We start from the raw sequence: 144,179 nt of genomic DNA, 5'->3' as shown, positions 1-144,179 counted from the left end.
TCTAGGTCTCAGCTGTCCTTTGCACTCCTACACGTCTGCACCTATGTACAGTTCTCTTCTCTACACTGCACTACAATGCTCAAGTGTGTGCGGTGTTGATGAGCCAGCGCTCAGGGGTGGCAAGTTGGTCCCACTCCTGGTGCTGGTGTGGTGCTCCGTGCTACCCCAACATCTGCCCCCCTGTGTTTCTGCTGCTCACCCCAGCCTGCCGCACTGGGCCCCCATCCAACTAATGGAGCTCATAGCTTACCTCACTTCTTATCACAGACAAGTAAAGAAAAGATGGCAACAAATGAGTGGGATTCTTTCTATTTAAAGAGGATGTCCAGGATTAGAAAAACATGACTGTTTTCTTCCAAAAGCAGTGTCACATATATTCTAGAGGAGTAAACCGCTGCTAGACTTTCTCTGGTTGTGGCCTGCCTCTCAGAGATCGAAAGGATTGAGAAGGTAAAATCCAACATGCCTTATGTCTTTTCCCCTAAAATAATCTGTATGCATAGAATTAAAAAGACCTCATTGTCAGTGGTCTTTAAAGCGACTTTGTACCCACAATCTGACCCCTCCAAACCGCTTGTACCTTCGGAGAGCTGCTTTTAATCCAAGATCTGTCCTGGGGTCAGTTCGGCAGGTGATGCAGTTATTGTCCTAAAAAACAACTTTTAAACTTGCAGCCCTGCAAAGTAGGGAAACAACCAAATTATTTCCTCTTCAAACTATTGAAATGATCCTCCCCCCTTTTAAAGTTTGAGACTCGTAAATATCTACTTAAAAAGGCAATTACAACACCAAATTTAAAAGAAGAGCCCATGGAGCCTCATCAAAGAGTCTCGAAACACAGGACTAGCCAGATATCCCTACAAGACGGACCCAGCCAAGGGGTGGCTCCTGTAAGGAAACCACCAAAACCACCATATTAAGTGGCCCTATAAGTCAATGTAATGACAAGAGAGAAACCAAGGCCAGGTAACCATCCACATACAGCTGTTTCGGGGCATTGCCCCTCATCAGTGTGGAGCAGGATTCTGGCTAGGTGGGAGCAATGCCTAGTAGATCCATAAGGGAAACAGATTACAGGGGGCGCAATTTCAAAAGAAAAAAAAATTTACTACAGGCTCCTGTACTCCTGGTGGCCTCGGAGGGCTGCCCCTCCCCGCTCACATACCACCAGCACCCTCATGTCCTCCCACTCTCTCCCCCTCCCTGCTCACATACCACCAGCACCCTCATGTCCTCCCACTCTCTCCCCCTCTCTGCTCACATACCACCAGCACCCTCATGTCCTCCCACTCTCTCCCCCTCCCTGCTTACATACCACCAGCACCCACATGTCCTCCTACTCTCTCCCCCTCCCTGCTCACATACCACCAGCACCCACATGTCCTCCTACTCTCTCCCCCTCTCTGCTCACATACCACCAGCACCCTCATGTCCTCCCACTCTCACCCCCTCCCTGCTCACATAGCACCAGCACCCTCATGTCCTCCCACTCTCTCCCCCTCCCTGCTCACATACCACCAGCACCCTCATGTCCTCCCACTCTCTCCCCCTCCCTGCTCACATACCACCAGCACCCTCATGTCCTCCCACTCTCTCCCCCTCCCTGCTCACTTACCACCAGCACCCTCATGTCCTCCCACTCTCTCCCCCTCCCTGCTCACATACCACCAGCACCCTCATGTCCTCCCACTCTCTCCCCCTCCCTGCTTACATACCACCAGCACCCTCATGTCCTCCCACTTCCTCCCCCTCCCTGCTCACATACCCCCAGCACCCTCATGTCCTCCCACTCTCTCCCCCTCCCTGCTCACATACCACCAGCACCCTCATGTCCTCCCACTCTCTCTCCCTCCCTGCTCACTTACCACCAGCACCCTCATGTCCTCCCACTCTCTCCCCCTCCCTGCTCACATACCACCAGCACCCTCATGTCCTCCCACTCTCTCCCCCTCCCTGCTTACATACCACCAGCACCCTCATGTCCTCCCACTTCCTCCCCCTCCCTGCTCACATACCCCCAGCACCCTCATGTCCTCCCACTCTCTCCCCCTCTCTGCTCACATACCACCAGCACCCTCATGTCCTCCCACTCTCTCCCCCTCCCTGCTCACATACCACCAGCACCCTCATGTCCTCCCACTTCCTCCCCCTCCCTGCTCACATACCCCCAGCACCCTCATGTCCTCCCACTCTCTCCCCCTCTCTGCTCACATACCACCAGCACCCTCATGTCCTCCCACTCTCTCCCCCTCCCTGCTCACATACCACCAGCACCCTCATGTCCTCCCATTCTCTCCCCCTCCCGGGCAGACAGTGTAGAAATCCCTTCACCCACAGCAGGATCATGGTAGAAACTAGAATGGAGTGTCCGGAGGGAGGTGTAAAGGACCTTTGATGATGTCATGGCCATGTGACCAGTGTGGGAGGAGCTATCTTCCTCTGCTAGGCTTTCTATGAGGCAGCTAGTTTCTTGGGTTCAGCAGGAGGTAAGCCACACTGAGGGTTCTGGTCTGGAGGTCAGGGGTGTGTGGGTGTGATGTTTTGCAGTTCAGGGATGTGTAGGTGTGATGTTCTGCAGGTCAGGAATGTGTGGGTGTGATGTTCTGCAGGTCAGGGGTGTGTGGGTGTGATGTTCTGCAGGTCAGGGGTGTGTGGGTGTAATGTTCTGCAGGTCAGGGGGTGTGGGTGCGATGTTCTGCAGGTCAGGGGTGTGTGGGTGCGATGTTCTGCAGGTCAGGGGTGTGTGGGTGTGATGTTCTGTAGGTCAGGGGTGTGTGGGGGTGATGTTCTGTAAGTCAGGGGTGTGTGGGGGCACTGTTATGAGATGTTCTGCAGGGTCAGGGGTGTGTGGGGGCACTGTTATGCGATGTTCTGCAGGTCAGGGGTGTGTAGGTCAGGGTGTGATGTTCTGCAGGTCAGGGGTGTGTGGGTGCGATGTTCTGCAGGGTCAGGGGTGTGTGAGTGCACTGTTAGGCGATGTTCTGCAGGGTCACTGGTGTGTGAGTGCACTGTTATGCTATGTTCTGCAGGGTCAGGGGTGTGTGCATGCACTGTTCTAAGATGTTCTGCAGGGTCAGGGGTGTGTGGGGGCACTGTTTTGTTCAGAGCAGTATTCATGTAATATGTAATCACTGTATGGTGGTAGGAGGGTTATAAGAGAACAACTGTATACAGAGTAGTATTCATGTAATATGTAATCACTGTATGGTGGTAGGAGGGTTATAAGAGAACTACTGTATATATTGGGGATCTTAATACAGTGTGGGGGCACATTCAGTACATTATACTGTGTGAGGAGCTCCAATTCTGATGGGGGGGGGGGGGGGGGCGCCATTTGCCTTCTCTGCCTAGGGCACCAAAACTCCTTGTCCCGGCCCTGCTGTGCAGCAGTACTGACATGAGCAGAGAAGATAAGAACTGTACATTAACCCCTTTTTTTTTCAATTTGGTATCTGTCTATTCTAAAAATAATTCATTTTAAACTCTTTATGATATAGATTGATTTTACAGCTACGGCCAGGGCAAGTTTCACATTAGAGCTCTTAGACTGTCATCTTCAGGCCAGCACAGGTACATAAGACTAAAGGGCCCCCACAGGCACATAATACTACAGGGGCCACACAGATACATAACTTTACAGGGGCCACACAGATACATAACTCTACAGGGGCCGCACAGATAGATTAGTTTGCAGGGGCCGCACAGGTACATAAGACTACAGGGGCCACACAGATACATAACTCTACAGGGGCCACACAGATAGATTAGTCTGCAGGGGCCGCACAGGTACATAACTCTACAGGGGCCACACAGATAGATTAGTCTGCAGGGGCCGCACAGGTACATAGGTCTGCAGGGGCCGCACAGGTACATAGGGCTGCAGGGGCCGCACAGGTACATAGATCTGCACAGGGCCGCACAGGTAAATAGATCTGCAGGGGCCGCACAGGTACATAGATCTGCAGGGGCCGCACAGGTACATTGGTCTGCAGGGGCCGCACAGGTACATAGATCTGCAGGAGCCGCACAGGTACATAAGAATACAGGGGCCGCACAGGTACATAGATCTGCAGGAGCCGCACAGGTACATAAGAATACAGGGGCCGCACAGGTACATAGATCTGCAGGGGCCGCACAGGTACATAGGTCTGCAGGGGCCGCACAGGTACATAGGTCTGCAGGGGCCGCACAGGTACATAAGTCTGCAGGGGCCGCACAGGTACATAGATCTGCAGGGGCCGCACAGGTACATTGGTCTGCAGGGGCCGCACAGGTACATAGATCTGCAGGAGCCGCACAGGTACATAAGACTACAGGGGCCGCACAGGTACATAGGTCTGCAGGGGCCGCACAGGTACATAGGTCTGCAGAGGCCGCACAGGTACATAGGTCTGCAGGGGCCGCACAGGTACATAAGTCTGCAGGGGCTGCACAGGTACATAGGTCTGCAGGGGCCGCACAGGTACATAAGTCTGCAGGGGCCGCACAGGTACATAGATCTGCAGGAGCCGCACAGGTACATAAGAATACAGGGGCCGCACAGGTACATAGGTCTGCAGGGGCCGCACAGGTACATAGGTCTGCAGGGGCCGCACAGGTACATAGGTCTGCAGGGGCCGCACAGGTACATAAGTCTGCAGGGGCCGCACAGGTACATAGGTCTGCAGGGGCCGCACAGGTACATAGGGCTGCAGGGGCTGCACAGGTACATAGGTCTGCAGAGGCCGCACAGGTACATAGGTCTGCAGGGGCCGCACAGGTACATAAGTCTGCAGGGGCCGCACAGGTACATAAGTCTGCAGGGGCCGCACAGGTACATAGGTCTGCAGGGGCCGCACAGGTACATAGGGCTGCAGGGGCTGCACAGGTGCATAGGTCTGCAGGGGCCGCACAGGTACATAGGTCTGCAGGGGCCGCACAGGTACATAGGTCTGCAGGGGCCGCACAGGTACATAAGTCTGCAGGGGCCGCACAGGTACATAGGTCTGCAGGGGCCGCACAGGTACATAGGTCTGCAGGGGCCGCACAGGTACATAGGGCTGCAGGGGCCGCACAGGTACATAGATCTGCAGGGGCCGCACAGGTACATAGGTCTGCAGGGGCCGCACAGGTACATAGATCTGCAGGGGCCGCACAGGTACATAGATCTGCAGGGGCCGCACAGGTACATAGGGCTGCAGGAGCCGCACAGGTACATAAGAATACAGGGGCCGCACAGGTACATAGGTCTGCAGGGGCCGCACAGGTACATAGGTCTGCAGGGGCCGCACAGGTACATAGGTCTGCAGGGGCCGCACAGGTACATAAGTCTGCAGGGGCCGCACAGGTACATAGGTCTGCAGGGGCCGCACAGGTACATAGGGCTGCAGGGGCTGCACAGGTGCATAGGTCTGCAGGGGCCGCACAGGTACATAGGTCTGCAGGGGCCGCACAGGTACATAGGTCTGCAGGGGCCGCACAGGTACATAAGTCTGCAGGGGCCGCACAGGTACATAAGTCTGCAGGGGCCGCACAGGTACATAGGTCTGCAGGGGCCGCACAGGTACATAGGGCTGCAGGGGCCGCACAGGTACATAGATCTGCAGGGGCCGCACAGGTACATAGGTCTGCAGGGGCCGCACAGGTACATAGATCTGCAGGGGCCGCACAGGTACATAGATCTGCAGGGGCCGCACAGGTACATAGGGCTGCAGGGGCCGCACAGGTACATAGATCTGCAGGGGCCGCACAGGTACATAGGTCTGCAGGGGCCGCACAGGTACATAGATCTGCAGGGGCTGCACAGGTACATAGATCTGCAGGGGCTGCACAGGTACATAGATCTGCAGGGGCTGCACAGGTACATAGGTCTGCAGGGGCCGCACAGGTACATAAGAATACAGGGGCCGCACAGGTACATAGGTCTGCAGGGGCCGCACAGGTACATAGATCTGCAGGGGCCGCACAGGTACATAAGTCTGCAGGGGCCGCACAGGTACATAGATCTGCAGGGGCCGCACAGGTACATAGGTCTGCAGGGGCCGCACAGGTACATAGGTCTGCAGGGGCCGCACAGGTACATAGATCTGCAGGGGCCGCACAGGTACATAGGGCTGTGTATCATAAGCCCCTATTATTAAATGATTACGTACTAGTCAAATTTTAGGAGTTTAGGTAATGGCCAATTGTCCTACACAGCCCGTCGCCTAACAACAGCAATGTAGATGATCTTGAACAAGCTTCCCCTTTTGGTAACCTCACCTATTAGTATGCTCTTTGCAATGTCTGCCATTAAGCATTAAGGATAGAGTGACTGATACTGCCGTTTATAAAGAATTGCATAATACTTCCATACAGAACACAATGCACCGGGGCTGAATGTAGGAGAACATGCCTGGTGTTCTATAATTCAGACTGTTGTGTAATTGCCAGACACTAACTTCAGAGACAATGGATGGAGGGGTGGATAGTGGCTCCCCAATTCTGTTTTCATAAAAATAACCTAAACTGCATTGGCTGCTGTATGGCTCAAGGCTTGTTGGATCAAAGTTATTATCACAGACTCTAAAAATCCTTGATTCTTGTTCTTTCTCCATCTCTTATATACACAAAAGAATTAATCACCGATTACTTATCTGGATTCTCATTCCTCAAGCTACAGTTCCTGTTCACCATCAGTCCTATACCCTGTCTATCTTTTACTAAAGCATTGTTTGTCTAGGTATTTATACGCTATATCTAAGCCCCTTACACTCCATTTATCTGGACAACACTCTGCATTATTTATGTGGATGAAGTTTATGTTGGGCAATGTTTTCACTATATAGCTGGGTGCTGTATTACACAATCTAACATGGCATTGGTTCTATTATATATCTGGGGGCTGTGTTACATAGTGATGAGCGAGCATGCTCGTCCGAGCTTAGTACTCAATCGAGTATTAGGGTACTCGATCGTACTTATTACTCGGACGAGCATCTTGCGATACTCGAGAAAATCTCGTCATCCGTTTCCTGTAAGTTTGGGCGCATATTCTAGAGGCCTGTATACTAGAAACACCCATAATTCACCCCATTTTGAACTCTTCACCCTTTGAAGTATTCAAATTGACATTTAAAACAGTTTTTAACCCTTTAGGCATTTCAAAGGAATAACTGCAAAGTAAGTGTGAAAAGTAAAAATTTCCATTTTCTTTGCAGACATTCCAATTCAATCCTATTTTTTTCATACCGCACAGCTATTAAAAGTAAAATGCAATAAAACATTTATTCCTCTGAATCTGCAGTTTTTACAAATACCCCATTTGTGGACGTAAAGTGTTGTGTGGGCGCACAACATGGTTTAGAAGAGAAGGAGCACCCTTTAAATTTTGGAGTGTGGATTTGGCTGGAATGAATGTTGGAGACCATGTTACAGTTACAAAGCCCCTCTAGTGTCGAGACAGTGGAAACCCCCCACAAGTGACCCCATTTTGAAAACTACACCCCTTAAGGAATGTAAGAAGGGGTACAGTGGGCATTTGGACCCTACAGGTTTTTCATAGTTTTTTGCCAAAGTGGGCTGTGAAAATGAAAAACCACATTTTTTACACTTATACATTGATGAAACCCCAAATTTTTCAAATTTCAAAAAGCTTAGAGGAGAAAAAGCCCCCAAATATTTGTAAAGCAATTTCTCCTGAGCACAGAAATATCCCATTTGTGAACGTAAAGTATTGTATGGGCGTACAACAGGGCTCAGAAGAGAAGGAGCAACTCTGTCTGTATGTGCACAGAAGTTTACTGACACTAACAGACACTGACTGGAGCTTACTCACACTTTCTAATAAACGCTGACTGACGCTTACTTACAGATGCTGACTGACACTGACGCTTATTAACGGATGCTGACTGACTCTTACTAATGGACGTTGACTAACACTGAAACTTACTAATGGACGCTGACAGACACCGACGCTTACTAACGGACGCTGACTGACGGACGCTGACTGACTCTTACTAATGGACGCTGACTGACACTGACGCTTAATAACGGACGCTGACTGACTCTTACTAATGGACGTTGACTAACACTGACACTTACTAATGGACGCTGACTGACCCCGACGCTTACTAACAGACGCTGACTGACGGACGCTGACTGACTCTTACTAACGGACGCTGACTGACACTGACGCTTAATAACGGACGTTGACAGACTCTTACTAATGGACGTTGACTGACACTGTCACGTACTAATGGATGCTGACTGACACTGACGCTTACTAACGGACGCTGACACTGGTGCTTACTAACAGATGCTGACACTGACGGTTACTAACGGCCGCTGACACATGCTTACTAACGGACGCTGACACTGATGCTTACTAACGGACGCTGACTGACGCTTACTAAGGGATGCTGACTGATGCTTACTAACAGACGCTGACTGATGCTTACTAACAGACGCTGACTGACGCTTGCTAAGGGACGCTGACTGACGCTTGCTAAGGGACGCTGACTGATAGACGCAGACTGACATTTACTGACAGACTCTTACTGACACTTGCTAAGGGATGCTGACTGACTGACAGATGCTGACTAACCGACGCTGATGGACGCTGACCAAAACTATGGGAAACTGACTAAGATAGGCGAGGGGGCATTTATTATTATGTGTGAGTGTAACTGTAACTGTCAGATACTGTGATTGGCAGCTCTGATCACAGAATATAAAAGCATGGACCAGCGTTATAGACAGACGCTGGTCACATACAGGAGAGGCCACCCCAGGATAACGGAACTCAGACTGAGTGCTGGGACCGGGAAAGATGCTGGGGGATGGCGCTGCCAGGAAGAAGGGAAGAGAGAGCTTGGCCCTTTTACCCGGCTGCAGTGAAAACGGCGGCACGGAGGAGTGGGTAAGCCGAAGGTGGGGGCATTGAGTCCGGGGACACGTGCGGCGGCAGCAGCGCCGCGCGCGGGGGGGGGGGGGGGCTTTGTGTTTGGATTAGGATGTAAGATGCTGGGTGGGCGGGCGCCAGTGTATTTGAGATGGGGGTCAGGTTCTGCCGGGACGGGGACGGGCGGATCGCTGGGGCTGGTGATCGGGCGGGGGCAGACATGGGGGTTAGGGAGGAGGGAGCCCTGCCACAGCTTCCCCCGGATCCCGGGACCTGGGGTTTAACTGCTCTTATCACCGGCATCAGTAGGTTGTTACCGATCCACTGATGCCGGTGATCGCTGGTGCTGGACCCGTACTGGGGGTCCAGGAACAGCACCACTAAACTGTCAGCTATCAGCTGACAGTTTAGCTGCGGCTCCCGGTCACTGTTTGTGTAAACAGTGAGCACAGGGAGCCGGTCAGTTATAGTACGTCCTGGTGCGGAAAGTAACCTCCTGCCAGGACGTACTATAACTGCCTGGTGCGGCTAGGGGTTAAGCAAGTAGGGTTAGGGTCAGCACTTGGACCCTAACAAGTTTGGTGACATGTCAGAAATTTGGAAATGATGGTTACCCTTCAGTTTAATTTGTTGGGATATATACATATTGTAAGTTTGCACACTATGAGAGAGAAATCTATCCAGCTGTGCTCATGCTTGTTTGTTAGCACTTAAACCAGTTAGCACTTAGAATTGTCACATTAGTCAACTAGGGAATGGGATGTCACTATTGTTGGGTGACTGTTTTCAGTTCATAGTTCACATTGTAAAAGTTTAAAGTTCTGCACTTATCTCTCTTTTCATTGGTTGTATAGATATAGTGGTATAGATATATTGTACTTTTTTCTTAATTTAATATTTTCTTATTTTTTCTTAAAGGGGAACTCCGGGTCGAGGCAAGACAAAAAATGAAACTTCTGCAGAAGCATATAGCATTATTTATTACCTATCTATCCCAGTTTTGAAACTACCAAAAATCCATTTGTTTTGTGGTTTTTTTGTTCTGTTTTGTGTTTCTGTATTTCCTGGTTGAGCAGATGTACTCAGTACTACAGGTTCCAGAATGCATTGCTGTCCCTCTGTTTTAACCAGGCTGTTGCACAGAATTAGGCATAATGGTGCCATTAGGCAGCCTCAGAGACATGCACACATGCATCAATTTCTGAGGTTGACAGGTTTTCACACGACCTTCCCTCTACCGAACCTGAGTCTCCTGCAAAAATACTCAAGTCTCCCATTGACTTCAATGGGGTTCGTTACTCGAAACGAGCACTCGGGAAATACTCGTCTCGAGTAACGAGCCCCCGAGCATTTTAGTACTCGCTCATCACTAGTATTACACTATCTCGACAATGTTTTTATTATATATCTGGGTGCTGTTTTACACTATTTATCTTGGTATTGTTTCCACTATATATCTGGGTGCTGTATGACACTATTTATCTAGGCATTATTTCTAATATATATATATATGGAAGCTATATGAAACAATTTATCTTGGTATTGTTTCAAGTATATAAGTGGGTGACAGATGACACTATTTGCCTTGGCATTGTTTCCACTATAAATATATCTTTTTGGCATTATTCCCATTATATATCTGGGTGCTGTATGACACTATTTATCTTGCCATGCTTTCCATTATATATCTGGGTGCTATATTACACCATTTATTTTGGCATTGCTTACAGTATACTGTATATCTGGGTGCTATATTACATCTAAAACTCATAAAAATGTGCCCCAAGTTATTGAAATGTTTTGGGCAATGTGCACCAGAGTTCTAGAGCATTGTAACAGTCTAACTGGGCAAATGTTTCCAGTATTTATTTGGGTGCTGAATACAATATTTATCTCTAATGGTTTTCTTATGGGTACTGCATGGCACTGGTGTATTTACTGTTACAGGGGTTGTCCAGCAAAAATCTTTTTTCTTTCAAATCAACTGGTGTAAGAAAGTTATATAGATTTGTAATTTACTTCTATTAAAAAACTCAAGTCATCCCATACTTATTAGCTGCTGTATATCCTGCTGGAAGTGTTGTTTTATTTTCATTCTGACACAGTGCTCTCTGCTGACACCTCTGGCCGAGACAGGAACTGTCCAGAGCAGGAGAGGTTTTCTATGGGGATTCATAGAAAACCGAGACAGAATTCCTGTCTCGGCCAGAGGTGTCAGCTTGCCACCTGTTTTTGAGCATCCCGAGAAGCTGCGGCCGCGCAGCTTCTCGGGATGCACTGATCGCTTTAATGTTCCGCCCGCACAGTGAGCGGGCGGAACATTAAAGCGATCAGAATACAGGAGAAGGACCTGTCAGCGTCCTCCTCCTGTATTCTCTCCCATAGGCTGCCGGCACTTCATGCCAGCAGCCTATGGGAGGCCGGGACGGGACCTCTCCGGCAGGCGTGATGATGTGACGTCATCACGTCTGCCGGAAGTCCCGTCCCTGCGGCTCGCAAGATGGAGCCCGAAGAGGAGGAGGAAGAGCCGCTGCCTGCACAGCGCGGATTAGGTGAGTAGGATGTTTGTTTTTTAGGGGCACCTCTGGGGGCGTTATTAGTGTATGGGGGCACCTCTGGGGGCATTATTAGTGTATGGGGGCACCTCTGGGGGAATTATTAGTATATAGGGGCACCTCTGGGGGCATTATTAGCTCATGGGGGCACATCTGGGGGCATTATTAGTGTATGGGGGCACCTCTGGGGGCATTATTAGTTCATGGGCATTATTAGTATATGGGGGCACCTCTGGGGGCATTATTAGTATATGGGGGCACCTCTGGGGGCATTATTAGCTCATGGGGGGCACCTCTGGGGGCATTATTAGTTCATGGGGGCACCTCTGGGGGCATTATTAGTTCATGGGGGCACCTCCGGGGGCATTATTAGTATATGGGGGCACCTCTGGGGGCATTATTAGTTCATGGGGGCACCTCTGGGGGCATTATTAGTTTATGGGGGCACCTCTGGGGGCATTATTAGTGTATGGGGGCACCTCTGGGGGCATTATTAGTGTATGGGGGCACCTCTGGGGGCATTATTAGTATATAGGGGCACCTCTGGGGGCATTATTAGCTCATGGGGGCACATCTGGGGGCATTATTAGTGTATGGAGGCACCTCTGGGGGCATTATTAGTTCATGGGCATTATTAGTATATGGGGGCACCTCTGGGGGCATTATTAGTATATGGGGGCACCTCTGGGGGCATTATTAGCTCATGGGGGGCACCTCTGGGGGCATTATTAGTATATGGGGGGCACCTCTGGGGGCATTATTAGTTCATGGGGGCACCTCTGGGGGCATTATTAGTTCATGGGGGAACCTCCGGGGGCATTATTAGTATATGGGGGCACCTCTGGGGGCATTATTAGTTCATGGGGGCACCTCTGGGGGCATTATTAGTTTATGGGGGCAACTCTGGGGGCATTATTAGTGTATGGGGGCACCTCTGGGGGCATTATTAGTATATGGGGGCACCTCTGGGGGTATTATTAGTATATGGGGGCACCTCTGGGGGCATTATTAGTATATGGGGGCACCTCTGGGGGCATTATTAGCTCATGGGGCCACCTTTTGGGGCATTATTAGTATATGGGGGCACCTCTGGGGGCATTATTAGTATATGGGGGCACCTCTGGGGGCATTATTAGTTCATGGGGGCACCTCTGGGGGCATTATTAGCTCATGGGGGGCACCTCTGGGGGCATTATTAGTATATGGGGGGCACCTCTGGGGGCATTATTAGTTCATGGGGGCACCTCTGGGGGGCATTATTAGTTCATGGGGGCACCTCGGGGGGCATTATTAGTATATGGGGGCACCTCTGGGGGCATTATTAGTTCATGGGGGCACCTCTGGGGGCATTATTAGTTTATGGGGGCAACTCTGGGGGCATTATTAGTGTATGGGGGCACCTCTGGGGGCATTATTAGTATATGGGGGCACCTCTGGGGGCATTATTAGTATATGGGGGCACCTCTGGGGGCATTATTAGTATATGGGGGCACCTCTGGGGGCATTATTAGCTCATGGGGGCACCTCTGGGGGCATTATTAGTATATGGGGGCACCTCTGGGGGCATTATTAGTTCATGGGGGCACCTCTGGGGGCATTATTAGTTCATGGGGGCACCTCTGGGGGCATTATTAGTTCATGGGGGCACCTCTGGGGGCATTATTAACTCATGAGGGCATCTCTGGGGGCATTATTAGTGCATGGGGGTACCTCTGGGGGCATTATTAGTTCATGGGGGCCACCTCTAGGGGCATTATTAGCTCATGGGGGCACAGCTGGGAATCCTACATACAGGGGGCACATCAGGGGATCCTACATACAGGGGGCATCCCACACAGCGCAGTTACTATGGGAGCCTACAGGGGGGAGAAAGGAAAGGAAGTTGCTAGAAATGTGCGGAGCCTAAATTGTTTGTCTCGCAGGTTCTAAGGGGATGAAACGTATCTGGAAGAAATCATCATGGAGGACTGGGCCGGATGGAGAGGAAAAGGAAAAGTGATGCCTCAGATCAAAGAAGACGTCACATGTGAGTCACTGTATGACACTTTTCTTATTTTGTAGAACATCATTTAGTAGGGGCGCCCCGAGGTGACAGCCACTACATTATCTGTACTCAGAGATATCACTGTGTTATCTGTGGTGTTACATAGGACTGCAGGTGACTACTACATTATCTGTACTCAGAGATATCGCTGTGTTATCTGTGGTGTTACATAGGGCTGCAGGTGACAGCTACTACATTATCTGTACTCAGAGATATCACTGTGTTATCTGTGGTGTTACATAGGACTGCAGGTGACATCTACATTATCTGTACTCAGAGGGATATCACTGTGTTATCTGTGCTGTTACATAGGACTGCAGGTGAAATCTACTACATTATCTGTACTCAGAGATACCACTGTTTTATGTGGTGTTACATAGGACTGCAGGTGATATCAGGTGATTTCTCCAGGTTGCAGAAGTTCAAACTTCATCGTGCCCTGGTGTGCTGGTGTCTGTATGTCTGTATACATGTGTGCTGGTGTCTGTATAGATGTGTGCTGGTGTCTGTATACATGTGTGCTGGTGTCTGTATACATGTGTGCTGGTGTCTGTATACATGTGTGCTGGTGTCTGTATGTGTGTATACATGTGTGCTGGTGTCTGTATACATGTGTGCTGGTGTCTGTATACATGTGTGCTGGTGTCTGTGTGTGAGATCAATTCTAGAGAACTGGCTCATATACCCCATTTTCCCCAGTGGCTTAAAATGTAACCTCTGTTATACAGTTATAAAATTATAGAACCTAAAGGTGAACAAGGTGCAATTCAAATAGACACTTACTTGTATAGCTGTCTCTTGTGCTCTGTATGCAGTGCGTTATATTCACCCTTGCAACGTACAATTTATAGCGTGTCTACAAGCCCAGCGGGGCTCATTATGATGGAGACTAAAACTTATACAAGAGTGGGGTAGGGGTTCCCCTGTATTCAGAATGCTGTTGAGTGCTAGGCAATGCCCTGTCTGGGATTATTGAATTTCGAGGGTCTATGCAGAGCAGGATAAAGACACCTCTGCTGCACAAACAGGATATCCTAGAAAGCATTCTCACTGCCATGTATTCGCTATCACTGGCTTGGGTGAGCTAAACTAGTCTGCCTGGGGGGGGGTGATTTGTATATGCTCACTAACATGGAACAGCCTCATTATATTAGCCTTATCAACATATTCTATGTTAGTGAGCATACCGGGGGGGGGGGGGGGGGGGGATATTGGTGAACATATACAAATCAAACAGCCCCCCAGACCCTCGAAATTCAATAACCCCAAACGGGGCATTGCCTAGTACTCAACAGCATTCTGAATACAGGGGAACCCCTACCCCACTCTTGTATAAGTTTTAGTCTCCATCATAATGAGCCCCGCTGGGCTTGTAGACACGCTATAAATTGTACGTTGCAAGGGTGAATATAACGCACTGCATACAGAGCACAAGAGGCAGCTATACAAGTAAGTGTCTATTTGAATTGCACCTTGTTCACATTTAGGGCCACATGTATCATCCGGCGAACGGATGATTTTCTGCGGAAAGTGCCGATTTGCGTATTTTTTTATTCGCAAATGGCCGATTTGCGAATAAAATATTCCCAAATCGGCACTTTCCGCCGAGTACGCCAGGGGGGCGGAAAGGGGGCATGTAGTGGGCGAAACGGAGGGTGCGGACTCAGAGTTCCGTTCCGCCCAAATGTACGCCGAAAACCTACTCCAGTCCTCAGCTGGCGTAGGTCTTCGGCGGTGCGCACCGGCGCGCACGGGATTTATGTAGAGGCAGTCCGCCTCTACATAAATCTCCGCAGCGCCGGAGCTGCGGGGGCATTTATAAGTCCGGCGTAAAAAAACGCCGGACTTAATAAATGCCACCCTTAGTTTCTACAGTTTTATAACTGTATAACAGAGGTTACATTTTAAGCCACTAGGGAAAATGGGACATATGAGCCAGTTCTCTAGAATTGATCTGAACCAAATTATACCTCCCAGCAAGGCGTGGGTCGAACACACAATTTTTTTTTTTTTTTTTATTAATGTGGGGGGCCCAGACACTTTGGTTGTATGGGGCCCCGAAATTCCTGATGGCGGCCCTGGGTGTCAGCAGAGAGCACTGTGTCAGACTTAAAATAAAACACTTCCTGCAGGACATATAGTAGCTTATAAGTACTGGAAGACTTGTGATTTTTTAAAAGAAGTAAATTGCAAATCTATATAACTTTTTGACACCAGTTGATTTCAAAGAAAAAGATTTTCGCTTGATAACCCCTTTAAGACCCTTTTACACAGGTCGATTATCAGCCAGGTGTGTTGCTAGATAAACTCCTTCGGCCAATAATTAGACTGTGTAAAAGTGTCAACTATCAGCCAAGAAGCGGCAAAACGCATGTTCCTCGGCTGATTGGATCTTTTAAAATGAATGTTTACTGGCTGCACATCTTCCTGTATAAAAATAAGATGTGCACACAATAACATGTAGTTAAAGGAGACTTCCTGACTGTGTCCTGGGGGGGATGAAAGAAGTAACATGCTCTCACCTCCCCGGCTCAAGTACTTGTGGCGGTATCCCGCAGCTACAGTGCCCCAGTCCCAGAGGCTCCTGGGTCTGAGAGGGGACCTGGGAGAAGACATGTTAGGCCTGCTCAGCAAGTCAGTAGCAAAGGCGAGACCCCCTTACAACTGCTTACTGGCTGTGCAGGCCTGGCATGTGAAGTCCCAGATCCCCACTCAGACCCAGTAGCGGCCTGGACTGGAGCTGCTGGATGCCGGCACCAGCGCTGGAGCGAGGGAAGTGAGAGCATGTTACTCCTTTAACCCTCCCCCTCCCCAGCACTCTGCCAAAAATCTCCCCAGCCCAAGGTTCTCCTTTAAATGGCTACATGAACATAGGGATAATTTGTACGACCTGGCCACTCAATTAGTTTTGCCATCTAATGGAACTGCAAATGGGTGCTGATCTCACTTATCGGCACTTGTTTGACGGAAGAAGATTGTTAGGTCTAAAAGGACCCTGGTTCCATGTCCAAGATCTATCGACCAAAGCTTCCCTATGTACAACAGGATGAACAGAGCCACACTGCTCCTATTATCTTAACATTCTTGCACTTTACAGAAAATGGTTCTCTTATATTTTCACTCTACCAAAGAGAACGCTCATGTTCTAACACCTTCTAAGAAATGAGAATCAATAATAATACAACCTTTGTACCATTCATTTTCACCTTCCCGATAGGAACAGCTCTTGCCAGTAACAAGCTCATAGTTTTCATTTTTCCCCTTAAATGAAGTCTTTTATGTGTGCACTTGATGGAGGTCAGAGATGGTAACCAGCCTGTACCACCTGGAGAGCACCGCTTTAATGCTGACATCAATAAACCAGTTTAGAAAAGAGAAGAAATGAGGACACCTGATGACAAGTTTTAAAGGGGCTATCCAGTATAAGAAAATTGTATCTAAATTAAAATTATCACCCCAAGACATTCTAATATAGTGTTATCACTAATAGTTCTGGCCTCAGTGGGGTTTTGCGTGATTCACCCCTGACATGAAATAGAAAATAGTACTACATAATGTGTATTGTCTCCCCGACTCCTCCCTCCTATCTGTAGACAATGCATCATCCTCTGATGTTACAGGAAGCTTAGCTGGATCTTGTGTCTGAGCTTTAGTCCCACCCCTCTGAGTGATGTCACCATCCCTGACCAGCCCCTCCTGCCTACATCACAATCTCCAGGTCATATATACATATATATTTTTAGGACATCTTTGGGACATTTAGAGAGCGTGAGGTGTCTTTACAGCATGCTGCTTTGTGATAAATAATACAGTGGTTGCTGCTGCAGTGACCCAGAGCGGGGTCCACTGTCTTTTTCTAGCAGCAGGTATAGGTCAGTACTGTGTGTAATGCTGCTCCCACCACTGGATGTCACTGTTTATTACTGTCTTATTTGTACAGCTGAAGGTACACTACACTACACATTTCCTCTATTAAATGTATGAGTCATGGCACTGTACACTTGCACCACACTTTGTCCAATCCCAGAGAAGCTACTGCCCAATAACAGAGGGTTATTCTGCTTTTTACCCAATCAGATCCCCCTTAAGGCCAAGGTTATATACAGTGGGGTTGGGACTGAGTTAGTTAGTTCTAGTTCTGGTTGTTAGTCAGTGTGTATATGAAGCAACATTAGAGAGAGCCTGCTGAGAGACTTTCCTGGGACTGGCCAGGTGGCCAGGGCCCATATGCAGGAATATTCTCTATTTCTTTATAACTTCTGAGACCCTAGCCATGTCCGGCTATAGAACTGCGAGCAAGTGGCTATGGAACATCAGGACTAAATCCTTTCCATGCTGCAAAAGGACGCTGGTTGACCTCAGGGAGATCAACTGAAAACACCACAGAGACACCATCACGGGTCTCGATGTTAGTGTATTCTAGGACATTGCCCCCTGGGAAATCAAATATGCAAAAGAACACTCCAAAGACACCATCAGAGTCTCAATGAAGTGAGATAACCAGACCTTCCTCTGGGAAAGAACAACCAAGCCAAGGAATGTCTCCAATCAAGGAAACCTCCCAACCAAGGTATCCATCCACAGACAGCTGTTTCGGGGTGTTTGCCCCTCATCACATATACCTATGCCCCTCATCACTTAAACCTATGTGTTATATTGTATATGCTATGAAGATATGCAATATTTTAATTTACCTACAGGAAGCATTTTTAAAAGTAATCTCTAGAGCCTGCCACCTTCCTATATTTCTACATTTTACAGAGAACAGTAGTGCAAGACACAGAAGTAAAAGAGTACAGTAGTGCACTCGATACCTCTAATAAAATACCACCAATAAGCTTGGTTAAGAACCCACTAATTACATTTCAATACTGATTTGTAAATGTAATATCTGCCTGCAGGATGCATTCTCAAATTCAGGTTTTTGGTGCATTTTTCAAAGCCAAAAAAGCAATGTAGTCAGTAGCTGACCACATTCATTTCATTAAATTCAACGTGACCCATGCAGACTATGGTGATGTATTCGTAAATGTGATGGTAATCCGTCCTTGGTTGTATTGGGCAATTTTTTTAGGGGGTTGGATCTTCTTTTTACAAATAGCTGAACATTCATAAAAATTAATAGCTGTATCTCCTGGCCTGACCATGGGTCTGAGGACCCAAACTAGGAGCTATCAATTTATGGTCATCAGGGCTAATTTGCAATGTGGACTAAGTAATTGTTTCACAGTCCTAACTTTGTAGAAGTAAGATCTGAAAAAATGTTTTTTCCATTTTCACTGTATAGTACAGGGACAACCATTCAGATCTGCCTCCATACTGCCCTATGATGAACCCCGTCAATGATTGGTTCCTATATACGATCAATAGGTATAATCAGTAATTACATCTAAATGAACCCCACTTCTGCACTCTTATCTCCCCCAGTTCAGCTCCTGTAGGGCCTTTTTGATTTCTTATCGTAAGCTTCATGAATCTATAACATGATAAAGAAAATGGAAACTATTGATCGTGTTGTCAAAAAAAATGGATTTTACAGCTTGATGTTAAAGGTCATGTATAAAGTGCAACCTCGAGGAGTTTGTTTTATCTACTGATTTATATTCAGTCTTCTAAGATACCTTATTTATCCCCAACCAGGAGATTGTGTCTGACATGGTGGCCGTTAGGTGTAACTGATACAGTAGAAAATGTATTTCCTATGGAAGAGGTTACCATATTAAAGCTGGATGTAAATGTGCTATTGGATGGTTAGCTTATCTGGGCAGGTACCATATCGCAATAACAGTGATATGGTATCTTCCTCCTATTGTCCCAGAAGGTATACCTTTAAGACAAGCACAGGGCAGGAGTGGAGTGCAAGGCAGCAGTTATACTGTTCCCTGGACAACCCCCTTAAGGCCTAGAAGAAAAAAAACATATATTCTTTCTGTTATTGAGAGATAAGAGTCAAGATGACTCCTCTATACTACAGAATAACTAAAAGGGTTCACAGTGGGTAGAGGTGCATATGACAAGTTTTATATCCCCGACTGAAGCTTTGGTAAAAATATTTTTCCACCCCATACATAATGAAAAAGTAAGCTGGTGTCATCCACCTTGCTCAGCTCCAGCACCACATCCCAGAATACAGTCCTGGCTCCGGCCTATGGCTTTGCGTACAGTTGCTAAGCAACCGGCTACGTCTTTTCCTGTGGCAAACCTGGCTTGTTGGCTTATATAAAGAGGAATATTATTTGCCTGTTTTTTTAGGGTAGCTTCACACACACCATATCACAGAGGATTTTCTGCTGCGGATCCATGGCGGATCCGCAGCAGATTTGATCTAAATGACTGAACACAGCATCAAATTTGCACCATCAAATCTGTTGCAGATCTGCTGCGGATCCTGTATGTGTGAATGCACCCTTAAGGTACATTTCTTTCCTCTGATCTAACTACTGTGTTTGATTGTGATCTTGACCTCAGTCTTGGTCCTAACTTCACTCATGTTTTTCATTGCCTGGTACCTGTGGTTCTATTCCTGTTTTATCCTTTGGCACGTCCTATGTCTTAGTGAGGAGCTTTGGCTAATTTACTGACTACACCACTTGATGCTTCCAATGTCTACACTTTCTTGTGGGGGTAAGGGTAGACTTCACACTCCAGCCTAGCCAATCTACCTACTTTACCTACACCCTCATCCTGACCCTTCCTGATAGGATCTAGAAAAGGGTGGTAAGCTAGATCCCCTGGGTTAAGCTGGCCAAACACAAAAAAAAGTGGTCGAACCCACTGATTTCTTCAGGATTTGCCTCCCATTTCATGCATATGATGGTCTCCCAACTCTCCTCCAATGGCAGATGTTGGGGAAAAGAATGGTTGTCTGTTATTTCTTTCAGAATGACAAACAAACGGGATTGATGGCAGGGAGAGGCGGTAAGGTCCTGGTTCTTCTTCTCAAGTCTTCGAGGCATCATTTGCATTTGCTGATAAAATATTTTGTTCCAGGAATCCTGTCTTATTTCAGATTTAGCTCTTTGTGGGTCTAAATAAAGTAACAACCTTCATAGAGCCTTTATAAAGTCAAGTCTTCAGAGACCGTCAGACGTCGTAGACGAGAGATGTTCAATTTTATCTGAACACAACACCATCTGTTCCTGCACGGTCTCTCCCAGAGTCCTCTCTATTGGCATGAACTGTCTTTCACACATTGACGTAATTACTCAGCCTCAGATACACAAACAAATGGCTTATTAGGAGGTTGGCGGCAGACTGACGCAAGGAGTGATTCATACAACAAACACAAGCCCAAACTTATGGATACTAATACTGTGTAAGGCAAAGTTGCTGCTATAAAGCAGGCATCACCAACCCGTTGCAAAACTATGACTCCCAGCATGCCCAGATCGCCTGCAGTTGTTAGGACCTTTTGGAAAATTTTCAACAGCTGGACATCCACAGGCTAGGGACTAATGCTTTAGCAACTGCAGTGACTTTAGCTGCACCTAGGTTCCCAATACTAGAGGTCTACAATCGAGGTCTAGCTAGTCCATCATAGTACCAGTGGATCCTCTGGTAAGGGTATATTCACACTTGAGTAAAATCAGCGGAATCCTATCTGCCTTGGTGTCCCACAGTAGGAGTACTCACACGCCTCCGCTCCTGCTGCTCCCTGTGCAAAGAATTGACATTCAATTCCACCGATTTTACTTAGTGTGAACATACTCTAACCCAAGGCCCTGACGTAATAAAGAGGCCAAAAAGTCTAGTAGAAAGCACCCAATCAGAAGGTACAAGATACTTGGCTACTATGAGGCTCATGGTCCACTTTGTAACACTGATAAATTTGTACGGCTGTATTAGTACATTAACACAATCATTTACACTGTTTGGAAGCCCCCAGCATCTTAATGATACATGATGCTGGGAGGTCTGTGTTTCCAGTCCATAGCACATCTTCCATATAGACTGTATTCACGGAACGTGTAAATACTCCCAATTACCAGTGATTAGTTGTAATCAGTAGGAGAATCCAGCAGCAAGTGTTCACCCTTCCCATAGCCCCACCTCAGGGGACATAAAGAATTACACAGTGCCATTCTTACCAATGAGCTGTGTCATCTACATGGATGCGTTGAGCACTCCATAAGGAGAGCTGTTCTTTGTATATGGCTAATATACAGTATAAGGGTCCTGAATTTAGCAAACTTTGAGCAAACAGCCTCAGATGTTTTCCAGTACTGCCTAGGGCTGCATCCAACTCCAGCAGCCACTGCTAATCAAATGCTGCACAATCGAGTTCAGATGAACCCGGGCGAGTTCGAAGTTTGCTCAACTCTAGTCCTGATATATCTATCAGCTATATTATTAATGTTTAACTCAGCTTGAAGCATAATATCTTAATAAGTCTACAGACATCTTTAAGCGGTAGGTTTTAGTGGAAATGTATTACGTCTGCAGCTTTGTATATGCAGTGGGCATTTATTTCACTTACAATATTCCTTATCAGAATTCAGTTCCATGCTCGGAATAAATACAGCAAACAAAATGATATAGTTTACTCAGAATTGCTTCGATTTCATGCTCGGTGAAGGAAATTAACCAAAGTCTCTGAGTAGTCCAACTCCTTCTTTAGCAATTTAGAAATAGGTAATGGGATGATATTTTAGCGTGTTACATGGGAACAGAGTGTGGGATGTGGACTGGTGTGGTGTCCCACCAACGGTGTTGCTATTGGTTACACCCTTCGTAAAAGCCTGTACATTAAAGAGTAAGGGGTAATGCATTAGTACCAGAGTTTTGCCACAAGATGTCGCAGTTATAACTATGTGTATCTAGATATTGCACAGCTGTAGTACTCAAAGGGTTATTGTTTATTTGTATGTCACATGCGCTGTAGAAGGGAAGTCACATGGGTTAAGGAAGTGTAGGGTCTTTTGTCTTTGGACTCTGTAGAGGAAGGACACAAGTCAGAACACTCTCTACAGTGGTCCAGTTGGGCCCTGGCTCCAGCCAGGTCTCCAGTCTAAGTTGTGGTCTAGACAGACAGCACATGCAGCTAGACACAGTCTTCTCTCAAGTAACGGTATTCCACACTATGCAGTGTTAAGTCTTCACTAGAGAGGACAAGTCAGGGATCATCCTAACTCACGCCGTGGACCAGAGGAACACAGTGCAGGACAGTATGCATAGAAAAGTAAAAGAACTGATCCGGATAGAGCAAAGTTGCTAGAAGCCTATGAACTCTATCTTGCAGCGCCAGTGTAAGCAGGGAACCGTCAGCATTCCACTCATCCCAGGTAACAAGGTCTGGGTCTTGTGTCACCCTCTAAAACGGGTCACTCGACACTGGTGGGCAGTAGGTGGTGCAAAGACCAAAGAGTCAAAACACAGGCACAAGTATTCTCTCTACTCTCAAGTATTCTTCTATTTCTGCCTCTAAAGTTCAGGCAAAGCATGGTACTACTTGGGTTTGGACTCTCGACATCCTCCTCTCTACTCTTCTAAACCTCTCATCATGCAACTCAGTCAGCACGACTGTATCACTCCTTCAACTCTCAGTACAGATCTGGATCCCAAAGTATTAAGTAACTTATCAAGTGTGAATTATTGTAACAAGGCAAAGTTGTATTATCTGCTGCCTACCTCAAGTATCTTCAGAGTAAACAACATTATATTTATGCTAAAGAGAATCTGTGATTCCTCGCCAAGCACCAACAGAGCACACACACACACACACTCCTTGGGTCATCTCCCCTTTCTTTGTGTGACAGTGCCAATAGTCTGGGTGGGTCACTACTTCACTCCGGACCACCATGATAAGCACCCAAGGGACCCCGCAACAACCCGGCAGGTCACTGTCCACAGGGGAACAAGCCGGCCCATTAAACTAAAAGCAGGTGTGCCATCATACCTGTGTGCCCAACCGTAACTGGCGTCACGACAAATCACTATCACTGGGCAAGGCTATATCTTGGCCAACCACCACAGGACTGGCGTCACACTTTACCATCTGGCAAGTGACCAGCCATACCTCGAAACCGGGGGTAATATACACTAATAAACACTGGATGTAACTAGAGTGTAACACTGAGTGTAACTAGAGGACAGCATAGTCAGAGTTGTAGTTTTCAAAAAGATTGTCATGTTCTTTGTAGTGAGATGCTCCATGCCACCACTATCCAACGTGTAGAGATGAGGCTTTAAATGCTATACTGTACATTGTGTGCATAGGGGTGTCACGGCCGTGTAGAACAGCTGATCAGTGGAAATGTCCTTTGGATTGGCCATAAATCAATTTTCACTGGAATCTCCTGAAATCTTTTGTACACTGCCTCTTTTTAGGTTCAGTCTGTAAATTGTAACAGGGACACCACAGAACACATGAAGTTGGAATAGGACTACTGCTATGTGCGAGAAAGAGAGAGAGAGAATAATAAATGTGGTTTTTTTGTGTTTTTAATACTTATGTCTTCATATCCTCATATCTTGTGCTGTGATCTGTAGTTTTTTTGGTACCATTTTTGCGACTTATCAATCAATTTGTATGATATTTTTATGGGATATGACCAAAGAAGATACATTTTTGAAATTTTTTTTGCATTTTTACACCATTTACCGATGAGATCGTGAATATGATAATGTAATAATTAGAGGGGTACTCTGGCGGGGGGGGGGCACTTTTTTGAAAAGACGTCCACTCACCTCCCCGATTCCAGCGGCGGGATCTGAGCGGACTTGACACGGATCCCGCCTCCTTCACTGAGTGGCTGAGCGGGCCTGAGACGTAGCGTCTTGGGCGGCGTCAGACACCAGGAAGCGGCCGGGGACCGGAGAACCGTGTTGCAGGACCCGCCGCTGGAACCGGGGAGGTGAGTGGACCTCTTTTCCCTCAGCCACTTCCTCCCCGGTCCCATCAAAAAAGTGCCCCCCCCCCTGCCGGAGTACCCCTTTAAAAAAATTACACTTTTTTTTTGTAGTCCCCTAAACTTGATTGATCATAGATTTCAATGCTCAACCTATGTATGGTACTGGAGGCAGGCTGAATCAATTGCTGAGTCAGGCAGCCTCAGGTGGCCTGGCAGAGGTCTCAGGCTGTACTGACAATGGATCAACTCCTGTGATCTCGTCGCTGGAAGCAAGTACAGACCACTGCACCACCAATCAACTGCGGCCTATCGATTTATATGTTGCCGTCAGTTCTGACAGTGATATCTAAATGGTTAAATGGGTAGTGTGGCGCTAATCATTTATTCACAAAATAACACACATTACAAAGTTATACAAATTTGTAATGTGTGTTATGTATATGAATGGCCCCCTTCCCCGTGTTCACCCCACCCACGCTAGACCTGGAAGTGTTGGTACATTATACTTACCGCATTCGTGTCGACCCCCTGTCCACCATCTTGGGACAATGACGTTGTCTTCGGGAGACCAGCCGAACCGCTCCATCCGTTCCCCATGCCGCCCCCCCCCCCCCTATGCCGCGTCATCAGCTGCTCAGCCGCGATTGGCTGAGCATAACTTTGTTTTATTGAAGTGAATGGAGACGTCTTGACCCTACATCCGGCTTGTACCGGGGTTTAAAAGACCTGCCCAGTACATTTTATGTCTCATCAACAGGGGCGTGTCTCTCTCTGTATATGGAACTAAATGATCCTATACAGGGCTTCTCAGAAGCTAGAGGATCCCATCTGAGGCTGCTTATTAAAGGATGATGATAATAGGCTCACCATACTGTACGTACCTGCTGTTATCTAATGCCGCCCCTGTATGTACACCTCCCCAAGTTTTCTCTTTAGCCTCAGAGAAGCCCTGTATAGAATCATTTAGTTTCATATACAGGGCTCTCTTTGGCGTACATGCCCTGTACACAGAAAACCAGTGGTGTGTGGTTTCTTGTACAGGCTGGGACTTTTAAACTTCTTTACAAGCCAGTGTGTCACATGGCCGACCCACGGCACTCAAAAACCTGAACTGTTGATATAATCCAACTAGAGATAATAAGTGCTAGGCAGAGCAAATTAATTTCATAAATGTAAAAAGTCAGAAAACCCCTTTAATGTAAGCCTTTTTTGCAATATTGCTGCTGTTTCTTTCCTTTCTGCTTACACAGCATATTTTGTCGCCTTCCCCCCTCCCATGCCATCGGCAGTAGTGTGCTATAAATCATCTCCCTGCACAGTACTGTCCTTTTTTAGTCCAGTGCATCTCATGGCATAGGAGAGAAGAGTGAATGCTATGCTGTGATTGGACAGAGAGGTAAGGGAGGAAGTCCCTATGTGTGTACTACTGGCAAACAGCTCGTCTCTGTTCCCTCTCTCCTGAAATGTGGAGAATGAAAACTAGCTGTGCTAGTGGTATTGGTCCATTTTTGGTCCATTTTTAACCTGTTTAGCGCCTCAAAAATATCTTATAAATGATGTAAGAACGAGGTTTCGGGCTTTATCAGTTCATCAGTCTGAAGAGAAACCTGTGAATTCCAAAAGAAGAGATCATATGAGAGTAAAGCCTAATGGAGTGTGTAATGTGTGATGGGGATACTATCATTGCACAACAGCTGGAATCCGCCGCTCCTAGAGCAATTCAAGACAGAGATAAACCTCCATCTGTTCCTTCACTCTGGTAAAAGACTAAATAACAGTCCTGGCTGTCTTATCAGTCAGCTATGGATGGGCAAAGTCAAGTGTATTTGCTTGGGTCGAGGCTTAGTAGCTTATGGTGCCTGTGGGTTAAGACTGGGAGCTGTAGGCTGAATATAGGATGGGGACTAATACCATAGTGGCTGCTGCATTAAGCATTATATAGCCTAATGCCTAAATAATACCTTCCATAATACTGCTGTACAGCTTGCATAATATCAACATATAGTGCCCACATGAATAACCTAAATAATACTGTCATATAGATGTCAAATAACATGTAGTTTTCAAATAATACTCCCTTTAAGTGGCCATATAATACTGCCATATAGTGCCTAAAATCTAAGGAGCTTAAAATACTGCCATATACTGTTCAAATAACAAGCAGCTGTCTAATGATACTCCCTTATATACTGACCTATAGTGCTAAAAAATGTAAAAAAAATACTCCCTTTAAGTGACCACATAATACTGCCATATAGAGCCCAAATAACATGCTGTATGTAAGGAACTTAAAGGGAATCCGTCAGCTCCTGGGCACTATCTAAGGTGCTGACAGTGTGCTGTAGCTGTCAGACCCCAGTAAGCATGGTGCCTTTTTGGTAATATTCCGTGCAGCGGATTATGTACAATCTTATGTCTCCTACTGTCACAGAGCTGTTGTTCGTGCCACACTTGTCATGCATCCTCCTCCCTCTTCATGAATAATCAATGCTGCCCGGTCTCCTGCTTACTCAGCTGTCAGATTGCAGATCAGTCCTCTGTAGGCAGTTTATTTCTGAAAGAATCTCTCCTCCCTAATGTGTTGGAGCTGTGGTCTAGGGGTAACTCACCTGTCTAGAGACCGGCCAGCAGTTCATTCTCTGGTTCGAATCCCCTGATGGAAATTAAATACATGTCTTTTTTTTCCTCATTATTGTATCATTTTTAAGGCTATGTTCACACACAGTATTTTGGTCAGTATTTTGCAACCAAAACCAGAAGTGGATTGAAAACACAGAAAGGCTAGGGTTCACACACTGTTGAAATTGAGTGGATGGCTGTCATTTAATGGCAAATAATTACTGTTTTTTTAAAAACAACGTCCGATATTAGCCATTAAATGACGGCCATCTGCTCAATTTCAACAGTGTGAGAACATAGCCTTTCTGTGTTCTCAATCCACTCCTGGTTTTGGTTTCAAAATACTGACCAAAATACTGAGCAAAAATACTGTGTGTGTGAACATAGCTTTGAAAATGATACAATAATGAGAAAAAAAAAGACATCTATTTAACTTCCATCAGGGGATTCAAACCAGAGAATGAACTGCTGGCAGGTCTCTAGACAGGTGACTTACCCCTAGACCACAGCTCCAACACATTAGGGAGGAGAGATTATTTCAGAGATAAATTGCCTACAGAGGACTGATCTGTAATCTGACAGCTGAGTGAGCAGGAGGCCGGGCAGCATTGATTATTCATGAAGAGGAAGGAGGATGCATGACAAGTGTGGCACGAACATCTGCTCTGTGTACAATAAGATTGTACATAATCCGCTGCACGGAAAATTACCAAAAAGGCACCATGCTCAGTGGGGGCTGCCAGCTACAGCACACTGTCAGCACCTCAGGTAGTGCCCGGGAGCTGACGGATTCCCTTTAAAAATACTGCCATATACTGTTGAAATAACGAGCTGTTGTCAAATGATACTCCCTTATAGGGCCCACATACTACTGCCATATAATAGTCAAATATTGTTCAGTTTCAACCTTAAAGAGCCCACAAATACTGTCATATAGTGCCTAAATAATATGCAATATCTAAAGACTGTAAATACTACTGCCCTATAGCGCTAAAATAACATGTAATTGTCAAATAATAGACTGTCATATAGGGCTCAAATAGTATGCAGTGTCCAAAGAACTTTACAATATTGCCATATGGTATTTAAATAACATGCAATTTAAGGAAGGTACACTGCAATACAAAACAATATTATTGCAATATACAGTACAAGTGATTAACTGCTTGTAGAGGTTCTCTTGAGCTATTAGAAATGGAAAAACTTAAAAAAAAATTAATAAATTATCCCTCCTTTTCCAATTTTTATATAACAAAAACTACAAAAATAAATAAACAAACATAAATAGTTACATATCTAACAAGGTATACTACATACTGGAGGTCTGAACTAATAAAAAATAACATTACCTATCTTGCATGGTGATTACCATTAAAAAAAATCCCATTGATGAAATTGCATTGTATTTCTTCACCTCAAATTACACAAAACATGGAATAAAAAGTCTCATCTACTGCAAAACCTCACCAATAAAAAGTACAGCTCTTTCCGCAAAAAACGAGCCCTCATCTGTAGATAAAAAGCTATAGAGTCAGACTATGCAGGGCAATTTTTAAGAAAGGTTTTTTTTAATCTAAATTTGGTATTGATGTGATGGTATTTAGAGATGAGCGAGTAGTGAAATATTCGACTTTCGAGAATTCGAATCGAATAGGCACTGATATTCGACTATTCGAATGAGTATTTGATCCCATTATAGTCTATGGGGAACAAAATTTTGCGGCACTTGGAAATCAAAATTCGACACCAAGTCCCCCATGAAACCTCCCTAAACGATGCAAACACCTCCGGAATGACACTGGGACATTAGGGGGAGCATGCCTGGGTGCACCCAACACCCAAAAATCGCAGTATAATGCCACTCTCTGCAGTTGCGAAGGAAAAATATTTGTAAATGCTTTACGAACATTTATGGCAATGTTCACACATTTCGTTCGCATTTCTTGCGCAGTGTTACCTACATAATTCCAATGTGCGTCGCATGCGTAATCATGCGTAATGCTGTACGAATGTTACTGGAACAGTATGTATGACGTGCCTTTTTCTGGGCTACTGGAACAATATGTATAACGTGCCCTTAGTGGTGTTAAACAGGGACACTATCAGTCACTTGTACACACAGGGTACTGGAATGAATACACCTGCTGCTGTTATATCATCTATTTCTTAGCACAGAGAAGGGTTTTTGATCCAGAGATGACTTTTTTTGGTTCTGTAGTAATCCTGCCTAACCAAACGCTACTAAAACCTATCTCTCCCTGCTGCAAGATCTTTCCCTGGATAGGTTGAAAGCTCATCTGCGGTCGAGAGGCGGGAGCCAAGTATTTAAGATTCGAGGTCATGTGGTTTAGCCATCCAATGAGGGTAGACTCTGTTTTTGCGCTGCGTGCATACTCCCAGGGTCCCTCACGGCCTCCCTGCATGGTCATTGGATTTAAAAAAGCGCCAACTGGGATGGGAGGGATTTTGAATGTTTCCCGCGTATTCGCCTCACTACTTGATTGTATTCAAATCTTTTGAATACCACAATATTCGATCGAATACCTACCCGATCAAATCGTATTTGCTCATCTCTAATGGTATTGCCTGTAGAATAAAGATAACGTGTCAGTTTTACCTTGGAAGGAAACGCCCAACAAAATTGCACAAGTTTCCAGTTAGCAGCTGCACGCACTATATGCATACTGTATGCTGCCATTTGTATATGTTTTGCACATTGTCCAGTCTGGTGTTGTCTGTCGGCTTGCGTTCCTCTGAAATAAAATGAGGAATTAACTAAAAACAGAACTAAGGAGAAATAGATGTTACACAAGCCATGGTAAAGCCACAATAGATGGGAAAGGCATCAGCCAGAGAGGGTGGAAACATTATAACATTATGTCAAAGCCACGTAAATTGAAAGTATAATAGAATATCAATGCATCATGCAGAAGTCCAGATGCTAGGACCACTCAATACAACTGATGGAGACGAGAGAGAAGATGGGCCGAGCTAATGGGATTACACTATGGAAGCAAGATAGACTTGAAGCAATTGTATGTGGATTCAGATGATGCAACAGGGGTCAATGTCAATAACACAATAGAAATGAATGAGTGCAGTGGAGTCTGCCAAACAATTCATCATGTGCAATGTAAACAGTGGGAGACATGATCTCCATGTGTCAGTGGCATACAGGTTGACCGTATTCTACTATTAAAAGATGTGGCACAGTGGTTACAACCAAAACTAATGCTCCACTGGCAGAAACCATGCCCTCTGTATAGTCCCTCAAGAGCAGTGCCCAAAGTGGTGACCACAGGGCTCCCAGACCATCATAAGTGTCCACAATGTCAGCCACAAGGCATCGGTATTAGAAACTTTGCCAAAAAGAAGCCTCCTGGTAATAGTCACACAGATCTTCCAGTGGTTAAAACAGTGCCTCCCAGTGGCAGTGAAAAAAATAAGTGGTCTATTCACCCATTTAGAATTAGGGGGACATTTATCAACCAAAAAAGTTGTATTTTTTGGCGTAAAATGACCAGATGCAAATAAATTTATTACTCCAAAATTTGCAAAAATGTAAGCAACTTGCCTGAAGGTCACAGATAGAGATGAGCGAACTTGCCGGATTTCTGGTTTGTATGAACCAGAAATCTCGGCAACTGATTCCCGCTGTCTGGCCGCTCCATGCAGCGGGTGGATACAGCGTAAGGAAGGCCTAAAAAACTGGGATACAGCCAATGCCAATGGTTGTATCCCAGTTTTCCAGGCGTTCCTTACGATGTATCCACCCGCTGCACGGAGCCGGCAGACAGCGGGAGTCAGACGTTTAGATTTCTGGTACATACGAACCAGAAATCCGTCAAGTTCTCTCATCTCTAGTCACAGAGGGTCTCGAATACAAGGTATAAAGGTAGGATGGCTAACAACGCCAATCACCTAAGGGATCTATTACACAGAGCGAATCTGCAGAATCAGGCAATTTAGGCAGGTATCCCTCTGTGTAATGAGGACAATGATCAGCCAAAGAGCAGATTAGCAAATGATCGTTCCCTTTTAGCAAATTTAAAAATCATTGGCAGCCGGCTGTGCAACGCCATGTGTATGTAATACACGACCGATGGTTGGTGACAGTGTAAAGTTAAATAATGAACATTATACTTACCTGGCCAGGCTCCCTGGTGTCTTCCTGCCCATTCCACCTCCTTGTAGCCACCTCTGAAGCTTCTGAAGCCATCTCTGAAGTGACAGGGCACTCAGCCAATCACTGTATGGGGCATTTTCCAGTTTCGGACAGTGATTGGCTGAGCTGCCTTTTACTGTACATTGCTTAAATGGCAGCTACAGTGAGCGGTAAACAGGCAGGGGGACACCGAGGGAGCCTGGACAGGTAAGTTAAATAATTTCTTTATTCATTTCTTTATTTAAGCAAAGGCTCCACTGACGTTGGTAACTGGGAAAAAGGATCTCCTGTTTTCCATAAAGAGTGCCACCCCTGTCTATGGGCTGTGTGTGGTATTAAAGCTCGTCTCTTTAAAGGGGTACTCCGGAGCAACTTTTTTTTTTATTTAAATCAACTGGTGTCAGAAAGTTATATGATTTGCTAATTACTTTTATTTAAAACCTAAAGGCTTTAGTACTAATCAGCTGCTGTATGTCCTGCAGTCTAAAACAGTGCTCTATGCTGCCACCTCTGTCTGTGACAGTGACAGACAGAGGTGGCAGCAGAAAGCACTGTGTCAGATTGGGGGTCAGGACATACTGCAAGACATAGATCAGCTGATAAGTACTGGAAAACTTAAGATTAATAATTTACAATTCTGTACAACTTTTGGATGCCAATTGATACTTACATGCTTTAATAAAATTCTACACTGATTCCGGCATAAAAGTACATTTCATATATTACAAGGTCAATCATTCTGTTATTCTGAATGCAATAATGGTCTGACAGTTTTAGCTGTGAGACGGTGACCTGACAGTATCTTCAGCTTTGCTCTAATATGATATATCTGTAATGACACTGGGGGTCTGATCATAACAAGAAGCCATTGCTCTATGTGAATTTATATGACAGAGTTTAAAGGCGCTATTACACCATAGGATTATTGGCCATACTTGGTGGATTACCGGCGCATCCGGACAATAACCGTTTGGTGTAATATTGCATGTTAAAAGGCCAGAATTAGTCGACATGCACAATGTTCATGTTGAAATTACCTGATCATGACAGTGACTGTCTGCTCTGTGTGACCACTGCTGACTTCAATAGGCAGCCCAATCGATCTAAGGATTGTCCAGGCAGCCCCTCCTCCCACAGCTCCCTGCTCCTTCCCTCTCACCGTCTGTGTAATAGCAGAGGCAGAGAGAGAGGAACGAGGGGGAAGCGAGCGCTGACCTGACAGGTCGACGCTTGCTTCCCCCCGCAAATCATGCTACAGCTACCCTGTGACTCCACCCGAGCCTTGAATGGACTCAATTGTGCTGGTCAGTAGGATGTGCCACAGGAGGATGTAGTGTGGTCAGTACCAGGAGGGTAGTCAGCACAATCATTAGGGAGAGAGTAAACAAGTAAATTGTACAATAGTCAAGCCAGGAATCAGCAGACTGAAAAGGGTTATGGGTACACAGGGCAGGGAGTTCAGAAGCCAGAAGATGTCACATCCCAGAGCTGCAGCACAGCTCACAGGTGGTGGAGCCTGGGTGGGCAATACTGCTATGCTTTCTCATAGCAGTACAGCAGTAAGGTATAAAACACTGCCACTGTGCACACAACATGTTGCAGTACTATGGTGTTTCTGAAATCCCTTCCTAATATAAAAGTGCACCAAACGTCATGTCAGAAGAGTTAAAAGGCTTGTCCAGGATTAGCGGTATTGCAGCTCTGAAGTGAATGGAGCAGAGTTGTAAGACCACACACAACCTGACAGATGTGGAGATGTTTTTGATAGAAAGCAGCTATTTTTTCGAAACCCGAAAAACCTCTTTAAAGAGTCACTGTCGTTAATTATTATTTTTTTTTGCAGAAATCAATAGTCCAGGTGATTTTAAGAAACTTTGTCATTGGGTTTATTAGGCAAATATGCCATATCTTCATTTAAAAAGCCTTTTCCCAGGTCCCCCTCTCCTCTCCTTTCTGTCATCCACTGCTCAGAATCAGGAAATCTCGACTATTTTTTCATCAGTCGGATCCTGTCTGAGCTATGGAGATGGGAGGAGGGAGGGGGGAGGAGCGAGATTAGTCGGCAGCAGAGAGCAGAGAACACAGGTTTACTCAGCGGGAAACTATTCAGAGTACTATTCAGAGGTCAGAGAGGTCAGTGATGTATGTCAGAGGAGAGAGCCTGTGACGTTGCTGTAAATTAACTCTTTGTTGTCCTGTTTTGGTGCCTCATTTCTGCAAAAAAAAATTTGTAACGACAGTGACACTTTAAGTATAGTCCCTAAAGGCCCTTGCACACTAAGGAAATCATGCAGATAACTTTCTAAGGATTCCATGCATGCTCCTACTTGACTGTCCGCCTGTCCCACAGACTCCATTCTATGCTCGTGCGAAGTCAGCCATCCTCCCAATGAATTGACATGTCACTTCTTTGGGCAGACAACGGAATCCGCCTGACCATAGAATGGAGCCTTTAGAACCGGCTGAACTTCAATTGGGAACACAGGGGGGCAAGCGATGGAATCGGCGGCAAGTTATCCACCTGATTTCCTTACTGTGCAAAGTCCCTTTTTGTGGAAGAGAACAGCTGAAGGGGACAATAATGGGGACAAACAACGCCCAAGGCTACTTTCTTTAGGTGATATCTCTTCTGGGGTTAAGGGGCATGGACATATGTGTATCTCCAGATTCTAAATGAGCACTTGGAAAACTTAAGCTCTTCCTCTGGTAACATAAGAACTAGCCCAAGATCTCTCCATTAGTCCTTAGGTGATCTACTATTTTACTGACCATAAATATCTGTGAGACATTAGCCCCTTTATAGCATCTCTCCTGTACCACAATATAAAATGCACATATTACATTTATGCTTCATTGAGCTTCCTAGTAGGGAGCTACACAAGCCCCATCTGCTGCTATACTGGCTCTATTGAGTGACGTATGTGTGTAAATTATGGTGTGAGTAAATCTGAACTATAATAAAACACCATGCCCGAGCCCTTATACTGGAAATTGTCCCTGTTATACAACCGCATGTTACTGACCATATTGTGCCATTTCTCTTAATGTCTCTGATTGTCAACACTCTCCTATTTATCGCTTTCATTAAAAGCTTTTCGATGTGCCAGACTGCAGCCCCCCGGCAGCGTTAACATGGGAAGCCCATTGTCTCTGTGCACTTAACAGGAATTATTTAAATCTCTTCATAAAACATTTGTGTCCGTCTTGTGTACAAACAGCTGAGTGGATATGCTACCATGTAACTATGACAATGTAAGTCACTCACATCACCTAATGACTATGACACGACATCTATTGTGCTCTCTATACAAAATTGGTTGTGCCCACATTGTATGTCTTCAGATGACGCAATTGATTCAAAAATAAAATAAAATATGTACTCGACAATAAAATAGGAACTTAAGCTTGACTTAACATTACACAGTTGAGTACATTTGCAAGTTTGAATGTGTTAAAAAATTATTGTTATAACAAATTGAACAAATTGTTTGTGATTGGTGAACACAATTAGCGTCATGTTCATACAAACATTTACGAACATGTTTGCTCATCACTAGTGCCAAGTTAACAGTACATTTGTGTTTTTCAAACTGTAGGTGGGGGAGGGGGGGTAAGGGGGTTGGAGAAGGTAGAGGGGAAAAGAGGAGAAAGAGACCCCAGAACTGCTGAATTGTTGTCACAAGTGGAGAATCGGTAACATTTCTCTTTCCTGTGCTCCTAGAATGTGTCCTTTTTCTTTCCTATGTAAGAGTGGGTTCACACTACGGAATTCTCGCGGATAAACTCAGCGGAATTCCATCGGCTGTCCGCGCGCATGGCCATGTGCCTTGCCGCTGGCCCCATAGACCGTATTCGGCTATCCACCGAAAGAAGTGACATGTCAGTTCTCATGTTGTTCTCATGTAATGTCCCAGAACCCATGTGTCACTGCTAAGGGTATATATACATGTGTATGTAAGTCAACATTGATATTTTAAATATATATATTTATATATATAAATTACAGGGTAAAGTGGGGATGTTTATGTCTTGCTGCAATTTGGTCACTAGATGTCGCTATCTACTGTTCTATTAATGTAAGTACGTGCTGAATAAGTATGTGATTAGAGATCAGCGAACAGGGTTCGGGTTCGAGTCCATCCGAACCCGAACGTTCGCCATTTGATTACCGGGGGCTGCTGAACTTGGATAAAGCTCTAAGGTTGTCTGGAAAACATGGATACAGCCAATGACTATATCCATGTTTTCCACATAGCCTTAGGGCTTTATCCAACTTCAGCAGCCACCGCTAGTCAAATGCTGAAAGTTCGGGTTCGGATGGACTCGAGCATGCTCGAGGTTCGCTCATCTCTATATGTGATGTAATGGTGTATTTGACTAACTACATGTATACTGTCTGCCACCAGCTAAGAGTTGGCTTGGCGACAAATCCCTGCAAGGGTCACCTCACAGAACAATACTATTCTGTCTCCCCAGGTTTTTCTCCACCAATAGCAAGTTGCCCAGAAGCTCATAAGTAGAGGTGGAGTAGACCATGTCCTCAGTTCAATTATAGGTTGGATTAACTAGTGTGTGGAGGGTTTAGTGTAACCTGATCCTGATGGTTTTCCAGGGTTCCTGTACATTAGCCATGTTGGGCTAGTACACTACCTGTGCGTCTACCGCCAATAAGGGATCTAAAACCTATCCATGCTGAGGGGCTATTTGTTCTCTCCAGGCCCTACATTCACCTGGAGCTTCAGTCTACAGCCAGCGGAATGGAGAAGAGCATCTACGCCTACGTACCCCACTGCAACTTGCCAGAACCTAAGGGTAATCCCAATGGCTTAAACTCCCTTAACTGGGGCCTGTACTACTGAACGTGTCACTCAGTGCCCTCACCCAGCAATAGATGGTTCCATAGCCATGAGTACAGGTTGTATCTTCAAGTATATCACCAAGTACATAGACCCCAAGTGGTTAGAGCCCCTACAGCAGAGTACTTTACTAGTTGGATAGGTCCCCTTAAGGTAGTCTTTCTGTTCTCACAAGTCACTAAGTCTCCTAAATTCACCTTCAGTAACTGAACTGTCTAAAGTGCCTGAAGTCTAGTCCAGTGTTTCTGTAGTCACAGTTTACCTGCTAACAGCAGTGATTCCAAGTATTATAACAGAAACCCCTGACAAGCCAACTTCTCAAGCAGATAAACTGCACTTTGCGTAAAAGGATTTTGTATTGCCTGTAATACATCTATAAAAAACTTTAGATATTTTATCATATTTAAGTATCCTGGACTCTGTGCCTTACTGCCCTGCACCACTAGACTACAGGGAAGACCAGGGACAACGTTTTATTAGTTGTGTGTTGAGACCTAGGGAGGGCTACTACTCTACCACCCTGTGACAAGTGCCGTAGCAGTACCTTACCATCATCCCTTGCAAATACCAACTAGCACCCCTGGGTTACCACACTCATACCACTGGTCTTTAGCCCTTACCTCTACCAGGTTGCACATTTGCTCCTGGTTTCCAGTCCACGTGTCAACATGTGCTCCTCTTTGTTCCAGGTCTCAAGTTCCTGAAATTGGGAAAGGGAAACTGAAAACTGGATATGGGTAGTCATGGGCCACCAATGTTCCTCTCTTAGTCCAGTCAGTCCTGAACATATTTTTGTATGGAAATCCTGTAGTGGGTTTTCAGAATGGTCTTACTACTTTTTGGCCACAAAAAGCAGCCGCTGAGTATTGCCTTATTATTTTCAGCACATTTAAAGTCAATAGGTTTTAATTCATTGTGTATGTTATGTGATGTTTTGCATGTGCTAAATTATGACTACCCAACAATTCCCACTTACCAGCCTATTGCAGGCGCCTCACCTCTCCTAGTTCTGGTTGGTCATATTAAACTCCCTGTTACTTCCTCGCAGTTAAGTACACTAGTGGATTAGTATTGGTGAAGTCTATCATGTTTTGTTTGTTCCTGTGTAAAGAGCTGTTACAGCACTATGGCCTTCTAAAAGCCTAAGAGGGGCTACTACCGTTAAGGGTTTCACAACCTGTTTACATCTGGGGTGACCATGTTCTCCAAAGTATTCTCAGGAAGTCTTTCAGCTTTCCAGAACTATCCCCAGTGGTTGGCAAAAGAAAAAATAAAGCCAAAGTACCCCCCCGAACTTCATTAAATTCCCTTGGAAAACCTTGAGGGATTAGCTACACCTGAATGCCCAAGCCCAGGACCTGTGTTCCTGGATCTGGGACTCTGTGATCTCTTCCAGCAAGAGTAGGTATTCACTAAACTGTGAGCACTGGCTTCTATCAAGATTTAAGTCTTAAGGTGATCCTGACAGAGTTCTGTACTACCTAGGCAGGTCACACTGGCAGCCCCTTAAGCTACTGTAAAAGCTTCCTAAGAGACTTTGCAACTCAAGTATCTCGTATTCAAAATTATCTTTAAAGTGTCACTGTCCTTACAAAAAACTGTTGACGTGTCATAAAGACACGTCTTAAGTTTTGATTGGTACCAATCGGGAGAACAAGGCGTTGCAGTGTTCCACTCTCCGCTCTGAATTAGAAAAATGAGTCGGACTTATAATAGTTATAATAGCAGCAGCAGCACCAGCAGTGTTTTGATAATCACGAGCTGTGTGCACTGCAGCCAGTAACAACCTCCTTCCTCTGTGCAGACTACGTGGTGCGGTCATGTTACCGCTCCTCTTAAAGCAATACCGACTTCACACAGGGGGTGGGCTAGTGCAAGATCCCTGCTGATTGGATGTGTTCCGGGCATCATGGGAAAGCTCTTTTCCCGCCCGGAACACTTCCTGCTTTCTAGAATGGCGGCTGCCATTTTAGAAAGCAAGAAAAAAAAAAATCGGAGCGGATTTCCAAAAATCCAAATCCGATCGGACTCGGATCTTTGGAAAAATCCGAACCGGATCCCATACCAGCCGAACCGGTTTGCTCATCTCTAACCTTCACCACTGCTGTTTGATTTGTCCTGTTGGCAAAAAAACTATCCTGGGCTGAGAGTATGGAGGTGGATCTATAACACTGTCTTTTTCTGCCCTGCTTTCTGGCCACTGCTGTATCTTCAGGCCGCTGACAGAGAGTGAGGTGGTGCTGTTGGTGTGCTGTTGGTGTGACTTGGTGTGACTTGTGGCTTGCCCAAGTACTTATTTTTTGTTTCTGAATAGGGATGTACTGTAGCTATGAGGGATGCAGAGGTATTATGTCCATCCAGACCCTGGCCCAAATGCAACTTTCACAGAAGATGGGGGTTGGAAGTTACAGATTTTGGGTTGGGGCATCTCTTTTACCGACTTTGCTTACTCTCATGGGATATAACTATTAACGCATCTTAAAGAAGCAATCTAATTTAGTTTTCATTCGCTGCCCAAAAGTAAGGTGGCACACTTACACAGCCGTGCTGATCGCTACCTCCTGGTTCTGTGCTATTACCCAGTTCAAAGGTGTAAAGATCTCAGGATTATTTAAAAATAAAGTAAAATGGAAAACTTTTAAAACCATTGCTAAAGTTGGTAAAATATGTTTAACATGAAAACTTGATTTGAAATTTCTGATGACACATTCCTTAGGTATAAGGCAACTAAGCAACTTGGGATGCCTTGGGGTATTCCCAAGACTATCTTAGTAGTTTTCCACTCTATCTCTGAATCTGGTCATCTACTTTAGAATTATGTAGAAGACGGCACTTCCGTGGCGGTGGTGCTCGAGGTGAGAAAAATGTTCAGATATTAGGAAGAGCCCGGCACTCACCAAGTAAATTATGCTTCTTTATTGTAAAGTAGCAAACATATGGTACAAGGACGCGTTTCAGCCGAAACGCGTCCTTGTACCATATGTTTGCTACACTACAATAAAGAAGCATAATTTACTTGGTGAGTGCCGGGCTCTTCCTAATATCTACTTTAGAATGGCTCACAACAAACTTGATGATTAATATGGTACATAGTAGAAAAGCAGAGTCTACAGACGGTGGCTTATTTTTCTGAGGTCAAAAAGATCGACTGGTTGAAATCCATTAAGCTGGACCCGTTTCTCTCCCGACATCTGCTTTTTGGGGTAAAAGTTGTCAAGGTTTGGCCTGCTAGAATACTCATACTATCCAGAGATAGTATCCAGAGACTCTCTTAGTATCTCTATCTAGAAATGCTTAAGACTAAGAAGGCAGAAACCCCAACTTAGAAATGCTTAGGACTAAGAAGGTGTTAAACCCCCATGAAGCCATGAAAGCCATGAAATACTGTTACATATCAAGACTCAGTACATATAATGATAATCTTCACCTTCATCTGACTAAAGACTGAATGGCATTTTCTGGTGATGTTCTGTTTTGTTGTCATTGAGGATGACTCCGATCAGAATGATTTTTATCATCTGAATGCCATGACAACCTTTCCTCTGACATATGCATATAACTTGCTTTAATTCATAGATGATCTCTCTCTCAAGAGGGTTGTTGACTCAGGTAATGGGTTGTAAGATATCTGGGCCTTTGATGTCTGCCGCTGCTCCTCTAGTAATTAATATCCTCCTCTCTAAATGCAGCATTATGAGAGCTGGCCTATTGCTTGTAGTGCACCTCATCTGTACTGTAATTAGTATGGCATGTACAATTACCAAGAGGCATAAATGGGATCCCCTTCCCCCAGAAGTACAAATATAAAGCAGCAAAAAGCATTGCATATTTTAATTCCTCTTTTTTAATATTCTGTTTAACTTTTTCTTGTTGAAATATCATGTCTCCACTACTAGATAAGGTGGGTCAAAGTTTAAAAAAGTCTAGCCTCATTTTTATAGACAGGAGGACCGCCCCCCGCAGAGCCTGAAAGTATAACCGGTCCACATATTCAGTCCAAGGCTACATTCACACATCTGTAGTGCAGCACTTGACCACAGACCCCGGCCCGCACTACAATTGCGCATCAGTAATGTTCCCTACATTGGAACTTAATTAACATAGCTAATCCATGCCGCAAATGCTGGGCCGCGTTTCAACATGTACTTTCTTTTTGCGGCACGGATTGCGGCCCTGCACACACATATGGACGTGTGAATGGAGCCATTGAATAACATTAGTCCTGCAGACAGAAATGCGGATGTGTGAATAAGGCCTAAAAGATATTCTTATTCCCAATGGGACACTGTCTGCAGGAAGGACCATTTTCTGCTGCATGGGCATCCCTGCAGGTAGTTATTACTGATTTTTTAAACTCCATGTCTAAGCAGTTTTTCTTTTTAGGTTTGTCTTAGAAGATTTGATTAGGATTAATACAGGTGCAAATGCTTCTGTTAGAGGAATTATTGTATGCATATGCCCAAATGGGCGTGGATCATCTGTGTTAGGCTGCGTTTACACACACAGATAATTGACCAATTTATCTGACAGATTTTTGTAGCCAAAACCAGGAACAGACTATAAACAGAGAACAGGACATAAACGAAAGACTGAGATTTCTCCTCTTTTCAAATCCATCCCAGGGTTTGGCTTAAAAAATCTGTCAGATAAATTTGTCAATTATCTGTGTGTGTAAACGCAGCCTTATTTATTTTTAAATATGCAAAAAAGGGGTCAGTGAAGCCTCAGTTGTGAGTCTCAAAACACTCGGTTGTGAGTATTGGAACATAAATGAGAAATACCAGGCTGGCCCCTTTTGCATCAAAGTCTAACTCAGTTGCAAGTATTGTGACATGACAAGTGTTTACCAAAGCCAGGCATCCATGCAGAGACAGCTGTTTCAGGGTATTGTCCCCCAGAAAAAAAAGGAATCATAGATATGCTGCCAATTTTTCCTTTTTTTCTGTTGAATGTGGGGTGTGGCTACCTCCTGTTGGCTTGCACTCCACCCATGTCCCAAGGGTGCTATAAAAAGAGATCATTTGGCTCAGTTTGGCCCAGTTTGTAGGCTTATTCAGCCCAGGAGAGGCCATTGCTAGTGTGAAAATGCTAGAGTAGGGACCATGTCTCGAGGACGCCTTAACGTGGCGACATGGTACACTGTGATCAAATAGTTTGCTAAGATCCTCAATTTTTATTATCTACAGAGCAGGTGTTTACCATGTGTACGCTGGGAGGAGTATATATGGTAAGCCCTTGCACCTGTGGTTTGCTTTTGCACCTTCTGTTTTTTTGTCTGTACTTAAGCCACAAGCAGCATGCAAACTGCACTGTGAACAGAGTCATAGATGTGTTGCCAATTTGCCAATTTTTCCTTTTTTCTGTTGAATGTGGGGGGGGGGTGGCTACCTCCTGTTGGCCTGCACTCCACCCATGTCCCAAGGCTGCTATAAAAGAGATCATTTGGCTCCTATCTGCCCAGTTGTAGGCTTATTCAGCCCAGGAGAGGCTATTGCTAGTGTGAAAATGCTAGAGTAGGGACTATGTCTCAAGGACATCTTAACGTAGCGACATGGTACACTCTGATCAAATAGTTTGCTAAGATCCTCACTTTTTAATATCTAGAGAGCATGTGTTTACCATGTGTACGCTGGGAGGCGTATATACGGTAAGCCCTTGCACCTGTGGTTTGCTTTTGCACCTTCTGTTTTTTGAAGGTATTGTACCCCATCGGTGTGGAGCAGGATTTTGGCTAGGTGGGGGCAATGGCTAGTAGACCAGTACAACAAACAGATCACTGAGCTCAGGGAGATTAGTGAAAAAAATCTAATGAAGTACTCACTCAAGAGTCTCCATAGATACATTGCCCCCTTTCAATTTAAATATGCGAGAAAGGGTCTGTGAAGCCTCAATTGCGAGTCTCAAAACACAGGAATAACCAGCTATCCCTCCAAGGAAGGAAAACCTGTTGGCAAGAGGTGCATCCCAGTGGGGAGATCACTAAACCACCCTGATACATAGTCCCTTAAGTCCCACTCGGTTGCGAGTATTGGAACATAAATAGGAAAATACCAGGGTGACCCCTTTTGCGTCAAAGTCTAACTCAGTTGCGATTATTGCGACATGACAAGGGTTTACTAAAGCCAGGCATCCATCCATATTTAAATTGATAGGGGGCAATGTATCAAGATGACTCTTGAGTGAGTACTTCATTGGATTTTTTTTCACTGATCTCCCTCAGTTGTGTTTTGCTGGTCTATTTTTCATTGCCCCCATTAGCCAGAATCCTGCTCTACATTTATAAGGGGCAATACCCTGAAACAGCTGTCGGTGGATGGATGCCTTGCTTTAGTAAACCCTTGTCATGTCACAATACTCGCAACTGAGTTAGACTTTGCAACAAAAGGGACCACCCTGGTATTTTCCTAATTATTCCAATACTCACAACCGAGTGGGACTTAAGGGGCTATGTTTTAGGGTGGGTTGGTGATCTTCCCACTGGGAGGCACCCCTTGGCAACAAGTTTTCCTTCCCTGGAGGGAAATCTGGCTATGCCCATGTCTTGAGACTCGCAACTGCAACTGCAGTTGACAGGTGTGGCCCCTATGAAATAGCCCAGGAACTGTAGCCATGGAGTAGAAAGGAGAAAGAGGCTAGAGGAGGAATCATAGACTAGCTGGCGTGGAGGCAGAGCAGCAATCACAGCATAGAGGTGGTGAGTGCCAGGACAAGCTATGAACTGGCAGATACCAACCTTTGGTGTTACATTATATCTTGCCTCCCAGTTACTGTTCAAAGGGACGGGTACAGCAATATATGCCTCCCCACTCAAAGGAGTCCATGCTGCTCTATTTACTTTCTATGCTCCCTAAGCCATTGCCTGAAAAGAATCGCAAAAAAAATTAAGATTCAGACAGAATTATATATCTTGCTTTGTGAAATTGAGTAAATTCAATTAGTTTAGAATGAACTTGCTCATCTCTAGTCCTTGAGGTTGTGCATTCATTCAAAGAGTAGCAGACTGGTTTTAGCCTGGATGTGTAATAAAGTACTGTACCATTTTAACTAGAATTATTGGGATGTACATATATTTGTTTCCATCTCTTTTCTTTCTGTTGCGTTTGCCTCAGTTTTTTTCGTGCACCCCAGTTTTCTTTACAAGTACAGTATGCCCCCACATCAGCCTGATCTGATGACACTTTAGATCTTCATTAGTGTCCCAGAGTCTTTATTTTTTTAAGTGTAATTTGTGGATATTTTCAAGAAGGATCACTGTGGGGAAATACTCTACAATGTGCCATAAGCAATTACAATTATTAGAGCTCATCCCTAAATGATCTGGCAATTTTATTACAGATATTTTTCTCAACAATTTTCTCAACACATTGGCAACTAATTCAGAATAATTCCATTCTGGGAGTCCAGTGATGACGGGGATTAATGAATATTATTATCTTCATGCAATTATAGAGAAAAAATCTAGAAAATTTAAATAGGTTAATATAGAGGCGAACAACAACAAAAGTTTAAAGAGAAGCTTCATAAATTTCCCTGGAAATGTGGCAGAAACTTGCTGTGAATTGCAAAAAAAAAAAAAATGTTTAGCCCCGCCCCCCTCAGTAATAGAATCATCTCTGATCAGCCCCTAAAACCTACAGCTCCAGGATATATATATATATATATATATATATATATATATATACACACACACACAAAATATATATATATATATATATATATATATATATATATATATATATATATATCTTTATTGGGGGAGAATGTGATGTGTTTACAGCATGCTGCCTTGTGCTGAACAATGTCTCAGACAGAGGAGCAGACAGGGACTTTACACAGCAGGTACTGGAGCTTTACTAACAAACTGAGCAAAAGTCTGCTGTATACTGAAATGTTCTGCAGTAGATAGGAACTGTGAAAAGGGGATAAGCAGGGCAAATGGTTTGTAATGGAGAGCTGAGGGAAAGCAATGCATTCTGGGAATTATAGTACTTAAAAACTGCTCAAACAGGAAGGGGTGAGAGGACATTACATAATACATAACAATTCAAATCAAATTTCAAAGGTTTCAAAACTGGGACAGAGGGGTAAGCAATGCTATATGCTTCTGCACCTTCTGAGTATCCCTTTAAGGTGGGTTTTAAAGTTTCTTGGTGGCCACATCAGAAGCTGCAAAATTCCACCCCAGATTATACTCCCTTTGCCGTATTCCACATACCCTATATCACATGTGTTGGCATAAAGAAAATTTATAGGATAGTAATAGTATTTATATCCCAGGTCATATGCAGTGGCTTGGAAGTTAATATCTAGTATCCTTGGTGGTCTAGGGTGAGGAATAGGTTAAAGTGAACAAATCAGACCAATTGGGCTGATTTGGTTCTCTGCAGCACTGTATAAAGTTCCTGTGCAGCTTGCGGCACGTGCCAGACGCAGCTGTAGCAGCAGCTTTATATGGCAGAAAATAAAGTTTAATCCTCAGGCAGGCAGAGTCGGGGCAGGTATTTATCTGGGTGGCTCCCTGCCCATGTCTAGTGCTCGCTCCCTCCCTGTCAGCAGGCTCGCCAGGGTTGATTGACAGGGAGAGGTGCCAGTAACAGGTCTCTCGGCCTGTCACTCATCCCTCTCGAGCATGGAGCTATAATCTTACATGGAGAGATAATCTGTCCAATCAGGCCGACTCAGCAGATAATCATTGTCTTTCAGCTTGTTGAAAAATTATTGTCTACCGACTGGGCATCGGTACATGTAATAGTGATGCACAGCCGGCGGCTGATGAAATAAAATAAATGTTATACATATCTGTCTACGCTCCTCAGTGTTCTTCTAGCTTCTGCCTGCTCCCCACAGCCACCGCTGGAACTTCTGAGCAAGTCTCCGAAGTGACAAGCTGCTCAGCCAATCACTGGCCAAGGCACTGTCCTGTCTCAGCCAGTGATCGGCTGAGGGGGCCTGTCACTTTAGAGACTGGCTCAGAAGTTCCAGCAGTGGCTGTGGGGAGCGGGCAGAAGCTAGAACAACACTGGGGAGTGTGAAGAGGTATGTATACTGTTGGTTATTTTACACTTAAAGCGACTTTGTACACAAAATCTTTTAATCCAAGATCTGTCCAGGGGTCAGTTCAGCAGGTGATGCAGTTATTCTCCTAAAAAAACAATTTTTAAACTTGCACCTATGCCCTAGGGTTGCACCACCTCTCCGTCCCTCCTCCCCACCCTCTTCACCATTAGGAATGCCCCTAGAACAATTTCCCCTTTTTATCACCTGTCTGAACACTGCACATGTGCTGGATCATTAAGGCACCTGTGCAGTGTTCAGACAAGTGACAAATAGTGAAAAAGTGAAAAATACTGCCTGGGACATTCCTAATGATGAGGAAGGCAGGGAGGGGCGTCACAGTCCTAGGGCATGGGTACTCTAGGCCACGGCAATTTGACACAGGGCTGCAAGTTTAAAAGTAGTTATTTAGGACAATAACTGTATCACCTGCTGAACGGCCCCCAGGACAGATCTTGGAGTAAAAGTGGTTTAAGGGGGGGGGGGGGGGGTATAGATTGTGGGTACAGAGTCGCTTTAAGGCAAAGACTGCACGGACATTGCTAACGATATATATATACAGCCTTAGCTGCATAATTATCAAGCTGTGTAATAGGCTCTGTAATACGCTCTTTCTTTTTTGCCCTAGTGGTGAGAATAAAAAGTAAAGGATAGAAAAATCTTTGAAAAAATCACCAAAAATTCTTAAAAAATGTTTAACATAAAAGCATTATTTAAAGAATAAGTTATTTTCTAATGACACATTCCAAGTCACAGTCCAACGGACACAGAATCTGGACGTAACTAGAATATAAATAGCTGTTCCTCTACAGGTCTAATAAAGCATTACACCATTCCTATTGGAATCACTAGGCTATGTTATATGCAACTTTCTGGGGCCCTTAAAGTGAATGAATCACAGTTTTTTTTAACTGATTAAACCCAGAAATAGAAACATGTTTATTTATTGCAATTGGTTTCTAGCTTTAGGCTATGTTCACATGCCGGAAGAGACCGCCGTTCCGTGACCCGGCCATGTCATGGAACGGCCGTGTCTCTGCCCTGATCATCCCGGTCGGTACTTAAGCCGCTCGCTTCATTGTGTGCACTGACAGGGTTTCCTACGGCCGCAATTCATTGAATTGCAGCCGTAGAAAACTGACATGTCAGTTCTTTGTGGCGCTGCACGGGATTCCGGTCAGAGCGTATACAGTGTGTATACGTTCCGGCCGGGATCCCATAGAACAAGAGGCAATGTTCCACACTGCATAAAGTACGCCGTTGTTGCCGATGGCAACAACGGCTGTACTTTTATGTTGTGTGAACATAGCCTTAGCTTGTAATTTTTCTATATACATTATTATGGGGCAGCCATCTTGCTTAAGTTGTTTTAACAGCATTTAGAAATATGCTTTACGGGAAACCACATAGACTAATGCAATAATAGACAAAAGAAGTCCCAAGGACATGAAACAATACAGAAAGGGGAAGGCTGGGCTGTGAGCTTCATCTGTTGTCTTCTGGTTCTACTGGCGTTACCTTTCACTGTAGTGCTGTACGGATACCTTTCCAGCCGCCTCTGTCAGGGCGGCGGCGGCGGCCCACGATCCAGACCGCCGCCACACCCCCTCAACCCTGTTCTGCAGCCGCTGGTGTTCACATGCAGGGACCCGGCGCTACTGCCACTTCGACCCCTGGGGGCGCCTCACCTCGCCTCGCTCCTGTCCGTTGCTGTTTTAGAGTTAAAGGGGCAGTCCGCCCCTAATTGGTTGCTGCCCACACACTCTCCTATAAATTCCAGCCCTGCCCCTCCTCAGGTGTTGGAACATCTACATGCTTCCCATAGCGTTTGGCCCAGCTCCCTGTTGTTCCTGACCTCAGTCCTTGTTCCTTGTTCCTGTTCGCTACTCGGTCCCTAGTCCCTGTCCGCTGCCTTCCTGTTGTTCCTGAGTCCTGTCCGCCTCCTGTGATTACGCCTACAGACCTCTGCCAGCACCATCTCCTGCCTACTGCTCCTGCCACGCCTCGCCTGCCGTCACTAGCAACCAAGCCAGGGGTAGCGACCTGAGGGTCGCCTGCCGCAGCAAGTCCATCCCGCCTAGCGGCGGGCTCTGGTGAAAACCAGCGGCCCCTTAGACTCCGCTCCCTGGTGAGGTTAGTGCTATCGCTGGTGATGGTTTAGTGGATCCACGACTCCAGGCGTTACAGTCTCCTTATTGTCACGGACAGTAGCAGCTAGTAAAATGGAAAATTAGAAAACAAACAAACAAAGATTCTTAAAAAATATGATAAAGATAAAAACCTGATTTTCTGATGACACACTCCTATTACCAGAACAGACGAGGACTGGAATATGAGCACGCCATTTGGGGCCGCATTAGGGAAATTTATTGTAGCCCTTTTTTACCCCTCTATTTAGCCGCCAACCTACTTAGAACTCCAACAAACATTTAAACTATTCTGGTGTGTGTGAAAGGGGCCATACAAGTAACGCTTGCTATCTAAAATACTGTGTCGATTAATTTCATACTATTTTTGTATAGTGTTTCTGACATGAAATATGATGTCATTTTTCCTGCACTTGGGAGGGAGGGAGATAACTGCATATGGATTGATACGGCCAGGTCTGCACTCTGTACTGTATGAATCTGTATGCTGTGAGTTTATTTGGTGGAGGAGACCATGTATTTATATACATATATAGGGTGCAGGACGCTCAATAGATACAATTATAAAAGAATAGGAAGTCTTTATACCATAAAATCTTGTTGTCTTATTATGGCTCCTATAGGCCCCTGACCTGAATTTATGTAAAAGAATACTGACAAGTCGCTGGACTAAAGTCATTTAGATGGAGAGTAAGCAGAGGTCACAGGGAGGCACATAAATCAAAGCCTTGTGTCGGTCACTATAGGACACTGGGTACATGCATATGTTAACCCTTGTGGTGGCAGAAGGATACGTTCAGAATAGGTAAACTTATTTTTTTATTTTTTTTTTTCTTATGACTCATCTTAGCAAATAATCTTGATTAAAATCCCCTCAAGCTCTGTATAAGGCCCTGGTGAGCGGCTACATGTCTTTACACTGCAAACAAGTTCACCTCCAGGATATCAATTAAGGACCATAAAACAATTAGTCATTAAGTATTTGCGGAGAGGATAATTACCGTGTCAGTGTGTCAGGCAGTCACAGGGACAGATGATTCGGTGTTACCACATGCACAGTGTGAGCCTCCAGTATGACATCCCCAGAGGAGAGGCCATATACAGACGGGAAGCCTGCATAGATCCATATGTATCTGCCACTGTAGTGTGGGATTGGAAGCAACTCATCCAGACTATACACATCCACACATACTGTGTACAGCTAATTGTATATTAGGTGGATATATATTTATGAGGAACACAATGAAGCTTTTATTTATCATATCTCACATATATCTATCTATACCAAAGAAGATAACCATAACACTTGAAAATAGTGAAAAAATATTCAGTGGTTTAAACGCCCAAACAGCAACGTTTCAACCTTGCATAGAGGTCTTTTTCAAGCAGTGTCAAAGTTGAAAAAGACCTCATTGCGAGGTTGAAACATTGCAGTTTGGGAGAATAAACCACTGAATATTTTTTCACTATTTTTGAGTGCCGCGGTTATGTTTTTTGATGTACATAGGAGCACCTAAAAGGAAGCAAGGTCCTGTGTGTGAGGTACAAACAGTGACAGAGAAAGACAGATTTATGTGAAAACAGCAGCCAGAGATCACAGCACAGGAGCTGGATTTACCACAAGGGAAGAGAATCCAGCTCAGTGGGAATTAGATGGATTGCAGAATAGGACTGGTGAAACTCAGATACCGGTAAGTATTCCCTCTTTGAGAAGCAGCCAGACTGTGTGGATGCTTGGATGCATTTCATCATTGTTACCACTAATGTGTTAGAATTTACTGTTTATAAATCCTGAATAAATCCTGATAAACTGCACTATAATCAAGCCTGCTTAACTTTACGAGGTGTGCTATAGAGAGGATACGCTTAAGGGACTTGACCCAAGCCCCCCCCCCCCACACACACACACACACTTCCCCAATTCCTTCAGAATCTCAATATCACACACTGCCATACCAAAAGAGTAGCTGGGATAACAGCTGATAACAGACAGATTGATAGATATTTTGTTTACAGTCTAAGGCCATGTTCACACATGGCAAAACAGTGGCTGTTCTCTGTCATGGATGAGTCACCGAATGGCTGCTGTCTGAGATACAGTATTCAACCCAGCCGATACTGCAGTATCATCTGGGGGTACATCACTTCAACTTAATTGGAATGTGGGCACATTCAGGTGTGCCCACACTCCAATTAGCCATAGCACACAATGTAAAGTACAGCCAAAGCCGTACTTTACATTGTCTTCACCGTCTATTTGGTGTGGCAGCTATTCACTGAATAGCGGCTGCACAAGATAGACATGGCAGTTTTCTGTGCGGCCACATGGAATCCTGGCCGGAGTGTAAACAGTGTGTATACACTACAGCCTTGGCTCCATAGTGGTTAATGTGACCGGCCGCTGTGATTAAACAACGTCCGTTGTTGCAAACCTGCAACAATGGCCGTTGTTTAATTAAAAAATACATTGCGTGAACTTGGCCTTAAACAGAAGCAGATTAAGCCAGCAATGGGCAGATACTACAAGATGAGATGGACACTTGGCGGTTGGCTCTGAGGTGCAGTGCGTGCTGGGAAATGTAGTTTCCTGGCCAGCGCCATCTTGGATATAGACAAGCTTTTAGAAAAACTTGTAGCTCAGGAACGGCAGCAGCTACAAAGAAAGGAGACGGCTTAAAATACGGCTCAAGGACTTGTTGAGCAAGACCAGCTAGGCTTCATTTTTTAGATTGACCAGGCAGTATATCTGGCAGCCCTATGCTTGCTGTCCGTCAGGAGCAGAAATCTACACCATCTTTGGAGCAGGTGTAGATTTCTTCCATGATTTACTTCTGTGTGTAGGAGGGTCATCAGGCTAACAGGGCTTACGTCAGAGTTTGCACAAAAATCTGCACCTTTTCCCTGGCGTACGCCACCATAGTTTATGAGTCTACAGATACAGCAGAGCTGAGTTTGTGATGTAATCGATTGACACAATATTATCTCTTATATAGTGACAAATATATTGCACAGTACTATATTGCATACTACCTTAGCCTAGACAAATAATATCACACAGGCACAATTCTACTCAGCTCTGCTACATCTAGGATATCAAGGAGTATTTCATGCTTGAAAATGCTTTCAAGATCCGAAACAATGGAGCTGAATTTGTTACTTAAAGGGTTCAATAGCCTATTGGGAGGTCTATGTTATAACAAACTCAGGTTTACTACATCTGTATATCAGGAATACAATCTTTATAGCAGGTGAAGGTTGGATAGTATGGGCTCACACATTGCTGAGCTGTGAACAGAAGCTGGTGGGCTATGCGATCCAGCTCTGCACTTCTTGGTAGATGAGATGTCTGTGTGTGTGGTGTAGCGGAGGCTGAGTATGTTGTGTGCAGCGCATTACTTTGCATGTCATTTGTCCCTCCATTCAGAGGAAGGGCTGGAGCATAGAGGAGGCTTGGTCGCTGTCTGTGGTGCTGAAACTGTCACTATAGACCAGGAGCAGCATCTGGAGACAACACATATACTAAGCAGCCCTCCTATAGACTCTTATATCCAGTGCCAAGCACCCTTCAGACAGACGGGACCGACCCCTCAAGGAAATGGTAAAGACTTATAATTTTTATTTCATGGAAAGAAACTATATGGATGTAGCAGAGCTCAATTGGTCACAGAACAGTTCCTAGTGGTGAAAACTTGCTAGTTGGGTTAATGTAGCAGGTTTTACTTGTGTGATATCAAATGTGATATCAACATAAGTTGCACGAAATAGCAAATTCATCTTTACTGCTTTAAATAAAACCAGTTTGGCTATATCTTTATGTTTTTATGGATTTACCTGTTGCTTTATCAATGTTCATGTCGTATTATATTCCTCTTATTTTGGGATGACTTTATGAGAAATATTCACTAGTTAGATGCAATTCTTTTCTGACAGATTTATAATAGTAAATATAGATATTAGATAGATAGATAGAAAGACTGATATATATATATATATATAGATAGATAATAGATTTATAATAGATAAGTAGATATAAAGAAGAGATAGATAGATAGATAGATAGATAGACTGATATATGTATAGATAATAGATTTATAATAGATAAGTAGATGTAAAGAAGAGATGGATAGATAGATAGATAGATAGGAGATAGATAGATAGGAGATAGATAGATAGATAGACAGACAGATAGATAGATAGATGAGAAAGATATTATTTAGACAGAACTTAATCAAACGTTCAGTCATCTTGAGTGAATCTATCGGACCTTGTGTAGTAGATCTTACAAACCCACTGGACCTTTATATATTGTGACATTCTAGTTTGTAAAAATGAATGGTACTCTGAAATAATTTGATACTTACCACAAAAAACCTAAAGATTTTTAAGTTATTCCTGGAGGGAACAGAATTATTGGACATCTGTTGTAAAGAATAGAAGGACATTGTTTTCAATGAATGCATTGATCCCCAAGCCTTAGCTTACAAGAGAAGAACCCCTAAATATCAGTTTGACACTCTCTTCTACCAGATAAAGCAAACCTTTAAGACTCCACAGAGAAGCTTATGAGATGAATTATAGATAGGATTGATATGTTTCCAGAGGTTCTTAGAGATACGGAAGGGAGTTATCACAGTGAAGAATCTGACAGCCTGATCTAGTAAAAGGACTGCAGATTTAGTAATAGGACTGTTTCTGCTTTACAATGACTATAATATTATGACAATGTTTTTGTTTAGGGTACCTGGATCTGAGCGAAGTTTCCTGCTGTTATCATAAACGTTTCTGAGCTTCAATTCAATCTTCGAGAAGGACCTTGTTGGGTAGAACCATGGATAATTACACGTTATCCTTAGAGGGGACGAATGATACTGGGATCAACCAGACTCTGAACAGTATGCCCCAGAACACCCTAGAAGTACAGGTGGTCACCATCTTTCTTGTTCTTCTGATCTGTGGAGTTGGCATAGCTGGAAATATCATGGTGGTGTTGGTGGTCCTAAGAACCAAGCACATGATGACCCCAACAAACTGTTACCTGGTCAGCTTGGCCATCGCTGACCTCATAGTCCTGCTGGCTGCGGGGCTACCCAATATTTCAGATGTGGTTGCCTCTTGGGTTTATGGCTATGTTGGCTGTCTGGTCATCACCTATCTACAGTATCTTGGAATCAACATCTCGGCCTGTTCCATCACCGCCTTCACCGTGGAGAGGTACATTGCTATCTGCCACTCTATAAAAGCTCAGTTCATCTGCACCGTGTCCAGAGCCAAAAAGATCATAGCCTTTGTGTGGCTCTTCACCTCCATGTACTGTGTCATGTGGTTCTTTTTAGTGGATATCACAGAAGTCAGGTTCTCAGATGGGGTTCAAGTCATCTGTGGCTACAGAGTGTCCAGAAACTTGTATACTCCCATCTACTTTTTAGACTTTACTATTTTCTATGTAATACCGCTAGTCTTGGCTACGGTTCTTTATGGCTTGATAGCTCGAATTTTGTTTATGAACCCATTACCGTCTAACCCTCAGGATCTGAGCAGAATGAGCTCCAAACACCACGGGAAGCCCTATAACTCCATTAAACTTTCATGCAAAGGCAACAAAAATACAGTGAGTTCCCGAAAGCAAGTGAGTAGAATTTTATTTCTCAAGTGATTTCATTAATGTTCTACATTATATGTGCAAATGTTTGTAGCAGTGACCATAATAGGGGTTAAGGGGTCGTCTAATCTCCCAAAAAAATCTATTTCCCAATAGACTTTTAGTGGCATTTCTTGTCAATGCATGGGAACTAGCATTTATGAGCCAGAACGTCATCAATTTGGAGGACCTGAAATATAAAGAACGATGACTTTGACAGTAGCTGTGTGACACTGGGAAAGATAAAATAAAGACATCAAGGTGCAAAGTAGGGAGGAGGGATAGCCAACCAGCGAAAAGGTCCTCAAGTTACCAGCCAGATAATTATAATTCATAATAACATTAATATGTGACATCCCTATCCAATCACATCCCCCCTAAAGAGAGGTATGACCTAACATGTGTCCTGCATGGCCGTGTCCATAATGTAGTATAAACATGCATTCTGCCACAACAATAATAATAACCGTGCAAGGAACCAAACAGATGTAACCATATCCAAGTCAGAAGGACTGATTACATATTATGGTACAGTCACAACCATCTATATTCAGCAGAAGGTGACATCTGCTACCGGAGGTCCAGCACCTGGAACAGCTTCATATGATAATTGGACGAAAAGAAATTGTTTTTGCTTTTTAAGTAAAGGTGTGGAAAAATTCTGAAGGGGGAATTTGATGATCATTGAAAATTGATGGTGGGTCATTTATTTGGTCAACAACTCTGCTCTTTCAGTGACCTGCTATCTTCCCTGACCACCACTCATTGTGCAACCAGCTCTCTCCCCTGACCGACACTAATTTTGTGACCAGATCTTGTCCCTGACCTTGACTTGAAGACAGCTATTTTTGCCATTCTAAAATCCTTGATTGATGGCTATCTCCCCTGACCTCTACTCATTTGGCAAATAGCTATCTCCAACACCATCAACGATTTTGGTTTACTATCAACCACTATCAACCACTTTAGTTGCAGCTTTTTCAACTTCATCTCCCATGATCAACAGTTATCTTCCCAGGCCTTCACTAGCTTGGCCAACAGACCTGCACTCATTTGGCCCAATTTGGCCCCTAAAATCTACCTCTTGAGTTGTAGCAGCCATTTTCCCTCACCCCTCCTCATTGGTTCAATAACTATTTCTATGCCTCTTTTGATGCATTCCATGATTTTATTAGCTTTGTCAGTCACTGCCTGGCGCAGATCACTAAAGTTGAGTTTACTGTGCACCACTACCCTCAAGTCCTTTTTGGAAGCAGTTTTACTCAGTGTTTTATTATTTAGCACATATTTTTACTTATTATTTTTATGACCCAAGTGTATAACCTTACATTTATTCACATGAAATTTAATTTGCCATTTATCTGCCCAAGCCTTCAGCTTCTCCAATCTCTATATCCATATTGTGGTAAATACTTGTAATCAGAGTAGTAATTAGAAGTGATATCTTTATTGGCCAACAAAAAAATGTTAGAGCTGTGAGCTTTTGGGATTCACAAGATCCTTTGTCAGACAAGTTTCAAATCCCTATGTAATATTATATTATCCTCCTCTGTGGTGATTACTTTACCGAGTGTTTTATTGTTTAGCACATAACTGTACTTATTATTTCTACAGCCCAAGTGCATAACATTACATTTATTCACATTAAATTTTGTTTGCCATTTCTCTGCCCAAGCCTTCAGCTTCCCAAATCACTGTGTAATATTATATTATCCTCCTCTGTGGTGATTACTTTACCCAGTTTAGCATTATCTGCAAAAATGGAGATTCTACTCTGTATCCCCTATACAAGTTAATTAATAAACATATTAAAAAGAAGTGAACCCAATACTGACCCCTGCGGTACCCTATTAGTAACTGTTACCCAATCAGAGTATGTTCCATCAATAACATTAAACATACTGTGAGTGCAACCATTAAAGGAGAAGTCCCACAAACTGCAGGCAGGGGTGGGTGGGAGAATAACAAACAAGTGAACTCACCTATCCCCGTGGCTCTGTAGTGACACTCCCAGGTACCGTTGGCATCCGGCAGGGTCCTGCAGCTCTGCTAGCTGCAACGTCACAACCCCAGTTGAGTGATTGCCCATCCAGCCATTCAGTGACTAGGGTGGGACATTGCCCCAGTCCCTGACTGGCTGAGCAGGAAATTGCTCAGTCAGGCTGTGAAGTTGCTGCTGCAGGAGCCGGTTACATCAGGTTTCCTGCAGAAGATAACAGCAGGCAGCGATGAGTGGGAGCCTAGATCAGTGCAATGGAGGCACGGGGGTGGTGAGTTCCCTTGTTTGTTTTTTTCTCACCCACCCCTGCCTGCCTTCCGTTTTTGTCCCATTTGTGGGACTTGCTCTTTATGGAGCTACTAGGGGTGGCGCCACAGTATAAGTGGCATACAGACCTAGTATAAGTGGCATTGTTATGGAAGGTACTGTGGGTTTCACCATTGTGGAGGTACTGTCAGCTGCACTATTATGGAGGTGCTCTGGCTGACTGATTTAGTTGTACTGTAGGTGGCACCAATATAAAGTAACTGTAAGTGACATCATTAGAGAGGTGCTGTTTATGGCACCAATATGGAGGTACTGTGGGTGGCATCATTATGGAGAAACTATGAGTGATATCATTTTAGAAGTACTGTGGTTAGCATTCAGATAGTTACTAAGGTTGAAAAAAAACCAAAGGTCCATCAAGGTGCAAAATAAAAACAGAAAAAAGTTGTGCTCACAGGGTGCCAGTGCTACCCCAATAAAGTGGTCTCAAAACAGACTTATAGATAAATAAAAGCGATTTATTGAATGCACATGTGACTTGTTTCGGAAAACCAGTTCCTTTCCTCAGATAAAGTGCATCACTTTATGGCTATGTTCACACTACGTAAGTTCCGTGGAAATCACGGCCGTTGTTTCAACGACCATGATTTCCACAGAACTTACGTAGTGCTGCAGGCTGTAGGGATCCCAGACGGAGTGTATACATATGGTATACACTCCGCCCGGGATCCCTAGTGGCGCCGTAGAAAACTGACATGTCAGTTTTCTGCGGCCGCTATTCAGTGAATGACAGCCACAGAAAACCCTGTCAGTGCACACTATGGAGCGAGCGGCTCCGGCCACTCGCTCCATAGTGTGCTGTGGGGAGTTCCGATGCGGGCATGCACGGATGCACCTGCATCGGAACTCTGCGGCGCTTAAGATCATCCGGCCGGTGCTACAGTACCGGCCGGGATGATCTTTTCAGAGACCGGCCATTCTGGAATGGTCAGTCTCTTACAGTGTGTGAACATCCTATCTGAGGAAGGAAACCAGTTTTCCGAAACGCTTCATATGTGCATTCAATAAATCGCTTTTATTCATTTCTAAGTCTGTTTTGAGATCACTTTATTGGGGTAGCGCTGGCACCCAGTGAGCACAACTTTTTTCTGTTTTTATTTTTCACCTTGCACCCATCGGCCCTTATGGGAGCATCCTGTTTTTAGTACTCCAGCCAGTTTGCAAGCACCTTCATGGACTCCAGACACCCAACCAGTCACATCTGCAACCCCTGAAGTTGGGGTGATACGCACAAAGCCCAAGTGGCATCAAGGTGAGCCTTGAATATGCATCTACTGCCTACCCTACCGTCTGCCGTATCATACGAGGTGCCGCCTCTTGCCTATTTTTTTCTTCCTTACACAAGGGTACATCAAGTTCAACCTAGAACCCTACTGTGTTTGGATGTACTGTCATTCTTGCTTTTATCGAAGTGCTAAGGCTGACTCCTTTAAAGGTACTGTAGATGACAGTATTATAACGGTATTGTAGGTGACATTATTATAAAGGTACTGTAGGGCATGTCATTACATAGATACTGTGGGTGGCATCTTTATGGAGGTTGTGTGGGTAAAATTATTATAGAGGTTCTAAAAGTGACATCATGTTAGGGGTACTGTGGGTGGCTGAATGATAGAGGCACTGTGGATCGCTTAATCATGGAGGTACTGTGGCTGGCTAAATGGGGGTGGCATCACTATGGAGGTACTGTGGGTGGCAAAATATAAGGGTTCTTTGGGTGTCACAATTATGAAGGAGGCATCATTATAGAAATATTGGGCATAGGACCATTGGGGATTCACTAGGAGGTTTAATTATAGCAGTAGTTCTACTTATGTTCCTTATACAATACCAAATTTACTCCCATTACATACACCCTCCTCAATGCTATTAAATGCAATTCATGACTATTAAAAGGGAACAATTAAATGCATTGATCTGCACTACAGATTATGTTTCGTGGCTTATGGATGTAGTTAGATTTCACATAGTCTATACTATACCTATACTACTATCTATTGCTCTCTGTTATTAGCCAGGATCCGTGGATTTGTTTGTGCTTTTATTTACAAGCAGCCGAAGTTGTAAGTTTCAAGGTTCCTTAAAGGGTTGCTGATAAACCAAGGAAGTTATTACTTCTGTCTGCGCACAGTAAGCGCGGGTAAAGGGTTTTTTCTGGGCAGGCTGCCAGACGCACAACTTATTTGATACGGAGCAGAAGCAGTCACATTAGAAGCCTGCTCCCGGATCGTTCTGTGTAAGCTGCAGCCAGAGAATACAGTGATAGATAAGACAGTCCTCATCCAATGCTTGTGGGTAGGAGGATTGTCTTAAAGGGAAAGTCCACAAAAAAAAAAACTGGGAGTCCATATTTAATCTGGTTGTGTATTCTTATATACATTCAGTAGTCTCCAACCTTTGGTTCTCCAGCTGTTGTGAACTACAGTTGAGCTGTACAGTGAGCTGTAGTTGAGCTGTACAGTGAGCTGTAGTTGTCTCCTCCCAGTAACACATGCTAATTATGAGGTCTGTGTGATCAGGAGTCTAGGACCTGCTCGTGTTTCTTTCTACACTCATACACAGCCTATGTGATTCTCCCTTGCAGACTACCATGTGTCTGCTTTTCCCCTATCTACAGCCTTTGTGAGTTGTCTCCCATGTATACTCTCCAAACTATCTCAATTTTTTTTGTTATCTCTAGAGATGGAAAGCAAAATGAGTGACTAACATCCCTATGACACGAAGTGATTATTTGGCCGATAACGACCGCTACGTCCGATAATCGCTTTGTGTAATAGAAAGAAGACGACGATCAGCCGTCATGCACGATGTTGGCTAATTGTTGTCTTTAAACACGTTGAAAAATCAACAATCACGATAGCAGCGATCTGCCCCCCCCCCCCGGCTCTTACCCGCTTGCTGCTGTGTAATAGCGCCGGCAGCGAGTAAGGAGTGAGGAGCAAGCATGCTCCCTCTTGTCGCCCCGTCTAATAGGGGCTTCACGCAGACATTGCAACAGCCAAATGGAAGAAAATTTCTAATAAAGAGTATATAGAAACAAATGCACAATAACAAAAATTCAATAAAAAGGTGACCATAACTCAGCTCAGCTCTCAACAATGTTTGGAAGTCCAAAAAATAATCAATGGAATTCAGGCTGCACTCCATTCATTCCGAGACACATTTCCCCTGCATTTTCATGATCGGGAAGAAGGGTTCGAACCCCCACTGATCAGATTGTTATTCCTTATCCTGTGGAAAAACCCCTTTAAGCTTTACATAACAGGCATTAAAATCAATAAGTTGTTTGTGCAATGCTAGGTAGAGCAGAAGCAGAAATGTGTCTTATAACCATCCTCCACTGTGGCCAAGAGATGAGAATCCAGAACGGCACAAAGCCCAATGGCTATTAACTGGGCTTATATCTCAGCACTGGAATGATAGATTGCAATAAGAGTTATATCTCCTGATTCACAGTACGGAGCCCTATTGTACACTGTCTTTACTTTAGTCATCAAAAAGCTGTTGACAGGTTCACTTTAAGTTCCTCCTTCCCCCAATTTCTCTATATACTTAGAAAAGTTTTGGAGATTTGATGGATTCTACAATGGTTCTTTATGCTTTTCCGCGACTGCTAAGTAATATTTAGAAATGTCAGCACTGCTGGGAAAATAGAAGATATGTCTGCAATTTTACATTAGAAAAAAAAATGGTCATTTGACATTTTCAAAGTAACTAGAAAGTGGGGCCGTCAGTACGAAATAACATCTCTGTCCTCCAGAGAATACTTAAAACGTGTGTGTCGTGCCCGCCACTTATCCCACCACCCTGTGCGCTTCCAACCAACCCCCTTACTGTCAGTGGGATTGAACAGAATATGTTGTTGTATTCAGATCTATAAAAGAGTAATCTAAAGCATAGAATCTTTATCCACATTTGAACAGCAGTTATAATTTATGTATTAACCCTTTCACGACCTGGGGTCATTGATTCCTAAATGCCCAGGTCGTTTTAGGATATCAGCTTATGGAATCATAATGATCCCATAAGCTGATGTCCCTATGTCTTCCCCCTCTCCTCTGTCCCCTGCCGCTGTTACAATCTTATGACAGCGCCAGGGGAGAGAGATGGAGGGGGCAGAACTCACGGGTGCACACCCCGTGCACCCAGCCTTCCCTCCCCCCGCTGGCCTCCATAGCCAGGAAACTGGAAGCCTGAGGCTTCCGGTTTCCATGACTACCATCGGGGCTCTGCCATCACTTCGCAGAGCCCCGATGGACATCAGACAGAGAATTCTCCCTCTGTCAGAAGCCTTATGGATGCTGTGGTCGTGCTAACCGCAGTATCTATAGGATTAACTCGGCTCAGGTGCTGAGAGTTGCAGCAGGTCTCCGTCTATCACTGATAGCCCTTACCTACTGTGGATGACACAGGCGCAGCTCCTGCGCCTGTGTCATCCTGGATTGTAAATTAACGTCGCTGCAGCATCAGGCATAGGCTGCAGCAACGTTAATTTACAGTGAGGCGGCGGGAGGAGGTTAACATAAAAAGTTACTTTATGCTGATCCTGAATTAAATCCTTTATTATACTCCAGAGCTGCACTTTCTCTTCTGCTGGTTGTGTCACTGCGTACATACATTACAAAAGAGTTTCAATGTGGAAACTACTAGGCACAAAGATTTGAGTGTAGCAGAAGAGTCTTTGCTCAGCTACTCCTGCACCCAGGGACCTATTAACAGCATTGTGAGACCTTGGGCAGAGCTGTAAACTGCTGTCCCTTGTTAACCCCCCCACCCCGCCTAAACTAAAGATTAGATGGCACCACCCCTAATCTTGGCCACACTGCTAATCGGATTCTGAGGGCGACCGCTGGACTGAGAGAGTTGCCAGGCACGGAGTAATAACCAAATGTCTGGCAGTGGGTGGACCCCTCAGTCTGCAAGTGGCCCTCAGGCTCCGATTAAAAGCGCAGCTGTGGTAGTCAGTTAATCTAGTTAACCCCCAGGATTGACAGTCCATGCTTGGGGCCCCCTATGAGCCATGGGCCCCTGGGCAGCCGCCTACCCTTCCCAAGCAAAAAAATTTCTCTGGGTGTACCCATCCTACATGACAAGTACGGACATTTTCCGGAGGAAAGTCTGCCATTGAACCATATCATCTCCTGAACACCAATGTCAGAATCTGAAATGGTGGAAGACATTGGTGGTGGTGGGGTATCTCCATGTTTCTATGGGACCCAGTGGGTGGGGGGGCTTTCTGGAGAAACAAAGGTCACATTAGAATGGTAATCCCTCTCCCTTCCGCTACATCTCCATGTATTTCAGGATGCAGCTGTTGATGATTCTCCTTCGTATTTGCACAATATTATGTAACTGTGATTACAGAGCTCCCAGTGCAGACCCCATCACATGATCCCACTGAATCTCATGAATAAACTGCGTTTGTTTAGAACCGACTCGGCAGTGACTGTTCTCACTTTTATCATGGGCTCCTCGATGCAGATTGTATAAGTTGTGGCATGTTTTTTTCCTGTGCCTCGGATTGGAGTGAAACTGATAGGCAGAGAGACGCCATTGTGAGAACTTATAATATATGGTAGAGAACAACTGGATTTTGCCAACAAAATATATGCCTATGGGTGGCTCATTGTGAGCTTTGCCCCAGGGACAAACCTTATAGTGAGCAACCCATAGGCATAACTATGTATTGGTAACATAAAATCATTAATGCTATACTTAGCCTGAATTACATCCTGTATTATACTCCAGAGCTGTACTCATTATTCTGGGGAAACAGTGCAGCTCTTGTTCATTGGCGGTCTCTGGTATTGCAGCTTATAAATATTATGTTTTATTGTGGAACTAAGTGGCAGCACCAGTACTGCTAATTGACATGACTATCTCTGTATCCTTGCAGTTTACTGTCCTCTGTTATCAGCCGTTCATATAAATATATATGTACAATGACGTATATAGTGTTTCCCAAAAAGCAAGACAGTGTCCTATATTAATTTTTGATAAAGAAGAAGAATTCACATGTCACATGCAGAGCAGGGACAGAGTGTGCAGTATGGCGGCTTCCATCCACCAGGGGGAGCTCACCATAGCACACTCGTACAGCATAGCAGGGACAGTGTACAGTATGGCGGCAGTAAATGGGATGACGGTAGACTGTGTGCAGCTCTACATCTGTCGGTAGAGGAAGACGGGGATGGTGACAGGCGAGGGGCCTTCACATTTACAAGCGAGGGCCACAGAAGGTATTATTTTCAGAGCATGTCTTATTTTCGGTGAAACAGGGATAGTATTAGATAAATACATGTAGTGTCTTTCATGCAGATCCTTATATCATCCATGACATTGGCCTGAAGTCACAGCACATCATAGCAGAAGGTTCACAGCCTGACTATAACCTTATTCTGCCCCTCCCCCATGACTATCTGCAGTTTCTGGAAAACCCTCCATAATTGAATCCTATCACAATAATGTCATGTCTTTATATGAGAAGGGATTTGTGGGTAATTTGCTGAGTGACTCCGACATACAGAATTTAATTTCTCTTTGACATAATTTTTCATTGGTAACATAATCGCATTAATTGCTTTGAAGCTAGAATAGCTGAATGTACGTCATGGGATGTTATGGAGGGAATCGTGCGGAAACAATGTAGAGCTCACAGGTTGGCACGCTATACTGCACTTAGGATCTGGCAGGTGCTGTACATCAAGTCTTCAGTACACAAACCAAAGACCTGCAGAACTACAACTCCCAGTATTCCTGGCCGACCACTATTTTAAAATGTCTGAATTTCAACGTGTGGAAGTTTGAATGTGTGAATGCAGAAAACTACTGGTCCTCAGTGTAGTGCACTATGTGTAGTTTGTCCAATAACAGTACAAGCCATAGAGCCCTATAGCAATGCTAGTACCAGATTCCATGCCCCATAACAGTGTCAGACACAGAATCTTGCCTCAGTACCTCAAAACCCTATTACAATGTCAACCACCAAACATTGCGTCAGGGTGTCCCATAACAGTAGAAGCCAAAGGCTCCTTAACAGTGCCAACCACATGGTACTGTTACAGTACCAGCCTCCGTGCCTTAAAACAGTGTCAAACACAGAACTGTTTATCAGTACTAGTCTCGGAAACCTTATAATTGTCAGTGAGCCCAATAACAGTACAAACCAGAGGCTCCATAACAGTACTAGCCCAAGTGACCTATAACCTATGAACCCAAATTAAGTAAAAGCCTCAGTACCTCATAGCAGTGCCAACCATTGGGCCCCATTTAAAAAAAAAAACTCCTCAGTGCCCCATAACAGAGTCAGACTTATATCATATCAGTACTAGCGTAAAAAATCCCCAAAATGTGAGAATTACTTTTAGTGTCCAATTCCCGAACAAGTTAGAGGTCTCCATATCAGTACAAAGCTCCAAAGTGCCCCAAAACAGTGCCAGTCCCTTGGCCCCATATCAGTACAGGGCTTCATGCCTGATAATGGGGCTAGTCACTGGGCTCCATGTGACTAACAGTTTCAGTGCCCTATAACAAAAAATGTGCCTGTATCCGGTATCGAGTAACATGTCCTATAAGAGTGCTGTTTAATTTCCCATAATGGTGCCAAAAACGCACACCATAACAGTGTCAGCCACTGGGCCAAGTTTAAAGGAGAACTCCAGAAAAATGTGTTTTCTTTCAGAAAGTGCATAAGATTTGTCATTTACTTCTGTTTAAAAATCTCCAGTCTTCCAGTACTTATCAGCTGCTGTATCTGCTGCAGAAAGTGGCCCCAAAAAGCACTGTGTCAGACTGTAAAAAATACACCACTTCCTGTGGGACATACAGCAGCTGATAAGTATGGGAAGACTTTAGATTTTTTTTTTAATAGAAGTAAAATACAAATTTCTGGTACCAGTTATTTTAAAAGAATTTTTTATTTGCTGGAGTACCCCTTTAAGTCGCAACCTCAATGCCCTTTAGTAGTGTCAATCACTGAAATACAACACTCAAAACTAAAAGTCAGTTCTGGTCCCATGTCCATAACAGTACTAAACATGTAAGTCAGCCATATACCCTAATATCATGGGTAGGTGGTGCTTCTCTCCTCCTTCCTGGTGTGGGCACTTACCCACTGCCCTAAAGGCAACGGGGTAGATTTATCAAACATGGTGTAAAGTGAAACTAGCTCAGTTGCCCCTAGCAACCAATCAGATTCCTCCTTTAATTTTCCAAAGAGTCCGTGAGGAATGAAAGGTGGAATCTGGTTGGTTGCTAGGGGCAACTGAGCCAGTTTCACTTTACACCATGTTTGATAAATCTCCCCCAACATGTCTATAGGGTAATAGTAGATTCCTTATTGAAAGGGATCTGTGTAAGAACCTATGAGCCTCTAGCTGCTGCAAGGCTACCACTCAGCTTTCAGGGCATGCTGGGAAAGATAATGCTGAAAAAACTGGGGAGCCACAGGATGGAAACACCAGTGTAAGGCATTGGCAAGCAATGGCATCCCGCTGTATGATGTAGAGGCTGCACAGAACGGATATGTGGGGGCCATTTTGCAGGCTATTCAGTTTATAACTTTAATTATGACCAACAATCTTGTAATAATCTTGTATAATGAGTTTGTTTTTGATCACCCGTGTGCGGCAAGGTTAATTCTTCCCCGGCTTGTTAGCATGGACGGTCACTGAGATGGATTACACTGACATCTCCGCTTAGGATGATCTTCATCATGGCTGATATTCAGTATACACAGCGCCATCTAATATTTATACCTATCACTCCATGCTAATAAGACTGAACGAGAGGAGACCATACTTCTGTGCCTTTAAATCTCATACTATGACGCCTGTCAGAGACAGTGACAGGAGGAATAAATTTGGGATAAAGCTCTGCTCATTCATTATAGCGGTGGGATGTTTAATCTTCTGCCGACGCTTTCATTATCAGCGGAGGCTTCTTCTGCCGGAGCCCACATCTAATAGTCATCCTACATACACGGCAACCAGGAGCCGCAGGCACCAGAGATTACCTTATCATATACAGTACTATTACATTTCCACATATAGGAGATAACTGCAACTTCTTTTTTTTTTTTTCAGAAAAAGCCAGGATTATAATAATAGCAAGAAAAATTCAAATTATTTTTATTTTTATTATAATTATTATTATTATATGATTATTATTAGTCTATTATTTAATAATTATTCCAATTTGGTGTAACTGTTGTTGTTATTATTATTATTGTTGTTTTTATTATCTATGAATTATTATTGTTCTTAAAGGGAACCTGTCACACAAGGAGCTGAGCAGATTGATATTTAAAAATTCAGTAGAACTTTGCTCTGTCTATACTTAGGAAGTACATATATACCCACATGTGCTGCTATATATCACCTTCTCCACTATATCCCAGTGTACATATATCCACATGTGCTGCTATACACCACCCCCTCCACTAGTATACTACAGTGGACATATATAGCCACATGTGCCGCCATATGTACCCCACTGTGCTGCCATATACCACACTATACTGCTAAATAGTGTGGAGTGGCAGGCTGCCATGCTGTGCTTGTCTGGATCCTCAGCCCCTCTATATGCTGGAACTTGTAGTACAACAACCACAGCTAAAATATTATGCCTGGTTCTTTATAAAGTAGGAGGCTTATGTGGTTCTTCAGCAGCTGAGGTGTATTATGATGTGCTGCAGCAGCTGAGGTGTATTATGATGTTCTGCAGCAGCTGAGGTGTATTATGATGTTCTGCAGCAGCTGAGGTGCATTATGAGGTTCAGCAGCAGCTGAGGTGTGTATTATGAGGTTCTGCAGCAGTTGTGGTATAGTATGATGTTCTGCAGCAGCTGAGGTGTAATATGAGGTTCTGCAGCAGCTGAGGTGTATTATGAGGTTCTGCAGCAGCTGAGGTGTAGTATGAGGTTCTGCAGCAGCTGAGGTGTATTATGAGGTTCTGCAGCAGCTGAGGTGTAGTATGAGGTTCTGCAGCAGCTGAGGTGTATTATGAGGTTCTGCAGCAGCTGAGGTGTATTATGAGGTTCTGCAGCAGCTGAGGTGTAGTATGAGGTTCTGTAGCAGCTGAGGTGTATTTTGATGTTCTGCATCAGCTGAGGTGTATTATGAGGTTCTGCTGCAGCTGAGGTGTATTTTGAGGTTCTGCAGCAGCTAAGGTATATTATGAGGTTCTGCAGCAGCTGAGGTATATTATGAAGTCCTGCAGCAGCTGAGGTATGTTATGAGACTTTGCAGAACATCATAATACACAATGAGAAAATAATAAGTTTACATATAGCTGAGGTATAGACGTGGAAATAGTTGCTACACCATTGATTCTAGCAACAACTTTTGATGGACAATAACATATATTAAAATTATTTTGCCCAGACTTGCCCTTTAAGTAGGTTGTGGCTACACTCTCGCAGCGGAATTGGCAGAGCCATAGGGCATATCGTAGCAGATAACGTGTGAACGCAGCCATATACAGAAAAGCTGTCACTCACTGATTAGGACCACCCATTGGACTCCTGAGCATAATAAGAACAGAGGTTTACATCAATAAATGACTTTTCCTTTTCAATATCATGATGCCAACAGACTGGGCAGCATGATTATTGTGTCAGATCCCTTTTAAACGTATACTACTATTGTTTTGAAATAACAGCCATTATTTGCTATAAAATGACGGCCATCCACTCAGTTTCAATAGTCTGTGAGACCATTAGGTACAGTGAAGAATCCGTTAAGAGCACTGCCTGCCCCCATAGTGCCGATCTGAGTCCGGCTGGCCCACCCCTTTCTAATAATAATGAATATGGTGGGCCAGCCAGGGGACGGCCAGATCAACACTATGGGGGTGGGCAGTGCTCCTAATGGTCTCACCGGACTGTGGATCACACGACTAACTGCACTGGAACGGTGCCAAGGGGGAAGGAAGAAGACCTACCTTCCTCCTCAGCTTCTCTTCTGCAATAGGGACATATCAGCAGGTTAGATTTGTTCCCCTTTAAGCCAGTATTATTAGTGATAACACTGTATTTGTAAGTTATCTATCTCAAGGTGATTTATTTTAAAGACAACCCTGATACTTAAATACCCCTTTATTGATGTAAATTAGTGTTAATTTTTTTGTATGTAAAATATAGTGACTTATGGAAGGTGTCCATGCGATTTAAACGCAGTGACAATCCTTACTCCATAGATTGATAGTCCAATAAACAGCCACACATCTAGATCAAATGATGATGCAGGTTCTTGCAGTGATAGTTAGTCACTTGGTCAGGGATCCCTGAAGTATATATAGCGAAGGTCCCATGGTGTATTCCATCCAAGGGTGGAGAATGACTCTGTGAGAGAGTTGAAACTTTTATCTTTTACCTATGGAACTTTGGATGAAATAAACCATGTTTTTCTCACTACAAATTGGTGTGCTGTGGACCTTTGCTATAGATAGATAGATAGATAGATAGATAGATATGACATTGGGGCTCACAATTTCGGTTTCAGAGATATACACAAAGACAATATGCAAACTCCAAGCAGATCAGGTTGCCCTTGGTCATATCTAGATAGGGGAACCTGAGCGCTGCAAAGCAAGAATGCTAACCACAGAGTGGCAATGCTGGCCCTTATAGGAAGCAGACAACATAACATTGTAGAGATAATTGACTACATTGCTCTGATGATAAAGGGGAGGTCACAATGCACTTTCTATTTAATTTCTCCATAGAGTCCACAGAAATAATGACTCCTCATGTACCAAGCGTTGTTTAGTTTAATAGTTTAATATGATCTTATCCAGGATTAGAAAGCAAACTACTGCTTCCAAAAACAGCACCACCATTGTTCTCAGTTTGTGTATTAGTTAAAGGGGAAGTCCGGGCAAAATAATTTTAAGATATGTTATTGCGCAACAAAAGTTATGAAAATTAGTAATAGACACTTATTATGGGAAACGCACCTGTAGCGCATTTTCCCTGCACGTCATATAAACTGCCAACTCCTGCTGCTACAGTCTATTAGTAATTTTCAAAACTTTTATTGGACAAAAATGTGGTGTACCCCTGGTGTGGTGTTATTTTGGAGGAGCGGACGGTCACTTGCTAGGTGTTGTGGTGTGACGCCACTTCTACAGTGGATGGCCAAGATACAGCCGGACCTTGGGATGTTGTCACGTGATGCCAGTGCCTGGTGGGCACACAGGTGTGATGGCACGCCTGCTTTTATTTGACGAGGCCGGTTGTACCCTTTTCCCCTGTGGTCAGTGTCCTGCCGGGTTGCTACTGGGTCCCTTGGGATTACGTCACAAATGGCCAGAGTGGTATAGTGACCCTCCCGGATAGTAGGACCCACCACCCACAGAAAGGGGAAAATGTCCCAAGGTTGCAGTGTATATGCTGTGTCGGTGGTGAATAATCACAGAGTCTTGGTACATAGTTGAGTTGATTTACTACTTGTAAATGTGCAGCAGGTAATACAGAATAGACAATATGAGGTTTCCTTTAGATAAAGTCTCTGAAACAGACTTGAAAAAGTTCCAATAAACACTTGACAATAGAACGAACAAATCTGTAGTATAAGTGCAGTGTAGGAGATAGTCCTGTTGGTTGAGTTGTATTGAGCGATACAAGAGATAGAGTAGCAGAGAAGAGGATGCCGTGGAAGTCCAGGGGGGCCCCCACGTCCTGCTATTGTGCTCAAGACCGCTGGACAGGGCCGCTGCCCCGCTCGCTGCTGTGATCTGAACTGTAACTATGAGCACTCGTAATGAGCGCTTATAGTTACATGCAGCAGCAGCACTTACAGGGTGGGAGCCATTGGCTCCCTTCCTGTCAGTCACTCTTGTGGCCACAGAAAGTGTTTTCCCTGCGGTCACAAGTGGCCACTTTGTCCTTGTGGTGCCGGCGCTCCAGTGACATCACTGGAGCATCAGCGCCAGAACAAGGGGAGGGCAGCCTCTAGTGATCGCAGGGAAAACCCTTCCTGTGGCCACAAGAGTGAAGAGAAGAGGAGACCCAGGTGAGTATAAGTGTTTGTTTTATTGTGTTGTATACTATATGGAAGGGGGAGAACACAGGGGTCTGTTTAACTGGGGGAGAGCACAGCGGGGGAATATATAAATGGGGGGAGCACACAGGGGGGTTATATATAACTGGGGGAGCACACAAAGGGGCTATAGACTACTGGGGCTTCACAGAGTGGTCTATATACTACTGGGGGCAGTACACAGGGGGTCTATATACTACTTGAAAAAGAAATTGGAACAGCGCTCCATAGCACAGATCAGGAGTATAAGTGGTTGGTGAGAGAAATAATATGAAAAACTCTCACCTGATAGAGTTGTGCAAAAAGAGGCACAACACTCAATAACCGCATGTGTTAGGATCGCTGCCACTCCCAGGAAATACCATACAAGATGGATAACATGAAGCAAAACGACCTCCCTCCAACCAGGGTACCTAGGGCGCAGATCCCCAAAATAATTTGGGGGGATCTGCGCCCTACGTACCCTGGGTGGAGGGAGGTCGTTTTACTTCATATATACTACTTGGGGCAGCAGAATGGGGTCTATATACAACGGGGGGAGCACACAGGAGGTCTATATTCAAGTGGGGTAGCACACAGGGGGGCTATATACTACTGAGGGAACACACAGGGGTCTATATACTACTGGGGGAGCACACAGGGGTCTATATACTACCGGTGGGGCACACAGGGGGTCTATATACTACTGGGGGAATATACAGCGGGTCTATATACTACTGGTGACGCACACAGGGGGTCTATATACTGCTGGGGGCAGCACACAGGCAGTCTATATAAAACTGGGGGAGCACACAAGGGGTCTATATACTGCTGGAGGAGCACACAGGAGTCTATATACTACTGGAAGAGCACACAGGAGTCTATATAATACTGGTGGGGCACACAGGAGGTCTATATACTACTGGGGGAACCACACAGGGGGTTTATATACTAATGGAGGAGCACACAGGGGTCTATATCCAAGTGGGGGAGCACACAGGGGGTATATACAACTGGAGGCAGCACACAGTGGGTATATACAACTGGGGGCAGCACACAGGGGGTCTATATACAACTGGGGCAGCACACAGGAGGTTTATATACTTCTGGGGGAGCACATGGGTGGCTATATATAACTGGGGAAACACACAGGGGTCTATATACTACTGGGGAAAGCACACAAGGGGTATATAATACTATGGGGCAGGACACAAGGGGTATATACTATTGGGGGCAGCACACAAGGGGTATATACTACTGGCGGTAGCGCACAAGGGGTATATACTACTGGGGCAGCACACAGCGGTCTATTGTTGTAAAGCGCATGTCGAGGGGGGCGGCAGACATAACTTCGCTTGGGGCCCCAGAAATGCCAAGACCACCCCTGGTACTGTTGGAGGATGAAGTAGAATACTTCGAAGAAGAATACGAACAATAAGAAGAACACCTGTGCCCGTGTATTGACCTTTGACTTTAGTATTCACACCACCTTATCCCACTAGACTCGGCGGAACCTTCCTAATGGGTGACACAGGCCCCAGACCTTGTTACCTGGGATGAGCGGAGTGCTGAGGGTTCCCTGCTGACACATCAAGCAATACCGTTCAGAGGCTGAGTATTTGGTTGTAAGCTCTTGGGAGTCTAGCCCCCTTTGTCAGACATGATTTTTATAAAAAAAAAAAAATGAATTCACAGGCTTATATACACTGTAGACAGAGCTCATCAAAGGATTTTAGAAAGTTTAACCCCTTAAGGACAAAGGCAACCTTCATTTTTGCACTTTTGCTTTTTCTCCTCTTATTTAAAAGGGCATAGTGCTTGCATTTTTTTCACCTACAGATCCATATGAGCTCTTTTTGCAACACCAATTGTACTTTGCAATGACAGACTTAATTTTTCCATAAAATATGCTGAAAAATATTTGCGCTGTGAAATTGAAAAAAAAAAAAGCAATTTTTTCTATTTGGGGTGTTTATGTTTACACCATTCCTTCTATGGTAAAACTCATATGCTGTCTATGTTCCTCAAGTCATATTCATCTTATACCGCTTTTTTGTTGTTGTATGGGGCTGTGTGATGTGTCATTTTTTTCCACCATGACCTGTTTTTTCTATTGGTACTTTGATTGTGTATATGGAACTTTTTGATCACTCTACAATTTTTCTGGATTTTGTGTGACCAAAAATCAGCATATACTGCATTAATCAATAAGATCAGGGCTAGATCACAATGCTGCTGGAGCCCAGAGCAATTAAACACCGAGCCGGGATAAGCTCCATTGAGTCCCAGGCGGGTAAAAAGCAGGGATCACAACCGCGGGGGGGGGGGGGGGTAGTTGCGGGGGGGGGGTTGGGGGGGGGGGGGGGCGGGATGCTGCCACAAGACACCAGGAAAGGCTGTTTTATAGCTATTTAAATGCTGCATTTAAATGGCTAATTATCTGAGTGCAGTGGTTGGTCGTGACAGATAATACCTAAATTCCCTGGCTGCTGTAATTCCTCTCTGAACCCCTCTAGCGGCACCATGATGTGCAGAGCAAGCCCAGACAGTGTCACAGATATACCTCTTGTCAGCCTGGGGATAAAGATTTTTATGAAGACACCAGATCACAGGGCATCGAGGATGGTAAGTACGCTATGCTCGTGCGATTGGCAATGGGAAACTGGCATCTCAGATATATGCATATGTGTGCTGTCAGTTTCCCTTTAAGTCTTGTGACACAAATAGTAAGTGTGTCTTCAAACACAGGAAGGAATCAACTAAAATAATTAGCCCTTACAATTGTATTATATTAGTATTTTACGGTATTCTCAAATCATCTCACATGAGGTTTGTAAAGAAAATCATGTACCTTGTGCAATACCCCTGTCTGATAGGAGTGATACTTATCCATACTAGAACAAGATGTGTGATATGAGATGGGAAGAACCTAACTGCATCTGATACACCCATTTCTCCCTATTCACAGTTCAGTCACAGGCAATAGCTTTCCTTCTGCTAGGATAACAGATGTGTGAAAGACGTGGTACCAGAACTGACTACATAGCCCACCTTCTGCCAATGCCTCATAAATTATCCATGGGATAAGTAGATGAATATTAAACAGCTTGGTTCCCCTCTTGGGTATAGTAGTTATCAAAGCTCCCAGAAAGTTCAACTTCAAACCTCAAGTGACATATAGTTTTCTGTAGGAGATATCGCACAAATTGCCGTTTACATGAGGAGCAGGAAACAGATGTTGCTGGATATATTCATTATATGGGAACAGTCATGGTGTGAACCTTACTGTATATCACAGAGAACATCTGCCAGATATGAACAGAGGTGGGTCATGTTGTATGAAGGGGGAGGGAGATGGCCTCATAGTTATATCCCATAAATCAATGTAAATAGCAAGCCTCTCCTGTATAGGAGCTGGGAAGAGGAGGCTAAGGTGTTGTATAGCTGCCTGCTGCTGGCGTCATTCCCTGCAGTGAGATATCAGTTCATAGGTATTGCTAGGATTTCCTGCAATCAGGGCAAAGATTTTATTTAGTCCCTCCTCACCATGTGAAACTTAACTATCCACTTACCCCTTCAAAATAATTGACTTAAAATACATACTTTTTTCTATTTGCTATTTTTCTGCCCAAGCCTCCAGCTTCTCCAAATCCCTCTGTAATATGATATTATCCTGCTCTGTGGTGATTACTTTACCCAGTTTAGTGTCATCTGCAAAAATGGAGATTCTACTCTGTAGCCACCCATTACGTGGTATAAGTGTCTAACATACAGATGGCCAAGAAAAGGTCCCACCTGCCCCACTCTCCAGTACTCCACACCCGCCTGCCCATGATGACCCCCACAGAATAGAAGGGATGGGAGAACGTCGGGGCACTGCAGGTGAAACGAGTTACGTTTCAGTTCCCTGCACAGCATGAAAAGAGATAAATTGTGGAGGGGCCACAATGCTAAATTACTTCATTGAAAGCATACTGTCCCTTAAAAAAACAAAAAGTTACCAAATAATACCACTATACTAGGAACAAATAATACCTTCAGTCCACAGCTACATATATCTAGTCAATATAACAACATAACCAATAATTTCACCAATATCCTGCTGTATCCTATTAGGTCATTCTAACACATCCCCCATTTGGCATTTCCATCAATTGACCTAAGCTGAGAGCATCTATAAACTATGGTATCCCACTAATTTCTGTGGACAACATGCAATACTTCACTTTCCCTGTGGTGGTGCTGCTGGGAAATTGGACACCTTTTGCTGTGTTCACTTATAGATTAGAGCCAATAACTAGAGGTCAAAGCAGCAAGATAACCTGTGATCAACCCATTTTTCTTCTAGCAAAACAGACTATAAAGAGTAAGGGTCCTATTACATGGCCCGATCATAAAGTGTAAACGAGAGCCGATCTGCTAGATTACAACAGGCCGACTAACGGGCAATTACATGGGCCAACTGTCTGGTAGCAAGGGCTGTACGGACATCGTTAGGGATGTCCGTGCGGCCCTTGCTTTTAGTGTAGAATAATAAAGTATTTACTTATCTTACCCCATTCCCGGTGTCCTCGGCCTTCCCCTGTCTCTTGAGCTCTGCCTTCTGTTTCTGTCTCTGCACTGACAGGCCGCTCAGCTAATCACTGGCCGGGGTCCTGTTTCTGAACGTATTATTTTTTATTTTATACTATAATCATCAGCTGTCAGCTGCACATCGTTATTACACGTAGCGATGCGCACCCGGCGGCCAATGATTTTTGGTCCTGACCTAAAGACACAATCAGCAGATTCTGCCCAATTCATCCAATAATCGCTCCATGCAATAGGGCCTTAAACAAGCCTCCAAGCTCGGGCTCTCCACCTAGGGTTAAACATAGGTATAGTTTTGCCCCAGTTCAACTAACCACAGATAGTCTGTAAAACTTCTAATTTTCTTGTTATTTTGTTGCTTTGCCCAGTTATGTTGCAATAATGTTCTAAATTCATAATAAAAATGATCTGTTTACGTGGATGAGTCACCGTCTCTGGGGGTCATGGTATTTTGCGGGCCTCAGTTTGAGCACAGACGCTTCATTCGCATAGTGGATTCTGTTTATCATGTAATTAATATAATTTACGTCTCAAGTTGTGGACGGTTTTTTCAGACCCCCTTCTGCTTAAACCTTTAAGTGGACATTGTTGTGTTCTGCTCCGAGTCCGCCTGCTGCTTTTAGTATGCTTAGCGATGGGACAAATAGCTTAATCTGAAGAATACTGCTAACTTTTTGAATGTGGAGCCATCTAATAGCCAACCATGCTGCTCAATTACCATAAACACCAGGAGAGACATTTAAGCTGTTGTCCTTCCAGAAGATGGCCTCTTTGGGTCATTCGTCTGCTGTCTTAAGGCCCTATAACGTAGGGCGATAATCTGCCTAATCAGGCTGATTCGGCAGATTATCGCTCCGTGTAATAAAGAAAATAATCAGCCAAAGAGCCGATTATCAGCTGATTGTTGACATTTAAACCTGGTTAAAAATCTTTGGACGTCGGCCGTGTATTTCTAGGTGTAGAGTTGCATGGCCAATGGCTTATGACTGTGTAAAAATAATAATTATTATACTTATACTTACCTCCTGTAGTCCCTTGCCCGTATTTTTGCTCACTGCTGACACTTCTAGCCCCATCTCTTCAATGAAAGGCTGCTCAGCCAGTCACTGGTCGGGGGCTGTCCTGCCTCGGCCAGTGATTGGCTGAGCAGCCTGTCACTGGAGAGATGGGGCTAGAAGTGTCAGCAGTGAGCAGAAAACACAGACAAAAGACTGCAGGACAAGAGGGGAAATAGGTAAGTAGCAACGATCTAGCAGATTGGCACTCACTTACAGTGTGGAATCGGGTTGTGTGATACAGCCCTTAGAAGAAGCCCTTTATTATTATCAATAGAGTTGATCGAACCTCAGGAAATCCGAGGTTCGATCAAACTCGAACCTTCCCGAACCTTCTGCATTAAATTGCTGATGCCTTCCCGGTCTGTGGGGAAGGAGGAGACTGCCCGGGTACCGCCTGGAATTCCAGGATTCAGCCTATCTAGGCTGAATCCCGGAATTCCAGGCGGTACCCAGGCTGTCTCCTCCTTCCCCTTGGACCGGGAAGGCATCAGCAATCAAATGCGGAAGGTTTGGCTCATAGAGGGAAACCTCCCCTTACAGACAACCGTCTGTATGGGGTATATCAACATGGGTTATCTTCAATCCAACATAGGAGAGTATAGCATTGGGGTTGTCAGAGTACACTGGGAGCAGGAGAGTCACAGGCTGGAGACTTAAATGGGCACTTTCATTACCAATAAATAATGTTAAATCAGTGTGTGTGGGGGGGGGCACCAAAAAGAGACTAAATGCAGGAAGTGATGTCAGTTCTTTCTCTGCTCTGGGCAGGCTGGCCCAGTGAAGATGAATGCTGATTGGCCAGCAGTTGTGCACGCCCCTGTACACTGCAGTAGCTGACTTAACTAACTGATCTAAGAGTCCGCCCATCAGCTCAGAGTAAAATACAGAAGCATGAGCAGCACAGTCTGGCACCAGATGGAACAGTGGAGCTGTGAAATTAAAATAAAAAACAACAGCATACATAATGCAAGCATTAAATATATATTTGCAGCTTTTTTTTTTTTTTTTTCTATATGTCATGGCTGATACACTTTTGGGACTCTCTGACAACCACACTTAATGGTTAAATAAAGTTTTTTTACTATGTTTCTGTGGTCTTTCATGCTTTACTCCTTTTTCTGATGCACTTGCTTCACTTCCTATCCAATGTACACCATTACTTCCTGTTTCTGCTGTACAGTCTAACTGGGAATTCAGCCAAAACTATCTATCTATCTATCTATCTATCTATCTACAGGAAAAAGCTGAACTTCCAAGTCTGATGTAGCAGATGCTGTACAGAGTAAGTCCCTTGGCTTGGGATCCCAGGAAATACAAAGCAATGGTCTGCAGCATACCAGCATAGATGAAAAAGTGTTATTTATTGAAGAAAAAAGTGCAAAAATACAAGAATAGATGCAACATTTCGATTTTCTCACAAAATTTGGTGAGAAAAGGCTTCATAATAATTCTGACCAAATCAAAACGTTTCATCTATTCTTGCACTTTTTTCTGCAATAAATAGCACTTTTTCATCAATGCTGTTGTGCTGAGGATCATCTATCTGTCTGTCTGTCTGTCTATGTACAGTATGTATTTATCCATCTATTATGTGGGAGGCCCAAGTGGGTGTAATGGGTGGGGTTATATTTCAGAAGGTGTATTGGGAGGGAGATGGAATTGGCTGAATTCCCAGCTAGTGTGTACAAAAGGAACAGGAAGTCTCTTACAGAATGTACATAATATAAGAAGTGAGGCAATGAAGACAACACAGCAGTTTACATCGGAAGCAGAAGGAAAGCACTAAATAAATAATTTCACTTTTATACTTTCACTTATATTTTCATTTGGGAATTGAAAATAGTTTTTATTGTTGAAAACCCCTTTAGAGAAGGAGAAAAAAAACATCTCCTCTAAATGAAGATGAACTTTATGTTTAATAGCCTGTCAGGGTACACAGCATACACTTAGCACCTTGTGTTCAGCTCAGCCTATTAATGCTGAGACTCATCCTGCAAATAACTTGCAGTAATAGATAATTTCATGTTCTAGAAATAGAATTCTGCGGACTCCAGTGCTCTCATACCTGGGATTTTCCAATTAGTTTGGTAAATGGCTGCTATTGGAAGTGTCCGCACCATGACTGTCCACACCGAGGAAGGGAACATGGGCTGCCGAGCCATTCATATTCATGACTCACAACAAATCCATCCATTTAGCCCTGAATATGCATGCCGTGCTTCCGGCCTGGGGCCACGTCTTACTAAAGATGAGGAAACTGTTATATGTTTAAAACATAGCAATCAGTTTATTACTATAGCACCAGCATATCCTGCAGCGCTGTACAATGATTGTCATTACTTACATCAGTCCCTGCTCCCAATGAGGTTTCCAATCTACAATCCATATTAACTTCTCAGGATGTTTTCGAAGAGTGGAAAGAAACAAAAGCTGTGGCACTTCACAATGTCCAGTGGGGGGGGGGAGTGTTTTTTAACCCATAAAATACAGCAATGTTTCAGTTCTTTCAATGAAAAGTCCACAAGCTTGAGAAAAGTCCTCATTAAAAGCACTGAAACGTCACTGTATTTTATGGGTTAAATGCATTTAGTTTCATTGGACGTTTTGGAGTACCTCAGCTTTGTGAATTTATATTGCCTACGTATCAGAGGATCCTGGTGCATCTGCTGGCACCCGCCCGCTATCAAGTGGCGCAAGTTTTTTTTATATGTATCTCTATTAGAGTTACGCAAACTGAACTTCCCAATCCCAGATTTCTTACAAACTTTTCAAAAAGTTTGGCTAGTTACAAAACTGTATTTTTTGCAAAGTTCAAAAGGAACCCAGTCCAAGATGGTGGTCGTACATTTTTAATACACTGTTGCTGTTATATAGAAAAAAAAAAAAAAGAAAGAAAGAAACTTGTGCTTACCTGTCTGTGCTCCCTCGCTGTCATTCTACAGGGCTCTATGGTGTCCCTGATCGCAGCTGTCTCCATTTGCAAGACAAACTCATCTCAGGAGTGCCAATTACTGACTGAGAAGGGATACCAGCAGGGGACACCAGAGACCCATAGTAGGACACAGGGGGAATACGGAGAGGTAAGTAGTGATGTGGGAACTTGCTGAGCCACGCTAAAACAGCCTGCAATCACTTAGCTGTTATTGAGGTGGTTTGTTTAAGGTTCAGTTCTGACAAATCGGAACTTTGCAGCAAAGTTCGGCAAAAGTTTTCCCATTTGGTTGCGTTCACACATACAGGATCCGCAGCAGATCCTGTACTTTGCTTTGAATCTGCAACCTCAAATCTGCGACATCGAATCTGCTGCAGATTTGCTGCGGCTCCCTTATGTGTGAACGCACCCTTAAACAATCTTATTTATTTGTTTTTATTTATCTATCTCCTCTATCTCATCTCTCTCTCTCATATCTATCTTTCTAACCCATATGTATCTATCTACTGTATATATCTTACTTAACTTACTAATCCCTTGGAGATAATAGATTTCCATGGGATAAGATAAATGCTGACTGGCCGATGTGGTTCATTAAACGTAAGAGCGTCATTAAAATGCTATTATTTTCCCCCTGTTAGCAGTGGATCCATTACCATACAGATCAATACCACACCCCACTATTGCGGTAGGTTAGGACTGCTCATTGCTCCTACCAGCCGCCCATTTATTTGCCATAGACAGTAACTAATATATCAGGGTTGGAGTAGAAGGTTGTTCTCTGGACGCTTCACTGGTCCTAATTGTTTTAGGCTTTTAGACAGCAAGGACATTGACAGAAAATCACTTGGTTTAGATGGTTAATCCAATATGTAGAATAGAAGCGAGGTCTGTGGCTGGTATATCACATACTATGACTCTGCACAAGGCTGTACATTAGCACATTGAGATAGAGTAGGCTCTCCAAGATTTAGTTGCCTGAGTTCTGTATCTATATGTACCCAGGTACCCAGTATCTAGAGCAAACCTCCTATCTGCACCTTTCAGCCATGACCCTGGTTGATGGCCCGCCATGCGCCACTATATGGTCAAAGATATTCTACTCTAGAACCAATTATCATAGCAAATAACTGGACGACTAGAGAATAACTTGCAATAAGGAAGATATGCGGTATCTAAGGTAAATGTTCTATCCGGGCCTCTCAAGCTATTGTCCTGGCTAGTGCCGCCATAAAAAAGTTCCAAGCAGCAATGTATTTCTGACATATTCTCCCCTGGAACCAATGTTCGGAGGGAAAATACCCTATAATTAGAGATGAGCAAATTTATAGTAATAGCGAAGTTCTCTGTTATTTCTGCAATCCGCTCATCAGCCGGCTACTTTTTAACTCACTGCCACTCTGTGCCGCTCTTCCCCGGGTACTGGGAAAAGCTGGATCCAGTCCTGGGAAACTGGCATTAGTTTCCCAGGACTGGATCCAGTTTTCCCAGCACCCAGGGAGGAACGGCAATGAGCATCAGTCAGTTATAAGGCAGCTGGCTGATGAGCGGATTGCAGAAATAATGGAGCACTTTGCTTCGTTATTACTGTAAATTTGCTCATCTCTAGTTATGATGAAGCACCTGATGATTTTTTGAGGGATATATAAGGAAAAAAGTCTCCTTATGCCTCTCTATGAAAACAGAGACATAAAGATCGATTGGGGAGCACATTAGCATGTGTTTAGTTTCCCTACAGCACCACTGCAGGGGAGTTGTAGTATTGCACAGTTACTATTGTAATTGTCTGCAGTTGTATAGATATTCTATGCACAAGCCTAAAGGACAGAAATGGCTGCACATCGCACCCATGGCTGACACGAAAGCTTGTTCAGCTACATTAAAAACCAACATCAGAAGTTAGTATATAATTTGATCAAACCATATTGCCTCATGTACCATGTGCAGTTCTCTGATACACATGAGTCCCTAACCAAAGAACATCACTGTGCCGGTCAGTAAACACAATCCCCGCAAAGTGTGCACAAGCAGGGAAAGGGGGCCATTGAATTACCCTGCAACCCCAATTTCACAGGACCAAACCCCAATGCCCCCCCCCCCGAACCCCGCAGGTGCCACTGTCGGAGCGGCCACCAAACAACACAAGTGTGAACAAGTTGTCACCTCTCACCATTGCTCCTGCAGGTAGAATGACCTTAGGTACTTACCATACAGTATGTACACAGGTGCTTCCTGCTCATTTGGATCACATGGGTCTTACAAAGGAGGAGTGCTAGCCACAATGAAAAAAGGGACAGAATACATAAAACTTGCACAAGCCTAAAGGACAGAAATGGCTGCACATTGCACCCATAGTTGACGCGAAAGCTTGTTCAGCTACATTAAAAGCCAACATCAGAAGTTAGTATGTACTGTAATTTGATCAAACCATATTGTCTCATGCACCACGTGCAGGTCTCTGATACACATGAGTCCCTAACCAAACAACACTGTGCCGGTCAGTGAATGCCAACCCCGCAAAGCGTGCGCAAGCAGGGATGGGGGGCCACGGAATGGCCCTGAAACCCTAATGTCACAGGACCAAACCCCAAGGGCCCCCCTGAACCCCACAAGCGCCGTCGGCGGACAAAGTGGCCACCAAGTAACACAAGTGTGAATAAACTGTTACCTCTCATCATTGCTCCTGCAGGTAAAATGGGAGAAACAAATGTGGTACTTACCCTAGTACATTGGTGCTTCCTGCTAATTGGGATCACATGGATCTTACAAAGGAGGAGTGCCAGCCAAAATGAAAAAAGGGACAGAATACATAAAATATGCACAAGCCTAAAGGACAGAAATGGCTGCACATCGCACCCATAGTTGACACGAAAGCTTGTTCAGCTACATTAAAAACCAACATCAGAAGTTAGTACTGTATATAATTTGATCAAACCACATTGCCTCATGTACCACGTGCAGTCAGTTATAAGGCAGCCGGCTGATGAGCAGATTGCAGAGATAGTGGAGCACTTTGCTTTGTTATTACTGTAAATTTGCTCATTTTTAGTTATAATGAAGCACCTGATGATTTTTTTGCTGATCTTGTAGCTTGGTGCTCATTTACTCAGCCTATTACATGGTTTGGTAATAATGCGGTCAAGGCTGCAGGAGCGATCACTAGATTGATCGGGGAGCACATTAGCAAGTGTTTAGTTTCCCTTCAGCGCCACTGCAGGGGAGTTGTAGTATTGCACAGTTATTGCATCAATTGTCTGCAGTTGTATAGATATTCTATAGCTGTTCTTAGCTCTGGTGGCTAATAGATAAGGGATCTTATGCCCCCCCATTTCTCTGAAATTATTTCTAAAACAGGCAGTTAAATGACATATAAACAAATACATGGAAATTGTGACAAGGCTTATTATTCCAAGTGCTTCATCAGGGATGTGTACTCCATATACCATATATGTTATGCATGAATACGTTGTTGCTCAGAATCCTTATTACAAATGCATGTGAATCTATAAGCAGACGCTGTAATTTAATCCAATTCATAGCTCACTGTAGGGGCATCCTGGTAGATGAAAGGCAATTGCATGCCCCTGGCTTTTGTTACAATTATTGATTCCCATCAAGAGGTAAAGCAATTTATCATTCACATGAAGGGGTCCAGTAGGCCCACGGATGAGGGAAATGCTCTGGGGGGGGTGGAAATCTGACTGTCAAAGTTACTTATCATAGAGTATCCTACAACCACAGTAATTGTTAATGGCATCCTTATTTCACAAGAGGCTCTGCAGGGATAAAAACTGGAGTAGGAACCTCAACTGCTTCATGAATGGTTCCTGTGGCCTCTGTATACAAGGATGACTTTTGAAGCCCTCACTTAGGTCTTAGGGCTTGTTCAATTATGCTGAAACATGGAAGTAGAATAGAAAACATAATGTCAATGGCCCCCAGAGCGATTGCGGCTGAGGGCGATTACTTTGTGAGTCCCAATGGTTCCCTGGACCAATGTATCCTGCTTCAGCAATTTAGGAAGGAGCCAAAGCAACTTTACCAATCTAGGTGGCCCTCTGTAGATCTACAAGGTTGTATTAGAGCTCTTGGAGATGATAAAAGTATATGCTTAAGGGTAAATAGTGGGTGTTGGAAACTAGAATGTTTTCTTGAGCATGGATTGATGAAAGTAGAATTATAGGTATAATATCTTTTAGATTCTAGGTAACTTGATAGTGTTATGGATAGGTTATAGATAGGTAAGAACTGTTGTAGGTGACTACTAAAAACTGTAGACAGGTTTTTTTTGTAGATGGGCCATGTGTGGGTAGGGCTTGTTACACAAAGTGTATAGATATGTAGAAAGAGCATCATTCAAGTTGGATAATATGGGTACTTGTGGATGTATGGCAGGTCGTGGGAAGGTAGAACCAATTGTAGATGGTAATGGATGGGTGAGACAATTTGGAGATGATGGATGAATCCAATATGTCCAATAAATAGTCCAATATATAGTCCAATAGATGGTCCATGGTAAAGTAAAACCTCTTGTACATGGGCATAGATATACAAGTCTTTTGGGTTTACAGTATATGATATCTAGTGGATGGTAAGTGGTGATAATGTAGAACCCCCCCAAAGGTGATACGTTGGATGAGACCTTCTGGAGATGGTAAAAGCATGATGTTTGGTGGGTTGTGTGTAGAACTCATAGATGATAATGTAAGAACTCTTAGAGAAGATGGAAAAATACAACATCTTTCTCTGACATGGTAGAGATATAGAAATTATATCTTGTAGGTTACATAGTTACATAGTTAATACGGTTGAAAAAAAGACACATGTCCATCATGTTCAACCAAGGGGGGATGGATGCAGGGAAGGGAGATATACAAGGAGGGGATGGATACAGGGAAGGGGGAGGGATGATAGGTTCTATACATATGCATTTATGTTATTTTGGTCAAAAAATTTGTTTAGGTTGGTTTTGAAGCCCTCTACTGTTTTTGCTGTGACCAGATCCTGTGGTAGACTGTTCCACAGATTCACTGTTCTCATGATAAAGAAGGTGGTTACTGGATAGCTAAGACTTTTGTCTCAGTTTATTGGGTAGAATCTCTTTTAGATGGGTGGATGGATAGTATTTTTTTCAAGATGGGTAATGATTCAGTTGGCTTTCAGATTAGATTATTCATTCATACATTTTATTTCTCCATAGTAGGTTGGCAATTTTTCTTAATTTTTTTTTTAAATTGACGAGGCCAATCATGGGATCCAAAGTAAAGTATCTGTCTTCTAAGGAAGATACTGCACCAGCTGAATCTCCCTTCTGGTTGATAGGAAGTATAAAAGATCTAAGAATTTTATTCAAATTGGTTGAGACCTAATTACGAGCGAGCAATGAATTTTAAAGAGCCGTGCCTTCTAAAGAAAGCCGGATAATTGACTACAAGGCAAAACGCAATCTGGATCCAATTAAGGGGGGGATATGATTAAGATTAAGATTCGACTATCCACACTCTCAATAGAGAAGACAGTAGCCCCATTTGAAAGTAATTCGGTGTAAAATGTGTACGTTAGAACAGCTTTCACATTTACACATTATACAATTAGTCAGACTGATTACATTTGCAAACTTATCAGGGCGGGAAAAAAAACTCATAAAATGCAAAGCAGTAATCTCTGTGATGATCCAACAAAGCCCACGATGATGTATACAGAGAAGAGCTCATAATTCAGAATGTGATTACATAATAATATAGGAGTTGGCCTTTGGTAAAAGAGGTTTTTCTAGCCATTAGACAATGTGGCTTGGACAGATGCTAGCTGACCAAGCTGTTATAAGGTGTTGGAAGCAGTGGACCACCAGTAGAGGGGATCGTTTCATCCCATGACAAACACAAGCAATCACCATAATTTTCTTGTCCACTATCTAGACACAGGTTGCTCCTTCAATACATACCCTGCCTCTACCCACAGTCAATTAGAAGGAAATCTGTTGTCATGATGTGCTGGGGCCTCCCGCTGAGGGTAGTAGTAGGTGGTAGTACTGGGTAGGATCCGGGTAGCCAGTTGCCAGATGATGGGTCACGGTATTGGCACGAGGGGAGCTGACTAACCCACGGGAACCTGACCATGCAGGGCCCGGGCAATTCCTCGTTGTCCCTAGTCAAGGCACCAATAACTAGACCAATGCCAGGGTTCAGAAACAACGGTAGTTGTGCGTTTATTGTAACGGTGGTAACCAATAGCAACAGTCTCTCTGGATGCAACCAGGATTAAGGCAGACTTCGATATAACTGAGGAATGGGTGATGCTGCAATAGGCTGTGATGATATCGTTACTTGAAGCAATGGGGATCTAAATGATGAGAGTAGTTGTGCTGAAGATATAATACTGGGCGGAATGAATTGAACTGAATACTTGCTGTTGATGAGAATAGGTGATGAGAGGAATAGTGACTGAAGAACGACACCCAGGTCTTGCTGAATATGAGAATCTTGAGAATCTTGAGAATGAGGACACCAGGTCCCGACTGGACCGGAACACTTCTGGACAGCACTGGGACTGATACCGCAGAGTTGCGGCCTTGTACCACAGGAGCCGCAGAGAAACACACCCTTCCCCCTTGAAGGTAGAGGGAAGAACCTAGGTGGACAGGAAGTGACATAGCATCCCCAGCCAAAGCTTGACGGCTATTGGGGTTACCATGGCAACCGGGAAACAGTCACGTGACACCAAGCCTATTGCATAATCACACTATTGAACCATAGGTATATGAATATACATGAGAAGTACCATACTTGAACACTGGGGGCGACATAATACCAACAGTTTGCAGTGGCCATTATAGTTTCCAGAACAGGAATAACTAGGAAACATACACATAAAAACAAATCCTGACACCAATATACACTTCTAGGAGAAATTAGAGAAAACCTCTGTTCTGGGGATCTGCAATGGCATCTATTATATGTCCTGCCATTGCCAGCCTTCCACCATCACCATTGTTTGCAGTGGTGTTGAAAACAAAAAAAGTTGGACTGCTATGGACTGGAACTATATTGTTTCTAGCAATGAATCCAGGTTGGGTTGGAGTATCGAGGCCTGGTAAAAGCTCCAATCCTGCCTCACATATTGCCCCCTGCTGGTGTGATGATGTGGGGAACCGTTACATATGAGAGTGGTCACCCCTTGTGGTGATATTAAGACATCAAGACCGAGCCCATTGATGCACTGATGTCTGGGTCAAATTAATGCAATGTTCCTCTGCGCCTTCTAAGAGCCATAGAGCTTTTATTTTTCCACCTATAGGGCTGGTTGCGGTGTCATTTTTTGCGCCATGATCTCTAGTTTTTATTTATATAAATTTTTTTCTAATATAGCATTTTAAAAAGTCAGCAATCCTGGTGTTGTTTTTTTTTTCCGTTTACGCGGTTCACCATGTGAGAACAATAATGTTATATTTCGATAGATCGGACAATTCCACACACTACGATATATAATATGTTTATTTATTTTTTAATCTTTTTGTTTTATAAGGGGCAAGGAAGTATATTAAACTTTTATTGGGAGGGGTGTTTATAAGGTTTTTTTTATACTTTTAAAACTATTTTTATTACATTTTTTTTAACACTTGTTTTTTCACTTTAAAACATGCAATCAATAGATTGCATATACTGATCTATGTTAGGCCATAGCATAGCATAGATCAGTGTTATCGGCGATCTATGCATAGAGACTGCCTGAGAGCACACTCTATACATGGAACGCGATCCGACATGACAGAGGTAAGTGACTTACCCTCGTCCGTTGGTACAAGCGGTTGGGAACCCGGCTGCATGGCTGCGGGGGTCACGATCACTTATTGACAGGAGCTGCCTATCATTGCCTGAGGGATCGCAGCTGGCAGTCATTACCCTTGGCTCCCGGGACACTGATGTGTGTGAGGCCGCTCCCACTGCAGCAGTCCTGCACACATCAACCCCTCTCACAGTCAGGAACATACATATACGTTCCTGCTGCACAGGGTATGTGCAGCAGGAACATATTTCTATGTATTGCTGACATGAAGGGGTTAAAGACACTAACAGCTCAGTGATATGTACAGGATATCCTGGGGCCACATGCGTTAATGGTTGCCCACACACAGCAGAGGTGCCCACCCATATCTCATCTTGTATTCAGGCTAGAGGTGCCCAACAGGGTACTACAGCATCTGCACAATTGTACATTTCCCCCCACTAAACGTATCTAATATTGTAATCACTTCCACATATGATCATAACATCACACATACATCATCATTACATCACAGATGCATTATCATTACATCACACATACATCATTATATCACACAAACGCCATCATTACTACACACATACATCATCATTACATCACACATACAGTATAAAGTTTTATTGGATTCCTTTTTGGTGCAGTATTTTTTGGCAATGACTGTATTTACAAAGTAACGCAACTCCATTTGGAGATGAATTTTATATATTATATCGCCCAGTCTGATCCCCTCCCCCCTTCTTTTTGGCTATACAGAATACTCGCTATGAGAGGCAATGTACAGCATTTTCCCTCTGGTGTTCTTATCCCTCTGTGTCCTCCCGCCATTGCAGGCTGACTATGAATCTCATTAATATTCTGCTCCAGCAGTAAACTTTATATTCTGAGCAGGTTTTCCTGTTTTTGTTTTCGCTGGCGACTTCCTCATAAAACCATTTCTCTTGCAAATGAGCTTTTTTGAGTTTTTATACATTGATAGTCTACAAAGAAATGCTCTGGCTGTATCATGTTCTTCTGGTATATGCCTAAACAAGTAGATCAGCATCTGATCTGCGGAGGCAATGTATTCTCTGTGGCTGAGGTGGACAAGCTCACAACACATCACAGCTGGCTTTATCTATAGTTTCTCTGCTTGCATATTTTAATAAAGGATAGTCAGCTTATATAGAAGATAAAAGGTCATTCTGATTTTGCTGACACTAAAGAAGATCTGGTTCTTTGAGGAATAGAAAATAGGTTCAAGGAGAAGTCCAGCGAAAATTTTTATTAAAGTATTGTATTGTCCCCTAAAAGTTATACAAATCCCCAATATACATTTATTACGGGAAATGCTTATAAAGTGTTTTTTCCCTGCACTTACTACTGCATCAAGGCTTCACTTCCTGGATAAAATGGTGATGTCACGACTCGACTCCTAGAGCTGTCCGGGCTGTGGCTGCTGGAGAGGATGATGGCAGGGGGACACAGGGCACTGGAGGGACATTGAGGAACACAGGGCACTGGAGGGACACTGAGCATCCCCCTGCTATCATACTCTCCAGCAGCTACAGCCCGCACAGCTCTGGGAGTCGGGTCGTGACATCACCATTTTATCCAGGAAGTGACATCACCATGTTATCCAGGAATTGAAGCCTTGGTCCAGTAGTAAGTGCAGGGAAAAAAGCACTTTGTAAGCATTTCCCGTAATAAGTGTATATTGGTGATTTGTATAACTTGGGAGGCAATACAATACTTTACAAAAAAATTTCGCCGGACTTCTCCATTAAGGCTAGTTTAAGCCCTGTACAGGTCAAAGCTGCCAACTCTATATGGTGGCACACAGAGCCCCTACGGTTCCTCATACCGCCATATGGTAATGTCACAAAGCTGTGATGAGTGGGGCTCAAGTGGACTGATTTCAGTCCGATTTTCCATTCTCATTTGGATCCGAGCTCTGAGACAAAATTTCTTGCGATTGTGTCCGAGTGGTAAGACCCTCACTGATCTGTTATTAGATGAGAAAATCAGTTTGGATAAATCTGAAATTTTAGGGGATTGGTTTTGGCAAATGACTTATATAGGAGCAGGGACTTCAGTCAATGAGAGGTGTCCCTGCTCCTGTACACAGATTTTTAGGTAAGGCTAGGTTCACACTGCGTTTTCAGCATCCGTTTAACGCATCCGTTTTTGCAAAAAAACGCATGAAAAACGGATTGCAAAAAACTGATTCATTTGTGTGCATCCGTTTTTCCATTGACTTCCATTATAAAAAAAACGGATCCGTTTTTTTTGACGGACCAAAACGGACAAAAAAACGTTGCTGACCCTATTTTTCTGGGCGTTAAAAAAAACGGATCCGTTAAACGGATGCTGAAAACGCAGTGTGAACCTAGCCTAACACACCGTAGACCTCAGCTCATACTCACTCTGGTCTGTCAACACCTGGGGCCAAATGAGCACCAAATTATAGCTGTGGGAATAGGCTGGCACTATAGATGAAATGTGCCTTTGGTTGACTCTTTCTTTGGATATCAGACCATTATAGTATCTAAAATATCTTATGTGGAGAAAATGATGTTAGCACATCTGGAGAATAAAAGGAAATTGAATGAAAGATGTAGCCTTCCCTTTAGACTTATTATTAGATAACCGAATGCAGTTGTTAGCTCCGCCTTTTGATAGCCCTACCACACAATGGAAGCTGCTTCATGTTTATGCTTGTGCAATGGCCGGTTACAATATTTGCAGAAATAATTTAGTTGCTGCCTTATCTTCTTTTCCACGTACAAAGCACTGCGAGCTGGACCCGGTTATTATACGCCAGTAATTAAGCTCTTCCTTAGCACACGGGGAACAATGCAAAATGTAAGCACACAGTCAGATCCTCATAGAAGTCTCAGGAAGATGAAGAGTGCTCACAGCAGTCTATCAATAATGGCAGATGTTTAGCTCCAGCAGTCATTGTTAGTGGATTCTATGTACAGAACAGACTCTTACGTGACTTGGCTGCGGCAAGGAACGGGCCGAGATTTTCTTGGCTTGTAAGACGTCTCAGGGGCCTCCCTAGCTGAAGACATAGAGCATATATGCATATATTTAATAACAACTCAATTCCCGTTCTATAATTGAATGCAGTCATATTGCCTTTGGTCAGCAATCTGACTGGAGGAAGCATCAGGAAATTTATAGTTATGTCGACATGTCGTCATTAACTCACAAATGACTGCGCTAAGCAAATGTAAAACTGATATTTCCTGGGACCTATTTAGCAATGAAATGGATACAGATAGGGATCATAGCTGGGAGTCCCTTCAAATAAATAAAATTACTGTATATACATTTCCAATATAACTTTATTAATTATACCAGTAGCTGTGTTGGAAACTACAGAGCTGCTCAAGCCCTGGTCCCGACACAGCTGCATGCAGTGCTAGCAGTACTGAGCCTCCCCTGATGTATGTATAAAACATGTAAGCATTAGCATTTAATAATACTTGTTAGCATTAGAATAAATATGATAGTTGGAGTGTTGATTGACAGTTATTCCACTTGCTCTGTTACAAGGTGTTGATATGTAAATGTGCAGGGACCAGGGCTTAAGCAGCTCTGCAGTTCCCAACATGGCCACTGGTGGCAGAAAGAGAGCCATGTCATGTTTTGGACTTTTTTGATAAATGCAGGTCCCATACCTATCTTGAAATCTAGGACCCCCAGCTGTGTAGAATATTTTCATCATTTTACATAACTTTAAAAAAATTATGAAAAATTATGAGTTATGCTAGACTACCACTTTGAATGGGCGGTTTTATTTAGACAATTTTGTCATCAGTTTGGAGACCCCATCTAAAATTGGATTCTTGGGTACTTTCACCCAAGTTTTTTGTAAAGGAAAGCAGATTCTGCTAAAATGTCTTCTAGGGGCTACACATAGATCAAATTAATATTAATATTATAAAGCAATGAAGGGCAAGCAAATGCATTGGTTATTTGAACTTGTATGCCAGATGCCAGATGATGGAACCAAAGCATGATAGCACTTTTGTCTCACTATGACAACAATTTAAAAAAATTAGGTGAGTGGGTAGCTTCCAAAACCTTTTTAGCTGCACCAGACAATGTGGGGTGAATGCAGAATTAGGATATGTGCACGCTCGCCAACACTGGTGGTCACATGCATCTCCGCTGGTGAGCAGGTTCATTCTTCAGATGGATGGCCGAATCTGGCAAACCATAGAATAAAGCCAGCAGAGATGTATGCGGCTACCAGCGTCTGTGAGCGAGAGGCGAGCTGCAGAATCTGTGGCGGGTGATCCGTCGGGATTCTGTAGTGCACATACCCTTACAGGTCTTGTTCTTGAGACAGAACATGCTGCTGAGAACTAACTACTATATAGACTGTTGTTAGGAATTGCTAAGAGCCCACTGTTCAGGTTGTCCATCTTGTTGTTCAGACTATTACAGAATCTATTGCCTACCGTCAGATAAGCCACAGATGAGCCATAGCCAGCAGTTGTGGTTTTCTGTTTTGAGGGTGGCAACTCAGAAACCTGCTTAGGTCAAAATAGACAACTGCTTTGGTGACAGACCGGGGAATCTCCCACAGTGGTTGACATTCCCTAGGTCCAGACAGAGGCCTTCAGCATTATTCACAATTCACCAAAACCTTTAAAGCGACTCTGTACCCACAATCTGTCCCCCCCAAACTGCTTGTACCTTCAGATAACTGCTTTTAATCCAAGATCTGTCCTGGGGTACGTTCATCAGGTGATGCAGTTATTGTCCTAAAAAAAACAACTTTTAAACTTGCAGCCCCGTGCCCTATGGGCGTGGCCTACAGTATCTGTGCCCTAACCTTGCACCACCCTACCGTCCCTCCTCCCCACCATCTTTATCATTAGGAATGCCACTGAAACATTTTCTGCATGCTGAACATTGCACAGGTGCCTTAACGATCCAGCCTATGTGCCGAGCTGCCATAGGTGGGGAATAGGAGACAATCTGCCTGGAGCATTCCTAATGATGAGGAGGGACAGAGAGGTTTTGCCAGCCTAATGCATACACAACCTAGGCCACGCCCGTAGGGTACGGGGCTGCCAGTTTAAAAGTTGTTTTCTTTTAAGGACAATAACTGCATCACCTGCCGAACGGACCCCAGGACAGATCTTGGAATAAAAGCAGCTATCCGAAGGTACAAAAGGTTTGGGGGGGGGGATGTCAGATTGTGGGTACAGAGTCGCTTTAAGTGTATTTGTAGTTCAAGTAAAACGTAGCTTCTAAGGGCTGCATCGTACATGGTGCATGGTGCCAAGGCCTCCTTATGCATTGTCCCAGACCCCATGCGCCACTGCTGGGTATCTATGTATGTATATTTCAGCACTGTTGTTCTGTATTGCCGGGTAATCTGTGGATGGAGTTGTTATACTGTATTTTGTTCACTAGGTGTCACTAACTATTTTCTTCTATAGCAAGCTCATGCTAAAGGATGAGGCAGGGGTTAAGTGTAGGTGTGACAAACTGTATGTGCTTGAGAGAAAAATTGCCAGCCACCTCCTTACCTCTGGGCCTATCACAGCCCTCTAAAAGTTTCCTTCTAAGGTACCACAGAGCCTGCTCCGCTAATAAGGAACAATTCCTGGCCCTTTCATATAAGTATGGTGGTGAGGGGCATGTGTTCAGTGTTCAGCTAGTGTAGAGAAGAGAGCTGTTAGTGTATAATAAGTTCAGATTTCTACAAGATCTTGAAAATTCTGCTAAAACAGAATGGGGTTAACTACCACAGGTGAGGGGATTCACTCCTGTCCACCTAGCTAGCTAGTTGTGTAAACCTGGGGCCCATGCTACTGGACTTGCCTCTCTGTGTACTTGGCCAGCATCGACGGATCAGTCATAGCCATCAGTACGGGTTGTTGTCTATGTCTAAAAGTTTATCCCAATTGTAGCCAAGGTTGTCAGAATCCCCTCAACAGAATGCTATGCATATAAGGACAGGTCCCCTCCAGGCAGTCCCCTCACCAAGAGTACAAAACTTTACTAACACTTACGTTCAGAACACAAACCCTGAGGCACATCACCTGGATGTCAGGCAGGTAATGACCGCAGCCACTTACCCTCGCATCTAGGTGTCTCCTGTATATCAGATGGCATAGTGACTGTCGGAGATCAGGCACAGACCTTTGACAGATTATGCCCATAATGGTTGGTTTTATAAAGCATGGCGTTTTTAGTGTCTCTGCTGTCTCAGCACCCCCTATAACAATGCCGCCAGGCGGAATGGCCTGCGGATATTACAGCTGACATTCCCAATCGTCAGCAAACATACAATACAATGAGATAATCATCATCATTGGCTTTTTTTATTTAATTAAGAAAATAATTAATTACCCGTAATGCATAATAAATGAACCTTTTATCTCCATTCTCTACGATTGAATCTCGGACTTCCATCAATTTTCATTTAGGGTGAAAATCCAATCAGTATTGGAAAAAAAAATGTGTATTTGATCCCACAATAACTAAGCAGAGAATCGACATTTTTACTGTGACCATGTGACCTTTGACGGCATAATTAATAGGCTTAATATAATGGGCTCCAAAACTGAGGATGTCAATATTTACAGCTTAGTCCATTATTATTGAGAGATGAACGTACTTTACCCGGTCAGTGTAGGGTTGGTTACATACAACAAAATATTGGCTATTGATTCTATGGTCAAATTGTAACATAAGTGTGAGGACCTGGGGGTGCAAGATGGTAAACGCAAGAGCTGATGTTGTACTGTGTAGCTCTCCCTAGTTACCTGCCTGTTAAAGGTGTCCCTGGTGTCCCCTCTGTAATGTGGTGGTGTAATATTGGAACACACAGACTCTAGAGTAACTTAAACAATGACAGCGTTCACTTAAAGACACAGTACAGTATTTTCCCACAAGGTGAACACAGCCTGGGAGGTAAATTTGCTAGCGATTTCCCTTTAAGAGGTTCTGTAAAGGATCCTGCGATAGCAGTTTAAGTGGGAAAAGATAATACCTAGGTTTTGCAAAGTCTGAGATTCTTTACTGCCTATACTGCCTGAATGTTTTTAGATTGAGTGTTCAAGTGAGAGATTTTAGTTACTATTTGCGATGGGTGTATTGGAAATAAATTTACAGTGGTGCCTTGGATTACGAGCATAATTCGTTCCGGGACCATGCTTGTAATCCAAATCCACTCTTAAACCAAAGCAAATTTTCCCATAGGAAATCATTGAAATGAAGACAATTGGTTCCACAACCCAAAAGTAATGATTTAATATTCTGAATAACATGTAAAACAAATGAACAAACAATGAAAAACAGCTGAATATGTGATATTATAAGTTACTGTACAGTATAGCAATCAGCATGTGGAGTATAATGTATAGTAACTGCATAAACCTGAAAAACAGCAGCAGTTTGTAGATACAGGATGGAACTGCAGATTCCTATAATGCAGTAGCCTAGTACAACAGGCTAGAATAGAGAAGCAGGGCTGCTGTCAGAGGTCTGTGTGGTCACATGACAGCAATGGGGAAGGGGTGGGTGTTCAGCATGGACCAATCAAGACTGACAGACTGCAGGGAGCATGAAGGAATGAGCAGGGCAGATGTGGGCACAGTATAGCAGCGCTCTCTGTCCAGTGAGAGAGGGATTACAGCTATGGAGTGATTACCCCCCACAGTCCTGTCCCCTGATGCAAGCCCCAGCCTGAAGTGGATCTGCTATGATTTGGAAGGTGAGGGAGACTTCCTGGGTCAGAGTACAGTGCTGTAGACCCCGCTATGCAGGCCTTGCCCCTCCCCCACTCGCGCTCCCACCCAGTACAGGGAGCTTTTAAACCAAAGCAATGCTCTTAAACCAAGTCACAATTTTGAAAAACTGTGAGCTCTTAAACCAAAACGCTCTTAAACCAAGTTACTCTTAAACAAAGGTACCACTGTATATAATTTTATCTTGTTTGGGGATATGGGGCCCCATCCGGTCACCTAGCAGCACTCTTGGACTTAATATACAGTATAGAGTCTGTGTCGGCATCTCACCCCCAGATAATTTAGGCAGTGTATGATTCCATTTATCTAAGTATTCTAACTGGCACACAGAATGCTGCACTGAGTTTAATAGGCCACTGGCTTTTAGTATGTGGCTGCCATGGTCCCATATTTTACCTAGTGGCCTGGGTAATTTTCACTGTATATAAGTCCACAGGACAGAGATACTGTTGAAAACTATGGCAGAGCAAAGAGCCATTGCCTCTCTGTCTCAATATGTATTATCATAGGTCATTGTTTGGTTTAGGCCTAGGGCTTCTGGGAGTATGCACAATGAAATCAATATAATATGCACTCTGATGTCCTTAGTAAGAAGCCTCAGGCAGAACACAAGCTAAGATGGAATATATATATATATATATATATATATATATATATATATATATATATATATATATATTATGTAGAAACAGGGACTACTTCTGCAGTCCCTACTTCTGTACATACGTCCCTTGGCTAGATACAGCAGCAGTGACCCCTTTCAAAAACAGGAGTCCCTGCTTCTGTAGGTATTGAGTGGTGAGGCATACACTGCAGACTTCACTACTCACAGAAATCACTCAGTAATGCCCCTATTCCACAGGTCGTTTAGAGGAGCAAACGAGCGCTCTCAGCGCTCGTTTGCTCCTCGTTCCCCGCTTGCTGCCGCCGCTATTCAACTCGGCTGCAGCGAGCGGGTGAGTGCGGGAGGGGGCGGCGGGGAGCTGCGGGGGGGCTGCCCGGGGGATCGCTGATCGTCCGGGCAGCCCATAGGATATAGCAGCATCTGCTGCCGATGCTCCTATTCAACGGAGCGACGGCAGCAGATCGCTGCTATATCAGTCGCTTGTTTTTCAACATGTTGAAAAACAAGCGACTGCAACGATCAGCCGACATGAACGATGTCGGCTGATCATTGCACTCTATTCCAACGAACCGAACTTTGTTCCATTAAAGTGAATGGAGCTTAATTACAAACCGCACCTGAATTGGAGACAAGAGTCATGTTGTCTCTTGAAGAAAGTGGGCATGTTTTTGAAGCACTGGATAACCCCTTTAAGCACATAGTCATATTTTAAAGCCCTAATTACAAGGGCCGATCAGCAGGAGCAAGCAAGCGCTGACCGCAGATCAGTGCTCTCTTGCTCCTCTTTCCCTGCTTGTGTCGTGGCAGGGAGGTATGGGGTAATTAGGGTAATTATTCTGCCACGCTTCAACTGACTGTCTATGTCTCAATTGTAAAATAGGGAAGTGTCGGCCGTAAGGAAATCACACCAACAACCAGTTTGGTCCAAGTTCCAAATACACTCCTCTTTATTACTTCCTTGATCCATACATTTATAGGGTAGAATATAGGGGTGGTTACAATATAACATTATTACATTCCTCTTTGATCTAATTGGATTACACCAAATCTCTATTAATTTATGCATTTTCTACTGCGTAGCTTAGGCCTTTAGACTCTTGTGGTAGTAACGTTTTCTATCTTCACATATCTTCTGGACGTGACTTCCTCTATCTTCCTCTGCAAACCACCAGCATACCATTCTTTGTCCAGGACAGGAACCATTAATCTTCCATGTGAAGGCTTTGCCTTGCAGAAGCAGTTACAAGCTACTAGTGTGTATATATATATGTCTGAAGCAGTTTGTTAAGAATTATATATTGTAATGAGAATCACGTGTTAGTATACATTGTAGATTTAAATGTTTCTCTTATGAGGGTCATCCCCTGACCCCATACTTGACAGTCCCCCCTAGAAACATTGAAATCACTTAATCACCCATTAGAATAACCTTTCCCTTGTTTTCCCTAAAAACTAGTAGTCTTGAGCCTTTGTAGCTGTCTCATGGTGAGGGATGGGGAGTAGGGGTATTTCACCCAGCTACTGGAGTTTGTGTTCCTAGCAAACACCACCTCCTTCCACTGGGACTTAGTCACCATGAGAGTCTACCCTTCCCTTATCTATCCCTAATTAATTTGTAAGTCTAGGTTATTCTTTATCATATAAGTGATTCAAAGGGAACCTGTCAGGCCCTGGGTTGTTCAGTAATAACTCTCATGGGGAGAACCATGGGTTGCTCGGTAATAACTCCCATTTGGGGAGCTCCTTCTGTACTATCCTCCTCCATACAGGTGAAATTATCTTCCCCCAGATAAGGAAAGACTGGAGTAACCTCATCCAAACCCTTAGACAACATCTTCTTGACACAAGGGATTACACAGATCACCACGATTAATGAGGCCAGTAAAACTACTCCTAGCACCGTGCCCACCTGTGCTAGCCACTTCTGCCATCCGTTCATCCAAGAGAAGTACTGGTCCCATGGGTCTGTTATGCCAGCATTCCTCTTTAGCTCTTCGGATATGTTGTCTAGTTTTTTAATGGCTAGGGTTACCTTACCGTTTGGACCAGTATTGTCAGGTATATAGGTGCAACAAACATCCTTGATCATTTTACATACCCCACCATTCTCTGCCAATACCATATCTAGGGCCATTCTGTTCTGGAAAGTCATAATAGATGTGGGGCCTAGTTGGTCTACCAATCCATGTAGGGCATCCCGAGTGTAATTGACAAATCTCTGTTGATTGTAATAAATATAGTTTATCCAATCCACATTCTTGTTTATGGTTATCTGAGGAAAGATTGATTCAAATCCTGCTTTCACCTGGTCCCTAGCTTTGAACTCATCTGGCACCCCCCTTGGGACTCCTATGGCATCTATGTATACGTGTGGGTCAAAGCTTCCCTTTGGGGTCAGATCAATAGTTCTCTTGTGTCTGATGGAAGAGTCAAGGGACCTTGCAATTCTAAAATGAGAGGAAACCTCTTCCATCTTACCATCTTCAAGGGGTATTACATGAAGTGGCATTAGGGCCTTGGCTAGTGCACATTCCCCTGTCCAATTACCTTCAAGTTTTGGCCTTATTTTCATATCCCCACAAATCCAGAACACATCAGCTACTGATTGGACCTGGTTCAAGAGTTGGTCTCTGGTTGCGTTACTGTAACTTCCACAATAGCCTGGTTCAAACTTACCCAGGTTTCTACCCTCCCCTTCGCTCACGAAGCATGTGTAGTTACCAGGGTATATTGTGATTCCCTGACTTCGGGTGGGTGCTTGTGTGATTATGGGATATTTTACTTTCCAAGTCTCACAAATCGGGTTGTTAGTAGTAGTGTTGGTGAACAGGCTGAGGAAACACCGTTCTGAAGCTGGGTCTAGGTGTAGGGGAACTGACCCAAGGTGTGGGCGGGCACTAGAGCATACATAACAGTTTGATTGGTTGTATTGTGCTGCAGTGTATTTCATCCATTCTAACCAATAGTTGGTATCACTGTATCCTGTCTCAACTGCATATACATCTTCTACCGTGGGGTCTGAGATAGCTACCATCTCATTATACATTTGCATGTGGGATTTGGCCAAATGTATTATATCTGTTGCTTGTTTCTCCTCTGTTCTCCACTCTGGAGAATCAAACATGTCCTTCAGCTTGATCCCTGCCTTATAACCAGATGCCATTCCCCCATATCCACCTATAACATATGTTCCTGCATCATTAGCACTGGGGTTTTCTACGGTTATAACTAGTTTCACCTTCTTCTTCTTAACACACAGTGGTTTGAGTAAGGTCAGTCTATCGAGTAAGGGTTTCCCATTCTTGTCTTTCCTCTGTAGTATAGCCTCTGGTCTATATCCCCAATCAGTGTCTCCAGTGTTCCATCCCACTGCCCCCCAGGAGTCGCAATGTGGACCCCAATAGTTATCATCAGTAACACACATATACCACACAGTCCCCTCATCGCATGTCATTCCCCTGGGTAGATTAAAATTGACCTTAAAAGTTGCTATATGGGTGTTGGATGAATTATACCAGAGAGTAATGAACTCCTCATCTTGTGTAATGGCTACCTCTGTTGTCCCCCAACCCACCCAGGCAGAACACATTATAAAAAGGATAAAGACGTCTTTCATGGTGATGGACTGGTGGGTGACACCTTCTTGCAGTGAGAGGCGTGTATCCAGGTGGTTTTCCCTTCAAGTTTCACAGAAGTTGGAGACACCAAAAGCACTTGGTATGGGCCTTCAAATCTAGGTTCCAGAGCGTCTCTGACGTGCTTTTTCACAACCACAAAGTCACCTGGTTGGAGGGAGTGAGTGCTCTGGTCAGATTCTGGATCTGGAATAGAGGAGAAAACTGCAGCATGTGTTACTTTCAATTCATTGCACAGGTTTACAACATACTTCACAAGATTATCATTCCCCGCCTTCAACTGTTGTGGGTAGTATGCCCCAAGCCTAGCGGGACCCCCAAATAGAATTTCATACGGGGTTAGACCGGTGGGCTGCCTAGGGGTGTTCCTGACAGAGTAGAGGGCAATAGGTAGGATCTCAGGCCATGGGAGGGATAACTCTCTGCTTGCCTTTAGAATTTTATTTTTCAGTGTGGCATTCATTCTTTCTACCTTCCCACTACTTTGAGGGTGATAGGGGGTATGTAAGCCTAAGTCTGCCCCTACCATCTTCCAGATCTCCCTAGTCACATCTGCAATAAAGGCTGGGCCTTGGTCGCTTTCAATAACTTCTGGAACTCCAAACCTACAGACTAGGTCGGTCAAAAGTCTTTTCACAGTAAGTTTGGCTGTCATGTTAACAACTGGGTAGGCCTCCGTCCATCCTGAGAACATGTCCACCACCACTAGGACATACTTGTATCTTCCACTCTTTGGTAGTTCCATGTGGTCAATCTGGATCCTCTGGAAAGGATATAGCGGTTTAGCCAAGTGTTTCTTGGGAGTATGCACTGTCCCCCCTGGATTGCAAGTCTTGCAGATGTCACAACTCTTAGCATAGGTAGCTGCTGTGATAGAGATTCCAGGTGCCAGGTAAAACTTAGTGATGGTGGAAATCATCTGGTTCTTCCCTCTGTGGGTGACTCCATGGGCCCACTGCACCACTGCTGGGAACAATGCTCTTGGTAGGCAGAGTCTTTTGTCCTTTCTCCAGAATCCATCTTCTTGCATCTTAGCTCCTTGTTTTTCCCACTCCTTCTTTTCTTCTGGACCTATCTGGGACTGGAATTGCTTCAACAGGGTAATTCCTGGATTGGGTATATCTTCTTCTTCTCCAGCTTCATCTTCTTTTTTTCTCCCTGCCCTTGTTAGCACGTGTATAGCAACTTCTGCTTCCTCTCGAACTTCTGGGAGAAGTGCTGCGGCCTTTGCTGCTAGATCTGCTCTGTAGTTGCCCTTGGCTTCTTCTGTCTCTGTTCTTCCATGGGCTTTAACCTTCAGGATGGCTACTTGAGCCGGTAGATGGAGAGCTTCCATCAAAGTCTTCACGGCTCTGTGGTTCTTGATGGGCGTTCCACTAGCTGTCTGGAAACCTCGCAAGGCCCATTTCAGGCCAAAGTCATGCGCTATTCCATGCGCGTAGGCTGAGTCTGTGTAGATATTGGCAGTCTTCCCTTCCACTAGCTTGCAGGCTTCGGTCAGGGCCCTAAGTTCAGCTTCCTGGGCCGACATGTGGGAAGGAAGGGAGTTTGCAATCACAGTTTCTGATAAGGTGACCACAGCAAATCCTGTATGGAACTGTCCTCTTTCATCCGCGTACCTTGAGCCATCCGTGAAGAGAATATAGTCAGGATTGTCCAGTGGTGAAGTAGAAACATTTGATAGACGTGAAGTCTCATCTTCCATCTGCTGGACACAATCATGTTCTGGATAGTAATCTTCCTCTGCAGGGTAGTCTTCATCCCTGTGAGATGCAGCACTATTGCCTTCAATAGGATCACATTCCCCCCTTGAGAGAGGAAGCAGAGTTGCAGGGTTCAGAATTGTACATCTTTGCAGTGTGACGTTTTCAGGCAAGAGGAGAGAACTTTGCAGGCGTGTCTTGCGCTGCATAGACAAATGAGGTTGTTGAGACAATTTCAGAATGGCTTGTAGATTATGTGGTGCCAAAATAGTAACAGGATGTCCTAAGATGAGATCAGCTGTTTTGTCTAGAAGTGCTTGTGCTGCAAGAACTGCCCTGAGGCAGGTGGGAGCCGCTCTAGCCACTGGGTCCAATCTGCAAGAGTAATATCCAAGCGGCCGTGTTCTTCCACCATGTTTCTGGGCCAATACTCCTGAAGCATGACCATTGTTCTCAGAGATGAAAAGGAAGAATGGTTGAGTATAGTCTGGTATCCCCAAGGCAGGGGCTTGTAAAATAAGATTCTTAAGTTCATAGAAACAGTTCATAGCCTCTATGGGAAGACCATGTGAGTCCTTGATGTCAGCAAAGGAGTCATAAAGTGGTTGCATCAAAGCTGAAGCGTTGGGAATCCATTGGCGGCAGTAGGTAATCATTCCAAGAAATGCTTGCAGTTGGGTTAGAGTCTGGGGTGGCTTGATCTCTGCCACTGCCTTCCTGCGGTCTTCCGTAAGGTGTTTGGTTCCACTTGAGATACAATGTCCTAGGAAAACAACTTTTTCACTGCACCACTGCAGTTTTGACTGTGACACCTTGCAGTTAATGGAGGCCAGGTGCTGAAGTAAGCTGATAGAATGATCTTCACAAATAAAGGCGTTTGGGGCACACAAGAGCAGGTCATCAACATACTGAAGGAGAACCACATCCGGGTGTGCCAAGATCCATGGTTGTAAGCATGTCTGCAGTGCTTGAGTGAATTGGTTTGGAGAGTTCTGTGCTCCCTGGGGCATTCTTGTCCAGGTGTACTGTTTTCCACGATAAGTAAACGCAAAAAGGTATCTTGAAGATTCTTCCAGAGGAACGCTGAAGAAAGCGTTTGTAAGATCGATTACTGTGAAACAAGCAGCAAAAGGCGGTATTTGGGAGAGGAGGGTGTTAGGGTTCGGAACCACTGGGGTTTCAAGGACAGTAGCAGCATTCACAGCTCTGAGATCTTGAACCAAACGGTATTTTTCAGGTTCACCTTGTGCAGTCCTCTTCTTGACAGGAAATAAGGGTGTATTGGCAGGTGACATGCACGGGATAAGCACGCCGTTCCTCAGGAAGGCGGAAATCTGTCCTTCCAGAGCCTGTTCTTGACCAGCTTTCAAGGGGTATTGAGGTAGGTGGGGTGGTAATGCACCTTCTTTGAGGAAGATACGTACTGGGGTGACAGGAAGTAGGCCAATATCATCAGGGCCTGTGGCCCATAATCCATCCGGGATTAGGGGTAGCACTCTTGGAGGGATATTTTTGTGACAAGGAAGCACTAGGAATGTGTGTATGGCTTGTAGAGCACATATTTCTTCAGTGGTAGGAGTATTCTCGAGGTCTAGATACATTCCAGATGAATCAAATCGGATAGTTGCTCCCATCTTCTGTAAAAGGTCAGCTCCCAGTAAGTTGGTTGGGCATGAAGGAGAAACAAGAAGTCTTGACAGTATACTCTGGTGTCCAACAGGCACTGGATAGGTAAGGCGAGTCTTGGTAGGTTGTCCGTCAACTCCGACACATGAGATATAGTCAGGAGAGAGGGTGACACCTGGTGGGATATCCGAGGTTCTTAAGACTGATCTGGCTGCACCCGTGTCCACTAGAAAAGGGATTTCATGACCATTTACTGGAAGTTTTACTGTTAAAACAGGGCCAGATTGATAAGAAAGGTCTTTGTCCGCCAGGTTAGTGAAAACAGTAGACACAGGCTTGCGAAGTTCCTATGCATCAGGGTAAAACCAGTCCTGAGGAGGAGGAGGAAATGATTGCTGATCAAGTTGGTCGTGCTGTTGAGATCTCTGTGGTTGACGACCCTGGCTTGAGGGTCGATTATATCTTTGTTGGCGGTCATGCGGGGTCATATTCTGTGGTCCCATGCTCAAATTGGAGAATCCTCGGGTTGGTGGGTAACCTTGCTGGGTTTGAAGATTCTGTCCTAAAAAGAGACGGCATTGCTTCCTAATATGGCCTAGTTTGCCACAAAAATAGCAAGCAGGTTTAGGCTTTTGGGGCCTATTGTTGTTGTTGGGCATCTGTTGGTGTCTGCCAGGGAAAGGACTTCCTGGATAGAGTTGAGCTGGCTGATTATACATAATCTCCTCCACTCTTGAGGCATTGTTAGCACGAGGGTTTTGTGTTTGTTGGAAAACAGCCACATTATTATCAGTCAGCCTTTGAGGCGCATGATTAATCTGTTGCTTCTCAATAGCTTTCGAAATGAGCAAGACTTGGCTGTGGGGTAGTTCTATATATTCAGGGCGAGTTTCCACCAATTTTCTCTTAATGGGGTCAAGAAGGCCTTTGACAAAAGATTCGACAAAAAGGGTGCGCTGGTGTTTTATCTTCATATCAAATCCCTGGTCTTGGAAGAGTGCCAACATTCTAGCATAGTACTTTTCCACCGTCTCAGTGGGTTCCTGAGATGTGTCGGCCACACTGACAGAGGAGTCAGCCAGTCTATCTTTGGCCCATTTCTGAAGTCTTCGGCAAAACTCTTCACCCGAGGGATAGCTGAGGGTATCTACCATCCCATCCTCCAATAATGCTGACTTGATAATAGGCCAAAAGGAGTCTCCTGCTTTGATACCAGTAATATTAGCTAGATCCTGCCAGTTAGCGGAGTAGGTTTTCTGCACTTCATTGAGCCTACGGTAAAAAGGCATTGGTTGTTTCTCAGGATCAGGCAACTGGCTCAGTAGATTATTGGTTTCAGCAGGGTTGAAAGGAACATACTTAGGTTTCTCTTGATTAGTCAAAACATGTTGAACTGGGGAAAATGGTGTTGGTGGTGGTGTATCGGCAATTGGTGGTGGTGGTGGTGGTGGAAGCGGTAAGGAGTCAAATGAAATCAACGGTGGAGGAGGAGGAGGTGGAGGATCCAGACCTGGAAGGAGGTCATTACTAAATGGATTATGTCTCGATAGGGGTATCATCTCGGTTGAGTTTTCCTGCGTATTGGAGAGAGAATAATCTGTACACATGTACTGCCAAGTTTCTGCAAGTAAGTCAGCTATGTATGAGTCTTGAACTACGATCTTGATAAGCCGTAGCGTGTGGATGGGGCCAAAGTCTCGTATTGCAGATAATATTGTCTCACAACAAGGCTTCTCGGGAAACCCAAATAGTCCAGCACAGATAAGTGGCAATGAGAGTGAGGTTAATTCTTTAACTTTGACATTCTGGAGTATATTGTGTACTGTCTGTCTCAGTAAGCGGGCAGCTTCTTCATGAACATAATCTCTGTATATGGGGCCTACTGCATGTAGAATGACCCTACATTTCAGGTTGTAACCTGGAGTTGCCACTACTGCTGTCACTGGTAGGTGAGCACCCTGTCGGTATGCCAGGATGTCATCACAGTCTAACTGTATCTCCTTGCCACCGTGCTTCACTATCTGTCTAGCCACGCCTCCATTGTGCTTAAGGGCAGCGTTAGCTGGATTCACTAAAGCCTCTGTATCCTGATGTACCACATCACCTACGCCTATGACCAAGGTGGTCGAGAGATCCCATATCTTGGTAGTAAATACCGGAGTAAAAGGTATTGGGTTAAACGTCACTCTATTATGTCCCTCAGACCTTCTAGTGGTAGTGTGGCGTGGGGTTATCGGATGATATGAGTCAACTGATACTCGTTCATCCTCGAAACCAAAACCTGGGGATTGCAGTTGTCTAGTTCTAAGTGACCCACGTTCAACTGTCCCGGGGGCAGATTCCCCCTCTCCATCACTCGGGTACGGAGATTCCTGCTTAAAGGGGTATTCCAGGTTATTTTGATATTAATTCTACTGATTTCTCTTGTAATATAATTAATATATCTCATTGGTTTCTATAATAAATTTTGTCTCTTTCTCTCTATTTTTATGTAAGTCACGTGTTTCTGTGACGTCACCGAACCGGAAGTGTGGGGACTTCCCCGACTCGGCCGGCCTCTTGGTGTTTATGTAGTTAGAAAGCTAGCAGAGCTTTACAAACGGCCTCCCTGCGCACGGGAGGTCACATGACACCCTGTTCCCGGGCGGCCTGTCAGTGTGAAGGAGGTCGCATCCACCTCCTGTATAATCACTAAAACCCTCCACCCCCTGCCAGTATAATCATACCGATGTCTCCCCCGGCCCCCTCCATCCTGTGTATACAGTCCTTTTCAAAGATCTCTCACCCCATCCCCCGGTCTCGGCACCTCTTGCACTCAGCTGACAGGCTCTCTCTCTCTCTCTCTCTCTCGCTGTGTGTGAAGCAGGAGAGATTTCTTTCCTGCTCCGTACACAGTGCCTGTCAATTGCCCCGATAAAACTCAGCTGCCAGGAACTGTGTACGGAGCAGGAAAGAAATCTCTCCTGCTTCACACACAGCGAGAGAGAGAGAGAGAGAGAGCCTGTCAGCTGAGTGCAAGAGGTGCCGAGACCGGGGGATGGGGTGAGAGATCTTTGAAAAGGACTGTATACACAGGATGGAGGGGGCCGGGGGAGACATCGGTATGATTATACTGGCAGGGGGTGGAGGGTTTTAGTGATTATACAGGAGGTGGATGCGACCTCCTTCACACTGACAGGCCGCCCGGGAACAGGGTGTCATGTGACCTCCCGTGTGCAGGGAGGCCGTTTGTAAAGCTCTGCTAGCTTTCTAACTACATAAACACCAAGAGGCCGGCCGAGTCGGGAAAGTCCCCACACTTCCGGTTCGGTGACGTCACAGAAACACGTGACTTACATAAAAATAGAGAGAAAGAGACAAAATTTATTATAGAAACCAATGAGATATATTAATTATATTACAAGAGAAATCAGTAGAATTAATATCAAAATAACCTGGAATACCCCTTTAAGTTTGATCGGGGTCTTGGGCATAGGAAGGGTGGGTAAATTGAATTGCTGACATGCAGTTGCAAGTAGTTCACCAAACTCATGAGACTGTGGACTGAATGGGGTATTCGATGCTTGCTGTGGAGATAAGATCATAATGGGAGCGGCACCTGGGGTGGGTACATAGTATGCTCCAGAGGCAGTCAATAAGGGATATAGATTAAGAGCGCTGCTGTCCGGAAGGGTGGGTTTGGGTATAGCAATATGGCTGCCGGAAGCAGGCTGTTCCCCTTGGGTAGATGGGGAGGAGCTGGGAGTCCCAATATGGCCGTCCGCACGTACAGCAGTGTCACTAGGTGGGGCAGACTGGGCGGTTCTACATTCAGGGGCTGGATTTGGGCGTCCCCTCCCACAACTACTGCAATATTCAGCAGAGGGTGGATTCTGCTGATGGCAATGTGGACACTCCCAGCATCGTGGTCCACCGTCGCCATCATGGGATGTGTCATCCCCCCTATAGTACATATATGCAGTTACTTCCTCTTTTGCATTGACATATTCCACCTCTACATAATTATCTTTTGCAATTGAACGTGCGGTGCGATGCCATGCCTGGGCACACAAAAGCAAGTCATTATCCTCCAAGGTCCCTCTGTTCTCCCTAAGGGCCTTGTCCCACAGCGTAACCTGCAGTCTCCCCTTTTTATGCATCTGACAGACATCCATTAGTCTTTTCATATTAGCCACATGTTTCTTTCGTTCTCTTTTGGTTACCAGCTCGACTGGGCTTTCATAGGTATTATCGGGAGGCTTCGATGCAAACAAGGATCGCAAGCTTTCCATCGCGTTGCGAGTTTTTTCAGGACTCAGAGATCACGGGTGTTCCTTCTCTACACTAATACCTAGTTCGTGCAATTCAAGCACGCGACCGTAAACCCAGCAAGTGAAACACTTATTTAAGATATCTGAGGAGACTAATCATTCACAATATGGTCATTGGAGGCCCCCTGGAGGGGAATATAAATGTATAACAAGCTACAGAAACAAGTGTTTCCTGTCTGTTTGACTTCACCGGAAAATAGGGAAGTGAAAGTCAAACTTGAGGAAGTGTCTGGAAAGAACAGAACAGCTAACCGCAGCTGCTAGACTACTAGACTACTACTCCTATCATACGTTCTTTGTGTTACATGCAGCCACAGTGTCAGCGCTCAGAAAGAAAAAAAGGAAAAAAAAGGAAGTAGAAGTTTCACTTGCATTAAACTTTAACTGACAAATATTAACATACGGCCGCTCTAAATCAGAACTGGTCTTGCCCAGCACCACAGCCAAGGCTAATTCACTGACTTGAAACGGACAGGTTCTCTCACAAACCCCAAAATATCTAACAGATTCTCTTTCAAACCCCAAATTGTATCAGGTTCTCTGCCAAACCTCAAAACTGTAACAGGTTCTCTGCCAAACCTCAAAATTATCTCTATATCGACACCAGTTCTGACAAATTGTGTCGTGACAGGGAGGTATGGGGTAATTAGGGTAATTATTCTGCCACGCTTCAACTGACTGTCTATGTCTCAATTGTAAAATAGGGAAGTGTCGGCCGTAAGGAAATCACACCAACAACCAGTTTGGTCCAAGTTCCAAATACACTCCTCTTTATTACTTCCTTGATCCATACATTTATAGGGTAGAATATAGGGGTGGTTACAATATAACATTATTACATTCCTCTTTGATCTAATTGGATTACACCAAATCTCTATTAATTTATGCATTTTCTACTGCGTAGCTTAGGCCTTTAGACTCTTGTGGTAGTAACGTTTTCTATCTTCACATATCTTCTGGACGTGACTTCCTCTATCTTCCTCTGCAAACCACCAGCATACCATTCTTTGTCCAGGACAGGAACCATTAATCTTCCATGTGAAGGCTTTGCCTTGCAGAAGCAGTTACAAGCTACTAGTGTGTATATATATATGTCTGAAGCAGTTTGTTAAGAATTATATATTGTAATGAGAATCACGTGTTAGTATACATTGTAGATTTAAATGTTTCTCTTATGAGGGTCATCCCCTGACCCCATACTTGACACTTGCTACCAGCGCTATTACATGCGGTGACAGCGAGTGGGTAGAGCAGCGGGGGCCACGGGGAGCTGCAGAAGAGGCCCATTGGAGATAGTGCCGTTGCACTTATTACACGGAGCGATGGCCAGCAGACTGTCGTTATTGTTTAAAAAATTTTTAATGAGTGGAAAGACAAGGATCAGCCAACATTGTGCATATCGTCCGGGCAGCCCATAGGATATAGCAGCGTCTGCTGCCGATGCTCCTATTCAACGGAGCGACGGCAGCAGATCGCTGCTATATCAGTCGCTTGTTTTTCAACATGTTGAAAAACAAGCGACTGCAACGATCAGCCAACATGAACGATGTCGGCCGATTGCTGCACTCTATTCCACCGGACGATTATCGTCCGTAGCGGCCGATATCGGCCGAATACGAACGATAATCGTTCCGTGGAATAGGGCCTTAAGAGGCAAAGCATACAGCATTGCTTCTTACTATATGACAGCAGGAACCTCTTTCTTTGATAGAAGTCCCTGCTCTTGTAAGTACTTTTTATATTGCTTACACCATTAGCATACGGTACAGAAAGTGAAGAGGAAGTTAGGGCAATGTGTATGGATTCCACCTGCTCATGTAGCCATATCTAGCCAAAGTATGTAAGTCATACCCGTAGGATGTGGGGGGCTGTGGTCCCTCAGTGTCACCCACTACCATGTGTTTAGTGGTGAATACATTTGTAACTTTTAGAAGTCAAGTAAAAACAGAAATGAAAAAATTTAAAATGTGGTGGTAAATGGTTACAGTTAAATGACAAATGATTGGCTATCTGCAGCCAGGCATGGAGTGGTCGTAAGTGGATCCCTGTGCTGGAGTGGACCCCCTTCTGTGTCTTAATAAATACACAGTCACCTCCTGTGCCTCTACAGCTAGCTAGCAGTTCAGTTGGCAAAAGTAAAAGAAGTCAGTGTGGCGGCAGACCCATCTTCTTTCTCCCTGAGCCCCCTACCAGTATTTACAGTGATGCCAAATTTGCTCTTCTTACCCTATCTGCCTGTAGCTTCTTGCTGCAGGCTTCATCTTACCCAAGCATACTACAATGCACTATATGGTAACATTAAATATGCCCTTCAAATGTACAACCCGCAAAAAACAAGCCCCCATTTTGCTCTAAAAGTAAAACAAGCTGCAACAAAGGGGTTAAACCCTTACCATAGCTTGACATAAAAGTACCACAAGGGGGATTGATAGTAAACACATCAGGACATACTATTACATGATGGTGATCCCATAAACATTGCTACTGTACTCACTGGATCAACAAGAGTATGTGTCTATGGTGATAAGGCAATATTGTCATGTACAGTAACTGGGGTGGATACCCAAAATCAATCCTACTGGTGCGCTGTCGGCACCTTAGTGCCTGCAGCCACCACCAGAGGGAGCTATGGAGTTTATTGCATACTGCTTATACATTGAGCTCAATATCATTTAGTTCTATGTCTATACATGGTATTCGGAGACCCTTACCAGTTTATCTTGGGCCGAACAATGTCACAATATATCTGTGTCTATAAATATTACTAGCGGTGACTCTCATGGACCGTGACAGATTATTTTTTTATTCTAGCATTTCCCAACCATTATGATCTACAGGGATTCTGACATTTAACAATGTGCTAAAAAGCTATAATTGTTCAGCCTGGTTGACATTATAGCCACTATCTGTCTATTGATAAAAGACTCTCTTTGTCCGCATGAGGCTAAAATAAGTCCATCTGCTCACAAGAGACTTTTAAAAGCCCACTCTCTGTAAGTCGTGACTTCCACTTTCCCAAGTCCATGTATTTTCAAGACAGCGGCAGATGTCTGTGTATTAATGTAATTACCGCTGGCACATAGAAACAAGAGAAACGCTCATACCTATGAATACTGGGCATTGTTTATCTAAACTGGGTCACAGAACATAGGAGGAGGAGGAACGCTAACTCCAGACCTACCTCCACCAGCGCAGGAAATAATTAGCCTGCCATCTTCATTTCTAACTTAAGTGGAATCAATGAAGTTTTAGTTGAAAGTGGAACAAAAGGTGATCTGGCTGCCGACTACATGCTGATTTATGGAAATTAAATTAAATCCTATGGCAACACACAAGTCTTTATGCCTTAGAAGGTGGCAGCAGCAGTTGGCGGCACACTGGGTGGTACAGTTGTACAAAATGATAAAGCAGTGGGTATCCAAACAGATCCTCCTCCGGGGATAAAAAGGGAGATCTGATATATGTAGAAAGTATTCCTATCTGAAACAATGTGTTCCATAAATGAACAATGAGGTTTAAAGCAAGCCGGAATTCTCTCCTGAAGGACAGCTGTTTCTGGGATACTGCCTCCTATTAGTACAGAGCAGGGTGCTGCCTGACTGCAGAGGGGGCCTATCATCATGGGAACAAAGGGGTAATGTTTTATCTTGAGGACAGCTTCCTCAATAACCCTGAAAGAACTGTATACAGGTGGTAGTCTTTCCTTCTGAAGAGATTTGTGGCTTATCCAGAAACAGGGGGGTTATACAAAAACATGGCCACTTTCTTCAAGAGACAGCACCACTCTTGTCTACAATTTGGATGCGGTTTTGAAACTTTGTTCCATTAAAGTGAATGGAGCTTAATTGCAAACCACATCTGAGTCATGTTGTCTCTTGAAGAAAGTGGGCATGTTTTTGAAGCACTGGATAACCCCTTTAAGCACTGAGTCATATTTTAAAGCCCTAATTACAAGGGCCGATCAGCAGGAGCAAGCAAGCGCTGACCGCAGATCAGTGCTCTCTTGCTCCTCTTTCCCTGCTTGCTACCAGCGCTATTACATGCGGTGACAGCGAGTGGGTTGAGCAGCGGGGGCCACGGGGAGCTGCAGAAGGGGCCCATTGGAGATAGTGCCGTTGCACTTATTACACGGAGCGATGGCCAGCAGACTGTCGTTATTGTTTAAAAAATTTTCAATGAGTGGAAAGACAAGGATCAGCCAACATTGTGCATGTCGGCTGATCATTGCCTTTTAACAGTAGCTATTACACCAAGCGATTTTCGGCCGTGACGGCTGATAATCGTCCTAATACGGCTGATAATCTATTGGTGTGATAGGGCTTTAAGGCTTTTCATCAGAGTCAGACACTAAAGGGCCAGGAGCATTGCAAGAAGGGGAGCCGCACACATCATATTGTTTGGATTGTCATGGATGTAGTTTCCAGATCACCCAACAGTACATAGTTACCCATTGCGCTGCTGCTGTGATCCACTGAGAATTTTTCATGATTCTGTATAGATGACCTAGCTGTCCATGCCATTGTCAATGCCACCACTACAGGCAGACACCAATGGTGTCAGCACCTTCTTAAAGCAGGCAGGGGAGTCGTACATATCATATTGTTTGGATTGTCGTAGACGTAGGACCAGAAACAAACAGACCATTGGCTTTGCTAACCATCTACAATATTGTGTATATTTTGACCCGAATCTGCCTACTTGAGCTGTTGTCGAGGAAAAGAACATTGTGTTGAACTTCTTGAGCTATGATAGATTTATAGATAATTATTTTTCCATTTTGCAACTGACTTTTATCTCTGTGTTCTTCTCAACGAGGCGTTTATCAATTGTTTAGCATAAACTTTCTGACATTTTGATATATTTCTGTTTGCAAGAATACAGAAAAAGCCTGGAGTCTTGAGCCTGAAGCAACTAAAGTTCTTTTTTCTTTTTCCACAAAGTGTTTGTCTGACTCCTTGGTTTCCCATTAAAGCGACTCAGTACCCACAATCTGCCCCCCCCCCCCCCAAACCGCTTGTGCCTTCGGATAGCTGCTTTTAATCCAAGATCTGTCCTGGGGACAGTTATTGTCTTAAAAAACAACTTTTAAACTGGCAGCACTGTGCCCACCGGCCGGGGCTTAGATTGTGTATGAATTAGGATGGCACAATCTCTCTGTCCCTCCTCCCCACCCTCCTCATCATTAGGAATGCCCCAGGAAGATTGTCTCCTAATCCCCAGCAGCGTGAATACTGAACATGGGCTGGATCATTAAGGCACCTGTGCAATGTTCAGACAGGAGAAAATGTTTCAGTGGCATTCCTAATGATGAGGAGGGTGGGAAGGAGCGACGGAGGGGTAGTGCAAAGTTAGGGTACAGATACTCTAAGCTCCGGCCGTTGTGTACGGGGCGTACACAACGTAGTTTGAAAGTTGTTTTTAGGACAATAACTGCATCACCTGCCGAACGGACCCCAGGAAAGATCTTGGATTAAAAGCAGCTATCTGAAGGTACAAGTGTTTGGGTGGGTCAGATTGTGGGTACAGAGTCACTTTAAGTTTTTGGTTTTAAATAATCTGTTTTGAAGGGGGGGCATCTCCCTACCCCACCAGTCATGATTGATAGATTGCTCTCTATACCCAAACATGGAGCGATCTATCAAGGCTGGAAGGCTGAAGAGAAGCTGCCAGGGGCTGCCCCAAGGATCAGTGGTTCAGAAAGTGATGACAGGTTTCTTTTTACACAAACACACACACTGAGCTGTTTCCATATGTTCCATAGACTCTAATGTGCATGGTGAGATAAGATCGTCTATATATAAGCCCTTTAAAGCACCTGTTTATTCTGTTAGTAGAAATAATAAAATTTTTACTGTATTATTCATATTTTGCCAGTCCTTCCCATCTCACCACAATCATATTTTTCAGGTGACCAAGATGTTGGCAGTGGTCGTGATATTGTTCGCTCTCCTTTGGATGCCCTATCGTACCCTGGTGGTGGTGAATTCCTTCATGGATCCGCCCTACCTCAACGTTTGGTTCCTTCTCTTCTGCAGAATGTGCATATACCTTAACAGCGCCATTAACCCCATCATCTACAACCTGATGTCACAAAAGTTTCGGGCGGCCTTCAAGAACCTGTGCAAATGTGAACCAAAAAGGACAGAAAAAGCTGCCAAGTATAATGTGCCTGTTTACTACAGCGTCATGAAAGACAGTTCCCATGACAGTCCTGACCATGACCTCACTGTCCAGGAGGACCTTAATGGTTTCCCATCTAAAAAGGTCAACTTTCCTGAGAAGTGTATAAATACCACCACTACCTACAGCGTTGCATGATTTCTTCTTTCATTAAATACTTGAGTATTTATTGACTTTTAAAAAAAAAAAAAACCCTGAGTTGTACAAGTCATTTACACACATTAGTGGTCGCTATATGTGGACTATGGGCCGACTCCACAAATCTTCAGAAAGTCAGTGATGAGGAGGAATTTTATGCTAGTCCAGGGGCATAGCTATAATGAGTGCAGAGGAAGCTGGGCCATGGTACCTGGGGGGCCAAAGAAAACATAGTAATATTATGTATGGCACATGGTAGGTGGGGGATAGTTACTAAATTTGCATTGGGGCCCAGGTTCCCAAGTTATGCCTAGGTGTCGGCCATCAGAATGAAATGTCTATACATTATGTGAGTGGTGTAGCTATAGGGATCGCAATGGTTGCAGCTGATACTGGGCCCTTAAATTACTGGAGCCCAGAGACCCCCATTAACCACATTAGGTTTGACTGCTGGTGTCTGACCTGCTAAAATTCAGCTACAATACAGCTGAGCTTCTGCACTTGGGCCCATGAACCTTTAGCTACACCCCAAGATTATGCCTATTACCTTAAGGGTCATGGTCAGGCTTAGGCCACGGCCATGCCACAGAACGGCCGCTGTGTGTGAAGTTCATTCTGGCCTGTACTGCAGTACCGGCCGGATGAACATTACTTCTTTGGAATTAGAATGCGGGCACATTCCGGTGTGCCCGTGGACCAATTAGCCATTGCAGACAATGTAAAGCCCGCCCAGAGCCGTACTTTACATTGTCTGCACAGTCAATTTTGTGTGTCCGCTATTCAATAGTGGCCGCACAAAATTGACATGTCCGTTTTGTGTGCGGCTACATGGAATCCCGGATGGAATGTATATAGTGTATACACACTCTGTCCAGAATTCCATAGAGTTCAATGGGATCGGCCACTGTCATTAAATAACGCCCATTGTTGCAAACCTGCAACAACGGTCGTTGTTTAATGAAAATATACGTTGTGCGAACGTGGCCTTAGGGTTATGGTTAGACGCAGGCCTTAGAGTTATGGTTAGACGCAGGACCTAGAGTTATGGTTAGGGAATAGGGGCACGGTTGGGCTTACTTATAAACGAAATTGCTCTACGGATTGGTTGCTTTCTCGTGTATATGATCCACAATATGGCTGCTTCCACTGTGTGTAGATGATATAGTCATTATACATTTAAAATAACAACTAATCTGGATTTGGGGTCAAACCTCCTACAAACAATTTAAGTATTTAGTGAATTTTTTATTTACAGGACAACTATTGTATTTTTATTCAACCGTTTTCTTTTTTTTATTAGTGTACAGATGTAGCAGAGCCGAGGATGTAATTTATGCCTTCAGTGGTTTCATTAATAGTATACCTATCTCAATAAGTCTCTATTAGGTTGTCTAGTGTGGACAACTACATATCTAAAAGAGCCTCCTGACAATAACCTCAGCATGGCGGACCTGATTAATCTGATTATTATTTCTGCATCAGTGAATAATGATGGATCAGACAGAAAACTTTCCATTATGTGGGACATAGAGTATCCTGCTCATACCTTGTATCTAAATACCCAGGCCAAAGCCAGGAGCAGTTGTCCATAGAAACCACTCAGGAGCCCCATAGCAACCATTCATAGACAGATAGCCCCATAGCAACCATTCATAGCCATTCATAACAGTTTCAACATATTTTACAAAGTCTTTTGCCTGTTATCTGCATTATATACAGTAGACTAATAAGTTAGTGAAAAGCATTATGGGCACTCGGGCTTGTCTTTACTTGGCCTTTATAAAGATTGCATTGTAAATAATATGTAAATAAAGTTTTGAACTTGTAAAAAGGAGCTATAAATATACAGTAACTGTAATATTCTGTTTGTACATGGAGTGACGTATATAATAATATGTGAATCCATCATCTGCTATGGTCTGTCTAAAATGTTTGCCCTCTGTAAAGACCAGTCACATGATCGCCATAGCGCCAGTTATATCGCTGTATCTTTATTGAGCTGAAAAGGCAGCTAAAGTATGATTGTTTATAGGCAAGAACCATGAGGATGGATCCCACCATTTTTAATATAATTGTATGAGAATAGAAAGAATTTGAACAGGATGGTTGCTAAGGATGGGAAGGAAAATTTCTTGCCCATATCTAAGGAGAAAGTGACAGATCCTTATAGTGGCTAAGTCTGTAGCTAATTGCTGCTAAGGAGTTCATGTGAAGACATGTGAAGTCAGCTCTGGCTGATGTCTACCCTGCATGGTATATAGTTTGGTGGGATCATTCCAACCCTGAGTAATGTCTACTGTAGATAGTATGGGGTCAATATCATGTCTGCTCTAGGTAGTGTCTAAACTGATTGGTGTCTACTCTGAATAATGTACACTCTGGTTGGTGTCTACTCAGGATAATAGAAAAACTAGGGACAGCACTCCATGGCGCGGATCAGCGGGACTAAAAGGGGTGAAGGGATAGAATATGGTAACCCTCACCTGACTTTCGGAATAGCATGAAAAACATAAACCTGCGAACCGCAGCCACTCCCGAACTCCACAAAGGGAATGAGGAAAAACCTCACCAAACTCCAACAACGGGGATCCAAGCGCAGGTCCGACTAATGGTGACCAGATGAATAATGTAAAACTCTAAAAGTTTATTAAAAAGACCCAATACGTTTCGGAACTGTACCGGTTCCTTTTTTTAACATGTTAAATGACTCTTGAAAAAGGAACCGGTACGGTTCTGAAACACGTTGGGTCTTTTGGATAAACTTTTATAGTTTTACATTATTCATCTGGTCACCATTAGTCGGACCTGCGCCTGGATCCCTGGATTGTTGGAGTTTGTCGGTGTTTTTACTCTGGATAATGTACACTTTGGTCTGGATAATGTACACTCTGATTGGTGTCTACTCTGGAAAATGTACACTCTGGTCTAGGTAATGTATGCTGTGGATGGTGTCTACTCTGAATAATGTACGCTCTGGATGGCGTCTACTCTAAATAATGTACGCTTTGGATGGTGTCCACTCTGGATAATGTACATGTGGTCCGGATAATGTACACTCTGGTTGGTGACTACTCTGTATGATGTACACTCTGGCTTGGATAATGTACACTCTGGATGGTGTCTACTCTGGATGATGTACACTCTGGCTTGGATAATGTACACTCTGGATGGTGTCTACTTTGGATGATGTACACTCTGGCTTGGATAATGTACACTCTGGTTGGTGTCTACTCTGGATGATGTAGACTCAGGCTTGAATAATGTACACTCTGGTCTGGATGATGTACTGTACACTCTGGATGTTGTCTTCTGTGGAAGGTGTTTATTCTAGGTGGTGTCTACCCTGGTGAAATTGACTCTGGATGGTGTCTACATTTCTACACTGGATAGTTTAAAGTCTGGTCTGGCCTGGATGTTGACTCATCTAGGATGTTTGTCTGCTCTGGGTGATGTTTATGCTGGATAATATCTAACCTGGTTGATGTCTACTCTGGATAAAGAGAAATCTTGGTGGTGTTTACTTTGGATGGTGTTTACTTTGGAAGGTTTCTACCCAGGTTGGTGTCAATTCTAGCTGGTGACCACTCTGCAAGGTTTTACTGCAGATAGTGTCTTCTCTGGATGGTTTCTACTCTTGGTAGTATCTTCTTTAGATGGTATCTACTCCAATGGTGTCTACTGTGACTGGTTTCTCCTCCTACGTTTCCAATTTTTAACTAAAGCATTGGATGGAAACTATTTATTTTCTAGAAAAATGGTAAGTTACACTTCCATCTGTGTGACTTAAGAGAATGCATGAAACTTTTCCTAACACAATAATAAAGATAAATATTTATATCACGTTATAATGGAAATTTGTAAATAAAGAGAAGACATTGTACATTCTGTGTAGGTGTCATAATTCAACATCTAAGCTACCTGATGTATATGTACTCACTACACATCCTGTTATCAGAAATCAGAGGGCATTTCCATAGGATAGATTCCATCACATTGCATAAACTGTTTTCAGAAAAATTCTGGAAGACATGGAAAGGAGATGACAGGTAAAATAATTCTTTAATTCTGCAACTATCGGTTTCACTGTACTTAGATATGGGATCTCTAATGATATGGCAGAGCAGTTGTTTCAGCTATTCTATTCTGCCCTATAATACATAAAGTATGCTCTCTAATAGGAGCCAGTGGAACAGCTGTCAAAAAGCATCTGCTCCATTCCACCCTACTGCTCCTATCACTTATATGATACAGAAAGTCATACAAGGATAGCTGATCTGGGACTCGTATGATCCTTGGACACCACAAACCTTGACCCAAACTAGCAGCCTTAATGAACTGGGACACAAAGGACACACAGGTTGGAAAAAGGTGAGATCTATCATTAAGGCCGGCATAAGTACTAATGTATGATTATGAAAACAATGGGGCAGAAAATTTAACAGTGGACCAGGCAACTGTCCAGTTTGTCAAATCCTAACCCTAGCCCTTTGTGACAATGTGGTTCCTGTGTAGGTGCCCATTAGGAGCTTCCTGACTCTCCAATGACAAATGATGGTAGAGATAGGGGTCAGAACGCTGGGTTTTTGCAGTCTAGCCCAGTGGCGTAGCTACCATAGAGGCAGGGAAGGCAGTTGCTATGGGGCCCGGGCAGAAGGTAAGAGCGTGTGTCCTTCTGCTTAACCACTCAAGTACTGCAATGTGTAAGTGATCCAATGTTTACTCACATGCTACAACACAAAAAAAGGGTTAACAAGCAGAAGACAGAGATCTTTGTTTCACTGCACTGATAACCTCTGGCCTCTGTTCTCCAGCTGGCAATCAAGTAGGAAAGAAAAATGTGCAGAGCTCCATGCAGAGGTTAGGGTTTAACAGTGCACCAGCAGTAAAGCAGATATATATATATATATATATATATATATATATATATATATGCAGTGCTTTGTGTTTTGCATAGAGAAGGGGGGGGGGGGCTTAAATCTTTTTGCTATGGGGCCGTGAATCCTAGCTACGCCCCTGGCCTAGCCCTTTTGTTATCAGAAGGATGAGCCATTGTCAGGGTGCTCTGGGTGTGGCTTACCACTCCCCTTTCCAAAGGGAACTCATGAACGTTCAGCCCTGCATATTGTATGCTGCAAAACACACTCTTTTACCTTCCCAACACTGCACCATGCTGTTGCTGGATGCTTTGAAGCAGAAGACATCTGTACATGTAACAGATAATTATAGCAAGACAAAATTTAATCAGATTCCAGCAGATGACAAAATTGCAGAAATTACTTACAATTTAAATGGCAGCTTGCACATTTTTTACACCTCATATCCTCTTTTTGATATTAAGATGAGCTGTAAATTAAAGTCATTAACCATACTCCAGAGCTGCATGTTATCTATAGAATCTGTCAGAGGAAGGCTTCTAGAAAAATATCCCATTACAGTGCATAAAGGAAGAAATTAGATCTTACACACCTTGTCCTCCCTGTACAGCAGAACTGATAGGCAGACCAAATCCTTACTATGGGAGTTAGGAACTGTTCTGGGTGCTTGATTAAAATGGGAAAATTGTGTCTATCTGCAACTTTTCTAGAGGGAACTCATCGTATACAGACTTATACAGCTTACAATAAAATGTGGGATCAGTTTAGATCCATATAAAGTGAACTTCACCATCTCACTGTGTCAGCGTCGAGTATGGCAAAAGGCAGTCTGACATGACACGGACAGTGAGCCCTAAGCTGACCCCGCCCACTGTCCCTGCCTACTTGCCACAAAAGAGTCCTAGGTGACTGCGGACAACCACAATGACAGTCCCTATATTCAATAAGGTGAAACACAGAACAGCGACAGACAAACACAATAAATCCAAGGTCAACAATCCGGGTCGGTAACAGCGGGCAGCAAAAATACAAAATCGACAGACTATTCGGGTAAACAGGAATGGGCTATAAGTCAGGGCAAATGGCAGACAGGATAGTAAGAGAACAGGCAAGGGTCAGAGAATTCCACAGCAGATGTCAGAGAGAGAGAATGCTTAGCCAAGATTGCTCTAATAGCCAGCGACTTGGCAAGCTGCTGGCCATGCTGACTATTAATGAGAACCAAGAGCCTGGTCCAAATCCCCATTGGACCGCCGCTTAGATGCACAAAAACCCGGACTGACAGAGGCACCTGTCAGTCAATGGAAACACCACACTGCTCAGCTGCAGGAATCAGGCTAGCAGAGAGCAGAGTAACTCTTGCATTGCCAGGAGGCTGAGAAGCTGGAGGCTGAACAAAAAAACAAAAACAGAACCTTGTTCAGACCAGGTTCTGAGCCTTCTGCGCCACACAACCTGAATTGAGGAGCACAAAGGCTTATTTCTGACACACTGGTTCCATTCCAAATTCTACTACTATACTTCTGGTTTGCAGACCACTGAAAGATCTAACAGGAAAGCGTTGTCTACAATGAGGCCATCACAGGCATTGTCACACTCTCATGGATATCAATGGTGAACGGAGCAGAAACAGCTGTGTACCTTAAAGTGATGCAGTCGCCTAAGTTTTCCTTTGTGCTTTAATGATTGTTGGACAGTGTCACTGAGGCAGGACTTACCGTCCGTTGAACTGCCTCTCTCGGCCTCATCAGAGGGGGAGCATAAGAGCACTGGACAGGGAGTTCAACGGAAGTTAAAGTGTCACTGTCGTGAATTTTTTTTTTGCAGAAATCAATAGTCCAGGCGATTTTAAGAAACTGTGTAATTGGGTTTATTATCCGAAAAATGCATTTTTATCATGAAAAATCAGTTTGAAGCTCTCCCCCCTGTCTTCATTGTTCTCCTATGGAGAGAGCTAAAGAAAAGACCAAAACAGGACAACAAAGAGTTAATCTACAAATCCCTGACGGGATATCTCCTGTGACAGTCACCAGTGACCTGTCTGAGCTCGGATTACAGCTGTCACCCAGCTCCGTGCCTGTAATCCTCTGTGATCTGCTTTCTGCTGCCGGCTAACTCCCTCCTTCCTCCTCCCCCCTCCCCTCTCCCTAGAGCAGACAGGGTACGTCTCCTGCAACAAGTCACAATTTTCAGATTTTTCAGAGTGGATGAAAAAGAGGAAGGAGGGGGGGACCTGGGAAAAGGCTTTTTACATGCAGATTATGGAAGATTTGGCTAATAAACCCAATTACAAAGTTTCTTAAAATTGCCTGGACTATTGATTTCTGCAAAAAAAAAAAATACGACAGTGACTCTTAAACCCCAATAATACACACGGAATTCCATGGTGGAGCTCTCCACCGCAGAATCGCGCCTGCCTCAAGCCCCTATTACATGAAACTATTATAGACCGTTACGGCTAATAATCTCAGCTGATCGTTGTCTGTCGCTGTGTTTCAACATGTTGAAAGACAAACAACTATGATAGCAGTGATCTGCTGCCGCCGCTCCTAGTCTGCGGTGCAATGGCAGGAGATCGCTGCTATCTACTATAGGCTGCACGGATGATCTAGCAATCACCTCCCCCCTCCCCCCAGCTCATACCCACTCACTGCTGATGCATGTAATAGCAGCAGCAGCGAGCGGGGAACGCTCCTTTGCACCGCCCCGTGTAATAGGGGCTTCAGTGTGTAAATGGGAAGGCTCTCGGGCCTTTGTTCTCCACTCGAAGAATTGCATCAAAGACACCAGCTTTTTTATGATCTGAAGACTCCAATTCATTTCAATTAAACAGAGCAGTGTCAGTGCTGGGCCTAAAGATGACCACTCATTGGTACTATTGAGAATAAAGACTGTATACTCTGCTGAGCCTCAGCTCGGCCATAAGAAGCCAAGCTCTGTCACATCTCATCTCAAGGCTTCCACAATCTGCTGCCTCAGGACTATGCAAAAAAGTAAATATGCAACTAAAGGAGTCCATGAATAATTATCCTGATTAATATACAGACGGACCAACCCTCATAATTGGCTCTTTCATCAAAGTCTACACCAAGCTCTTTAATATGGTAATACAATCCACTCTGTGTTAACCATCATTGATTGGCCATAAGGAAGATTTTAAAGCCTTACTGAGGGTGATAACTAGACCCGGGAGCCCAAGGATTCCCAGTCTGTTCCCGTGTAATGTGGGTGCTAATAGACAGGGAAGTTACAACTTAAAAGCGTGACTCATGAGGTTTTGTGGTCCTAAATCTACTATTAGGGATTTCTTTATTCTATAGGTCAATCTGAACACAGCGATATGCATGGTTACTAGGTTTTCTAATGTTTTACAATTTTTATAAGCAGTAAAACTTTTTTTTTTCCAAATAGGCATATTTAAAATGGCCCTATTGTGACTCTGTTGTCCTTTTAATTTTTCACCTATGGGGTGTCATTTTTTGCGTCATGATCTCTAGTTTTTATTAGTAACATTTATTTCTATATCAAACGTATTGATCGCTTTTTATTCATTTTTTTTTATTCTAAAAATGTCATTAAAAAAAGCAATCTCTGCGTTTTTTTCACCGCTTTTTGTTCACGTTGTTCACGGTGTGGCAATAGTATTGTTTTTTTTTTAATAGATCGGATATTATATGTTAATTAACTTTATTATTTTTATGTGTTTTATGTATAAAATGGGAAGGGGGGGTGATTTTCACTTTTATTGGGGGAGGGGCTTTGGGGCATTTTTTTTAACTTTTATGACTTTTTTTTTTTTACACTTTTTAAGTCCCCTTAGGGGACTTTAACATTATTACATTGGATTGATAACACTGATCACTGCTATGCCATAGCATAGCAGGGATCAGTGTTATCGGCGATCTTCTCATAGAGCCTTCCTGTGGCCTGTGGCAGACTCTACCAGAAGATCAGACTGCACGGAGGTAAGCAACAGACCTCTGGCAGTCAGACAGTGAGATCGGGACCCTCGCAGACACGCTGTGGGGATCCCGATGGCTAAGTGACGGGAGATGCTCCGGTCACTTATACTTAAATGATGGCAGAGTTTAAGGGGTTAATGGCAAGCGGCTGCGCAAATGCGGCGGCCCATCATTAACGGTGCCTAACCTGCTAGGAAGCCCCTTTGCGTTAAAGCCCAGCCTGCAGGGGCGTAAATGTACGCCTGATGTCATTAAGGGGTTAAAGGGGTTATCCAGCACTACAAAAACATGACCACTTTTGCACCACTCTTGTCTCCAGTTCAGATGTGGTTTACAATTAAGCTCCATTTACTTCAATGGAACTGAGTTTCAAAACTGGTACCCAAACTGGAGACAAGAGTGGTGCAAAAGTGGCCATGTTTTTGTAACGCTAGATAGACCCTATAAGAAATTCAGACCCCAGAACCAACCCCCAAATTATTCTGATTCCAGCATGAATTCAGACCCCAAGGCTACAGCTATAAAGTCATGCTAGGAATTAGATTTTTTTCTGGTAAACCGCAGACTGGAAATCACCACTAAGCAGGATCTTTTGATCAGAAATAGCTGAATAAAACCTGGAAAAAAAATCTAAAACCTTCAGGAATTTTGGAATTGGAGATTCTTGTAAGACTAAATGCAATGTTGTTTCTCAGTTCATTATAGATACATTAGAGCACAAAGAAATGGCTGTAAATGTATACATTGCATTAACTCTAGCAAAACTGTAGAATTTATATACAGCAGTGACCAAAGATTGTGCAAATACATACACGCCTGTAAGACTGTAACTAGCTCTCTTCTTCACTCCTCAATGATTCCGTTATCTTATCCACATCTACAATACAGTATTTTCCTTGACTGTGTAGCCCTGTGACCTTCTAAAGCCAGGTTTATCCATCACACAATCAATATATATGTATAAATGTATAATCAATGCTGTCCCCAAGCAGACACATATTTTTACTAAGTCTCTGTTCACATTACATTTAAGCCTTTGGGAGGATTCCCAGATGTATATTATTGACAGAAGGCTTCAACATTTTCTTCTATAGAAGTATAAATCATCACATAGACTCACATGCAAAAAAAACAAAAAAAACATAAATAGTTAAAAAAAAAAATCCACTGAAATAACATCTCCCGCACCACTGTATATAGCAGAAGAAGGCACGCCAATGTTTTCAATCCAAGGGCATTCTTCTGGCATTTATGGATAGGTTTAAGCTTCTCCGGAATAGACGGCAAACAAAGGGCTAAACGTGATGGGAATGGAGCCTTGAACTTGGTGCTTGTTTTCATCACAAACTGAAGACATGGTTCTAAATAAAATATATTTTATTGTACAGAATCAGATATAGAAATATAGTGGGGGCCCATGATAAACTCACATGTTGTCTTCACGACCAGGACCCCCATCACTTCACTATAATTTCTTTCTTTCTAATCTTAGATGAGAAGGGTTATGTTACCCCCATCATGTTTTGGGGATGGCAGGACTCCATTGTAGCAGCCAAACAGGCTGCATGTTTTTGGAGCAAGTCATCTAGTGACGGGGGCACAGTAAGAGGCTCTAATGGGCCATCCAATATACTTGGAGTAACCTCTGCTATTGTGTTATGATGCATAACCTAGTGCTGCATTTTTTCTAATGCCCCTATTCCACGAGTCGTTTGGAGTCGTTCCCCGCTCGCTGCCGCCGCTATTCAACGCGGCTGCAGCGAGAGGGTGAGTGCGGGAGGGGCTGCTCGGAGGATCGCTGATCGTCCGAGCAGCCCATAGGATATAGCAGCATCTGCTGCCGACGCTCCTATTCAACGGATCGCTGCTATATCAGTCGCTTGTTTTTCAACATGTTGAAAAACAAGCGACTGCAACGATCAGCCGACATGAACGATGTCGGCTGATCGTTGCACTCTATTCCACGGGACGAATATCGTTCGTAGCGGCCGATATCGGCCGAATACGAACGATATTGCTCCTTTAAACGACCCGGAATAGGGGCTTAACTTAATATTGACAGTATCGGACTAGGGTCTTAACAGAGTGAACATAATTGACAGTTTGTATTAACACTGAGGGGGACATTTATTAAGTCCAGCATTTTTTACGCCGGGCTTACAAGTGTCCCCGCAGCTCTGGAGCTCAGATGATTTACAGAAGGGTTAAGAGTGTTTATTCTGGCACAGGATGATGGGTAAATCCTCCTGCCGGGAAATACAGTGTTTGAATTAATGGAGCAGAACACAGAGGTCTGACAACATCTGCAATAAGAGAACATCCTGCATCTATAAGCCCCGAAGCCTCCACAAACACATTGGACTTGATTAAGTTGATTGTGTGAATGTACTAACAATAAGACATAATAATGACACACGTTATCTAGTTGGCTAGGGAATGGTTATCACAATTCAGCATACATGTGTATACTATTACATGTGGTGCTCATCAACACCTGCCCCCAGGGGATGACTGGGACTGTCATGGGCACAACTCTATTGCAGGTCGACTGTTCACACATGACAGTCATGGGGGCAGAACCCATACCAGTATGCCAGCACAGATCCTGCTTCTACTGAAATATTAGATTGTTGTCACCAACCCATAAGGTCAGAGGGCACAGTTTGGTGACTCTGTGTAACATTTTGTTTATTGTAGGGAAGCAATGGTGATTTCTGCGGAAGCAAAGCATAGTGGTACAGCCATTAAAGTAGAGCTGTGTTTGACTAAAGGTGCCTAGGAGTGTAACTACCAGCATAGCATTCATAGCAACTTCTACGGGGACCGCTGCATCATGGGAGGCCAGTGGTTAGGGGTGTGTGGTAAGTTGGGGATGGGGGGAGGGGGCAATCAAAAGTTTGGTATGGGGCCCAGCCATTTCTAGTTACACCCCTGATAGTGCCCCAGTGTATCTCCTGCCTTCAGGTCCTGACTATAAAACTTAGTCACCTCACTGTAAAACTACTCCCTATGCCAGTTACTGGTATACTACTACTCTTATCAGTCTCCTCACTGTACTACTACTCCTATGCCAGTTACTGGTATAATACTACTCTTATCAGTCTCCTCAATGTACTACTACTCTTATCAGTCACCTCACTGTACCACTACTCTTATCAGTCACCTCACTGTATTACTACTCTTATCAGTCTCCCCCCTATATTACTACTCTTATCAGTCACCTCACTGTACCACTACTCTTATCAGTCGCCTCACTGTACTCCTACTCTTATCAGTCTCCCCCCTATATTACTACTCTTATCAGTCACCTCACTGTACTACTACTCCATTCAGTCACCAGTCCATTCAGCAGTGTACTACTGCTTTTATCAGTCACCTCACTGTACTACTACTCCTATGCCAGTTACTGGTATAATACTACTCTTATCAGTCGCCTCACTGTACTCCTACTCTTATCAGTCACCTCACTGTATTACTACTCTTATCAGTCACCTCACTGTACTCCTACTCTTATCAGTCACCTCACTGTATTACTACTCTTATCAGTCTCCCCCCTATATTACTACTCTTATCGGTCACCTCACTGTACTACTACTCCATTCAGTCACCAGTCCATTCAGCAGTGTACTACTGCTTTTATCAGTCACCTCACTGTACTACTACTCCTATGCCAGTTACTGGTATAATACTACTCTTATCAGACTCCTGACTGTACTACTACTCTTATCGGTCACCTCACTGTACTACTACTCCTATCATTCACTAGTCTATTCAGCATTGTACTGCTGCTCTAAACAGTCACCTCCCTGTTCTCCCAGTCCAGTCACCAGTGTACTACTACAAAATGAGTAGTTCACTTTAACTTATGCTGTGTTTACACAGAACGATTATCGTTAGAATTTTCACAATAACGATGGCATTTGAGCGATAATCGTTCTGTGTAAACACAGAAAACGATCAAGCAACAAGCGAGAAATCATTCATTTTGATCTTTTAACATGTTCTCAAATCGTCGTTCGCTACAAATTCGCAGATCGCTTCATGTAAACAGTCTTTCAAAGATTCACCCTATGTGAAAGATGGGCTTAAGCGATCTTAAAAACGATCGCAATAACAATTTTTCTTACGAATATTCTAACGATTTTCTAACGGTCTAAACGCTGATCGTTATAAAAACCAAATAGTTGGTTCAAAATCGTTAAACGATCGATTGGCCAAATTATCGCTTTGTGTAAACGCTCATCGTACAACGCCAAAATAGAAGAAAATCTATATTTACCTTTCACACTCCTCCTCTGCTATCTCTGTGTTGGTCCCCACTGCACTGCACTTCCTTGTTGCGGTGTGACAGCAGGGCTGGGGGCCTATAAAAGACCCCTGACTGCCCTGAAACCCATCGGCACCATCTTGCCGGGCCGCTGATGGGGTCACATAATCCCTCAGCTTTGTAAAGGGTTAAACTTCCAGGATCAGAGATTATTCCAGTCCTAGCAGTTAGTGCCTGGCTCCCAGATGCACTCCCATGATCCCAACTCGGGAGACCCGCGCTAAGTTGCTGCGATAAAAAGGTAGCACAGAGCCCCTTAGTGCCGCCGTATAAACTTATATGAATGTAAAATTCCCTAACAGAGTAAATTAAATCTAACCAGACTAATCTTTCACTCCCATAAGCTTCCTCAGAATAAAGAGGTGTAATAGCCAACATTCATTAAGCAAACCACAACGCACTTTGCTAGCAATGATGAACGTCCCTCTGCAGGAAAGGAAATGGATTGTGGTCTGGAGCTGAGCAGATATTAACATTTCATATATGTGTCACCAGCGTTAGATCTGGGGTTATTGATTGTCCTCTTTAATGAAGGCGCTGTCCCCTGGGATCATGCTCATAGAAAACATTATTACTTGTAAATCATAGACTCCCACTTATTGAAGGAACGTAGCTATCAGAGGTGGACAGAATGGCAGTGGTAATCAATGTATATCATACCACACACATCCATTACAAGTGGGCTATACTCCCTAGAGAAACTTCAGGACGAGCCATGCAAATATTTTCTAAGGATATTCTAAGGATTTGCCGACTCTGGGTCTGCTTCATTTATCATTTTCCGCTACGAAAAATGTTAAGAAAACCTACGCCAGCTCTGAGCTGGCGTAGGTTTCAAAATTTTCGCATGGACGGGCTCCGTGTGATCGGAATTTATGTAGAGGCAATGCGCCTCTACATAAATTCCCTGAGCTCCAGAGCTGCGGGGACTTTCGTAAGCTTAAAAAATGCCGGACTTCATAAATGTCACCTTATATGTTTTGCTAGTAAAAAGTAGCTTTAGAGTCTCAAACGCTAGGGAGAACATTTATTAATAGGCAGATTTTTCTGGCGCAGAGGGCCCACTTGCGACTGAATCGGTTTGCAAAAGCTTGTTTTGCGAATAATTTATTCACAAGTGGGCTCTCTGTGCCACTTGCGCCAGAGGGGCGAGGAGGGGGGAGTAATGGGGTGTGCATCACACATTTGTTACTTCATCTTTATTGCCGGTGGTACATCAGATTAATGGCACATGCAGTACTGCTCTTGTGGTGTCCCACCACAGGTGTTCCTTGTATGACACCTGTCACAAAAGCCTTGTACTCAAAGGAAAAGTGGTGATGAAGATATTTATTAGTTTGACACTAGATGTCAGTATTTTATGTATGAGCTTGTATATATGTGTTGCACAGCTGTAGTTACTATAGAGTTACTGTTTTTCCTTTGTATTCTGTTATCCTATTGCTGTTCCTCTTTCTTTGCGCACTCTCTTCTCCACCACTCACAGGGGCTCTTACATACCCTGGTAGGAAGTAGTCACTTGGGGAGAGGAAGTGTAGCGTCAGTTTCCCTCTAATTCTCTGAGAAGTAGGAAACACACAGGACAGGCAAAAGTGGTGATGAAGATATTTATTAGTTTGACACTAGATGTCAGTATTTTATGTATGAGCTTGTATATATGTGTTGCACAGCTGTAGTTACTATAGAGTTACTGTTTTTCCTTTGTATTCTGTTATCCTATTGCTGTTCCTCTTTCTTTGCGCACTCTCTTCTCCACCACTCACAGGGGCTCTTACATACCCTGGTAGGAAGTAGTCACTTGGGGAGAGGAAGTGTAGCGTCAGTTTCCCTCTAATTCTCTGAGAAGTAGGAAACACACAGGACAGGCATCCCTGCTGCACTTAGCCAGGGCCTGGCCCTGCCAGGATCCCTGTCCGGGGACAGTCAACCGGTGTTACTCAGAGACACACGTATGTGGAGAACCCAGAGACTTTAACTTCTGAGAGTATAACGACAGACACTATGCAGTGTTAGACCCTAAAAGGAGGACAAGTCAAAGATTACCCCAGCCCACATTGTGAACCTCTCAAAACAGTGCAGGGCAGTGTCCTAGTACAGGGGAACTGACCCGGATAGAGCAAAGCAACCACACAAAGGTCTACGTACTCTATCCCGCAGCGTAGGGGACACCTGATAATTTTGGGCATTTAGCTACTCTCAGGTAACCAAGACAGGGGCTTGTGTCACCCTGATAGGACAGGTACCCCAACACTGCAGAGTAGAAGGTGGTTAGTGAAACACGGGCACAAGTATTCTTCTGACAAGTATTCTTCTCTCACGTATCTTTCTCTCAAGTTTCGGCAAAGCACACTACTACCCTGGGTTGGGTCTCTCACAACAAACTCCTCTCCTCTTCTTTTCACTGCTCAACACTAAGCTACACAAGCACCGCTATTCTACCTCAGCACTTAAAGTATCTCCCAGCATAGATCCAGTGAACACAAGTCTGTACCCAAGAAGTTATTTGTTACCAGCATATCCTGTATCACAAGAGACTATTAGTAAAGCCATTTTATTTATTCTACTGGGCCTCATTGCACCAGCACCTACACATACCAGCTACACACTCCTATAATGTATAGAATTAAATCAATGTGCACCATGGAGGTGACTCCCAGAGGCTTAATAACAGCAATGAGAGCACTACCATTACCTTGTTACCACTCTGAAGGGTTAACATAACCAAACCAGGAAGGTTTTCGGAAATCCTATGCTACAATAGACAATCCTCCATTAGGCTTTTGCTAGCTACTGCCCCCTCCATCAAATAGATGAGGAGCCATAACAAGGAATTCCCCCTCTATTAACTATAAATATGGTATTTCATAACAAATTTTTTTAACCAGACATCTCATAAAGCAAAAACTAACTTTTCATTTGCATATGCGATCTATCGCTGTGTGATTCTTGTATAGATGCACAAATAATTTAGGCAGGAAAAGCGTTAATAGCCTGAGGTCCTGTTCTGGAAGACATTTGTAGCTGCTTATTGACCACCCCGTCCATCCTGTAAATCCTTGTTTGTTCTCCCACTGGCATCAGCAAGGGCATTTCCGTAAGAGAAATTCTGCCAGATCTCATTTCTGTGTTTTATCTGCCAGGTCCGATAAATCTAGAAGCTCCAGTTCTAGGAGCTGTCTATTATAGCTGCAGGGTGTTGTATTGTTGTGCTTGCAGACAATAAGAAGCTTCCCGATGAGTGTTATTACAGATAAAATACAAGTACACTGCCTACTACAAAAATACCGCAGGTTTCAGAAAGTGAAGGAAAAAAAACAACATAAAATGAATGCAGTGTTACAGTAGAGGTCTGATAAATGATATTCTATCAGCTACCCCATGGGTGATACGTTTTCTTTAGTTTTAGCTGCCTTTTAGCTCTGCTATAGTCAGTGAGTGCAATGTATCTTTATTGCCTAATGGGTAGTAGAGATTTTAGAATTGTCTTAGGATTGGCTGCCCAGCTGCAACATCGGCAGGACGGGCAACCATGGCAACTACTCCATACACCTTCAGCTGCAAGGAATAAGAGGCACATGCCAAGAGAGAGAGTGGGCAGGTAAGTGTGTCACTGTTTTGGTAAATAGATTTATATCTAGCAGTCTTCCCCATATAGTATTAGGCCCCCATAATGCCCCTATATATTAGTTAGGCCCTCATACTGCCCCTATATAGTAGTTAGGCCCCATACTGTCCCTACATAATAATGGGCCTCCTTACTGCCCACATAAAGTATTAGGCCCCCATACTGCTCCCATATAGTATTATGCCCCTATCTTGTATTATGCCTCTAACAGTAGTTAGGCCCCTAAACTGCCTAAATATAGTATTAGGCCCAATGAAAAAAAACTACTTACCGTTCCTGTTGTTCCCTTACATCTAGCTCCTGGTGTTCTTCTCCCCTGCAGCTCATGAGCTCTGACCTCTTAGTCTAGGCACCCTCTGGCTGCCTCTGAAGTGACAAGGCAGTCCTCTGTTCTCTCTTAGGTCCGTCTTAATGATTTACACATAGTTGAAAGCTACGCTTGTCTAGATATCTAGAATATGTGTGTGCCAAATCCTGGAATGGGTCCCCTTCCCCTGAGGGCCCAGTCATTACATCCCTGACCATTACCCCTTTAAACCTGCTTCTATGGTAGTCAAAGAAAGGGTCATAGTGACTCCCGTTCAGTTATGCCACTGACTACCTCAAAACACCAAAAAGTCCCAGTATTTCTGACTAATAATTAGGAGATGAACACAACAAAGCCTGTGTATTAATATATAGAGCTTATGATGTAATACAACATTCTGGTCACATAGATGATAAAAACCTTCCAATAAATCCAGAGTACAATATAATCCCATATGGCAGGCAGAGAGAGGAGCTTTCATCTTAATCTCAGTGGAGTGAATCTTAAGATTGAAAATCAAGGCATTCCTCACAAAGAAACAATGAAGAACCCTTTTCCAAGCTTCTTCACCGCATAAGAGCCACTCCGCACAGTGATATAAAGTATCAGCGTCCTCCTTACAATAAGGAGCAGATACCGCCACCTCAACAGGAACTCCCTCTCCAATGACTTGAAGAGAGCGACTGTTTTATAAAGTATTCCCCATTTAATAAAAATTCTGAAGTATCTTAAAACTCAAGGGAACATTTACTATTGAGTCTAAACCGTGTGGTTTTTCTACAGAGTATTCATCTGTTTCTTACCCAGCCAAATAGGACTGATTTAATAAACTATTCATAAATTTGTGAATAAAATATTTTCAAAATATTCACAAAAAAAATCTGGTAGGCCTGCACCAATCTGTGCAAATCTTTTAAAAAGTCGCAAATGATAAATTTGGCGCAAATCCCAAATTATGCAACTTTCTGGGTCAATAGTCAAAACAGGCAGATTAGACAGATTAAAATAAGTGGAATACTGGTTCATAAATAGAACTTACACCAAAAATGGGCAAAAAAAATCAAATTTTTCCCCTAAAAATAGGTGCAAAGTCCTTGATAAATGTCCCTTCTGTTGTTCCTCTTAGAAAGGTATGAATAAAGTAAAGGAGGCCTAAAGTGGACCTCTATCATCTGTCCTTAAGATATTTTATGATTGGAGACCCACACTGATCAATAGAATCTGGGATCATCTGGGTTGTGACTAGTCATGGCTCACTGTCCTGTCAGTGCACTCTGCGGGGTGATTGACAGGCAAGGAGGCTCTTAGCAGCCACTAATGGTCCTCCTTGCCTTTCAATCACCTCGCAGAGCACACTGACAGTCACAGCCCAGATGACTAGGTCACGGCTCTCCCCCTGCCTCGTGCATGGGATTAAAAAGCATTTTACCCAACATGAAGCCCACAAAGCCAGGATAGAAGACTCGGCTGCGAGTCCAATAAGCACAAATGTTCTGGTTGGTTCCCTTTAAGCCCCGGTCATGTTCTAAGACTTCTAATCAGTTCAAAATACTGATATGACTAGAAAGCTGCTTTGCATATTCTTCTTCCCAGAATTCCCAGTGAAGCATGAATAGCCCACATGTCTTTATGACACTTGCCTTAGGGAGAAGCATTACCCATTTGGTCCCAAGTTTTAATTAGGCACATGCCCTCCATTCAATGTATATGGGGCTGTCAGAAAAAGCCAAGTATGTAAACATTATGTAGGCTTTTTTTTTAACTGTCTTTTTATTTTAATATTAACATTGTACATATTGTATAAAGCGTAGAATATGGTAAACAGTACATTAGAAGCTCCCAAGAATGGGGGTAAAAACACTTCCAATAAAACGAGCAAAAGATAATATTAATAAGTTAACAAAAAATATGTTAGCTTTTTAAGAATGGATAAGGTGATACATCCCCTTTAAATTTAGTTTTCATGCTGCAGGCTCAATTGATTTTGGAAGCTTTCTTGCAGAATGTATTAAGAATCATTTAGTCTATGTGTAGTCAGTTATTTACTAAACGACTCACGTAGTCTTACGTGGTAGCATTTGTAGTCATTTGGCATGGGGGAGGGCTGTCAGGATGTTTATTAAGAGAAAAGCCCTGGTGAAGAGCTGGTGTCACGGTCCGGCGATCACTGCTGATGAGTATGTAAGCAATACAGACAAGTCTGAGATTAGAAACCGCGCAAAGTCTTTAGTGAATTTAAGGAAACACCAAGTGCTATATTTGGCCTCTCAAAAAAAAAAAGAAAAGATGAGCCTAGTAAGCCAAGTGCAGGACTACGAGGCTGTTCAACAAAGAAGAGGTTGCCAAAGGTGCAGTTAGACAAAAAATAGCAGCTCTGTGGGGGTTAAAGGGGTTGTTCAGTGAATTTTTTTTTGTATATATAGAAATAGTAAAAAATACCACAACTTATCACCTGTTCTGTGGACAGATGACCAGTGTTGTTGGTGGGAAAACAACTTTAAGTAAAAATGATCAACAAACAACTACATTTTAATGTTTTTTAAAATAAATTACAGGTACCAATGTAGTATCCTAGAATGGGTGTTCCACTACTCCTCGTGTTACCTGTTGTCAGGTACTCTTGTATATGTGTATGTGCTTCGGGCTGAAAGTTGCTTTCTACACTCTGGCCACTTGGTGTTTCACTTTTCTATTTATACATACATATATATATATTGCACTGCTGAAGGTGGAGAATGGTTAAAGCGAATGTACCACTAGGTACTTCTCTTTGTGGTTTTTACATGAACAGACCGGTGGCAGCGCAGGGATGCCAGTGCTGCAGTCCCTTTTTTTTTAACCGCCTCCCTGTTCCCGCACACAGTATGGTTTATTCCCAAGCAACGGCCGGCATGAAACACTGGGGACGGGCCCTCAGTGAGACAACAACCCCTCACCTCTGTTACTTGGTTCCATTAGAACAATGGAGACGTGTCACAGAGGGGAGGAGAGATCGTCATACTTGGGGCCAGCAGGACAGTTCCCAGTGCTTCATGCCGGGCCAGTGCTCGGGAACTGTGTGCAGGAAGCTGGCGCCAGTCTGTTCATGTAAAAAACACAAAGCAATGTACCTAGTGGTACATTCTCTTTAATGATTCATTTGTTATGGGTTGATATCGTCCATTCCTTAGACTGGGTGACACACAACCCACAACTTATTACACACACAGATGTAGCTTGTTCCCTAGGTGGTAGATGGGGGGAAGTAGTCAGTTTATGGGAGAGAGAAATAGGATACACAAAGAAAAGTGGTTCTTGCAAAAGTTTACTTCTAAGGCCTGTCCTGGGGGCCAGGTCCCCTGACAGGGACTATTTGCTGCTGATGTTTTCTAAGTACATTATCAGGCTATGCAGTGCTAAACCCAAAGCTGGGGTAACTACCCAAAAGGGAAAACCTTGTCTACGTCAGGGATGACTGTTCTATACCTTGTCAGGATGTTCCGCAAGAAAGGTTTTTCTGCAGCGGAGCCACCTTGAAGAACCTTGAGTGGCTAGTTTACCTGGTCATGCAATCCCAGGGCTAACAGACCTGGCACTCCATGATTTAAGCCTAGTCAAGTCAAAGGACACTGAAACTATTCACACCTGTATATCTCAAGTACCTAGTATAACTCTCCTGTGTTGTCCACTAAGGGAAAGAACATTTGCCACCTGTATATATATATTCTTGCATTTTACTGTAAATTTCTGTATTTTTGTATTGCCCTGAAGATTTGCTCAGTAACCTGTTAAGTTTGGTTCAGCACTGGACTCTGTGGTTACTTTGCACCTGCACCTGTAGCTACGCCAGCCCTAACCTTTCAAAGTTGAGTGTCCATGCACCCGGGGGTAAGCATACCACTCCTGGCCACCATGACAAGTGCTGAGTCAGTAGCACCCTTACAGCACCTAGCCGACTGCTCATTCCAGCACCTAGAGGGTTCCCCTGGGATGATGGCACCAACAGTTACGGAAAAGGCATCACAATTTTACCAAAATAGTGGGGGGCGCCATACTGAGGATAATTCATTACTTGACTAGACTCATTTTTCCAAGAACAGGCTGGTGTATGTCACAATCTTCATAGACAAAAAAAAAAAAAAAAAAAAATCGGAAAATATAATATAAAAAAATGTGGGGAAAAATTATTATTATTTTTTTTATTTTTCCTCTAATGGCACAAAAATACAGAAATTTTTTTTACTTTTAATTAAAAAAAACTTTGTGGAAAAGAGCAAGATCTAGGAAGAATTTTTTCTATAATTATAAACATAGTTTCTATTTTTACCTATGATTCTAGAGTGTACTCAGAATTAAGTCAATTACGGACACCACTGTGGCGCTCCTCATTACCCTAGGACCGTCTTTCAAACAATGCTTACGCCACCTTGCTGGGTAGGGATGATTGCCGCGTGTAGGAACGCCAGGCTGGCTTTACACAAGTGATGAGATGTCTTGTGTCTGGTCCGCAGCCTGCAGAGTTTCCATTAACCACTTACTCGACAGACTGATTCAAGCCAATAATAGTCTGCTTTCCAATTTTTAGGGGCCTGTGGAGTAAACCTCTTACTCAGTAGACAGTCACCTGAAGAGTAATGATTTACTTTGTCCCCACAGAACGTCCTGCAGAGTCGTGATTAGCCTTTCGCTGTGAGAGCCCGAGACATGTGGGGCAGCGATAACCTCTTTCTGTAGTAAGTATTCTCCCGGAGCGAGAAAATGTCACTGTGAGGGATGCTTATTCTGGTGGGATCTGACAGCCGTAGAGGGGTCACACCACTTATGTTCATATCAGGAGCATACAGATGAAGCAGTGTAAAACAAAAGCAAATACATTGGGGGTAAAAATTGGAGTCGGTCACAAATGACATTACATGGGTCTGAGATACATAGGTTGCTGTGTCCACTTCTAATTATGCTTAAGAGCAATTTAAGGGGCTTTCAAGATACGAACTTTGACCAAACCATGAATTTCTGTGGAACCATTCAGTTGTCTAATTTGTATAGGGGGGCTTCCGATCTATTTAGATGATAGAGGAGGATGGGGCATGTCGAATTTTAACTTCCTAATCCCAAGAAAAAAAGACACCACTGGCAGCTTACCTCTGGGCTTTCCATTTAGAGCACATGAATGTCCAACCTAACCAAAAATTCTTGTATATAGGAGGTATCAGGAGGAGGAGTTGACCTAGGAGTCTGGCAGATACTAAGGGCCGTATTACACGGAGCGATAATTGGGTGATTTGGCCGATTATCGCTCCATGTAATAAAGACAACGATCAGCTGATGAAACGATCATTGCCAATGGGACTGGGAAGCTGCGGAGCACAGAAGAGAAGACCGGTGTGGGGAGAGGTAAGGTATCAGGTGTTTGAGCTAACGATGTCCATGTAGTCCTTACTGCCTGATTATTGGGCCGTCTCATAGGTCCATTAAATGACCACCGATCTAGTAGATCAGTGCTTCATTTACTAAAATGATCGGGCCCTGGTTGGCCCATGTAATAGTTCCCTTACCTTTCTCTCTCGTCTCCATTCAGAACATACAAATGCTCGTCCAAGCCAAACGTTCATATGTATGGGGAGATCAGAAAAGATAGCTGAGCCAATACTACTGCTATACAGTGCCTACATAATACTATCATATGGTGTCATGTACAAATACAAATATAGCCAGCACCAAGTCTACAGATGGGGCACTACATCCGTTCAAAAGCTCATTATGCTATCATCGTATGACGCATTGGAAGGAGAAGAGATATTCTGTCTTTGACAGAAGTCCTAACCCTTGCATACTTTCTGTGGCGCCAGCGTAACATGCCATGGAAATAAGACCTGTGCACAGAGTAATTCTACAAAGACAAAGTGCCAATGCAATAACATTGGTGCTGGCTAGATCTGCACCATTCTGTGCCTTAATATTAAAATGGTTGTCTGGGCTAAAAAAAACAGACCCGCATTCTTGCAAAAACAGCGCCTCTTCTGTCCTTCAGTTGGGTGAGGGTTTCGCAGCTCAGTTTCATTTAAGTGAATGGAACTGAATTGTAATACCACACACAACCTGGGGTCAGGTATGGTGCTGTTTTGTTTTTTTTCAAGAAAATCAATGTTTTTTTAAAAAAAAATCCTGGATAACCCCTTTAGGCTATATTGACAACGTACTTTTTTCGAAAAGAACGGCCATTGTTTTCAATTAAAACAATGCCCATTCTTTTCATAATGCAATGATTTGCATTGAAGTCAATGCAAACAACAACCACTTTTTCCGCAAAATGTATTGAACAATGGCCTTTGTTTGGCTAGGGCCATCGAAATAATGTTTGTGTTATTTATTTCCACCCATTGTCCATAGACTTCAATGCAATTTTTCACTTAATACAACAGACGTTGTTTTGAGTGCCAAATAATAGCAGTTGTTTATACACAGTGGGAACACAGCCCAAGGCTGTACAAACAAATGATATTCCGCCATGAATGTCCGTTGTTTAACGGCACCTATGGCCGGAATTAAAGAAGTATGGCGATCTATAAAACCTGGCAACCGACATGGGCAGGGGGGAATTTAATAACAAGTATTAACTTGTGCCGCCGCAGTCACATCCAATAGTGTGATGAGCTACTCCAGGGGACGTTAAAAATAGTCACGTACTGGGGGATCACGGTAGTCAAGATGTAATGTCCAGTTTTCCCCATGTTATTTTCAAGCTAAGTACTATACTATAAAAATGAAACAAAGAAGAGTGTTTAAATGATTACAATTAGGATTATTTAATTTATAAACTTAACATAAAGAAGGTTTGTATACCAACATGAATGGGGATTCTTTACTGTAAGAGCAGTAAGACTATGGAACCCTTTCTGTCAGAGGGGGGTCATGGTGATCTTACTAAAAAAAAAAAAAGGCCTTGAGGTATTTCTGTAGTGTAATAATATTACAAGTCATAGTCATTTGATTCTGAAGAGTTATTGATCATAAAATCTATTCTGATTGACAGGTTTAGTGTTGGGAAGTTGTTTTTTTCCCCCCTAAGGTGAGGCAACAGGAGGAGTAAACTGGCATCCGAGCTTTCTGATTGCGGCCTAACCCTCCCCTGTTCATAGGGAAGACCTGAACATTCAGCTGGGAGGGATAACTGTCGATCAGAACTGAAAATTGTCTGACTGATCTATTGTGTATGGTCTGGTCAACAGATACAAAAGAAAAAACAGCTGAATGATAAAAATGTCTTTTTGTAATTTCTATTCACATTTCCAGAATAATCTTTACTTTGAGGAAAAAAAAAAAGAAAGTTCTTCTTTTCTCCTTCGGGAGAACATTTTAATGTTATTGCGGAAGAGAAATATTTAAGAAGTCGGCATAGGGTCCTCAGGGATGAATACGAGATGTAAGTTGTAACCTTTTCACTCTCTCCATACGAAGTAAACATCCCTTTTATGCTAATTAGATGCAAGGTGAAAAATGGAGCAATAAAGAAATAATATTTCTAAATTTAATTTAGAAAAGCGCTTACAAAAACGATAGAGATAGGTGAAGCTGTGTGGTTATGATGGGGCCCAAAAGATTCTATATAGAATATATAGACTGTATAGACTATAGATTAATCCATCTACAGCCAATTACAGGGACTCAGGGAAGCCATAGGAGTCACCATAAGGAAAAGAAAGGCCCATTACCCACTTACACCTCCTTCTTCTTGTTTACCATCATTGTGTATGTCCTATAAAGAATGGGAATAATGTAATCTCAACTCCGATAAATATAATGGTCCAATATCAGCTAAATCAACTACTTCTCTGATGTATAATATTACATACTATATTACAATTCTACATCAAAAACCTAAAGGGTTTCCACCATCCATGCTCTGTGATGGTACGTCAAGGATTGTCTCTATCTTAGCTGTAAAGTTGTAGTGTTGGACGGGAGTACCTTGGGGAAGTAATTCTTGTGACCACCCTCCTCCCCCTACTGCCTGCTGAGCTGCTGTATCTACCTCTATCACGTGTAATACTGCCTGCTGTATTTCTATATCTAAGTGTATGTGGTTGCACTAGTCATTCTGGTGAGGCCCGTTTCCCACTGGTGCGATGAAAGCCACTTCATGGTTTTGCCTATGGGTTTTCACTAATTTTTATCCTGGCCTTAAGTCATCTGTATGTTCGCAATCCTTACACCGTGCTGGGCTTCTTAAACCGAATGTACCTTCAGGTACATTTGCTTTAAGTTTTGCCAATGGATAGAACGGCCCTGGCAGGGAAGCCAGTGCCACAGTCCGTTTTTTGAACCATAGCACTGTTCCCGTGTATGGCGCGGGTCTATTCACCATACCGCCCCCGGTGGGAGGAAATCACCGTCCCTCTAAGACACGGCTTCAAAAAAAGAACGCAGCACCGGCTTCCCCGCATCAGCACAGTTATATCCATGGGCAAATCTTAAAGCAAATGTACCTGATGGAACATTAGCTTTAAAGGGGTGTCTGAAATCTGGAAGCACAGAAACTCTTAATACTGAAGATGCAGAACAGCATCCAGCCTGGGCCACTTCTGTTTTCTGCACAGCCAAGGACTGGAAGCTAAAGAGTTAAGGGAGGCAACTAGGACCCCTTCAGTTATAAAAGTGATATGAATATATAAGATGGGAAAACACCTATAAGACGCGTTTTAGCTCACTAAATTGGCCTGGCACGTTTCTTTCTTATGGGTCTATTATGCCGACGCAGTAATCCGCAGTTCTTTGGCCATTTAGTTGGAAATGAACTTGGCATCTCCTCTTCTCTATTTCTCTGTTTTCTTTTTGCATATATTTTTACATTATTCATAGAATCTAATTAACAGGAATATAAGCAACGTGTTAGCTATTCTATTCACCGTCTGTAGAATCTGAATAGAAGTAACATTTAGCATGAAAGCTTTGTGGAAAGGTTAATTTTAATTATTTCTGTTTGGTTTTGTTTTCATTTTATTTCCTCTTGAATGTGACGCCAGCAGTCGTCTTCTACCGGTGTACACTCGCCACCGCTGCCTGCTATGACCTGGGTCCATGCACACTCTGCCATTTAAAGGGCCAGGACTCCCAAAATCTGTCCATCTTCTATCTTGGAAGCCCAGTCCACTCCCTGGTTCCTAAGCAATGCTATGGTATTCTCCATAGCGAAGGTCCTGTATAGCACTTCCATTATTCTATGACCTATACCTAAATGTATTGCTGCCTGTTCACAATCTACACTTGGATCTATATATCATTGTCTTCCAGTCCACTGGGACAGCCTTACCCACACCAGGACCCATCTTTGTACCCGTTAGCAGCTACTGTAAGTGCTGCTTCTAAATCCTGGACTTACAGTAAAACCTATAGGGTACTTAAACTATGCTTCCAAGCTTGGTTCAAAGTCAACCCAGTTGGGTAGCACAGCAGATCCACACCCATTGTCCTGTCACACTAAATAACTAAACTTTCTAGTGTTTTTTTTCTCAAACATGGTGGACATCTGGAAGTGCGTCTTCTGCCCATGTGTTGGGATGGTCCCAATACTCTTTAGAGATTCAATGGGTCGTACCAAAATTGTCATGGTTGGCCAGATTTTTACTAAAGTGTATGGGGGCCTTAAGGCAGGAAAGTGCACATGGATGCTATGGGGACACCTATGAGCAATCGCTGTGTGATAAGGTGGCCATACATCTCTCACCATCTCTTCCATCATCCCTGTACACATCATATGTTGTTTATAGGGAGGGGTAAGCCACATTCAGACTGCTCTGGCATAGAGTTATCCTTTTAAGGATGAAAGGGTTGTGTGGCAAATATCCAGTATGTCCAACCATGGTAAAGAAAGGAAGAGTTGGGAGGCCCCACCTTATACTGTGTCCACACACCTTATTCAAAGTATGTCCAACCCGCTGGCAGGTACAGCCAACTTGGACAAAGGTGTGAGAACACTTTTAGAAGGGTTGCCTGACAAATAAGCTTATCTCAGGATCAAATGTAACTAGCTCTAATCTGTTTGAGAACTGGAAAGAAAGTGTTCAATACCCCTGTAGTGCTACCATGGGAGGAATGAAGCATTACCCAGTTTCTATTGAAATCAGTGGGCTGTCCAAGTACAGACGGACGGACATGCTGAGTCAAAGCAGAAAGAAATAATTTTTTGTGGCAACTCTGCTTTTGCCAATATGGTCCTAAATGAAGATCCCTATCTAAACCTCTGCTTTTATAAACTTGACAACCCCTTAAATTCAAGTTTCCAATTCTTTTTCTCACTTTACAAAGCTGCTGGTATTGATCCTGACTCAGGTAGTTGTATTCATCGCTACTCCCCTGCCCACCATCTCCAGCCTTGCCAATCAGCAATTACTTAAGAAGAAGCATCCGAGGAGGGCCCTATTACATGGAATCAGGCGAAAACTTGTTATATCGCTTGAATTTAAGGTGAATGTACCACCAGGCACATCACTTTGGGTAATACACCTTGATGGATTGGCGCCGGCATGGGGGTGCCAGTGGCGTGGTTCTTTTTTTTAACCGCCGCCCAGTTCCCGCATGGGCGCTGGTTAAAAAAAAGATCATGCCACTGGCATCCCCATGCCGGCGCCAGTCCATTAAGGTATATTACCCAAAGCGATGTACCTGATGGTACATTTGCTTTAATAAAACGTATCACAGAATTTCCTAAAATCGCTTGTACTATTGATATCTATTGATTTCTGAAAAATGACATTTAAATGATAGTTACACTTTTAGGGGGACATTTATTAAGCCTGACGTTTTTTACGCCGGACTTAAAAATGTCCCCACATCTCTGGCGCTCCGGGGATTTATGTAGAGGCGGACTGCCTCTACATAAATCCTGTGCGCTCCGGTGCGAACGGCCGAAAACCTACGCCAGCTGAGGACTGGAGTAGGTTTTCGGCGTATCTTTAAGATACCAAAACTATGAGTTCGCGCCACCCGTTCCGCTCCCTCCACACCCCCTCCCCGTCCCCCCGGCGTACCCGTTGGAAAGTGCAGATTTACGAATATTTTATTCGCAAATCGCCCATTTGCGCTTAAAATCATTCGCAAATCGGCACTTTCCGCCGAAAAAACACATTTCTCCGTATAATACATATCCCCCTAAGTGATAATCTCTTTGTGTGTATGCAGGCAATGATGAAATAACTAATGAAAATTCTGCATCTTTTGAGCTGACCACAAATTTATTGTTAATCGTTTGCATATCTTTTAGTGTATGAACACATTAGGGGAGATTTATCAAACATGGTGTAAAGTGAAACTGGCTCAGTTGCCCCTAACAACCAATCAGATTCCACGTTTCTTTCCTCACAGACTCTTTGGAAAATGAAAGGTGGAATCTGATTGGTTGCTAGGGGCAACTGAGCCAGTTTCACTTTACACCATGTTTGATAAATCTCCCCCGTTGTTCGTTCGTTGTTTTGATTGTTTATATACTAGCACATACAACAATTACAACTGTGATCATAACTGACGACTATGGTTCCGTGTATTATGATGAACAATTTCAGGTCATTCGCAGAAGCGCTCGTTTGCAATCATTTATCGTAATTGGAGAAAACGAAAGATTGCTTTGCCTAACAGGACTCCTAAAGGTGAAGAATTGGAGGGTCCCTTAGATTTCTAACGTATACATTAGATAGGGATCCACCATCTTGGTGAGTGCCATATCCCTTTCATTTCAGTGGAGGGAGTAGTCAGGTACAGACTGGCGTCTCTTTAGAATTCTGTAGCAGAAAGTGTTAAGCATTTGTTATTATTCATATTCATTGTTTAATATGTTTCTTCTATTTGGATTACAAACAAAAAACATAAAATAATATATTAGAAAACAGCTTAACAATATTAAATCCACCAAATAATAATTAGATCCAAACTAAACATTGATAGCGGGTTATTAAATCCCATTATAATTCACGCCGGAGCTGAAGGTGGTTAATCTGCAGGTCTGGCTCGATGAAGGGCTTATAGTGAAAACTCATATTAGTTGCTAAGAAAATATTCAGCGTTTATTGGATTCATAGGCAGCTTTCCTGTACCAAAGACAAACACATGTCCGCCAGCAGAAATGATTGTTTACAATTCCACTTTATAGCTTCCTGTAGATACAAATGGAACTGTCAGAGTTGAACACCCTAAAGTGAACAGAAAATGTCATTTACTTTTTTACAACCTTCACTTATTCACAACTTTTACATACTCTGGGGTATATATTGTATATGTATATATATACTGTATATATATATTACATAGGTACATCAAGTTAAAGTGACATTCAGGGGCGTAGCCTGGGGGGGTTCAGCCCAGGGGCGAGTGAGAGTGAGTGGGCATCCAAATTATTATATAACCCATAGGGAATCTCAGCAGGCGACAATACTTCTGCTAGATTACTCACAGTAAATAGGAATTCAGGACAGTGTAAAAAAGGCTTTCTACATTTTACATATACAGTATATGGCTATGTTCACACAACGTAAGTTCCATGGGAATCACTGCCGTTGTTACAATTCCCACAGAATTACGTAGTGGTGCCTTCTGAGGGAATCCCGGACGGAGAGTATACACTTGGTAGCGGCATGTGACCAGAATGGCCAGTCTCTTACGTAGTGTGAACATAGCCCAACCATTTAAAAATTAAAGGGGTTATCCAGGATTAGAACTTGGCTGCTCCCTTCCAGAAACAGTGTCACTCTCCTGCTCAGTTTGTGTGTGGTATTGCAGCTCAGTTCAGCTGAAGTGAATGAAGCCTAGTCATAATACCACACACAACCTACGGACAGGTATGGCATTGTTTTTGGAAGAAAGCAACTATGCTCCTTTTTTTTTCCTGGAGAACCCCTTTAACCCATAGGCATAGCATTGATCAGTGTAATAGGCCTGTGGCAGACTCAATGAGCAGAAAGCTGATCGGACCGCACGGAGGAAGGTGAGAGACCTACGGTGGTCCGATACAGCGATCGGTACCCCCACAGTCACACTGCGCCCCTGCCCCTGTCACTTACACTTAAACGCTGCGGTCGTGCCATCGTTTAAGGGGTTAATGGGGTAATGACACGCTGCAGCGCGATCACTGCAGCCTGTCATTAATGGTGAGGGCCAGGCTGCTCACTGCAGCTGGCCTCCACCTCCTATAAAGCTTCATAGCAAAAGACGTACGGGTAGGCCCAGGGTCGTCTGGGGACAGTCACTCAAGGCGTACCGGTACGTCCTTGGTCGCCTAGGGGTTAAGCACACTCTTTGATAAATATAAAGGTTGTATTGGTAATAAGTTTTTAGTCAGGTGTCAGCTGGTTGTGTTCTCGTATTGGGATTGTACATGTACTGCATGAGCTGCCCAAATTTGCTCTGTGCAAGATTGAAGTTTGGGCTCCAAATACTGAAATACTGTAGTGACTAAACACCATACTATTAGTTGGTGGTACGTGCTGCTTGCGATGGGTACAGTGATCAGTATAAGGTGTATAGGGCTCTCCGGACAGTCCACTGACAGATGATGATCACCACCAGACCTCTTCGTTCTAGGAGAGATGTCAGAGCTGTCTACCTGTACTTTACCCCTGCCCTCCCAATAGAGAACATAGTAACACTGGCGAAAATGCCAAAATTCCCTATGAGAGGACAGAGGAGATAACTGTCTGCTGAATGACTAAAAATGATCTCCAGACATTGGTAAATGTTGCCTCCACACTGTCACTAAACACAATGCATTATACAAAGATCAATAATACCACCACATAATGACTGAATAATACCACCTACCTAATTCCTGAAAAAACACACACTACATACAGAACAAAATTACAAATGTAAACATCGCCATGGACAGCATCTACATTCACTGTCAATTATTATAAAGAGAGACACTGCCATTGTCCCGGAGTCCTTGATGGAAGTGTCTGAGTGACGGCAACATAGGCTATTAATGAGAGCACTTCAGCCAATTACTTACTTTATATTTCACATGACTGATGAGGCCAGAGAATGGCTGCAGTGCCCCATGCATAGTGTATAGTGACGTTCCCGGAGCACTTCTGTGGACAGTGGCGTCAGCAACAGGAGTGACTATTTTAAGGACCAGAAAACCCCTTTAATTTAACTGTTCAATAATTGTTATGATTTCTCACAGATTAGTGGATCATAACAATAATGGGCAAGCGTAAATAGGCATTAAAGGGGATGTGCAGCGCTTCTGCCTTCTGCTTAATGTGACATTGAGCATGGAGTGATGCTTCTGCATACTGCCCACCATGCATGCACCCGGGACCATGCACCCGGCAGGCGCTGTGCACATATCCTATTTTTCTGTGTCTGTGCTACAGTGAGAACGGAGCCAGAGACAGTTGGCTGTATTCCCCGTGTAGTGGTACCGGGGCACTAAAGCCTCTTATGCACTTTATTAGGAGCTGAGGCTGCAGTACCCTTGTGCCATTCTCACTGTAGTGTAGGCACCAAATAGCTGAAAAGCAGGGAGCCAGGTGTCAGTTTCCCACCAATCATTTGTTTCATCCTAGACAAACCCTCTAATTATTAGTTTCCAGTCTCTACTTACCCAATTTCAGACTGGGCCATACATATAAATATATATATGTGTGTATACACACAAGGGAGCATATTAGGCTATGTTCACACATCATTAAAGTATGGCCGTTGTTGCAATCGGCAACATCAGCCGTACTTTGTACGCATAGCTACACTGCATGTTCTTCTATAGGATCCCGGCCGGTTAGTATACGCTCCGACCGGGATCCCAAGTGGCAACATGTCAGTTTTCTGCAGCCGCTATTCAGTGAATAGCAGCCGTAGGAAACCACATCCGGTGCTGAGAGTTGCGGCGGGTCCCCGGCTATCACTGTTAGCCGGGACATGCCGCGGGTGACACAGGCACAACTCCTGCGCCTGTGTCATTCTGGATCGATAATTAATGTCGCTGCAGCATCAGGCATAGACTGCAGCGACGTTAATTAACTGTGGAGCGGCGGGAGGAGGTTAATGTGTCTCCACTAGAATTCTGGCAGAAAAAGTGGCACACTGGACTTTTCTCCACCTTTATTATGGATTTTAGACTGGGTACAAAAACAAGGTGTGGTATATAGAAAAGCTGGCATGGTCTTCTGTGCCAAAAATGCGCCTGAATCTGGGTGGAAATTCTGGTGCACTTCACGTAAAGTAATAGCTGATGAAAACTAGTGTAGGGAGGTCTTTAAAGAAAATGAAGTGGATCTCCAGTGGGAGGAAATCCCCGCCCCTGTATGATGCTGTTCCATTGATTCGAATAGAGCCGCGTTGTAGAGGGACGGGGGTCTCCCCCCACTAGGTGTAGGCCAGCCCACATCCAGTGCTTCACCCCCGGCTGGTGCCCAGGAATAGAATGGCTCACTACACGGAAATCAGGTCAAATAGGGTTCAAAAAAGGACCGCGGCACCAGCTTCCCCGTTCCAGCGCTGTTCTATCCATGTGAAAAACTTTACTGATGGTACATTCGCTTTAAGTGCGACAGATTTATCAAACAGCCTGTGGCTCATTGATATACAGTATATGGCACAATGATGCTGGTTTCACACAAATTGCTGGTTTTTGGAAAACTTCCACTACAGTTTTTGTGCCAAAGCCGGAAATGGATTAAAATGAAATGGAAAATATATATAGGAAGGACTTGTACTTGTCTGTCCTGTTGGATCCACTTCTGGTTTTGACACGAAAACTGCAGTGTCAGTTTTCCAAAAAACTGCTGTGTGTGAAGCCAGCATTAAAAATTATCTATTATATGATTTAAGCCTAGACAGTTTGTATCATGCTTAGTGCAAGTCTGATGGGGGATTAATCATGCTTCACCTTTTGCACTACGTACGACTCTGTGTATCCATTTTGTCTTGAGCGTTCCACTTATCTTCTTGCCCCCACTATTATGTGACTTCTTGATCGAGATACCAGTATTCTTGACTTTTCCATGTTTTTGCTCTCTGGCTGATTGTAGGTGAGGAGATATTTGATACATCCTACCATAAGATCCTTCAGCTTCCATCTGTTTCCATTGACATTACTTACTTTTGAAGATGCAGACAGAAAAACACTTAGCTTTACTACTGAGTGGGTAAATGGAGATGACGGCATCCTAAGAGTCTGGATTCAAAATAAGAGCATCTTGACCCTCCTTACAAAATGGATAACAAGCTGGGTAAGGATGGTGCTTAGTGTGTTAGCCCGGGGCATAGTGCCTGTCACATTCAAAGGACTGTAAGAAAGGGAGGACGCCAATGTAACCAGCACAGTAATTGGGGGTAATTGGGGGTTAATTATAGGGGTATTCTGATCCAATGTTTATGGCATATGTGCTGGATGCGCCACTGGTCCAGCCTTAAGGCCCTATTACATTAAACAATTATCGGCCTTATTAGCGACCGTTCAGGCCAATAATTGTTTAGTGTACTAGCTCATGTTGAAAGGCCACGATCAGCCGACATGCCCAATGTCAGCTGATCATCATCATTCAATATATTGAAGAATCACGATAAGTGCATTGATGGTGTGCTGTGTGTTGCTCTGTGTAACAGGAGTGGTGACAGCAGACAGCCACTGACTTAAATGGGT

At 43.8% G+C, this 144,179-nt stretch overlaps 1 protein-coding gene across 1 annotated transcript; it reads left to right on the top strand.

The window, feature by feature from the left end:
* The first annotated feature begins 51,978 nt into the window (after positions 1 to 51,978).
* On the top strand, positions 51,979 to 110,577 carry TRHR (thyrotropin releasing hormone receptor). The gene is made up of 2 exons (XM_069951480.1): positions 51,979 to 52,776; positions 110,059 to 110,577. Exons 1-2 carry the CDS (start codon positions 51,979 to 51,981, stop codon positions 110,467 to 110,469), a joined length of 1,209 nt encoding a protein of 402 aa, XP_069807581.1. The 3' UTR covers positions 110,470 to 110,577.
* The last annotated feature ends 33,602 nt before the right edge of the window (positions 110,578 to 144,179 follow it).

The sequence above is a fragment of the Dendropsophus ebraccatus genome, chromosome 14 (assembly GCF_027789765.1).
Source record: "Dendropsophus ebraccatus isolate aDenEbr1 chromosome 14, aDenEbr1.pat, whole genome shotgun sequence".
NCBI classification, from domain to species: Eukaryota; Metazoa; Chordata; class Amphibia; order Anura; family Hylidae; genus Dendropsophus; species Dendropsophus ebraccatus.
Note: the sequence above shows the minus strand (reverse complement) of the source record. Positions and strands in the feature narration are given on the sequence as shown.

Excerpts from the sequence above, each read along its gene's own strand:
- TRHR (XM_069951480.1), top strand. The coding sequence starts at position 51,979 with ATGGATAATTACACGTTATCCTTAGAGGGGACGAATGATACTGGGATC. Across the intron at positions 52,777-110,058 it reads CAGTGAGTTCCCGAAAGCAA|GTGACCAAGATGTTGGCAGT; the intron begins GTGAGTAGAATT and ends CATATTTTTCAG.